Source organism: Crassostrea angulata, chromosome 7 (genome assembly GCF_025612915.1).
Source record: "Crassostrea angulata isolate pt1a10 chromosome 7, ASM2561291v2, whole genome shotgun sequence".
In the NCBI taxonomy this organism is placed as follows: domain Eukaryota; kingdom Metazoa; phylum Mollusca; class Bivalvia; order Ostreida; family Ostreidae; genus Magallana; species Magallana angulata.
In genome coordinates, this window is record NC_069117.1 from 51,103,116 (window position 1) to 51,247,294 (window position 144,179).

Sequence of the window (144,179 nt, forward strand, 5' to 3'; positions counted from 1 at the left end):
ATTAACTTACATGTATCTGGTTTTGCATGAATTTTTAATTTACTCCCCATTATTATTTGTGGATCTGTTGAGAATGAGATTACCAAAGTACATTGAGGGACGGGGGCATTGGATGTCGTCCTAATCTGACAGCTGCAGCTATGGAGACTAGCCGGTCTCTGAGGGACCTGGGATTGTTCTCATTGAACGGTAGTCCTCATCAGTCGATTTCACGGCATTCCAGAACTGTCCACAAGGTTTTGTTTAGATTACAAAGATGGTTTTATGAAAGCTGCACCAGCTATATTAGTGCGCCCGTTTGGATTATGACAATTATGTCATAACAAATGTAGAGGCTGGTCGTATTTAATATGGGAACCTAGCCGTTATACTGATAACACAGATGGATGACATGGTCAATGAAAAGGTAGGAATTGCTCTGTTTTATTGTCTGCGACTAGCGATTTGTTTTAAGATAAAAACTCCTCATCCAAAACTTCTTTTAAGGACAAACATTCCAAATCCAAAATTTATTGGGGGAAAATGCATTTTAACGATGAATTATTTTTGATAAATGAACTTAAGATTCGCAGATTTTAATCAACATAACTTGGATCAAGGACCCAATGTACCATATGCATAGAAGTATCATTTTTATAACTAAGACTTTGTATTTTCATCAATCAAAAATAGTATTACGAATAATTTAGTTATTATTACACTCAGTTATTGAGAGTTCATAAAAAACATGTGCGAATAATATACCAACTGTCTATTGCCTTTATTTAAATTATACTATCTAAAAATTTACTGCATTATTTATAACATTTTAATTGAATCGTGCAAATCAGTATCTCCTCCTTTAATCGGTATAATTCTTTAAATAAACACAAAGAAAAATTGTTGAAATTTTTCATGGTTTTAACGTTTAAAGCTTTGGTGAACCAGGTGCTCAAAACAGTAAGCCATTGTCACAGAAATAACGATATTTATATATAATACATTTACCATGATGAGTGTATAAACTGTTATTGTTTTTCTGAAACATTCAGAATCTAAGGTTTTGCTACAAATTATATTTACATATCAATCCAAGGTTTGTTTATTGATTCTAAATGGTTTTTTTTTTAAGACTTGCTACATTAAATTATGGTCTTTGAATTTCACAAAAAAAAAAAAAAAAAAAAAAAAAACAACAACAAAAAACTTCGAAATTTTAACACGCACACCTATTTGTACAGGTATCAAACTGTTTCAAATATTGAACCTATTTTTAAAAGCGGTTACTTCGGACTAATTAATCATAGTTGAGGAAGAATTTTTTGAAAGGGAAATAAGATATGTTTACTTACTAGTTTCATTTCGTCTATTTCACCTTTAGCCGCTTTTTTCGCCCCTTTTTTAAAAATAAAATCATTGATTTGTTAGCTTTTGTATTTCAAAAAAATATTACAATGCAGTCGATAACAGCTGTTTTATAAATTCGAAATAATACTCAGAACAGCCAAACCAATAGGCATTTACATTATCTTAACCCTGCACACATTTTATTTATTTATTTAGTTAGTTAGTTTTTATTTATTTATTCATTTATTTATTTATTTATTTATTTATTTATTTATTTATTTATTTATTCATTTATTTAATTTTTTGCTTCAGTGAATATTCTGAGTAGTAAACCTTGTGTGACGCGATTTTTGTCCTCAAACCTAGCATGGATTTTTAAACAACATGCAATTAATTTCTCGGTATATTTACATCTTTTTAAAGTCATTTCCATAGAAAACGAAAAGTGTTTCTAAGTAATGAGATTTTGAATAGGTATACAGAGCAACCTTGCATGAACAGTATGAGGGTTTACGGGAAGCCGATCTCCAGTGTAGACTGACGATTCATCGACACCATGCAACGTCAGGTAATCTACGTCATTTAGATCTATTATGAATAAAAAAAAAATAGACGTAAAGAAAGTCTCTCTTTGATAAATATATATTCACAGAACACAAATATGTGATGTAAACGCCTGTATCAATAGTTGGGTACTTTTTTTAAAGAATGAAATCTTGATTATATTTTATTTTGATACTTCATGTTCATATACAAAGTTTAAAGAAAATATCCTTGTCCAAATAAAGACTTTAAAATGTTCCTAAATAAAAATTACATGTGTTTTTCAAAATTAAATACGCATTTTTACTTTGCCGTGCCAATAGAATTGAATGTTTAGTGTAGCAGTTCAGTCGGTAAACCCGATAATCTATTCGAACACACCCCAAAAACAATCAAGCATGAACTATAAAAAAAAAATAGCAATAATAGCAATATCATTTACTCACACTTTCACGTTGATTTTGCAAATAATATATTGTTCATACTATCGCCCGTTAACCCAAATAAATGTCTTGATACAGATGAACAGCATTGCGACTTTGGTGTCTTTTCGTAGATTTGATCTGTCCCCCCGTGTTTGATAATGTCATGTGCTGGAATGTGACCAGGGCTGGAACCAACGCCTCCCAGCCATGCCCAGGCTACATCGACAACTTCCGTATCAACGGTAATTATCACTTTATGAACAATGCCACAAATGTGTATTTGAGTTAGTGAAACTTCTATTGAAAAGCTCAAACACACAGCGTAATTTTGTGAAAATACACAACTGTATCAGTTTGTAAGTCATACCATGAAACGTTTTACCTTGCGGAAAATATTTTGTTAATTCTATAAAACGCACGATTCGATAGGTCTTGACGGCGCACCCGACTGTAATGTAATACAGTATCACTGTGTCATCAATGTATAAAATATCACTGTACAACAATGCATACAGCTACTGTGTTACAAATACGGTGTAATCATTGTAGTTAATATAAAGAATGTGGGCGCTTAAGATGTAGATTCGGCAGGAATCTGGGTGCACAAGGAGAGTGAAAATTTCATCAATTAATTTTGAATATTTTTCGAATTATAACCGTTATTTGGTTTCTGTTGGATGTGGAATGAGTGGAAAAATATTTGAAATGCAAAAGGTTTTATTATAATATGGGTCCAAATATAGCAACACGATGCAATTCATGCAAAATCATACTTATTTACAACTGTTTTTAAATGATTTTGTTGTCTCTGGGTCTTCTCTCCACAAATTTGAAACGTGTAAAGATAACATATTTCAACATTGAAAATGTCGCTTTTTAAAAAAAGATGGAGAGATGACCCAGAGATGACTTATTATGTACTTTTTTAAATTATTTTTTGAAGGATAAAAAACAAAGTCCATTGATATGACAGTGTTGTTTCAAACAGTACTTTATAGAGCATATATTGACAAGTCTCGCATGGCTCAGTGGTTTCGTCCTGGATTTAGTGAATACATACATTCAGTGTTTTGGGTTCAAATCCAACTGGTGGTCTTTTTAAAAAAAAAAAATTAAACTTTTTTGTTTTAAATGTTTGTTATTATAACATGATGTTGATTTATAATATACCGGTATATTTTAATTTGTTGTTATTGATTTCTAGATCTGCTGTATGAACACTATAAAAAAATCTTTTCTTATTACTAGTTTTTTAGGATATACACAATATAACTTCATTAAAACATTTCCAACTAGTTATCGGTTTACCTCTCATTGCCATTTTTTGAAAGCTTTGTGAGTTTTTTAATAACCGGAATAGCCGTGTACTTCGACTCTCAAAAAATATATTTTTGTTAAAACCTGTACATAGCCTTTCGAGGTTATAGACATTTAAATCCCAATTGATTCGTGTCGAGGATTCCTGCAAACTTACAATCTAATGCGCTCGCTTTCTTTGTTATATTCAATATCATATCACCGTTTAATCATTGTACACACTATCGAAGTATATCCAGTAAAACGTTATAACCAATATATATTTTAGGGTTGGCAATACGAAGGTGTATGGAGAACGGAAGTTGGTACGTGAATCCGGAAACCAACAGTTCATGGACAAACTTCACCGACTGTTTTCCGGACCAAAGCAAGCGCAACTCCGTTAATGTAAAAACGATTAGTCTAGATATCAGTAATAAATATCATGCCAGATCACAAATGTGAACGTTAACAAAATAACTCTATCTGTTTTATGTTTCAGAATTCACTAAACATCATACAGACGATACAAGTGACAGGCTACACGATATCAATAGTGTCCCTTGTACTGGCCCTGGTGATCCTACTTCGTTATAGATACAGGTTTTATAAAGTTAACACATTTACTTAAATTATTTGCAAAATGGCTCTAAAGAAACAGTGCTCGAATAAAGAGGTGAACACAGCAGTTCTTTTGTTAAGATAGTGGTAATGTTTTCTAGATCGTTAACAGCCAAGCTAATAATTTATGATACTATTTATTACATAAATAGTGCCTGTTTGGGAGGGAAATAGTTGAAGTTGACACCCGAGACAACCATTGTCAACAGTGTCGGGTTCTAATAAGTTTAAGACATGTCTGGATGTTAGGATGCCGTCGTTTTTTGCACACGCGAAGCGGAGGTTGACAATGGTTTTCGAGGGGTGTCAATTTCAACTGTTACCTTCCCAAACAGGCACTATTTATTTTATTATACTGAATGTCTTAATTTTAAAAGACAACTTTACTGCTACTATATAGGTATGACGTGAATTCTACGGCGAACCGTACGCACATAATTTACGTGCATGTAACAATTCGTTGTGTTACCCCTTGCCAAGTGTGTTGCTAACGCTGAGGGTAATAGAACGGATTGTTATACTTTCATGTTAAATACTGAAATCTGATTGGTTAACACGCAGTTCATAATCCTTTCTATTACCCTCAGCGTTAGCAACGCACTTAGCAACGGGTAACATTAAAAATTGTTACATGCGCGAAAATTATGCGCGTACGGTTCACTGTAGAATTCACGTTATTCCTATATAAAAGAAGTGAAATTTTCATAAAAATTAAGACATTCAGTATAACAAAATATATAGTGCCTGTTTGGGAGGATAACAGTTGAAATTGACACCTCTCGAAAACCATTGTCAACCTCCGCTTCGCGTCGGTTGACAATGGTTTTCTTGGGGTGTCAATTTCAACTGTTACCCTCCCAAACAGGCACTATTTATATATTATAAACTGCGTCTAAACCAATCAAATATCAGTATTTCACATGAAGGTACATGTATGATAAAACGATTTGTCATTGTTTAAATGTTAAAATAGTTAATTTTACAAACCGTTACTTCCGATAACTGCTCTGTGATGTGTAAAAATTGTATTTCCAAAACGACAAACATCGACAACACACAGGAAAACATTCTTCCATTAGATTTATTGGCTTGATATATAGAAGACTATGAATATCGATGATGCAAGGTGAACTATAATGGCTTCCAGCGTAACAAAAAATATATAAATAGATACATGATATATACGTATGTACATTAACAAAATGGAAATTAACATTTCTATTGTCAAATTATATATCATTAAGTATTTTTAACCGATTTTGATTCCTGGGGCATACTAATTATAAAAAATGCTATATTCTTTTTCACAGCCAGAGATCCAGACGAACCTTATCAAAAATCACCATTCTACACATCAACCTGTTTATTGCTTACATCCTTCGAGCTTCTGTATCACTTTTGAGGAACTACATTTTTGGCAGGGCGTTTGTGCTCTCTCTGAACGGTCATCTTAAGACAGAGACAGACTATACGGTCAGTTAATGGGAAACAATGCTCAAACAAAACATTGAAAAATAAAGCCCTCTCTGTTTTCCTGCTTTAATTCACAATGAGTTAATTTTGCGTTTCAGTATGCTACTATGAATTTTGTTCGCAGCGACATCTTTTCGCGATCAAATGAATAGAGTGTTAGCAAAAGCAAAACTGCGACAAATTGTACTTATAATATCACAAATAGAGAAATATTTTTATGTATGTCATTGGAGGAAGACAAAGCTATTCAACAGCTCGTATGTTCATGTTCTTTGTTTACAGCTATATGATTATTGATAATCTCTGTTTACAGCTACATGATTGCTGATAATTGTTGATAATTTCTGTGTCTAGCAATGGGTGTGCAAGCCGATAACCACCTTGTTCGTCTATGCTTTGGTAGCCAGCACTTTTTGGCTCAATGTGGAGGCGTTTGTCCTGACCAAACTTATCGTCGACTGGAAATATCTACAGAAGAGAAACAACGTCTTTGTTCATATTGCCATAGGATGGGGTAGGATCCTTTTACTGTTTACGTATTTGTTCATATTGTTATAGGATGGGATAGGGTCCTTTTACTGTTTACGCCATTGTTCATACTGCCATAGGATGGGGTAGGATCCTTTTACTGTTTACGTCATTGTTCATATTGCCATAGGATGGGGTAGGATCCTTTTACTGTTTACGTCATCGTTCATTTTGCCATAGGATGGAGAAGGAACCATTAACTTACTTCTTATTAAGTAAAGGGTTCTCAGACTCACACTGCATAATTTTGGTCCCAGAATGTACAGGAACTCTAAATACCTCTGCTGTTCTAACTGCCTTCAGGGATGACATGAACCAAACGGTCGTTATATTGAAAATATCCTTTTTACTAGTTACGACAGTAAAACTTTTTGTTTAAGTTTTTTCACTCATACATAAATTTATTGATATAAAAACAAATTAATTCACTAAGGCTGTAACAACATCAGCGTAAAAAACACTTTATCTATTAGTGGGTACGTTTCGATATTCACGAACACAGACAATTTGGCTCCAATAAATCATGGACATATGTGGATAAGATTGGCCTGATTTAGAGGTGAACCCATTATTTTTTTTAACGATATCCGTTCCCTTGCAATGTTCGATAATTCTTGATTAATCTAAAATGATTTATATACACATGTCTGGTAAAAATATTTGAAAATGTGATATCACGTACGATGTTTTATTCTCTGTCTGTACGCTGCATGGTGGCTTTTAAATTTTCATGAAATTCTATAATAGAGTTATTACACATTTTTTTAAATTACGGAGTTAGGTAGATTACTATATGGACAGATATAGCAGTATGCAAATTGTTTTGACCTCTCTTTGACAGGGGGTCCGCTGTTCATTGTCGTGCCGTGGCTAGTTCTCCGGGTTGTAACAGAGGATGATTGGTAAGGTCACGTGATTATTGCATGGTTACGTATGATGCGATCTCAGATACTCGTACACAAGTTACTACATATGCTATGAGCTAAAATTTTAATAAATTTCAATTTACTGATATTTTTTTGAAAAAATTAAAATTCTGTATATATACATTATACATCAAATACTGTACCCGACAGTAATATGTTAGCATCCTTGTTCTATTAAGGTTGTAAACCAATATGAATTATTCACTTAAATAACAGTTTATAAAAAATTCAGACATTAAAATTGTAACATATTACATGCAGTATTTTTTAAAAATCCTTCGCAGTAGTATAATTGATTACATTTAGTGGGGTACTTGTGTTTTAGTTGTAAAAGGAAGTCCGGGATAGCACTGAATTAGCAGTAAAATTCATCATAATTCATACGCTTGATCACTGCATGTAGACAATTACTGGTATTGGATGAAAATTTCACCAACAATATATTATGTGAACGGGAAAAAACGAAAATTTCAGGAGATTACTGGTTTTCATGATACCTCTTCTAAAAAACATATACCTAGAAAATCTATTGTTTTATATTTATCAATGAATGAATAATTTACTTTTGGTATACAAAATGTTCTATTTTTTCTCCCTGATTCACAGGTGCTGGATTTCCTACACCTGTGAGTGGTCGATGTGGGTTTTCGTCAGGGGACCTGTCTTTATCAGTATTTTTGTAAGAGTTTTACTTTTTTATTTTTGATATTTACGTATTTACATTTATAGTATATAGTAGTATCTACAAATGTTTCGAGAACAAAAAGAGAGTGAATGGAAGCAATTTTGTTAAACTCAGACAGGTAACAAGGTCGGGTGAGCGGAGGGGGGGGGGGGGGGGTCGGGGGGGCTGTATTTTTGGTCTATATTTGTCTGCACGCAGCAATATTCACACCATTTAAAACAAAGTAAACACGGATGACAGCTTGGATGTTTAGGACAGAACACTACCAATATATAAAATTTAGAAAATAAGCGCAATCAAGATTACTGGTATAAATGTATTTTTTATCTTTTAAATCTGTAATTTCCGTCCCCTACATCATGGACACGCAAGTGCTACATCCCATTCAAAATTGTTATCAGTCAAATATCAGATGATGTTAAGTAGGCCTAGTTGTGTTTTAAACTAAATACACTGTATCGTTATATAACTTTTAAAACACAACGACTTGGCATCATCTTCACATGATTTAATCATATTTTCACACAAACATATATATACATGTATATACATATATATATATATATATAGAGAGAGAGAGAGAGAGAGAGAGAGAGAGAGAGAGTATGTAACTTTTCAGTATATAACTATCCTATAAATATAGAAAACCCAAACAAAATAACACAAAATAACAATAGTTCCTTTAAAATGGTGTACACGTGTGAAATACTCGAGTATAAACAGAAGTATTTGTTGGTACAAAAATCGAAGACAACTTTCAGATATCTCGGACCCCAGATATCTCGAAGTTTTGTTAAAGACCCTCCTCCGACTTCGAGATACCGATGTTTGACTGTATTTAAGTCACCCCCCCCCCCCCCCCCCAGCTTATCAGTGTGGTGTTTTTGGGATCAATGGTTGTGTTATAGGAAAAGAGATGGTGTTACAAGGGAAATAATGGTTGTTTTCCTGGGAGATGGGTGATGTAACGTTGGAAGGAGTGAAGTTACGAGGCAAAGGGAAAGGGGTTGGTAACTGAAGGGGATGTTTTTACAGTATATTTTACAAGTTGGAACAACTGATATGAAAAATAAGCGTGGCAATTTGTTGAAAAATTTGTTAGAATTTTTTTCTAACATAAATATATATATACATTTTTTTTTATTGTTTTAGATAAACAACATTCTCTTCATAAAAATAGTGAGGTTTTTGTACAAGAGATTAAAAGAGGTCAACAAGAGCTCTCACTTCAACAAAACCATCATCTTGTAAGTATATAATTTTTTGGTAAGAACCGTTTTGCTATTTTGGACTGAGAACTGTTACTGAAAGATGGCTGCTTGATTTGACAGGAAGATGGCTAGAACTGTGTGTATACTCATCCCACTGTTCGGCGTCCCCGATATCATTTTTGTTTTGCTGTCATTTTGGTTTGATGTTGAATACCTGTATGCTGAAATGTTTTTTAATTCACTGCAGGTAAGTCAATATAAGCTCTTTGATTGTACTCAGTATCACTGATGAAAAATTTGGAAAAAACAAAATTGTAAAAAAATGTTTCTTCATGGAGTAAGTATTGAATTCAAAATTCGCTCTGTTTATTCTACAGGGGTGTATGTTATCATCAACATTTTGTTTGACAGAAAAGAAGGTATTTTAGTAAAAATCCATATTTTTTTATAACGTAAGATATAACTTTCTGAAGTCTCGGTGTGCAACAAATTGCATGTACATCGTAATATTTTACACTAAACACAGTTATTTATACCTGTACATAATTATATAAATTCTAATTAAAATTAAAATTACAGGTAGTCCAAGAGTTCTGGAAGTTTATATATCGCTGTAAAAAGACAGAACAAAACAAAACTGGGTGTCGGCGGGCCTCGCAGCCATCTTTGTCAGAGGAGACAACTGTTGCCTGAACAAATTTTCACTGTAATAAACCAGTGTACTTTAACATTGCGTGTTGTTTAATTAGACTACATTGAGTTCATAGATGCTGAGATAAAAAGTAATAAATTTGGGGATTTGCATTATGATTTTATATGTCTCATTTTTAACACAAAAACATACTGCAGTACAGTTGACTTTAAGGCCATGAAAACTCAAGTAGCAGAGAAAATTATAGATTTAACAATTTTAAACAAAGCGTTCAAGATCGTACGATCTGTATGATTTTATCATACCTGTTGTTCCTCAGATAAGCGATGTGGCCCATGGGCCTCTTGTTTTATTCCTAAAAATAAGGCGTCTTTATTGATGTAACAAGCAAATAATTTCTGTTATAAAAATTTACCCTTCAGTGTATATCCTGTATGATATATCAATTCGGACCGACTTGGCATTTTATCATGACACTTGTGTCTGTTATAAAAGTGCGCTCGAACCGCTGCAATATACATTAAATAAACACCAACAGCTAGAGAGTTATGGAAAATGATTTGGAGATTACTTTCATAAATAGATTGCTAAGCAAACAGTACATGATGTATAGATTATTCGTAATTAAATAGAGAGCCGGATTATGCCTCGCTTGATTCTCTTGCATCAAACATTGGGTTATAAGTACATATATTGGTATTTCTGTATTAAAGGTGTCGCATAAAAAGTTTTCAATGAATAAAAGATTGTTATAGATAAATTTAGAATTCTATGATATTGATATTTAACTCTTTATAATGGTATACAGGAAGAAAGTTGTACATGTGCTATAAATGTGTATATCGATATAGATCAACTACCAGCAATGACAAATTCTCAACTACTGTATTTGTAAATTTTGAATTTTACAACAATTTTTTGAAAATTTACAAGACACACAGTAACTTTAGTTTTTTTTTTTAGATTACCTAGTTAATTTAACCCCATTATTTAAACCAGAGATATCCTAAATGTAAGAATGTACTAAAGAAAATAATAAACATCACTTTATACCCAGTTCAAGTCCTATAAAATAAAAGGTATACTTATTGCTAGAAAATGATTATAATATTGACATTTAATACTAATACTATCGAATAAAATGTTTAAAATACATGACTTGGTATAAAAATGAACAGTAAAAATTATATGTAAGTAGCTTTAAAAGTTTCGAATTTACTGGAGGGATGTAAATACAAAATTTACATGACACTACGACATAAAATAACATGTCCCTTTTTTTCTCAAGAAAACTAACAACCAGCATCGGTATCGTAACATATTTCCGAAATGATCAGTTTAACTAAACTTTTTTTTTTTTTGGTAAAAAAAAATTATTGCTATTATTAGGGAGTATAATTGATTTCTTTGTACCCGTGTGCGTTACAAGTGCATTTATATAAGGACTAATGAATCATTCTTTGAGTATTGTAAGGTTTTCATGATGAAATACGGTCGGGGTGATCAAATCCAAGAAAGCCCAAAGATTTTTTGAACACGCCCGGTCGTATTTCATCAACTTATGATATTCAACGAATGATTCCTTATCACTTATATATATATATATATATATATATATATATATATATATATATATATATATATATATATATATATATATATATATATATATATATATATATATATATATATATATATAATTTTCAGCAATTATACAAAAAAATATCTAAATAGTCATTGATGAAATGAATGACTATACATTACAAAACATATTCGTAGTGAGGTAAGAAAATAATGTAAAATGGAACGTTTTGTATAAATAAAATTGACCAAAAATATTTTTTCAGAATAGCTGAATTCTCTCTACAGTCGAATAAGCAAAAACATTACGCTGTTTAGATAAGAACACCTTTCTTAAGTTACGAAGAAATTTTAAATTTCAATTATAAAAGTGTTCAAGGTTTCGGGTTTTTTTTTAAATTACCGGTACACATGCAAAAAAAGATTTAAGATTTGCTAATTATGCAAGATGTTTTGTAGATTATCATAAATTTTTGGAGTGTATGCCATTGTTTAATATTATTAAAAAAAAATAAAAAAAATAATTTAAGAAATGAGGGAACATTTTTTATCAAGTATACATGTGTATTTACCAATGAAGTTTAGGACACTCGTCGATAAAGGAGGACGATATCGGTCAAGCATAAGCATCTCTAAGCATCAACCCCTCTTCAGTGTTTGTTGCCATCTGCTCCTGGTCCATATTCGGAAATATAAACACTTATTTTGTTCCGCATAAGCCATATAGTGGCCAACGTAGAGAATAATGCTCTACAAATTAAACACAAACAGGTTGTGAGAGAAATAAAATTACTGTGATTTTATCACTTATTCTGATGTTAATGGTCGAATAAGGCAATATACTTTTAAGGGGATGTTGATACTCTGGCATTAACTTGCTGCGTCTTTAAGGGAAAAGTTGGCTCTCTAAGTTCGGTAACAAACAAGCAAAAATTCATGGCGCAAACTAAGCTGACAAAAATGGACAATGTGGAGAATATAACATTGAATATCGGAGGATTTCCGTTCAAAATTCCCAAAGATGCTATTTGCAGGTTACCAAATTTTACAGCCGTGTCAAATCAAACGGAATATCCATTTGATCGCCCGAGACAATGCTTTGACGCCATTTACAATTACTGCGTTCTTGGAAAGCTGCACATTCCCCCCACCGTCTGCACGGGCGAGTTCCTCGAGGAACTGGAGTTTTGGGGGGTTAAAGCCGAGAAATTGGAGAAATGCTGTCACCATCGGTACGTTCTGTTCATGCGTGAGCAGGAAAACCTCAGAGGATTCATCAATTGTACAGAGAAAGAGGAGGATCAAAATGATGCTGCGGAGAAGTTCCAAAATAATGGCGCCAAGAGCAGGCTGTGGAATATCCTCGAAAACAGGGATAGCAAACTGGAAACAAAGGTTTGTAGTGGATGATTAGAACAACAATATATACTTGTCTGTTATAAGGGTGATTATGCATTACCTGCATCTTACTTTTTAAAATTTCTTTTTGGGGGAGTTGAGATAATTAATAGAAAAAATATATTTTAAATACTTCATATACAAGTCACATGCACTTTTTTTTTCTAAAAGTAAAAATGCAATGCAGTTTTAACTTCATTAAAAACTTGTAATACATTAACGTTTTAATTAATGTCTTTACTTTTAATATATAAACGTAAAAATAACTGAAGTTTTTTATAAAATGGATCGATAAGGTTTGATTGTGTTACTTTTTACACTACACTTTCAGGCTTACTTCGTTTTGTCTACGACGGTCATTCTACTGGCAATATTCGGGGTGGCGTTTAGTACGGTATCTCTAACATTAGAAACCAATAACTCAGCACTTAATTCTGGCCAGGCATCGACTATCGGAACCACGGAATATACACCGGCAATGCTTTCCACCACCGGGGCTGGATGGATGAACGAATCTGATAAAAATGGTTCAAAGTTTTCCGAAGAAAAAATGTTTTCAAATTCAGCTCGAGAGAAAGTCCTCAGTATGAGGGACGCCGACCCTGATACCCGTTGGTTTCTGTACGTCGAGCATTTCACCAACGCGTTTTTCACGATGGAGTTAATCGCCCGTCTGGTTTGCTGCCCTTCATTAGCTCGTTATTTTCGTGGATATCTGAATTTGGTCGACATCATCGTCCTTGTTGCGAGCTTTGGGCGATACATAGTTCTCTTGGCCGATATGACCGGATCTTCCACAAACGCTGACCCGCTGCTCTATCTCCAAATGTTGCGCGTTCTTCGTCTGCTCCGCATTATTGAGAACGTCCCCGCCTTTAAGATCCTTTGCTATTCTGTTCGACTCGAACGTAAAGATCTGATGACGATGCTCCTGTTTCTGTTTATGGGGATGCTGCTGTTCTCAAATTTCTTGTATTTTGTCGAAGATAATGAGGATTTCCCCAGCATTCCAGATGCATGGTGGTTCAGCATTGTCACCATGACAACGGTGGGATTTGGCGACATGGTCCCTAAGACAGCGGTTGGTCGAATTATTGGAGCCATGTGTGCGCTTTCTGGGGTTCTCTTCATCTCGCTTACAATTCCTATCTTTGTGAACACTTTTCAGTCTTTGTATTTGTACGCCTCCTTCAAAAGCAACCGACTCTAATTGTAGCTTTTGCATTTCAAGAGGTTGCAAAAGGTTAAATATAATTTTTTTTAGATAACATGTACATAGAATACCAGTCTGATTGAAATCAAACCTTTCACTATAGCTCCTTTATTTTGATGGTCGCGTGACCATCAAAATAAAAGAGCTAGTTGAAGATTTGATTTGAATCAGACCGATAGAATACATTCATATTTAAAATGCACATGACGTTCAAACGAATCGTTGAGGGAAATTTCGCAAAGATTCGTAGATCTGATTTATTGTTGTTTTGAGAAGAAAAATTAAAATATTTATCCCGAGGCAAATTATTTCTTTTATATTTCCAATCAATGTCTTGGGCAACAGAAGATCAGTGGAACGGGAAACAAATTGTTACCCGAGATCTTCAGCAACACCTTGTACTCCGATCCAACGAATCACTAAGTCTTGTTTTCCTCAACTCCATTCGCCAACAAAGCTTTAATGATATATGCAAAATCCTTAAGAAAAAACATTACATTTTACAACCACAAGCATAGATAAATAAATATAAATTAATAAATATCTTATAGAACTGTCCTTTGTAATAGCTACAGGATAACAATCAACTTCTCATTTACAAGTAGAGAGAGAGAGAGAGAGAGAGAGAGAGAGAGAGAGAGAGAGAGAGAGAGAGAGAGAGAGAGAGAGAGAGAGAAACCCCAGACAGACAGACAGACAGAGGGGGTGAATTTTCTACATAGGAATATAATCATAGAGTAAAATCTTTTAAAATTTAATTTTGAGATACTAATGTGTCAGAAAATCTGCAACAATTCATAAAGGTAGATAATTGATTTAAAAATCTGTCTGCAACTACTTAAATTGTTTCTTTTTCCTTTCTTGAATATTTGCTTTTTAGGATTTTAACAAAAATATAAGAGAGGAAAAAAGAAAACAAACTAAATTAAGATGACAAAATCTTATGAGACTTGAAACCCAAAGACTTCACCTTCAGATTAAATATAATAACTGAATCTGAATCCAATGTATGTTCACACATTGCTCAAACAATAATTGTACATGTACAAAAAACTAACCCCCTGAAATATTTTCAATATAGTGAGCGACTTTGATTTATGTAGACCCAATAATTGTTTTCTTTTTCTACTACCAGACAGGTGAAATAGATGATATTACTAATATTGATAATTGCTTAACAGTGAATTACATGTTATAGACAAGACACAGATATCTCAATTAATACCGCGACGAGAAGTCGAATTTGGCCAACACAAGGCGTCAGTTTTTAACCTTAAAATATTTTATGAATATATAGATTATTATTAGAAAATGTTAAGTAAAAATTTCTTGAAATAAATTGTATTTTTCAACATTCTGTTAAAATACAGGTTTTAAAGCTGGTAAAATAAGTGAGGGCTCGCAGTACTTTCAGTACTTTGATAGTTTCTTTATCTCACCTCAGCTCAGGTGAACAAATAAATAATTGGCTGAAAAGAGAGTGGCTGAAATTCTTACACAGATAAAAAAAAAAGTTAAAAAATAAAAATGTCTGAAATTTGAAAAATGTTCTTAATTGATTTCATCATAATAGATTGCGCAACCAGTGTTATTCACTGCATGACGCCATAAACGAGCGCGGGTATTGTAGTGCCCCGGATGTTGACAATAAGTGACTCTTGAGAGATAGGCTGTGTCTCCGCGTTACTTGATATTGATTGAAGGTTCTACCTGGGTGTTTATTCGCTGGTAAATTTAGACTCGTTATCGCAATGACGGCTTCTCCAGATAACGTTAATATTGCAATGCAACCGAACATGGCGCAGCAACAAAACCAAATGATGATGCCACAGGGGGTTATGGTTCCACAAGGCCTACCCCCGGGATTAGCTTACCTTGGTGCTTTGGATGAGGTTCGGATCCATCAGCATTTGGATGTACTTGAAGGTAAAACATGAATTGTTTTTAAAAGATGCTCGAAAACTTGGACACCGGCAAATGTAAACAAATTACTTATTAGTGTAAACATCTACTTTTATTAAGGACGCTTGCCCTCACGTACGCGTAGCGGATTCAATATATGTTAACAGTAGGCCTAGTACTTTTGTTAAACTTTTGATACAGAAAAAAATTGTATTGCGAAATACTGATATCTAATACATTTCAGGTAGGTAAATTGGGTGTGGCTCATTTACCAAACAGGTTATCCTATATATACGTGCAATGAACGGGTACCGGGTGGTTTCGTTCCAAATGCATCCTTGATCAATGTTGTTTCACTCCATTGGCCGAAGCAAGCCAGAGTAAATACGTCCCGCACTCAAGCATAAATAAATAATATTGACATAAAGGAATATTAATGAATATTCCTTATGGGTATTTAAAGTTTGTCCCAAGTTATCTTTTCGTCACATTTGGATGATTTACACACACCTATAAAATAATTACATTTCGTCAATGAAATCTATAAAAGTGAAAATATCCAAAATATCTTCATTAACACATTATCATTTAATGCTAAAAAATTCAGAGCAACGAATACAGACTTCTCACAGAGATTAATCATGGGAAATGTTGACATCTTTCCTCCCTTCGGAAGTCACTCGAAATACCTTGCACAATTTTTTTCAACAATGTTTTCATGTCTGTTGCAATGCATAATTCCCATAGACTCCTTTATTTCAGCCATGTATTGAAACCTGATAAGTTAGAGAGAGCAATCTTGGAATTTTTCAGTGAATTGTTGAATAGCAAAAGTATTTATACATGAATGTATGACTACCCAGCAAGTGTGGGAACAATCCAAAAATTCATTATAGTCACATGATAATACATGTAGTAAAGACTTTTTTTTTTTTTACAGTAGACTTGATCGAAGTAAGGATTCCTTTATGAACGAAACAAAAATCTCTCTCTCTCTCTCTCTCTCTCTCTCTCTCTCTCTCTCTCTCTCTCTGTTAAACAAGGTCTCAAGAAAAAAATAATCAAAAACGAAGGATCAAAAGACAAAGAGAGATATCAGTTAAGGATTTAAAAGCATACTAGTCAAATATTGATTTTTCATGGCAGCAAATGTATTGTGTTGTTTATCTTAGCCATAGAATAAAATGGAACTGCTTTGTATTGATAATAAGCAATTAACAGTACAGTACACCTTAAAAGGGGAATATTTAGGTCAGTCTTTTGGCAGTGTTTATGAGGAAACTTGAATATATACTTTCTGTACTATGCATTGCATATATACCCTAAAACTAACTGCTGATATCATAAAATTGCTCCCAAACTTTTGATTTGTTAAATCAATATATTAAAATTCGAGTATAAAGGGTATAAAACAGTAGTAAGTAAGATTTTCCATTAACATGGCACTTGGCAAAAAATGTCAGTTATAGTTAAATCTTCTTGGCCCGAAATGTCAGTTATTGTGACATCAGGCACAAAAGGCCGGTGCTTATTCCCGGTTTCCGTGGTGCTAAGCAGATGAGAGTGATTGACTCGCCCTGGTTGGGACACCAGTCCATCGCGGGTTAACTCCCAGCATTAGCCGGTATAAATTTCAGCTGGGTGGACTAAGACAATGTAGATAAAGTACCATGTCTAAGTGCACAACACACAACATCAAGTGACCACAGCAAGGTTTGAACCAGCAACCTTTTGGTTACTGGCCTAACGACTATGACCACTGAGCCATGTGCTAAAAAATGTCAGTATCGCTAAAGATACAATTTAGCTATAAATGATGTTTATTGCTTAAATAAACTATTGTTAAAGCATTTTTATTTGTGGAGGTCAGAGTTCTTGGAAAGCCAAATTTTTCCTGGTTTCTAGGGATGTTATTTCGTTGGTAGCAAGATTGAAATAGTTTTAACAAATATAAACAAATGCTTGACATATAAACTTTCGTGGGGATGTTTATTCGTGGTCAAAATTTACCCACAAAAGTCACAAGCATTGGTCCCCCATGAACAATGATGATTCCACAGTAAATGACTTATCAAAGATGAAAGCAAAGAAATTGTTAAAATCTTCAGCTTTGTTATTGACAATGATGATATTGGATGATATATGCAATTGCATGATTTTTTTATTAACACAGTGATGGTTGGTTGGGAGAGAAACAACAAATACAGATTATGTAATAACCAGGAACAACAGTTCATGTACGCCAAAGAAGGTAAGCTTTTTCCTACAAGTTTGTACAGATTCGGTATGTGCTTTGAGTGAGGTAATGGGGGATTGTTTATTTCATTGATTTATGTATAACACTGAAAGCCTTCCATGGAGAGAAAAACACCCTCTTATCAGTCGGGATAGCCCGCCACTTCAGGAATGTGTAAGCGTTTGTATGAAAGCTAACAACGAGAGTGAAATTAACTAAAATATTGCTGAATCGGAGTTATTGAAGAAAGTATGATGTCTCAGGGTGAACTCATCCCCATATATTGAAAAGAAACATTATTGAACAAGGACATATCTGTATTCAGTGAAGGATGTGTTAGAAGATCGAGTTACTCGGCCTTAATTATGACATACTTCCTTGTGGTCTGGTCACTCCCCTTGAGCACAGTTACAAAGTACTTACCATTTACCCGTCCTTTATACTAGTTTTCTACTCCTGAATCAATTCATCTCTATACACATCAACTTCCTGATTTTTTACTTTAATAGTGGGTTAAATCATAGACCTCAACTAAATTGAGTTCAACGCCATACAAATACAACTATGTACAAATGAAAAATTTGAATATTAATATATAAACTTATGGTCTGTATCATAGGGAGAAATCCCATTTGTTTGTTTAGAGTGGGCAATAGATCCTATGAGTTTAAAATGCCTTGATTGGCATATGACCTGACAATTTATGATGTTTCCCTACTCAGTGTTCATGAAAGTATAATGATATATATTAGGGATGTCAATTTTACTCAGTTTGCTTAGTCGATTAATCGAAGCTTTAGTCGAGCGATGGTCGAGTACTTGATGATTTCATTGAAACTAGGGGTCCTTTTCAAATCCAATAGCTGCCACATACATCTTATCTTAAACTAAAAAACATTTAAAAACTTATGATAATATATACTAAATGTATTCTACTTTAAATGAATTAAAAAGTATTTTATCTAAATATCCGGTAGAAAATGTTCTGTCTTTTCCTTTTTATCTTGTGTTCTCGTGCCTAATCAACAATCAAAGATTAATGATTATAAAACCAAATCTCTTGAGATAATTATTGATATGATTAAACTTTTGATTATACTTATATCTAATCCAATAAATAACTGATTAGGAGAAACACAAATTCTTCTCAAGTACACATGTCTGCCTAAGTAAATCAAAAGAGATCAGTTATTAGCTGCTTCAAAAATACACCAGGTACACCAATGGAAAATAGAGTATTCTATGTATTAAAATGTCAAGAGAAGAAAACTGTTACTAATATTTACATTCGTAGCCTGAAAATTGCCGTATTAGGAAGAAAAAAATAAATGATATTTTTAAATTCTATTCACTTTATAAGAGTAATTGACCAAGAAAATGTTCGTTGATGACCGGTGTGACCGAGTGATAGTCGAGTACTCAATTGACATCCCTAATATATATATATATATATATATATATATCTAAAGCATGTACCTAGTATAAAGATATTGTAGTGTTATGTACCCACACGTTTCATATCCTATAATTTTGTTGTTTTAAGTTGGTAAATAATTTGACAATATGAAATCAGGGTGATTAATTGTGATAATTGCTGAAACAGATACAGACTGTTGTACGCGACAGTTCTGTGGACCAGCCAGACCCTTCGTCATGGACATCATGGACAACAACATGCAGCCCTTGATCCGCGTCGATCGTCCATTCAGGTGCCAAGCCTCCTTCATGTGGTGCTGCTACTTACAGGAAATGGACATACAGAGCCCCCCAGGCGTTTCCATAGGAACAGTCAAGCAACTGTAAGTCAAGTTTAATCTTTATACAGATTTACAATAGAAGTTGTTTGTAATAGTTTAAATTAAAACAAGGCATGCCTGTATTCTGACACTGGATTAATTATTATGAACAAAATGTGCAAACTTGCAAAATTCCATACAATATCGTAATGAAGAATGGTTGAGTTATTGAAATTAGTTTTGAAAAGCTGAACACTACTCATAAATAGGCACCAGCCTATACATGGGTATTAAACCCATGGAATTCATTACACCTGATTGCACACCAGAAACTCGGCATGTCGTATTCATTTCGTGGTTTGAGATTTTGTGCATTTGTTTACTCTTTTATGTGCATTTTCTGTCTGTAAATTATGTATTGACATGTTTATTTGATGTTAGTGTTCTCCTGGCTTAGAAAAAGCATAAACTTTGTTCATTGTGATAGAGTAATAAGGCTACGCAAGATGTACGTCCACACAGATGAGACCTCCACAGTGAAATACTTTAAACTGTTAAGAGGTCTGTGGCTTATATAGGGGTTGTAAGGATAGCGGCAATGAAAAAGAAATATGGCAGACAATGCCTTTTATGAGTTCTGGACAGTTTTAAGTACAAGAAAGAATGAAACCATTCCAATATGTAAAAAAAATTATTAGCATAATACATGTATTGTATACATGTAGCAATATTCTCAAATCATTTATCTAACAGTAGTTATTAAATCAAGATTTCCCTTCTTCCTCCCACGATTTGCTTCCTTTCATTTTCTTAAAAAAAAATAAGTTTATCACAACTTTATGATTTATTGCAGCTTTGAGTTTTTTAGTTACACAAATTTTTCTTAAGTCATTATCAAGTTATTAAATCAAGATTTCCTTTTTCTTCCTCATATTTGCTGTCTTTCTTTGTTTCCTGTAAAAAAAAAAAGTTTATGACCCTTTTATCTTTGAAATTTTTAGGATAATATTTTTCTGTATTTGTATTTATATCTTTATGAATACCGGTAAACAGTCTTAAGATCTTGAGGTTTTATCTTTATCTTGGTATGGTATGCTGAAGAATGAAATTATCAATGCCATACAAGTTATAAACAAAATAGCTCTATATATCGCTTCTTCCCTGTGTATTCTATTCAAAATCTTCAACTCTAAATTGCAAACATTTACATGTTTAAGTTCAATCAATTAAAGTATCTGCTTGTTTTTAATCAGCTGGACTCCATGGAAACCCCGTTTTGAGGTCCTCGATAGCCAGGGTCAGCAGAACTTTATCATTGAGGGCGAGTGCTGCTTCTGCCTACCTTGCAGGGACATTATCTTCAAGGTAGCCTGATTTATTACTCCACATATAAACTACCTCAAGTCGTTTATTTTATTTGTTCTTAAGTTCAGGTGTTTATTATCTGTGTAAGAAGCTTGCTCAAAGACTATTATCAAAGAACATTCCAATTGTAAAAGCATGTATTGCGATGCTTGGTTTGAAGATGAACATGTATACTAAACTGGAATTTACCAAGATAAAAAGCAGTTAAACTAGTACCTGTACCGGTAAATATACTGAAGATTATGAAATTTGTTATGGCTACAGAAATAAAGTAACAATTGTCAAAAGAAAATCTTTTTTTTGAAAATTTGATATTGCAATTGAAAATGATTACTTATCAGTATTAATGATCTTAGTGAAATTACACGTTGATTGCAGATGTTTTGTTTGTCAAAGTTTGAACTATGTATATCAGACATGGTTCTAAACATCGTAACTGTTAATTTAGGAATATAATCTGTTAATGAAATAAAAACACAACTATAATTCTTCCGACTGCAGGTGACTGATCCAAAGGAACAGGAAATAGGAGAAATCATCAAACACTGGGGAGGGTGCAGGGAAATCCTGGGAGCCGTCAACGACTTCAAAGTCACTTGTAAGTAACGAAAATACACCACAGTCAAAGATCATTAACTAAAAGGAGTAGTTGTTTGTCTATCATGGAGTCAGATATTACATGGACATGTACTTTGTACTATTGTAGACACAATGCTATTTGTTGGCTCGTTCATAGACGTGGTACATGTACAGTGTTATCATCCAACTGTTGATTAAACGAATGTTTTTATAGAAAGTGTCCACCAGATATGTTCATGCTTAATTTATCATGTATTTATAGTTCCTGCTCAACTTGATGTCTTCAAGAAGGCATTGCTTTTAGGAGCTGTGTTTTTAATCGACTTCAACTACTTCGAAAGAAACAGAAACCAGTAAAACACCAAGGATTGCCTAGACAAGGGAAAATGACATGACACATTACAAATGAGGATCCCATCATATATCTATATTGTCTCCAGATGTACTATCCCATCTTTTACTTTTATGGACTCCAAAGAATGACAGTATACAGTGTATATTAATGTAATTTTGACTTGATGCAAAAAAATTTATCCAGTTTACGCATTAGAAATGATATTTTAAGAGAGAAATCTGCATTTTTTAACTTCCGTGATGTTGTGTGTTTTATGATCTATTTGTTTTTAATAGACAAAAGGCCATTTTACCAGTTATACAGTTGATTTTCAGTATTCATTTACAGTGTAGCAACCTGCAGGATAGTTCTTAATATCCTCCAACTGTTTCTTCCAATGCAAGTGGACTGTAATGTACTGGCAAAGTAGCTTTTTTATTAACTCAGTATTTTGTACGTGAACACTGTAGATTCCTTATTTAATGCAAGTACTTAATTCTGCGATTCACCTGTTTGGCATCAAATTGCGTGAATATAAAATCGAAAACGCCAAAACTTTATCTTAGTTTCCTTAAGTTTAAGTTTAGTTATGTCCAAAAAATAAAAGAGAGATTTAAAATCTGCGAGATATTCTTCACCCAGTTTAACGCAGATATAATTCCTTGCATTTAACTAGGAATCTACAGTAATGTATATATATGCTAACTAATTGTGTAAGATAAAAACTCAGTTTAATCTGTTATGTCAATAGAATTTGCCTTGTCGAATTTACATACTAAGTATGAATTACATTTTATTTTCATATTTTAGATTTTGGCATTCATATAGCCTTTTTTAATTCTCTGTAGAAAACTCTATGATTTGTTGATTCTTTTTTCAAGTTCATGTTATGCATGTAGCATATATGCCAACAGTTTTTGTATTCGAGTTTTACAAGTAAAAATGCTAGTTTTAAACTACCGGTATATATATATATATATGTGGAATGCAATTTCTATTTATTCATTTTACTCTAATGGCCATGTACATGTATATACAAGACAATTCTTAAATCAGTACTGACACCATGTGATTGTGTAAGATAGCTTTAGAACACTCATTAACTTACATTTGTCTAATGTGATAAGTTTTGGGGCCATACAGGACACTACAGCACAATCAATAGCCTCCCTGATATCCAGTTTACTCATCGTTTAGTTTTATCCTTTTACCATATCCGTGTTTTATACCTACTGATATAAATCAACATTTTTATCGAGATGTATATGTATTGATTCAATTTAAATTTGTTGTATAATTCTTATTAAATATAGTTTCAGTTATCCTATTTTTATTGTTATTATCTCTGTTGGCCCCATTTCAAGTGTACACACTGATTAGTTACTGGGGTATGTCAAAGTTCAATAGCTGGGATGAAGTAGCAATCGTATCAAGTGCTCACACTCTAATTTTCAAGTCTATTGCATAGATCTTGGTTATCTGAAGCTGTAACAAACTGTCACAAGTTAACGGAGGCAAAAGGTCAAGCTACGTTTTCATTATATATGAGGCAGCGTTTTCTTCTGAAGTATTTCTTTTCAGGGCTAGATTTTTTTTTTTTTTTAAAAACTTCCAAGTATTTACCCCCAGAATTTTTTCTACAAAAATAGATATAGCTTCCAAATTGTCCAATTATTTTTCAGGCACATAATCATGAACTACTTTAGTAGTACATGTACTTGCTGTGGCCAGGCACTGGAAAACATTCCTCCACCTCATTAGGTGAACTTTGTCAAGATAACATTGATTTAAAAATGTAACTGACACTAGTGCATAAACTAGGGCATTGTTTTTATTTAAAAGACTGCAATATCAGTTAGGGTCAATATCTAGCAGACTTCAACATCTGTGGCTGAAGTTTAAACAAACTTTCTGGCCTACTGTGTAAATTACGGTAGTGGGATCCATAGTTGATCTCTTGCACTGGACACTTTGCAGCTCCCAAAGGTCTACAGAATCACTTGGCATTTTTAAAATAACCAAATTGAGAAAGTAAAGTTATTTTAAAGTTGGTTGATCAAGCACTTAATTTATTAAATATCACAGTCAATTATCTGCACAATTATTCCTTGGACTACTCAGGTTTCATCAATTGTTACTCATTTGTGGGTTCATTTTCAAAATCCAATCCACTGTTCCCATCAGCAGTACCATCTCATAGTGCCTATAACAAAAGAGAGCAAACATAATGGTGGTCAGGTAGCTATAAACAGGATATGTCATGTTATCAGGCCGAAACCTTATTTGTTTCTCAGGCACAGCCATATCAGAGGCATGTTCAACAGAGCGAGTGCTTGCCAAAATTCCCTATACCTACAAGACAAATTTTGGTAAGTGCTCGCAAGCGCTCACTCTATTGAACACGCCTCAAATCAAATGCTGTTGCATTGACTGATTTTTATTTTGCTTACTGGAAAGAGGAACAGCTAAATTTTTCTCAATTTTCTTCAATTTTCTTCAATCCTAATGGCTCGTATGAGATATGCTATTCATTAGGATAAATGTGCGTTTCAATTTGCTCCAATTCATTATAACTACCAAAATTACAATTTTACAACAATTGCATTTCACACTGCATAAAACTACCAAATCCATTTTCTCTGGACTACACCAATCATGTAAAGTCCAGATATTGCCTGTCCCGCACAAGCCTACAGATGCTCCTTACCTTGCGATCCCTTTGAATGTCATCAGTGTTTTGTACAGATCAGCAGCGGGCACCGTGTTTGTAAAGTCTCCAGCACATCTACAGTACTTCCTCATGTTGTTCTCCTTAATCTTAGTGAAGGAAGAAACAAAATAGTCCTTATTTGTATTTTCAGTTTTTAGACTACATTACAGGCAGATTTCAAATGTTGAGTCTTTATGAAAAAGGCTCCATGTCAAATCTAAATTTGAATTCAATTACAGTAATGTGATATTTTATAGTAATTAAATAATAATTTCATTATCATGAAATTATTAATAGTTCTATATAATTATAAGTTTACAGTATTTACAATATCAAAGTACCGAAGAACTGACGGGAGTTGATTTTATAGATGTTTATTTGTTTTAAAATCAATGTTAAGTTATTTTGCATGACAAGTACAGGTAGTTTCTAAATCTTTATTTATTATATATAGAATATCACACTTTTGTTTTGATCTCGGCCCTGGTATCAGCCCGAGCGGTTGGTATCGGCCCAAGCCCAAAGGGCGCAGGCCGATACCATCCAAGGGCTGATACCAGGGACGAGATCAAAACAAAAGTGTGATGTTCTTTATATCATATATCTAAAATTCAAATTTAAATTCCAAATAAGGAATAATGTATCATGAAGAAGCTATAGATTTTTTTCGGATTTACAAAACTTGTTCGTTTTTATTTCTTTTTATATGTGTTAAAACTTTAAGAGTTGTCGGACTTTGTTGACAAACCATCGTCTTTGCAAATACAGTAGAAGGGAGTCTGTCGTCTGAAATGAAGCACTATCTTCTAGAATTCAAAATTATCGAGAGAGAAACCTCCCTCCAACGCAGCTTCGTTATGAGTCAAATTCTTTCACTGGGATTTCGTAAGTTTCCCGTCAGATTCCATTCATAAAGATCTACTGTATACTGTTATAGCAACTATAGAAAGTTGTTTGAGAACGTTCATACATGTAAGCGCGTCCATTACTTTAACCTCTTAATTTTTACAGTCTCATCTCTGGTCTTCTAAGATTAAGTCTCGTTCCATCCTTCTCTATATCCTCCATAATTTAAACATTGATTGATATTAAATAAAGCGTGCTATTGTTCTAAATACACAACCGTTGTGTTGGTTACCTCCCCTTACTTGGATACACATCACTCTTTGGCGCTATTTTTCAATTTTCGGTAATAAATAAAAATATTCCGACGTGTAAGGTAATAATTTGTATTATATATTTGTAATTCTATCGTTATTTCACAAACTAGTCTTAATTAAAAGCAGATATATATATGGAAATTATTGATTTCAAATTTGAGGGCAATACACCCCCTTGACGACGGGCTGAGACAGAGAAATATCAGCCCCGAGGGTGATACAGCCCTAGCTTTCGGTTGCTGTCTCACCTAGTCCAAAACACGTGTATCAGGGCTGATACACAACTAGGTATATGATATATGTATATAGATTCCATACCTGATGAATATATAAGGATCATGCAGATGCAGATCAAGGCTTTGATTCACACACAGGTATGCATATATATAAATATCAGATTTGATACTTATTGCCTAAGTTAAGTTTAATATGTTTTATTTATTAAACATTGATAACTATCTAATTTATCAATTTCACAGGATAAATATTATTGAACTCTTTAGATATCAGTTCGCACTGTGATAAGGGGAATAACTCTTGCTTGTAAACTCAAGAAATGGATATTTTGAATCTTATACAATTCATTGATATATTATGTGTGATCTATTTTATTTTTAAGATGAAGTGATATTGATAAATTACTTATTGTGATACATGTATTGTTAAATATTTCAGAGCTTATAATAAAAAGTAATAATCAAGAACCCTATGTTGGAGTTATAGTCTTTATCTACAATAACACCATCACTACAGTAATGCCATAATATTCCTATTATACAGTATTGTTTAGCTATAATCTATTTTCTGCTTTTTTGGCAATCATTTTGTATCCAAAATTGAATGTCTGTTATTTTGTTCATATGTTTTATATTTTCAAGTGCAAAAAATGATGTATGCAAATAAAAACTTAACATTTTCCCCATTTCGTAAAATTTACAATGTGAAGACAAGAGGCCCATGGGCCACATCGCTCACCTGAGGAACAATAGGTATGATAAAGTCAGCTTAATGGAGTCATAATACAAACAATCTGGACAATGTACAATAATACATGTAGATCCTGTATAAATAAAAACCATTTTTCCCCCTTGGAACTCGGATAGCCCTGATTGCTGCCAATATTTACAAGAGCAGACTTTAATCACCACTCCTGCACATATATAGGGACTCAACGTTACGCAGGCAGAGATGACCGCACACCTACGCAACTCAACAAGTACCAACGTTAACGCAAGCAGGGATAACGCAAGCAGGGATGACCGCACACTTGCGCCAACAGCTCAACCTAACGCAAGCAGGGAGTGCCGCACACCTGGACTAGAAAGGCCAGAACACCAGCAGGGATGACCATTCATTATTGCTCCGCCGCAACCACCACAAGCAGGTATGACTGCACACTTGTATTAATGCGATACAAGGCATGAATGACCGCACACTCTGTATCATAGGTTTGAAAACACAAAGATTAGATAGAGCAGGGGTGTCCACACACTCAATCTATCTGTACCTGTTCAAGTTTAACCCCAAACAGTCGCTCATCTTAATGCAATAGACACTGTCCCTATATATGTGCCGGCCTAAAATAATTCATAGTATCTAAAAATTGGAAATCAAAAATAAACAAACTAATCCGGCCTAACCCAAAACTACTTATGCAGAACAACTTGTATACATTGAATATTTATTATTGTATAAAAATAATCATCACAATAATTGGTTAACAGTGGATGCATTAATTAAAATAATCAAGAATCAATAAATCAAAGGCAATAACTCAATACAGTACTGTAATACAAAAAGATTCTAATGAAAAAATAGCTGCCTGCTTCAATTTTATAGTCATATCACATGTTGAGTATTGCAGTTCTCAAAAAGATCCTTTACAATTGTTTATATATGGGATATTTAGCTGAATCAAACTCTGAACCTTCTTGTGAGGCCAAGGAATTGTCCTGGAGCCATAGTCTAAACAATTATAAAGAATCATCTTGCTGATTAGTTTCTGAGAAGAAGATTTTTAAAGATTTACTCTATATATTTCTATGTAAAATTTTAACACCCCCCAATTCAATGTGGCCTCACCCTACCCCCAGGGATCATGATTTTCACAACTTTGAATCTACACTACCTGACGATGCTTCCACACAAGTTTCAGCTTTCCTGGCTGTTTAGTTTCTGAGAAGAAGATTTTTAAATATTTACTCTATATATTCCTATGTAAAAATTTGACCCCCCATTGTGGCCCCACCCTACCCCCAGGGATCATGATTTTCACAACTTTGAATCTACACTACCTGAGGATGCTTCCACACAAGTTTCAGCTTTCCTGGCTGTTTAGTTTCTGAGAAGAAGATTTTTAAAGATTTACTCTATATATTCCTATGTAAAACTTCGACCCCCAATTTTGGCCCCATCCTACCCCCAGGGATCATGATTTTCACAACTTTGAATCTACACTACCTGAGGATGCTTCCACACAAGTTTCAGCTTTCCTGGCTGATTAGTTTCTGAGAAGAAGATTTTTAAAGATTTACTCTATATATTCCTATGTAAAACTTCGACCCCCCATTGTGGCTTCACCCTACCCCCAGGGATCATGATTTTCACAACTTTGAATCTACACTATCTGAGGATGCTTCCACACAAGTTTCAGCTTTCCTGGCTGATTAGTTTCTGAGAAGAAGATTTTTAAATATTTACTCTATATATTCCTATGTTAAACTTCGACCCCCCATTGTGGCTTCACCCTACCCCAAGGGATCATGATTTCACAACTTTGAATCTACACTGCCTGAGGATACTTCCACACAAGTTTCAGCTTTCCTGGCTGTTTAGTTTCGGAGAAGAAAATTTTTAAAGATTTACTCTATATTTTCCTATGTAAAACTTCGACCCCCCATTGTGGCTTCACCCTACCCCCAGGGATCATGATTTTCACAACTTTGAATCTACACTACCTGAAGATGCTTCCACACAAGTTTCAGCTTTCCTGGCTGATTAGTTTTTGAGAAGAAGATTTTTAAAGATTTACTCTATACATTCTTATGTAAAACTTTGACCCCCCCATCGTGGCCCCACCCTACCCCCAGGGATCATGATTTTCACAACTTTGAATCTACACTACCTGAGGATGCTTCCACACAAGTTTCAGCTTTCCTGGCTGTTTAGTTTTTGAGAAGAAGATTTTTAAAGATTTACTCTATACATTCTTATGTAAAACTTCGACCCCCCATTGTGGCCCCACCCTACCCCCGGGGGTCATGAATTTCACAACTTTGAATCTACACTACCTTAGGATGCTTCCACACAAGTTTCAGCTTTCCTGGTTTTCTGGTTCTTGAGAAGAAGATTTTTGAAAATTTCTCGAAATTTTTCATAATTTCTAATTATCTCCTCTTGAAAACGGGTTTGGCCCTTAATTTTCACAACTTTGAATCCCCTTTGCCTAAGGATGATTTGTGCCAAGTTTGGTTGAAATTGGCCTAGTAGTTCTTGAGAAGATGTTGAAAATGTGAAAAGTTTACGGACAGACGGACGACAGACAAAATGTGATCAGAATAGCTCACTTGAGCTTTCAGCTCAGGTGAGCTAAAACCTGGATGTTCAGTATATATACATGTATACATGAAAAGGAATCATTTGCTATTATAGCCAACCTATTCAATTTATGTCTAATGATAAAATATCTTACTCCATTGCATTTAACACATTTAAGGTCTTGTAGTATGAAGGCCATAGACTTCCGGTGAATAGCATCAAGAAGTGTGTCCTCAATCTCGTCCATGTCATAGGGGGCTTTACATTGCACACAGGCCCAGGAGGAGCTGAAATAACAGAGAATACATGTCATATATTGCCCATGAGAAGCTGAAATAACACAGAATATGTCGTACATTGCACACATGGCCATGAGGAGCTGAAATAAAAGAGAATGTGTGTCACATATTGGACAGGAGGAACAAAAATAAAAGGGAATACATATCATAAATTGTCCAAGAGGAGCTGAAATAACAGGGAATACATGTTATACATTGCACACATGCCCATGAGGAGCTGGAATAACAGGGAATATATGGCTCCTGCTCACTACTCACATACTTCCTCAAATTACATGTAGAACAAATTACAGTATCTTCATAGACTAGCTGGATAAAATAAGATATACATTTACTGCAGATACTGTGCAGATACCCACTGCTTTTAAAGTTGATATGCAAGTAACAAATTTAGGCTAAAAAAAGAATAGCTCCTGTGAGTTCACATCAATTTCTACAATTCACACTGCCTTACTTTTTAGTACATATAGATTTGTACAAAAGCATATGTTTACAAGGAAGAATTCATGCTGCACTATTTTTCACTACTTACTCCGACCTCTCCTGGCTAAGGTAAGGGTCACGACACAGGTCAAGGTCACGGATGTGGTTACATGATTTACATATGACCTCTGGTAACACATAGGAGAGACATGGGTCAGAGAAGGCTGCTTCCTCGGCAAACTCTCCGATTCCTATCAGTTTTAGAAGGTCTCGCTTTAACTTTATCACCTGAAGGTTAATATTGCTATCGAGGGAAAGAACCTAAAAAAGGACACAGGAAACATTTTTTGAAACACAACATACCTGTGTACAATAAAACACAGCAGTCTTTGCATCATGATGGGACTTAACATGGAGGAAGAGGCTGAAGAAATTCTGATGACTGGGGGCAAAATAGAACTGATTCTGAGAAAATGTTTCTGGTTTATTTGAGCAGAACAATCTCCTACCTTACAGACACATTTGATGAATTCTAAAGCTGGGTTCTGCATGGATAAGTGTGAGCCTGGTCTGTTTGGAAATTCACCAGACATGTCACTGATGTGACCAAATTTCTTGTGGATTTTCTGAGTGAGTCTGTAAGCATAAAGTACAAGTACATGTATGTAGTGAATTACAATCCATGCAAGTCTATAACTGTATTCGAGAGAATGAAGACATTAGTTAAACATGCTGTAACAAGTCTTTATCTGGACTAAATAAATATGATGTTGTTACTTTGAGATTGTGACTCTCTGAACCAAAGAACTATCTGACTGACTCACAGAAACATTTGTTGAGCGAGATCTCCGGCCACCAGCTCTTGTGCGAAGGTCACAGACTGTGGTGTGGTTGTCGTCTCTACAACTTTCTGTCAAGTAAACAACCAAGATTTAATCTTAGTAACATTATATTGAAAGATAAATATCTTTATTTGGAGGCACATTTCTTTTCAAATAAAAAGGGAACTCTTTACAAGAATGATAAATGTAAAAATCAAAGTTTATGTGTAGTTTTTCACAGACAGGAGCCTCAGGTTCAAATAATATGAAGTTAGAGATGACGTAATCATAAAAGCTGGTGTCTAGAAATTGATTTGACTGAATTATCTGCCGTTACCTGACTCTCGCTGTTGTGCCGCCGCTTGACAGGTGTATTCCCTGGGGTCTGGACTTTCTGCTCCTCCTGAAGCTGATTGTACACAGACAAAATGTATCCAGCCACGATCAGCTGTTAGGAGAAATATCATACAAAATTAGCTTACATACTTACTGTTTGATAATAATGTTACTATCAGAATCAAAAGCCAACTCATCACCTACATTAAAATTTGTCTGGCAAGCACCTGCTTCTGGTAGGAAATGCATTATGTTCCAATTCATTTCAATTTCAGGCTGAAAGAGTAAAAGAACATAAAACTACATGTATCTCAACAATTTTATTCCAAGTCTAGAGAAACTATACAGCATCAATTTGCAAAATTGTGAGCGCTTATGAAATTTCCGTCCTCTAAGTGTATTTCCATTTCCTATTAGTTAAAATACAAGGAAATCATAATAGGCAGCATTAATTTTGACCTTGACCTTTGACTTACAACAGTTCATTGTTTACTGACCTCATCCTCGTCCTCAGACCTGTTGAGGACCTCTCTCTCCTCCCTTTCGGTCTCCTCTCCCTCCTCTTCACTATCTGGACCCCCCTCTTTCTCCGGGTCGGGCTGAGTCTGCTCCAGAGGGGATTCTGAGGGCAGCTTCCCCTTTACTCCCCCATGGTTGGCCTGAAAAGTTCAAAATCATTGACCTTTAACAAATTCAAGAATTCCTACAAAACTTTGATGTAAAGTAACATACAATGATACATATGTTGGATAATCTTCTAATTTGCCTTCCACCACTCTCTTATGACAGTGGAACAATAATATTCAAGGGGACCAATTTTTGAAGTCAATTTCTAGTTATATTTATCCAAGAAAGTTTAAATGAATGAATGAAATATAGTTTTCACAACTATCCAAATTGTTAAATACCTGCTAAAAGATATTTGATATTAGTAACTTAACAGGTCTACTTACAGGGTCCAGCCACATCAAGTATTCCCAGCACTGTTCGTACGACATTTCCACCAGTTTGAACAGATCCCGCGTCTTGATGCTGTTGGTGATGTACTCCACGTAACCCAGGGCATCCACCAGACGCCGCTTCTTAGTGCACAAAATCAGACGGTTGAAGTTCCCGTACACTACATTTGATCCCAGTCGTTTAAACTCCGATATGAGCTGAAAATGCAACACAGAACTATATAACCTGAAAGATACTCTTAAACAATCACCTTCCATGCAGTTGGGCATAACGTCAACAAAACTGACCTGCAGAAAGACTTTTTTCATCATGTTGTGAAGAGTTCTCCGCAGGGCTGGGTCATACAGTAGGGCATTGGAAGAACGCAGCCACCTTTTAATAGAAATGTAAATAATTTACAAGTACATATGAAATTGATATGTAGCAAATTTATTAAATACTACTGTAGATTTCAAAAAACATAAAAACCCTTTTTGTTGTTGAATTCATCCTTTCTAATGACAGGTGTACATGTGCATTTAGTCGAACATAGCTACCGTATCTTGAATTCAACAGACATCCGAGATCAATGGGTAAAAGGTGGTTAAGAATTTCAGCTCACTTCAACATATCCATAATATTTAAGATATCAATGTTCAATCCACACATGTACCAAACTTTGTGAACATTTTTTTTTGCAAATGTTTAATGAAAATCATAAATTTTAATACATGTAAGGGTTACAAGATCAGAAACTTACCTATAGAAGTGAATGATTTGGTTGTCAGCAAATATGTTGTTGTATAGGGTAACATCTCTCACCCAACCATGCACCATTGTTTTTAGAATTCTGTTGATAAATAATGAGATATCATGAATGTTTGTACAGGTTTTACAAAAAACGTTGACACAAAATTTTATATTTATGCTTGTAAGTATTTGGAACATAACAGATACAGTCTAACAAATCAAGAAAGAGTTAACAAAGCTTCTTTGTGGAAAAGCACCAAGTCATGCTAATTCAAGTCGAAAGTTTCAAGTGTATGGTACAAGTCCATGTGTAAACATTAGGGAAATGCTTAAACATTCTGTCCTCGCCTGAAACTTGTTGAGCAGAGAGCAGTTTCATCATAGCTTGCCAGATAGGTGGCAGCACCTTGGCCCTGAACCATTTCCTCCAGCGATGACTGAGGGAGAATGTCAAAACTCACAGCACTGGCCCCTTCTTGGTCATTGACATGGGCTGACTGAAGGCAAATTGAAAAGATTGCAACTTAAATTAATAATTTGTGACAATTTTTAACAGCATGTCAGATGTTTTTAACTTGGTCAAAAATGTTTTCATGAGTTATGCAAGAAGCAGATTCTTGTTATTCAACATATTATCAAAGTCCTTAAAGATAGTTTGTTAAGTTGTTGGTATATGTACCTCTATAATGGTGTTGACGGCCAGACTAGAGATTCCTAGCTCTACACACACCGTGGGGAAGGTCCCAGGGTTGTTGACCTCCACACTTGTACTCTCCTCCAACTCCATACACAACCTTGATAAAATAACCGAAATCTTATTTCATCGATGATGTAAAAATATAAAATCAATAAATAAATCATGCATAAAATTTTCAAAAATGAAATTTACAATCTAATTTGCACGTTATTTCTAATCTTGTTAAGGCAGAACAGATAATATTAGGGACAAAAGGGGAGAAAAACTTTATTCTACTATGATTCTAGGAAAGAAATCTTAGTTTTGGTTAAATGTCCACCTGTTGTCGTCCGCTTCCTTGCCCCCGAGGTCAGGTCGCTCTGTGGGGGAGCACCACAACACGTGGTTGTTCTTCTGGAGGTGGCGGGCAAAGAACAAGTCACAGCCAAACATGGTGATGTCCTTGGGAAGGTTCCCAAGGGGGATGTGTAGGTACCGGCACTGCTCCGTCATGGACTGGACACAGATATACATGTATATAAAGATTAGAAATATATGGGACACAAAGGGACACATAATAGTATAAGAGCCACTTGTAACAGTCACTTTCCAAAATATATGTCACACATCTACTAGTAATATGAACATTTTGATAGAGGCATGAGTAAAAAATAGCATTATGCACTTGTAAGAACAGAAATACATGTAGAAAGCTACAAATAATGACATGATGAGAGTGCTGATATCAGTAAGCATTCTTACCTGGAGGATGATCTTGACGTTCAGGTAATGTTGTATCATACGTCTACATCCCACTCTCTGCCAGTCCAACACGCTGTACAGGCGGTCACTACACCACAAACACAGCATTCATCATCATCATCATCATCATCATCATCATCATCATCATCATCATCATCATCCTTATACACACACACACATGTATGACATGACTTTAACAATTGATTATTATCCTCACTTACCTGTCTGTGATGTGAATAGGCACTAGTGGAAAATCATTCAGTCCTGGCATGGAGGAGGTCAAGTGCTGGAAATCTGGGATAAACCATAGATTCATTATTAAATGTTACGCACATAGTCCAACTGCACATCTATTGGTAATACTTGCATAGGCAATAAGGTGAAAAAACAAATAAAATATTTACTTAAGGTGGCTCTATACACCACTTTTTGATGACGCAGTACGCAAAAAAGTAAATCTGGAAGCATGCAATTCCAGTACTGGCTGATTTAACTGAGGAGAATTGTATGGGGACTGCTCTATTAAAAAATTTGTTAAATGAATAGTCTTAGATTTAATTTGTTAATTGGAAAAAATTATTACTTACAAGTAATGTGACACCTTCACGTTGTGTCGTATTATTTATCGTAAAAAACAATAAAATCAAGTATAATTTTCCGAATAGTTTCTTTCCGATTTTCGATATCTTACAGCGTAGCTCAGTGGGTTAGTGGGTTCACTACAAATCTGTAGGTCAGGAGTTCGAATCCCGTTGAGGACAATAAAATTTTTAACTTTCCAAAATTTTCTAAAACGTATTTTTTGGTTGAATACTGTGAAAGAAAATTCTAAACCGGTGAAAGTATTTTAATTATAATATACTTTAACCCACATTAATATTGACAGATGTTCCTATCCATCATAAGGGGATGGAAGGGTGGCTTTGAATTTCTCTCAGGTTGGGATACATAAATCCTATTAGTTAATTTTCCCCTTTATTTATTTGACTTAATTTTGCATTAAAGTGAATAAATTCACTTATATAGGCCTATAATGAAATATGTATGTATTTATCATTCCATCATGATATTTTTTGAAAATTTTCTTTAACTCAGAAATGAAAAGCCCCCAAGATGTTTGGGCCTTGGGACTTAGAAATGATAACTCTTACCTGAGGAACTTTCATACCAAATAAAATTTAAAATATTTTTTGTGTTTATTTGCAATGATTTTTATTCAAATTTTTTAGTCACAGTTATTAAAATACATTTTCTTATAACATCAAGCAGCTTTTTCAGATGATTTGTCAACAGAGTAAGAAAATATTAACAAGTGAAAAGCTGTCAATGTGACAGCAAACTGGGTTTTTATTAATGTGAACTGTATCCATAATCCATGTCAACCCATATCCAGTGAAATGGAGTACCCTAAATGCAATATTTTGCCAAAAAATGACTAAGTTCAAAAGATGGGTTTTTTTCCCTAAATTATCGGAAATCAAAATCCTAGCAATATGCACACCTCTAATACATATATGTATAAGTACAATTGATTTGCAAAAGAACAACTTCTTATCTTAAAAACTGTAGGAGGAGTTATCCGTACAATGAGGGTACCCTATATGCAATATTTTGCCAAAAAATGACTAAGTTCAAAAGCTGGTATTTATTTTCATAAATTATCAGAAATCAAAATCCTAGCAATATCCACACCTCTGATATATGTACAATTGATTTGCAAAAGAACAACTTCCTATCTTGAGAACTGTAGGAGGAGTTATCCGTACAATGAGGGTACCCTATATGCAATATTTTGCCAAAAAATGACTAAGTTCAAAAGCTGGTATTTTTTTCATAAATTATCGGAAATCAAAATCTTAACAATATCCACACCTCTGATACATGTATATGTACAATTGATCTGCAAAAGAACAACTTCCTATCTTGAAAACTGTAGGAGGAGTTATCCATACAGTGAGGGTACCCTTTTGGCAGCCGCCCGCCCTCCATTTTCACCATTTTAATAACCGGATTTTTCCGTTGGAAAACCCGGTTCAAAATTATGTTTTGGGGAAATACTTAAGCAATAATACAATTTTTGAATGTTAAGAAGTATTATATTTATTTTAAGGTATCCGAAGGAAATATCCATCATATGACAAAAAGATTTCTCTCAATTTCTTTATACAGTAAAACTCGGTTATAGCGAAGTCCCAGGGACCAATGGAATTACTTCGTTATATCCGTAATTCGTTATATCCGTAGAACGAATTCGTTATAATATTTACAGCGAATTCGCTATATACATGTTTTCTTTCAGCAGACTGTATCTTTTGCTAACTGATGCCTAAATTAAAAATACACTACTTTGATACCTTTAATAAACGGATTGAGAATTGAAAAAACATATGAAAATAATTCATTCAAACTATTATGTTAAATGGTAGTGCAAACTTTCTTAAACAGTAAAGAAATTCGTTATAAATTTGTTAAATTTCGTTAGTATTCACCTTAACGGGACTCAAAATCAGTTCGCTATATCCGTAAATTCCTTATATCCGAATTCGTTATAACCATAAAATTTTGCAAAGATTTGTTAAGCATTTTACCAGGGACTCGAAAAAACTTCGCTATATCCGAGAATTCGCTATATCCGTGTTCATACTAAACGAGTTTTGCTGTAGTTCACTTTTTAAAAATTATTTTACAAAAACACAAAAAAACATTTGAAAATTCTTTAAAAATACCTATTGTATCCCTATCATTGTTTTAATATTTAATAAGTATATGTTTTGTGGTCTTTTATTAAAAATTGGAATAAACTGTGGATGTATAGAGCCACCTTAAAATACTGGACCCATGGTCCAGTTATCATTTATTTTACCTTGAGGTGATTGGATGGCTATGTAGGTGGGTCCCCGCTTTTCGTCCTTGTAGGCGGACAGTGACCTTTGGATTGACCTGTACACCTGTCGTACATCCTTCTCCAGTTTGTAATCAAAGGTGTGATTGGCAGGGGGCAGGTCCTCCTCATCCACCTTGGACAGTCTGTGACGTACACAACAAAATATATCATTTTTCAAACATAAAACATGACAAAAATTTTGAGTTTATTTTTTAAAGTTCATAAAATTGGATCAAGAAATAAATCCCTATATAGTTTATCCCTATCAGATATGAGTAATTCTTGTACTTTGAGTTTCTTTCTGCATTGAATAGTGCGGTCAGTGTTGGCATCTGGTCACTTCTGACTGTGTCCACAATATAAACCACAGCTCTCTTCGACATCGGGAAGAAAAGGCCAAACACCATTTTATTTCCACTGAAAAGGAGCAAATAAAATTGATTTATCTCTAAACAACCTCGTAATGCACCTAACTATTTCTCTAACAGATCACTGCAATCAAAATACATACCATATGTGATGATACAGGTAGATGTGTTTTATAGAGCCTGGCTCTAAATAGGAAAACTGAGCAAGAGTCCTGAAATTCAGGTGATCCAGTTCAAAGGTGTCAGTTTCCTGGTAAAATAAAGAGAAAAACGTCACATTATAAAAAAAACATGACATCTTAATCTGAATTGGCTCAACTGTTTTCACGAGTTAAACTTACTCGTCCCTGCATGTACTTGGCAAAGTCCCTGTTGACGGTCGTGATACAGCCGAGTCTGTAGAGAGCTCGGAACAGCAGGGGGACCTGTGTCTCATACACTCCCTCTATGTCTGGGGAGGAAAGGTCCGCACTGATCTCACTGCAGAGACAATCGCAGCATTATAAAAATACTCTTTCACTTTTTATTGGTAAAGCAGGCTAAATATATAATTTGTAAGATGGGCGTTACATGTTATTTGTAAGGCGAGCTTAACAAAAGGTCAGCTTACTTGATGTGCTCCTCATACACATCCTCTGGGACAGAGTATTCATACAGGTACATCACAGGGTGTGAGCGAGGGAGCGTCTTTATCACCTTCTTCCACACTTAAACGTACAACAAATGGCCTAGTAAATGCTTATTCAAAATCATCCATATCAATTATTTTTGTAGAGAATATTACTCTTGAAGCTTACACAGAAAAGCTAGGTTCCATAGATTTTAAAACATGGAAAAGTGTTTGACACAGAACATACATGTACCAGGTTCATCATCTATCCACACAATTTGTTATATCATCTATACAAGTACTTACTGGCTCCCTCTCCTTCCTTGGGAGTTCTCTGGTTGACATAAAAGATTCGGGGGACATTGACCTTCATGGCATGAAGGTCATTCCCAATCAGTGCCCACAGCTTAAACTGTCCTGGGTGTCCCGTCTCCATCAGCTGAACAAAAATTAGTTGTGATATCTGATTATTAAATGACAACATCATCCTGTTAACCGTTTTCTCTTTCATTTTGAAATTCTCCATTTAAGGAAATAGAACATCAATTTTTGGGGATTTCCATACATAATATTCAATTTTATAGATTCTTAAATTATTGGATAATGAACCCAACAATAAAAGTTTCTGAGGATTAACATTAAGAAAATTGAGATTCAAGGATTCTCAACTTCTTTGGCAATGATCCAACCAATATAAGTTTTTGTCACATTTCTTACTTTGATGAAAATTATCTTTCAACTTAATAACATAATCCAAAGAAACTACAATAAATAAATAAACATGTGCCTCCACATTCAATAGAATTTCAAAGAAAGGAGAACAATATTATATAAGATCAATTGTTACCTGCACAATCTGCCAGGGCATGTCCATGATACTGCGAGCAGTCCGCCGCAGGAATCCGCTAAGACCGGACTTGTTTCCGCCCAGGTAGGTTCCGGTCGGGACATCTCCAAATTCCACCCGTCTCCTCTTCCTCTCTGTTCTGTCTTTGGCTTGAAGCTGCCATTTCTTCTTGTGATACTCCAGCCAAACTTTTCTTTCCTCCTGTAATGTTATCAAACACAAGATTTGTTGTATTATTTTGTTTCTTCAAAAGCTAAATGACCAGCTGAAATAACTGTTATTTAGCAAAACGTTAAACACACTCCAGTATTATCCAGACCTTTGTGTTTCCCATTGGCGGGGGTGTTCCCAGGATTTCCCTCCAGGTCTGTGACTCCTGGGAATCCTGACTGGCCTCCGAGTCTCCAATGCTCGACCGGTCTCGCTTCCTCTTGTGACTGAGCACCATGCCGTTTGTGGGCTTTTTGAAGTTCATCATGTCCTCCATATCTGTCACACTTGGAGTCTGTTCATCCTCCTGAGAGAATAGCTCCCTCTCTGAGGAAATCTACAAAGGAGTCATTATTCTGGGTCAAATCCAACAGGTATTGTTTCTTAAATGCAAAAATATTAGGCTGTTGATTCCTCTTATCTGGTAAACAGATAAAGACTTCAGACATTATATCAAGGCATGCATTTATGCTTTGGCAGTTCTCATTTACAAACATTATTTTGAAAAGTTAAGAAAAATATGAAAATATTATTTGACAATGTGAAGTCAGCTTTCTCGCTATATTCTAATATCATTATTTTTCAGTCACTTCCCTAGACACCAAATGCTCCATTTACCTCCTCTGTCTTCTTTCTTTGAGCTGGAGCAAAGATTTCACTGATCTTCTTCTGCTTAAACACATCGTTCCTCTCCATCAGCTTCTTGTGGAGCCAGGGTGGATGAGGCACTCTAGGGACTGGGTTGGCCACCTATCAGGAAGAAAAAAATATCTCATTCTTAGAAAGATACATGTACATGTGTAGAATTTTGTATTCAATACTATAAACCTATAATATTTAGTGCATACAAAATTTAGTGAAAAATGATTTTTGAATATGTCTGTGTGGATTTGATTAAGCGTATTTCTAAATATGCTTTCTATGTTTGACATTCGGCGATATACTTGATTTGGCAGAGTTCACATTCAACCTAAAACGCTAAAAAGAATGCACAGCCAAATGTAATACATTTACAGTACATAAAATCCAGCATAAACCCAATTCCTTTATCTAACCTGTTGTAGAGCAGCTGGAATGGTGATTATCTTCTGAACACAGCCCCCGAGTCTCTCAATGTAGTATTCCCAATCCAAAATCTAACACACAAGCAAACAAGTCAAACGTGTTACTATTCATTCACATACAAGAAAAGTTGGAGATTCATTCTAACCAACCATGACTTACCTCTCTGATCCCAAAGTCTGTGAGGCTGGGGCTCTTGAGCCACTTCCTGAGATAATGCTTGGTCACACTGGGCTCTGCCTGGAAGATGGCCAGGGGGATAGCTCTCTCTGTGACCGGCGCACCCTCAGGCTTCTTGGAGATCACATAGTGACAGTTCAAACCGGCATCCTTTACCATCTGGTCTCCCAAAAACTGCAACAAACCAATGTCATTAAAAATCAAATAATAGGCTAGATACAGATTTACAAGAGAATTGGCTTGATAGAGATTTCTTCATAATAAAGAGCAATTAAAAATCCCCAAGTATATACAATGTACAAGTTTTCTACACATTTTTTGTTTAGTCAAAGCTCAATGTACCGGTATTGTAATCAGAAAATCATACCCCCCTCCCAAAATAAAATTATACTCTGTCCAGAGTTTGTGCTCAAACTACGTTCATCCACTAATATGAAAAATGTCCAGATTATCTGTTTTGAAACGCCCCCTCTACCACTTCCGGTTTCATTATACATCCAAAATAGAAAGTCTAGTGAGATTTTGCATTGCTTCGGCCATTAATAAGCCCGGATGATAACGCTGAAAAATTGCGCAAGGTATCTTGAGTACTTCCGAATGGAAAAAAGATGTAAACATTTCCCATTATAAATCTCCTTAAGAAATTTCTTTTCGTTCCTGTGGACTTTTATGGGTGAAAAATGATAATTGTGCAATGAAGATATCTTGGATATATTCCATTATATCGATTTCAACTGTATTTCTTTCACAGCCATGTGTATTTTTATCAAAAATCAACAAAAAGTGATGGAAGCAATAATTTGGGACAGACTATAACACTCCCTTTTATCTCCCCTCCATACAACATTATCTTCTTATTCATGATAAGGATCTTTGAAATCAATATTTTGTTTAGCTTTTTATTTGCTCATAAATATCATTGTCACTTACCTCTGCCAGACGTTTAGCTGTACTTATAGACGTGGATTTCTGCTCGCCGTAGTCCGCCAGTGTTCTGGACATGTTACGTTTCTCAGCGATCAACTCAAACAGTTCCGAGTCAGGCATGTTAGCTGCCTGTTGGGATCAAAATAACAAAGTAGTATCAATCTCTTCAATAACCTCTGAAGATAAATCAGATTGTTAATTCAGACAAGTACAAACCTTGCTGAAGAGAACATCCAGCCAATAGTCAGCTACTTTAGCCACCGCGGCATAACACTCGTCCAGGGTGGTGCCCTTCAGAAATGCCTCAAACACCGAGGACTGGAAAATCTTGATCAGTTCCAACTCACCTCGTCTCTTCACCTCAAATCCCTAATTACAAAAATACGGGCAGGTATCTTTAGAATCATGGAGAAATTTACATGTAAATAGTGTAAATGTTAAAATTTTTGCACAGATATAATTTTCATTCAATACATTGCATATGAGGGAGAATGTGTTTGCATAATCATAAAATACACCAACCTGTGTATCATTTCTTAAGAAAATATATTTATATTGGGGGTAATAACACTAAAATATATTTATATTGGGGGTAATAACACTATAGACAAACTATTTTAATTACTGCAGGAATTCCCTCCCCAACAATTTGAGTTCAGTCCATTTTACAGCCTTAACTTTCTTTTTCTACCTTTAATTCAGCTAGAGATCCATCAAAGTTAAACACTGCATATCTCTTCTTCAGCTTCTTCCCTTCCTCCTTTGAAGCCGGCAGGATCATGGCAAGATAGGGGCCATCCACCTCAAAGAAGATGGAGTTTTCACTGCGTACCGAGTACTTCAGGGATCTAGCATCCTCCAACTCCTGGTATTGGTCATTGGTGAAAAAGTCCTACAAAAGTAGATACAGAATTTGTTACTTCCCTTTAAAATACAGTTATAGGGTTATATGGTTATAGCGAACTCCCTTACAACGAATTGAATGTAACAGTGAAGTGGTTTTTATTTCTCGTAATTTTATTACTTTGTAAACATTGACAGATATAACAAATTACGCTTATAACAAAGTAAAATTGCCTGTCCCTGGTACTTAGTTATAAGTGTGTTTTACTAAACTATGCTTTGCCAAGGTACAATATGTTAAAATTGGAATTAAGATGTTGATTAAATCAATATTGGCAAGGGGTTTCTGTAACTTTGAAAGAACAATATTTAAACATAGGTAATCACAGATTACAAAGCTCACCAAGACGAGACATCACCCTTATGAGACTTCACCTTTATGAGACCACCTTCATCATATTAAATGAAAATCATACTTTATGATCTTGGATATTCATGGATTTTGTTTTGACACAATATCGTATATCATCTGTTAAAAAATTGTATGATAATCATATGTTCATATGTTAATCAATACAATAATATAAAATTAAATATTGCATCCTATCACATTTACAACATATATCATATAATACAATAAAATACCATAATAAACAATGATGAAGTATGATATTGTAACGTATGATATGACACTGTATTGTGTTATACATTATTGTATTTGATCAAATAATACAATATCATAATATATAAAACAATATAGTATTATATTACAGTATCATATTACATAATACATCATAACATTGAAACATGTGATATTATATTGTATAATATAGTATGATATTGTATGATACTGTATCATTTTTGATACATAATATGATATTGTATCATATGACACAATATTATTTGATACAACATTGAATCATATCAAATGATACAATATTATGTGATAAAGTAAAATATTATATGATACAATATTATATTATACATATTGTATCCTATGATACAATCATATATTTTACAATATCATACAATACAATTCCATGTGATGTGATAATATATCATATTATAAACCAATATCATATTATACAATATTGTATGATACGATATTATATAATATAACAGTATCATATTATACAATTTCATGTGATATAATTTTATATTACAGAAACTAATATCATATTATACAAAATCGTATGATACAATATGATAGAATATACAATATAGTATCATAGGATACAATTTTATATTTTGTAATATCTTATGTAATAGTATCATGTGATTAAATGATAAATTAATAATACAATATAATATTATACAATATTGTATCATAATATACAATACTATACATAACGATATCATGATACAATATCATAACATAAAATATAAAAAAATTGATATAATATGATATTGTATCATATAACTTTTTATAATATTACATATGATATTATATTGTATCATATTAAACAATATTGTTTCATACCATACAATACTATATCATAGGAATCATGTTATATCATTTATCAACAAACACATCTATATATCGAGCAGGTTTGAGTGAGGTAGGAGATTTCTTTAGCATCCTTGATAATGGAAATCAGGCTCTGCATCTGAAGCAACCTCTGCGTTTCATTTATAATATAGTTAAATCAACTATGCAAGCTATCATCTATAAAACATGTGACCTGTTCCAAAAAAACTAAACCTCATCCAGCATCCGAAACCTATGGCTCAGACTCAGCATTCAAGCCTGTCAGGTGCATCAGTATACATAAGACACATCTCCATGCAAGTTAGGTGAAGTTCAGACCAGTAATAACTAAGATATCATCATCAGAGGGCACTAGCAATTCAAACCTAAACCTGCTCCAGCATCCGCAACCTATGGCTCAGATTCAATATCCATGCCTGTCAGGTGCATCTGTATCATAAGACACACCATCCATTAAAGTTTGGTGAAGTTAGGACCTGTAATAACTAAGATTTATTTTTTAGCATCCCTGATAATGGAGATCAAGCACTGCATCTGAAGCTTCCTCTATGATTCATTCATACTACAGTTTAATCAACTATGCAAGTTTAAAAAAGTACTATTATCTATTAAACATGTGACCTGTTCCAAAAAACTTAACCATATCCAGCATCTGAAACCTATGGCTCAGACTCAGCATTCAAACCTGTCAGGTGCATCAGTATCATAAGACACACCATCCACGGAAGTCTGGTGAAGATAGGACAAGTAATAACTAAGATATAATAATCAGAGGGCACCTGTTTCAAAAACTTTAACCAGCTCTAAAAACCTTAACCTCCTTCAGCAACAAAACCTATGGCTCAGATTTAGCATTCAAGCCTGTCTGGTGCATCAGTATCATAAGACGCACCATCCATGCAAGTCTGGTGAAGTTAGGACAAGTAGTAACTAAGATATAATCATCAGAGGGCACCTGCAACAAAACCTTTAACCAGCTCTTAAAACCTTAACCTCCTCCAGCATCCGAAACCTATAGTTCAGATTCAGCAACCAAGCCTGCCTGGTGCATAAGTATCATAAGACACACCATCCATGCAAGTTTGGTGAAGTACGGACCAGCAGTAACTTAGATATTGCTATCAAAGGGCACCTGCAACAAAACCTTTAACCAGCTCCAAAAACTTTAACCTCCTCCAACATCCGAAACCTATAGCTCAGATTCAGCAACCAAGCCTGTCTGGTGCATCAGTATCATAAGACACACCATCTATGCAAGTTTAGTGAAGTACGGACCTGCAGTAACTTAGATATTGCTATCAAAGGGCACCTGCAACAAAACCTTTAACCAGCTCCAAAAACCTTAACCTCCTCCAGCATCCGAAACCTATAGCTCAGATTCAGCACTCAAGCCTGTCTGGTGCATCAGTATCATAAGACACACCATCTATGCAAGTTTAGTGAAGTACGGACCTGCAGTAACTTAGATATTGCTATCAAAGGGCACCGGCAACAAAAACTTTAACCTGGTCCAACAACCTTAACCTCCTCCAGCATCTGAAATTTAGGACTCAAATTCAGCATCCAAGTCTTTCAAGTCCATAAGTAGGTCCAGATGCATCATCCATGCAAGTTTGGTGAAGATAGGACAAGTGATAGCTTAGATACAGGACCTGCAACAAAAACTTTAACCAAGTCCGGACGCCGACATCGACGCCGATGCCGAGGGTATAGCATAAGCTCCCCCTGACTTCGTCTCGGTGAGCTAAAAAGTTTATGATTGGTGAAACTATAATAAACAGAAGAGCACCGCTTTCGAAATTTGATTGATCTTTCCAGCTGAATGAATGTTAAGATAAAGCAAAAGTTAGAAATACATGCCAAGTCCTGAAGTTTACATATCAATACAGCTGACATAAGTCCTCACAAGAATTATATCCAGAATCCTTCATTAACATGCAAATTTCTACATTTTCATGTAATCACCATGACCCCTACCTTGACCATGATATTCAGCATGGCTCCTGGATATGACACGGTTACTTTAGGTTTTTTGGCATTGGTTGTCTTGACTACATAGTTTTCTGGGAATGTAGCAGGCAACACACACCAAATACCATCAGTGTCCAGTTCCAGAGGGCGACTACAATACAGAACCACTATTAAAGATAAAAAAATCTCTTTTTTATGAGCAGGGGCAGAATTCTACTTGAGCACATTCCAAATCAACAAAATAAGAGCATTTAAAGGAGGATATTATATAAACCTTATATGAATAGACGTACATTTACTTGTATTCAACTGACAATATTGTGAGCGAAAACAATCTACTGATCCTACACGTATATCAGTCTACATGTATATATGTGTATAAAGAGCTGAAATGGCTGATTATTTGAGGACATTACCCAATCTGTTCGACTATTTCCCTGGCTTTGGTAATGATGTTGGCCCCTGTGTAACACACCACCCCCGCCATCTCCATGCTATACCATCGGGCTCTGTACAACAGAATATGGAACTATTATTTAATATTCAACACAAAATAAGGCTGTTATTCAATGCACAGAACAAACAAATTCAATATCTGTGATACAAAACTGAAATTTATGCATACACCGTACATCTATGTACATGCATCAGCCAAAAAATATAAGTGGTCTGTCAATCAAGTATTTACATAGTATCTATACACTTAATTCCGGTACATGTACATGTATTTTTACTTAAATACCATACCCTTTTCTCATGACATATCCATAAAATGAGTTGAGGATACACTTGTGAGCCAGCTGAAGAGAATCGTAAAGAACCACCATTCCGTTGGCTTTCTTTATTTCTGCTGCATCCCCAGACTTCTTGGCCTCTGCTAACTTTTTACCCCAGGCTTTGTTTAAGCCCTATATAAATTCAAATGCCTACACTTTATCTTATATCAATGAAATCAGGTCAACTTTTTTCAGGCAACAGAGACTTTCTTGAATATGTCTTTTTACGCAAAATGTTTTTATTATTAAACACAAAGGTGGTTCATTTCTGCTGCAATCAGTTTCCAAAATTAAACAAGAAGAGTTCTACAACCCACTGATGTGTAAACTATGGCCATACCTTAAATTCATATCTGCGATCTCTGAAAGCTCGCACAGTGTCAACATAGAAAGAGTTTTCTCTCTGGCAGATAGTGGCAATTCGCTCTTCTATGCGAGTGGAATGGACTTTTTTGTAAGCTTTCCGGCAGTAATCTAATGAATATGTATCACACTTAAAATGAAGTTGACTGCATTTTTTCACATTAAATTCAATAGAATTGGACTGTATTTTAAGCCTTTTGGTATCTTAGGAGTAGTTATCTTTGATAACTTGCTTTTATATATAATTTACAATGCACTGCATGTCCATTTTCTGTTCTACCAATAGACTTTATTTACAATGTTTTTAACATGTACAAGTAAAAGCCTTCTGAATTTTAATTCTCAACTGATGAGTCAATATTTGCGACATGGCTGTATCTAAACTGCTTGTAACTGGCAGTGACAGGCTGCTCTGTACCTGAGAGTCTTTTCTTCTCAGCAGTGGCCTGTTCCTCCTTGGTCAGCTGGTGGAAGGCTCGCGGGGGGCCACCAGGCTGGTAGGGAGGGAACTTCTCATTCTCCAGCTGCTGCTGAATTCTGTGGAACTCATTCCTGGAGGCAGGCACTAAAATATACAATTCATGTTATCACACTGAGACTCAATTGAAGGAGTAAACATAAACTGAGATTTTTCAACCATAGGACACAAGATTCAATGCTGTCTTACTGTACTCTCCCCTCCACATCCAGGGCAACTTTCTCTGACAGGTGGCCCCTGGTTTATTAAAATCACATGCAGCACAGGTGCTCTCATCAATAATAGCAGGAGGCTGCAACAAATCAATGTATATTTCATAATATGTTTCATCCTCTTACATGTAGCTCAAACCCTTTCTAAAAAGATGCATTGGCAACTTCCTTTAGTTATAAGTAGGTGAATAAAATCAGGAAGAATTTTACAATAACACATGTAATAGTTGTTACCTGTAACCTGTTGGTCAGGATAATATTGGGGTACATGGCACCTACGTCCAGGTGGTATATAATCGGGTTCTCCAGCCTGTTGGGACAGTCCCTCAGCATAGACAGACTCTCAATGATGTCTGCACACACCTCGTCAAAGTTTGTCACCTCCTCCATCGGGATCTTCTCCTCCACCTCTATCGCATGCTTCATCGTCTTGTCCACTTTGTCTATCAGATTCTGGAATGCCTCTGGTACCTACAAGTATGTGTTAATAGACTTACAAACATATTCTCAACATTCTCTATTTCCCATCTTTTTCTCTCTCCTCTCTCTCTCTCTCACTTTCTCTCGATCGATCTTGAACAATTGCCTTTATTCTCCAGAAAACGTTTACTGCTGAATTTTCACTGTTAAAAATCATTTAAAGATTTAACAGAGATTTAGTACTAATACTATTATTATAAAAGTATACCATTCTAAATCTACAAGGTATGTTTGCTCTGAAGACCCCTGACTCCAGGGCTTCTACGTGACCCCCAACATAGGTCTCTGAGTCCAGTACATGTCCGTCGTCCGTCATCTTGTTCCAGATGGCTTCCTGTTTGTTAGGGAACACAATATTTGCGTGATAGGCTTGGACCATAAGTAATGCTTCACATAGAGTCCCAGAGCCTTTTCTCAAAACCTGCAAGACATAAAAGAGGAAGATAGAATCGCACATCAGAATAATTTCTTTACACAACTCTCTTCAGACTACCGGTACAATATGTTAGGAATGAATACCTCATCTGGCTCCATAGGAATGATGGTGCACAAGGCAAATGTAAAGGGATGAACATACTTCATGTACAGATAGTATGTAGCTACTGCATCTGACACAGAGTAGTTCGCCAAGACCTGTCGAAAAAAAGGAACAGCATACTGGTCAAACAAAACCAATATTAAAAGAGGAATAAAAAAACTACAGCTGTTTGTTTATGTACATGTATTTCATGTTTTGTGCAAAATTTCGATCACAGCACTTGGTTGCATTCTCTTTATCTCGTTTACCTGCGGTTCTTCACTGGCCATCCTACACATTTCCTCAGGGTCCAGCTCTACAGGATTGTATCTCAACTTGGCCTGAAATGTGACAATGATATCAAACTCCAGTTTTAAACATTAGGGAATTAATATTAAAGGACATATCGCATGTTTCTAAAGTATACGACATTTTACATTTTTTGGTTTCCTTGTGTATCTAATAATTACTCCTAACAGTTTGTGAACGGTATAAAAGCGGTAATTAGCCATAATATAAATTTAAATTATAGCCCCGATCGTTTAAAAACTCATTAATTAGATAGCGTGTCACGTGGTACAGTGACGTCACATGCGACCTTCTTCGAACAGCTAATTGTAAACAAATTGTAGGATTAGCATTATCTTCACATTAAATTTTGACATTCATTCACCATATAAGTTGTTTTTTTTTTTTACATGCTGACTAAATTAAAAGAATCTTATTATTCAGTCGTACATGTTTGAGCCACTAGTACGGATAAAAAACGATGATATTGCCGAAAAAGCGACGATGAAGTCGGCAGTGACGATCAAATTGATCGACGTGTAAACATTGTAAACAACTTAGAAAGGATTGTAGCTCAAATAAATCTGTTAAAGGCGTTTATTTATTAAAATCTACAACAGTCTTGGTTTTTGGCGTTCCTAACGACTCAGAATGTTCATTATTGTAAAACTGTGGTGCACAAGAAGTTTGTTTCTTCGGCAGTAACTGATCACAACTTTCTAAGGTTGTTTACTCTATATTACACTGGATTATAAAAGCAGGCAAGAACGTTTTCCTTAATTATAATATTGTTTATTTCTGAAAGATCCCATCTCCGTATTTTTTTTATCCATTTACGTATAAATTTATATCAACAAACTTTGTCTATTTCTCGCGTAAACAATCAATATCGACAACTCGATCCATGACTTCTCCCACAAAAAATAAAACTCACAGAAATCTCACCTACCGTACTAAAATTATGATTTCTGCAGAGGTGAGCTACATGTATGAATGAAGAAATCATGTATACAATACCGATGCATACATGAACATATAGTTTAACAATAAGAAAAAGAAAACAGCTAATGAAGCGAGGCGGTATCCAAAATGGCGTCCCCTCTCGATTTCTCCGATGAACTTGCGTTTTGTACACAGGCCCCTGTGCATAAACTTCTATTTTTTTCTTTTCGAGAAATGAATATGATTTATTTATAAAAATTTAATTACAAAAATGTACCATATAATTAATAATATATGAATAGAATGTTTATTCATAAATCCTCTCGTTGACAGATAGACCCCTATTTGTCACATGATTTCCGCATACTTTCGTAAGGGAAACTTAAAAAAACAACAGTCCAAATCCCCATTTTCGGTGGCTAAATCACCCGCAGGAGGCACAGAATACCATCATGTCCCGTTATCGGCAATTTAATAGGTGATAATTAGTTTAATTGTCGTATAAATCTAATCCAATTACAAAGATGGCTAACAGCACCTTCTTGCTCGAGGTCGCATATGACGTCACACATCATGGCGGGTAGATCGAGAGAGAAAATATGCAAATCGCGACATTTGAATTTCATCGCTTTCAAACTCACAAATTAGGCAGAATATTTTATGAAAACGTTAATAAACTTGATTTTTAATGAGTATAGAATGATTTTATTTTAAAAATTCCGAAAATTGAAAAACATGCGATATGTCCTTTAACAAATTGCTTCAACAATCTAAAGTGTATGACCATGTTATAACTTCTTGAAATACATGTAATTAACTAACCTTTGCTACAGCCTTCAGATTCTGACTTCCAACTGGCAAATAGCTGTCTCTCTTTACCCATCTGTACAAAAGTGAAAATATTTTCATCCAAACAGAATAAAACTATTGAAGAGCTACATGTACAAAGGATAATGTTTTCATGAATACATCTAATGTCCTCTATTGAACACTTCACCTGAAGCAATCCATGTGGACAGCAGGCCGGGACTTGTACTCTCCTTGGTTGTCTTTCTGGAAGCCTATCTCTAGGGACATGTCTATGTCGTGTATAGCAGCTCGCGTCTCAACAAATGGCCTACAAATTGTGGTTCTAAATGCTTAAATACGGACTTCACTAATATATCTACATGTAAGAATTAATATCCAATAAAGCATATACCAGTCAAAACTATCTCCATTGTACGTCACAAATATCTGGGGCTTCACTTCCAGAATGTGGTCAAAGAATCGTCTCAGCAAAGCCTCCTACAGGAAACAAACAAATTCACTTTAAACAAGAGGCCCAAGGGCCACACCACTCACCTGAGCAACAATTGCCTAAATTCTGATTAAATTAGCATTACAGTATCAAAATATCTTGACAACTAAGTACAGTAGATCTTGCTAAAAAAAAATTGAAAATCTGCCAATTTTTAACCACCTCTTTTTTGGGGGGTAAATACCAAGCCCCTTTTGTTGTTGTACCTGTAAGAAGATTTTTCTCTATTCCTATTTACCCCCCCCCCCCTTCCATTTCGTGGCCCCACTTTTCTCTAGGGAATCATGGTTTCATCAAACTTAAATCTGCATAACCTGTGCTTTCACATTAAGTACTGAGTTTTGGACCGAAAACTTTCCCAGAATATTTTTAAAGATTTTCTCTATGTATTCCTATGTAAAAATTCAAACCGCCATCACTGCCCAGCCCTATCACTAGGGACTGTGATTTTGCAAACTTGAATTTACACTATCCGAGGATGCCTCTACACAAGTTTAAGCTTTTCTGGCCAAATAGTCCTTAAAAAGAAGATTTTTAAAGATTTTCTCTATATATTCCTATGTAAAAATTCATCCCCCATTGTGGCCTCAGCCACCTCACCATACCCCATGACTATTATTTGAACAAACTTGAATCTATGCGATCTGGGGATGCTTCCACTCAAATTTGGGCTTTCCTGGCCAAATAGTTTTGAGAAGAAGATTTTTAAAGATTTTCTCTCTATATAAAAACTTATCCCCCACTGTGGCCCCGCCCTACCACCAGCGACCATGATTTGAACAAACTTGAATCTACATTATCTGAGGATGGTTACAATTTCAGCTTTCCTGGGCAAAAAGTTTTTAAAAGAAATTTTTTAAAAGATTTTCTCTATATATTCCTGTATAAAAATTTATCCCCTAATTGTGGCCCCACCCTACCCTGGGGACCATGATTTGAACAAACTTGAATCTTCACTATCTGAGGATGCTTCCACTCAAATTTGAGCTTTTCTGGCCTTATAGTTTTAGAGAATAAGATTTTTAAAAAAAATTTCTTTATATTCCTGTGTAAAACATGATCCCCCTATTGTGGCCCCACCCTATCCCCGCGGACCATGATTTGAACAAACTTGAATCTACACTACCTGAAGATGCTTCCATTTTAATTTGAGCTTTTCTGGCCTAAAAGTTTTTTAGAAGAAGATTTTTAAAGATTTTTTCTATTATTCCTATGTAAAACTTGATCCCCTAATTGTGGCCCCACCCTTGCCCCGGAGACTATGATTTGAACATACTTGAATCTACACTACCTGAGGAAGCTTCCATTTTAATTTGAGCTTTTCTGGCCTAATAATTTTTAAGAAGAAGATTTTTAAAGATTTTGACTATATATTCCTATGTAAAAATCCATTCCCCCATTGTGGCCCCACCCTACCCCCGGGGACCATGATTTGAACAAACTTGAATCTACACTACCTGAGGAAGCTTCCATTTTAATTTGAGCTTTTCTGGCCTAATAAATTTTTAGAAGAAGATTTTAAAAAAAAAATTTTATATATTCCTATGTAAAACATGATCCCCCTACTGTGGCCCCACCCCACCCCCGGGGACTATGATTTGTACAAACTTGAATCTACACTATCTGAGGATGCTTCCATTTTAATTTGAGCTTTTCTGGCCTAATAGTTTTTTAGAAGAAGATTTTTAAAGATTTTGTCTATATATTCCTATGTAAAACTTGATCCCCCTCTTGTGGCCCCTCCCTACCCCCGGGGACCATGATTTGAACAAACTTGAATCTACACTACCTGAGGATGCCTCCACACAAGTTTAAGCTTTTCAGGCGGAATAGTTTTTGAGAAGAAGATTTTAGAAAAATATCAACAAATTTTCAATAATTCTCAATTATCTCCCCTTTAAAGAGGGCGTGGCCCTATATTTGAACAACCTTGAATCCCCTTCACCTAGTGGTGCTTTGTGCCAAATTTGGTTGAAATCTGCCCAGTGGTTCTTGAGAAGAAGATGAAAATGTGAAAAGTTTACAACGACGACGCCGACAACGACAACAGACAACGGACAAATTGTGATCAGAAAAGCTCACTTGAGCCTTTGGCTCAGGTGAGCTAAAAATATGTCAACATGTTACACCTCCTGTTAAGATGTAAAAAATTTTCTGGCTGAATTGTCTGACCTCATCTGGCTCGTTGAAGACAGTGAATGGTCCCTCAAACTCGGGGCGTGGGGTGTACTCAAAGTCCTCTACGTCCTGTGACACAATCTCACGGTTACAGATCAAGAAACCCTGAAAAAGCCAGTCATTCATACAGTAAATCTAGTATAATAAGTGATTGGCCTGTTGACAACTGAATAATGGAAATCAATTTTCACAAGTAAGAGTTATAAAGTAGTCACATTATTCATTTAATACAGAAAAGAGACATGCAGTAATTTTTTTTCCGTTTTTAAAAAAGAACCTGCTGATTTGGAATTTGAAAAAAAATCATATTGGTCAAATGGGAATAGCAAGAGTATTACTGCAAATAGATAAACTATACAGTGAATTAATTGATCTTTTTAGAGTAATATACAATCCTCAATTTTTTAGGAGGTGGACTAAAAAAATATTGGGAAAAAGTACATGTTGAAGTGGGAAAAAGTCAGTGAAATTTGGAAGGGTAAATTAAGGGCCGAAATTCAAACCTTAATTGGCTGTAGAAAAATCACTGACCTGGTACACCACAATAAATATTTGCTTGCAGAGGTGAATTTGTTGCATGCATATCATTACTGCTAAGGTTGACTAAGAATCTCAACAAAATTTCTAGCATGCGTAATACTTTATTTACAGTATCTTTTTATCTTCAGGATGTTTCAATGAATCTTCAATATTCTGAAAACACCTCCATTCAAAACAAGTTTTGGTACATCTGAGGGTGAATGAAAATCACACTTTTTGGATCATGGACATGAATTTTGCCCCAAGAGGTGGTTTCGGCTCAGCTTACAGATACTTTGATATCTTACTCATCACAATTAAGTGTTATTTCTGACATGTTATTTTTTAATTTTCAAAGTAACCTAGTAACATGTGGATAAAATTTTCTCAACAAGTAAATTACAATACATGTATATAATCTTACAAACATGTATAGTTTTTTACAGACTTACCTGTATATAATCTCACAAACATGTAGAGTTTTTAACAGACTTACCTGGCCATCAATCATGTATGATATCATTATTATCTGATCAGTTTGAGAATCAGGGAACTTCAGAGGTAATTTTGTTGTTTCTATGTCAAAAGCCAAAACAACAGGATCCTACAACACAAAAATCATATAAATTAAATGGTTAAAATGGTATAAACATGTAAACATCATCACATCACTCTTATGTTTACAGACGAAACAAGAGCTGACCGGCCTGTCGACGAGGTCCTCTCTGTGGCGAATTTCTACAGGAAGTGATCCCCGCCCCCTCACCGTGTACCAGTGACCCACAAAGATCTTCAGGTCAATGGACACTCGCACATGGTACGGAACGTCATACTCTCTGTAATTAATTCACAATATTCAGTTACATGTTCTGATTATTGTGAAGGAAAATCACTAATTTACGAAAAATCAATTATGAAAAAGAATCTGAATTTCATATCATGACCTATGATTACATTTAATGGAGTGGATCAAATATTGCATACTGTGAATATAATCATAATTCACACACATGGATTCTTCAAATCAATAATTATCTATATAAAATACAATGTACCATATTTGTGTATCATTACATGTACCTTATGTCAATTATATTTTCCATTTGATTTGTTGCTTTGTTTTCAGAATTATCCCCATCTGCCCCAAGAAGATGGCTGTAAATAAAGTCAAAATTAAATCATGTTCAGCCATTTTTCATATGCAAGTGCCGCTGTTAAAGAATGTGTGCACCCTTACTTGCTGAGCAACGTTGTGTAAGCTTCACTGGACTGTTCTCGCTCTTTATTTTTGCGGACTGCTGGCTGGATTTCCCGCCTCACTTTTGTAAGGTCCTCCACTGAGAGAAAAGACAGCTTCAAATATTGTCGCTTTAGTCCCACCAAGTGATTTGGCTGAAATAAAAAAAAAATGACAGATGTCATCTCCCACTAAAAAATCTAGATCTTACAGCAGATTAAAATGTATAATTGCAGAAGAAGTTGTCTTCTTACCAAGTCTAAATCCTCTTTAAAAACAGTCTCTACGGTGGCTAATTTCCCTGAGAATTTTTTGGTCAAATATGATGCTACTTCTCTTTCACATCCTTGCTTTGTAGCAACAAAGAAGTATGGCTTGAACGGTAGTGTGGCCTAAATTGTAAATATACATAATATATAGATAGCAATAATATTTAATCAGAATTCAAGATACATAGAATTCATTTAGGTTGATACTGTTGAATACATGTACATGAATATTGAATTCTGTTTCTGATATAAATCATGATAATTGATTCATACATTTTAAATGGTGAGATGAACAATTTAATTAAATATTTCAAATTTTGTTCATTACCTTGAAACGAGACCCATCTTCTTGTAGAAAGTAATAATCCACAGCACTAATCAACTGCTTATTCTCATCTAATATGTCTGCCTATAAAAATTCATAGAAGTAAAATAATGTCAGAATGGTATATGTACTTTTCTTTCCTTCGTCATGTTTCTTTTGATGGGAGCATTTCAAAAAGTATTAAGATTGTTCTGACAGAAACACTTTTCAAAGAAAAGAATTGTTTCAATTCCGTCAAAAAAAAAATCTACACAAGTTTACTTCTGCAGAATAAAAACACAAGGTATCTTAACTCCAAATAATGGAATGAGACTCTCCCCACAAAATGCTGCCATTTCCATTTCATAGAAAAAGAGTTTACTATAATCGTACTGTACAACTTAGTCTTCTATCTGCTTTACATTGTTCAAAACATTTAGAGCATATAAAAATTATGATGCCAAAACTGAAATTTTAAAATAATGTGATTTTCTAGCAATATACAAAGTTACATTTTTGCCATTATAGTACATGTATAGGTTTAGAAATAAAGAACAGTTTACCAAAAAGTTGATTGATGATTTTAAACAATATCTTGTTTAATGTTTTGCACAGTTTTCTAAAGGGCAGTTAGTTTAGAATTAAGTTACTGTGAAGTTAATTGATGATTTTACATTAACCTATATCATTTTTAATGTTGTTGGACCGTCTATTAAGAACAGTTGGTTGAGAAAAATGATCTTTTAAATATTTTTGCATTTTTTTTACGGGCGGTGTAAGCACCCAAATTCCAGTATTTTCAAAGCTCTTGTACCGACAGTATTTTGGAATCATGCGTATAGGTTGTGTATGAGGAATGTTTTCGGTGCTGTTAAATTAGATGAAAAAATAAATTAAGGCAACCATTTATGCTTTTATGGTTATGCATATACAGCAAAACTCGGTTATAACGAAGTCACTGGGACCTATGAAATTACTTCGCTATATCCGTAATTCATTATAACCGTATAAGAAATTCATTAAATTTACATAGCTGGGGATCCCAGATGACTTCGCTATATCCGTAAATTCGCAAAATCTGTGTTCGTACTAAACGAGTTTTACTGTACATCATAAGAGTTAAGGCAAAAAAGCTATGATATTTCTTAAAGGAAAATTGAAGGCAATTATTGAGTTAAAAATATATCCTGGAATTCCAAAGATATCTAATATCTATTTTATTATCAATATATTTGTTTTTTCAATGAACTTACAGGGTGCATATTGATAAGCCATCCAGTTCTATCCTTTGCTTCTTTGTATCTGTCAAACCCAAACTTGCTGTCCACTGCATCACCAGCAAGTGCCCTCTGAAGGCGTCTGTCTGAACCATCTTCTCGTCTGCGCAATTACACAACAAAGATCAATAATTAAATCATCTCTAACAGTTACAGTTTAATGCAGAGACATAAATAACATAATGTTATTTAATTATGTCTCAGGTTTAATGCTAATAAAGGATTTTTTAAGAGTGACTGTTATCAGGTAAGCACATACTGTGACATTTTCTGATTTTCATACACCTGTTTTAAATTGAGACATTATGCAACCTTCTAAAAAGGTCATATATAGAAACTAAGATTTATTTTCCATCTTTTTTCCCCACAAAATCTGATATTGTCCTATGAAATACTGATGCGAAGGATTACACTAGTATGTAGTTTACAATATTAAGCACATTGTTTAATTCAGCTATCGCCATACCCCGTGTTATCAGGATCGTTATCCGCTTTGTACTTCCCACTGTTCTGCAACACCATTTCGTCTTCAACTTCCAAGTAAACAAAATATTGGCGCCAAATTTTCCCAGACAAAATTTGCAAAAACGATAATTATAAAAAATGAATCAAAATTATTTCGACTAGCTTTAACGACTACATGTAATTATTATTAATCAAGAGCATAAAAAAGATAACAAACAGAAATTAATAAAAGCAAAATTCAATATTGTTATCGTTTTCGTAAAAAGAATAAAGCGAGCGAGGATATTTTGATTCCGAAACGCCTCTGTTAACTTTATAAGGAGTCAAGAGTCTGGGAGTTATGGCTTTGTCTTCTTTTAAACAATGCAATAGGTAAAATACAGATTGTAGAGGATAGAACAATTACAATGTATATGGTCTTTAAATCAATTTAAAATGTAAAATGATAAATGTACAAGTGATAAAGGAGGCATTAGGCCTATATTTTCTCGAATTTCTTCAGCAATGTCAACTCTGTAATTTTTCCATGTAAATAGAAAATTTGCCCTTGTATATGGTCTTTATACAAGTTATCAGATTTGGAACACATATCTCAGTTTTACACGACGTAAAGCACTGAAAACGTTGATAATATGTTATTTGGTTACACCAGAGTTATTTATGTCTCTGGTTACACTAGCTTGTACTTGCGCCAGATATCTCAGTGGGTAGAGATTTAGAGGGCCGGGGTTTAAATCCCGGTCTGGTCATTCATTTTTTTCTCCCATTCGGTTACATTTGGTGCCGTGACTAAATTCTTTATCTGACAGGTTAACTCATGCCAGGGGAAGAGCCTGGAATGATCTTCGAAGGCAAAGATCTTTTCTCGGAAAGTGATTATCTACAGACTGGTTTGAAAACAAGCACCAAATAGCTCAGTTGTTTGAGCACCTGACTAGGGATTCAGGGGGCCAGGATTTAAATTTCGGTCTGTTCCGGTCATTATTTCCCTCATCCTGTTACATTTGGTGCTGTGACGTTCCCCTGGAACTGACAGTTTTACTCCTGCCAGGGGAAGAGTCTGCAGTGATCGTAGAGGGGAAAGATCATTTCTCTGAATGTGACAATCAGACCAGTTCAAATACCAGTGCCAGATAGCTCCTTACTATAGATTCAGGGGGCTGAGGTTCAGATAGCTCCTTACTATAGATTCAGGGGGCCGAGGTTCAGATAGCTCCTTACTATAGATTCAGGGGGCCGAGGTTCAGATAGCTCCTTACTATAGATTCAGGGGGCCGAGGTTCAGATAGCTCCTTACTATAGATTCAGGGGGCCGAGGTTCAGATAGCTCCTTACTATAGATTCAGGGGGCCGAGGTTCAGATAGCTCCTTACTATAGACTCAGGGGGCCGAGGTTCAGATAGCTCCTTACTATAGACTCAGGGGGCCGAGGTTCAGATAGCTCCTTACTATAGACTCAGGGGGCCGAGGTTCAGATAGCTCCTTACTATAGATTCAGGGGGCCGAGGTTCAGATAGCTCCTTACTATAGATTCAGGGGGCCGAGGTTCAGATAGCTCCTTACTATAGACTCAGGGGGCCGAGGTTCAGATAGCTCCTTACTATAGACTCAGGGGGCCGAGGTTCAGATAGCTCCTTACTATAGACTCAGGGGGCCGAGGTTCAGATAGCTCCTTACTATAGACTCAGGGGGCCGAGGTTCAGATAGCTCCTTACTATAGACTCAGGGGGCCGAGGTTCAGATAGCTCCTTACTATAGACTCAGGGGGCCGAGGTTCAGATAGCTCCTTACTATAGACTCAGGGGGCCGAGGTTCAGATAGCTCCTTACTATAGACTCAGGGGGCCGAGGTTCAGATAGCTCCTTACTATAGACTCAGGGGGCCGAGGTTCAGATAGCTCCTTACTATAGATTCAGGGGGCCGAGGTTCAGATAGCTCCTTACTATAGATTCAGGGGGCCGAGGTTCAGATAGCTCCTTACTATAGATTCAGGGGGTCGAGGTTCAAGTCCCGATCTGGTCTGTTAGATTTTTCCTATCCCGTTACACATTCATTTAAGTGCATTGCTCATTCCAAAGTTTTGTCATGGTGTAAAACAAATCAATATAAGTTATTCAAGCTACCCTTGGTACGTAAAGGTACCATACCTGATCATACATCTTTTTGCATTTCTCCCGAACAGTAGAGTCTAATATTCTCTGTGCCTCTATAAAATATCGTTGCATTAATGTATATTTATGATTATGAATTCACAACAGTAAATTGAAGTGGAATTTAAATGAAATTATTTTTTTTTTTACAGTTTCAAATTTTACCCCATTTGGTATCGCATGCATTTTTATCTGAACTGGGCTATTATAACCCAAACGGTCTATTGGTACCAATTTTTCAACCTGTCCATAGCAAATCTGTTTCTTTATATGATCAAAGACATCCCTAATTTAATTTACTGTACTATCTCCAAGATAATCTTTACATTTATTCTTTTTTCATTACCAGTTTGATTCTTAATAACAGTTTTTCTATACATGTTAATAGATTATCCATTTTAAAATCAAAGTACTGAAGTACTGAAAGCCGGGCTCTTTTGATGTGTCTTTATGCATATTGTGTAGTAAAGACTGAAAATCTCTCTCTCTCTCTCTCTCTCTCTCTCTCTCTCTCTCTCTCATGCTTTTAATGTCAACAAAGCGTCAGAGAGCAACCAAATCTTGTAAGCGACTATAAACAAAAATATGTCTGTCCAGTAGAAAAAAATTCAACAGTTGCTGCCTTGAATTTTGCAACAAGCTTTATAAATTCAATCCCCATTTCTTCAATGCACAGCAAAGTAGTTCATAGAAATTCATACACATTGCATGTGTCCAAAATGCATACTTTTGTTTTTAAAAATTTGGTATAGCGGAAGCTTTTACTTTGACGCTGTTCGGTTTTTTGTTTACTTTTTAAGTTGTGCTATTTATAGTAACATTAGCGATTTTCCTGCCTACAGCCCGGATTCTGCCTTCGGCAGAGCCCAGATAAAAACTGAAATAGTAAATGCAAATATTTTATATTTCAGAATATTGCAAGCAGGCTCTTTCAATAAATTATTATGTAACAGTTTCCACACTTGTAAGCCACAGTATTTTCATGAATCTGGGACATTGAAGTAAGTATTTGAAAAATATGTCAACCACAGCAAGTTCATAACAAACTTTTTCCAGATATATAAAGTAGTATTTTTTTTTTTACTTAATTCAAAGCATAATAACTCTAATGTACAAAATTAATATACCAGTGTCATTGCAATTTTTGATTTATTATATTTGTGTTTGCGCAATACATTGTATATGCATATATCAGGAATTAAAATCATAAAATTAATTTTCTTATCTGTTGAAAACAGCATAGGTCCTATATGAACTAAATGAATATTTGAATGGAGATATTATCGATAATACGGTACTTACCGGGGTATTAATAAATGATCATATAGAATATTAATTTATCCATTCTAAATTGACAAGTGCCATGCCAATGAAGCGGAAAGTCAAGATAGACCCCAGAATTATATTAGAAAGAGAACAAAAGAAAAAGAAAAAAATTGAAAATGAACTTATGAAGCTTGAAAGATTGGAGAGAACGTTGAAACCTGTAGACGAGTTTGATTCTCAAAGAAGATTGAAACGAGTAGCAAGGTAAAAAAGTTTCTGTGTTGTTAAATTTTGATATGTTAAAGTTAAACATAGTGGCCAGATCAACTAAAATTCATTTTTGCAGAGCAATCATATTTAGATATCAGACTCTGTTTACTTTGGAGTTACTTCTCCTTGTATATAAAAGAAAAACACTTCAATTAAATCCAAACTGAATGTACTGTGATATAAATATTTTTGAATTTACTCTTGTTATTAGGTCACCAATACTCAAAAAGTCTAATGGGATTGCTAAGTGATTTTCCACATTATGCGTTTTCCATACCTTATTTTCTTATTTGGTGTCTCTGTTTTGTTCATTCAGAATAATATCAATATGAACCTCTGTCATGATTGAACGATTTGTAGTATATTGGGTATACTGGTGTCCTATGATATTTTGATAGGGTTTAAAACATTAAATATGACGCTGTTATTGTACCTCGTATACCACTTAATTAATTTACATGATTGATTCTTTTTATTGCAGCGAGAGAACCAGAGAAAATACAGAATTAACTAGGGAGGAAAAGTTAAAAAGATTTCACCTGGAAAAGGAATGGTGTGTTTACTCCTACAAACAATACAAAGCTTTGTGTGTTCAGATCAATCAAGCTACTAAATTTGCAGCCGAGGCGCTAGCTGAGCTCCGTAAGGAGTCGGAGGAACTATATGTACAAGCTATCCAGGTATGTAGCTACGTCTGAAAGGGTTTGTGAAATGTCATGATTGAACTAATTGAGAATATTTTTTCCTCTTCGTGTCTTCATACTCTTTCTCTATGAATTAAAAATTAGCAGTATTTATTTTCATGAAAGTTAGAATTCTGACATTATTTTTTTTTTAAACCTGATAAATTTCACTTTCTTTCAATTATTTAAAAACTATTTTACATATACTGTATATAAAAGAATTGGTCAGTTATTACTGGTAATGAATTCAAAGCAATGCGTCAGGTTTTGTCTTTTTTGTACCCTTAAAATGCACATTTTATGGTGACACATATGATATTGATCCCTTAAGATTACAAAGGAATTTTTTATTTGAACTTTCATCTCACCTAATGAAGATCTTTACTGATTTTAAGTTCAAAGGTCAAGGTCAAAATATTATATATAAATACTATATTCTATAAAATGGTTTATAGATGAAAGCTTTCATTCTCTTTTAGCTTTTGATATGAAAAGCTATATATTGATTCTTTCTCAATAGAACCCAACTGATTCTGTGGGCTAAAGGGTAAAGGTCAAGGTTACATGTACTGGTAATAGATTAGACTTGCAGTGTCAACACAGAGGAGAAATTTCTTAATTTGCTGGTTTATATTTTTCAGATGATATTTAATAAATTATTTTTGGAAACCTTTCAATTAAACCTCGTTAATAAATCTTAAACTATATAATTTGAAGGAAACACCCATTTGACAAAATAGGTCAAGGTTGATATTTCATTTCCATTTTCACATTCTTTCCTCAATCAGCTGAAGCAAATTTCTACAAATGATTGTCAGTGACGGGAACACTGTTAGAATGCTTCAAAATTTCAAACATTATAGTGATAGTGAGTGGTTTAAAAAGTATTTTACAGATTAAAAGTTATCTATTGGCAACCTCACCAAAGATGGTTAAAGTGAATGTTTTTTGTTTGTTCATGAAATTTACATACTGTAGTTCATAAGTCAATATTCATGGGTAAACTTTAGATTTTTACAAAAAATAAATGGTGCTCATGAAGAATTTTATTTAAGAATGGATAAAATTCTTAGATAAATGTTTATGTGCTGTATTTCTAACTTCCTGTTTATGTATTATACAATATTTGCTAAAATATGTTTTTAATGTCTCCTCACTTCTCATGTAGTGGCAAACAACTACCTACATATATAATACCACACAGACAGACACACAAACTCATTTTCAGTTTGGATGAATCAGATTCAAATTGTTAATTATAGTTACGCCTACACTCAGATGGGAAACAAATATATGATAATATGAAATATGAAAACTTCTTGTGTTATTTGTTACAGAATTTGACAATTGACTTTTTGATAAAAATGAATTGTCAAATTTGATACAAGTTGCTCTCTAAACTGATTTGTCATATCATGCAACAGTTTCTTGAATTTCATTATACAACCATGTAGCCATTTTTATAGGCCAGTTTAGTCAATTAAAGTTGCCAAAAACACAGTCAACATTTGTGTAGTAAAGTCTAAAAATCTCTCTCTCTCTCTCTCTCTCTCTCTCTCTCTCTCTCAATGTCGGCAAAGCATCAGAGAGCGACCAAATTTTGTAAGCGGCTATAAACAAAAATATTTCTGTCTTGTAGAAAAAAGTTCAACAGTGCTGCCTTGAATTTTACAACAAGCTTTACATATTCAATCCTCATTTCTTCAATGCGCAGCAAAGTAGTTCATGGACATTCATGCACATTGTATGTGTCCAAATGCATATTCTTGTTTTTAAAACACGTTATTAATAAAAAAAACTAAAAACGATAGACAATTCTCTCAAAATTTGGTATTGCGGAAGCTTTTACTTTGACGCTGTTTGTTTTGTTGTATACTTTTGAAGTTGTGCTTTTTATAGTAACATTGGCAATTTGCCCGCCTAGAGCCAGAACTCTGCTTTCAGCAGAGCCCGGCTAAAAAATCATAATAGTGTTGGAATATATTTTCCTTAATTTTTTAAGCTCAGCATAGCATTAATGCTGAATTTGAGGTTTCGTAGGTTTCGGATGCTAAATGAGATTATGGTTGTTTTGAGTTAAAGTGTTTGTTGCAGATGGCCATAGCTAAGTTTTTAATTTTGATTTCTCACCAAACTTTTGTGGCTGATGCCTCTTATAAAAGTGATGCACCTGACAGGCTTGAATGCTGATTCTGAACCAAAGGTTTCGGATGCTGAATTAGATTAAGGGTTTTGGAGCTGGTTAAAGGTTTAAAGCAAGTGCCCTTTGATGGCTATATCTTACTTACAACGTGCCCTTTGATGGCTATATCTTACTTACAACTGGTTCTAACTTCATAAAACTTGCATGGGTTGTGCATCTAATTACACATTCATGACATATGCACTTGATAGGCTAGAATGCTGAATCTGAGCGATAGGTTTTGGATGCTAGATGAGGTTAATAAGGTTTTTGGTGCAGGTGCCCTTTGTGAGACAATTCTTATTGGTGTAATCTTTACCAAATTTGCATAAACATTGGCTGTACTCTGCAGGCTCCCCAGCCCTGGCTTTGATGCTGAATCTGAGCCATTCTTTGTATCAGATTTTGAGAAATGAAACACAGGTTTGAATATTCCAATGAAATGCTGTCCTTACTCTTTTCTGGATTTGAAACATAAAGCTAGCTTCAGATACGGAGCCTGATCTCCATTATCAGGGATTCTAAGAAAACTTTGTCGTACCTCAACATTTAACTTGCTTGATAGGTGCGATGATGACTAATATTTTATAATATAAAATGATATTGGATAATATGTAACCAACTTGTATGATATTATATGATATTATATCGTATATTATTATACAAATATTTATTTTTTTTTTTTGTACTATAAATGGGCATGGACATGAAAATGTGGAAACCTAAATCTAAACCTAAACACTAGATCTTGAATTTTCTTTACTGTAGCTGAATAAATATAAACAATTGTTTCTTTCTTGTTGGCAGGAAGATCCAAGCATCCTCTCCTATTCTAAATCAGGACCTACTGAGACACCACCAATCAAAAATTATCAATTTCCCGACGGAGAATACAATGAAGTGACGAAGGTTTGGTGAATGGAACAGTTACTTTTCTAAGTAAATTTGTATGACCATGCATTTATGTAAATTTGATATGATTTGTATATTAATTATATCAATAAAAAGATACATGTATTTTGTTTTGTGCTTGAAATGTTGTATCTGAAAGAACAATATAATGAATGGAGGAACCATCATTTTAATGAAGATTTGCTGCACGAGATGCACAAAACAGTTTAGGTATAAGACAGTGCTCTTACAACAGCCTCTAAATTAAATTGACCCTTTTTTGTGGTTTAGATAAATAATTTAATACCAAGATTACATATGATAGAACTTTTAATGTGTGTAAAAATGACAACAACAGAAGTGACATACTAGTATCTAATTTCTAATGAAACTTACAACATTATTTGGGCCTTACCCTTAAAACTTGACTTACAACTTTGTAAAATATATTTGTCTACTTTTCATCAAGCAAGGAGAAACAATTAAATGCATGTATTGTTAACCAACTATTATTCGCATGTGAGAAATAAAGAGGTTTACCACCTTTTCCCATCATTTTGCCCACACATTTTTCTGTGCATATCTTAAGTCAAAACTATGACGTCATTTGAAAATTTCAGTACAGATGACATCACAATATATTGGAATGTCGAAAACGCGGTTTGGAGATAGTTACAAAACACTTGTAATTATTTTTTCCTCTAGTGAAAATGGAAGACTCTTTCATGGTAATTGTGAAATTTGCATTTCTTTGAATGTATATTTTAACTAACTATTGTATAATATTGAAAATGTCTGATGTTTGCAAAAGCGCCATATTTTTAAGAAATTGTATATTAAGTGCACTATTCCTGTTTCCTCTATCAGAAACAAATGGGAGATGATAAATGGCAATTAGATTACAAAATTTAATCAACCTACACATGTTTGGTTTTTTAATTGAATGTATTAGCACAAACAAATGTCAGACAATAAATGGCAAATGATATTCGAAAAAACATGCAATTAAATAAGCCCACTCATTTTGACCCAAAACTTTTTGTGAAAATCTTGAATATTTCAATAAAATTTTTCAAAAAATAAGTACATTTGTATCTGATATTACCCAGAAAGATTTTATGAGTGTACCACTGAGGAGACAATCTGATTAAAATCAGATCCTCGATGCTCCGTTCATATGATATTTCATTGCAACATTTCATATGAACTGAGGATCTGATTTTAATCAGATTGACTGAGGAGAATGTTTTTGATGTTGTTTATTTATTTGTTTTTTATTAAATGTTTTTTACACATTTTATTCACTGGGATACAAAAAACTTGTTTTTTCCAGTTCAATAAAACATACAAAAATAATTAAAGAAGTCTTAAATATTCCTAGCTGTTGGTGGTTAACCAAAAAAAAAAAGTGAAAAAAAACAAGAAATGTTTGCAAAAATACCAGTACATCCTGTTATACAATATTTTTTGCCTCAGTGTACAGATATTTTTATAAATCTGTGGAATAAGCAATCTTGAAAATGTGTCCTTAGGAGCAGAACCTGGGTGCAAAACTTGGGAGAATATATGACTATATATTATATCATTAATGCAAATTAATAATAAATTCACCTCATACAAAGTAATAATCTTCGTCATTTAAAAAAAATCAATTCTCTTAGTGTTATTTAAATTGAAGATAACATTTCAAATATGTCCTCTGGTATATTTAATGCCAAGCAAATAAAAAAATAAAGAATAAATTTATTTACCATTTATTTATCTGCATCTACATGTACATGAATTTATTTATCACAATGTTGATACAGTATATGTTTTCTATGTACATGTATATAAAACTACGTACAGGTACATTGCTGTAACAGTTTCATAGTAAATGTACAGGTCACAAGGTGTACACAAGAAAATTTATAAATCAATGCATCAAAGTTTACAGAATTATAAGCTGTATATCTCTTGTAAATTTTGTATATCAATATTTAATGTCTTATCATAAAATCTATATGAGAAATCTGATTTGCAAGTCTCCCTCTTTCCCAAATTCTAAAAAATTCCCAAGTCTTGTCATTGCACAGTGCCTGGTCATGAAATCTTATCACCGATTTCTGTACCAGTAAACAAACGATGAAAAAATGCCAGGGAAATTAAATCAGGAGTCTGCTTCAGAGTGCTTGTCTTTGTGAGTCACAATGCCCTTCTGTATCAAATCGGGAATTTCCACCGCCAGCCACGGACCAAGCTGAAAAAAAAACAGTGATGATTATCATGTTTGTTACATAGTGTTCTGACAGCAATCAAAAAACAAACAAACTATGAAATACAAACTGTTTAAACTAATGTATTTACCATACATGTATGGATTAAAAAAAAATACTTTCAAATTTGTATTCCCATCTGCAGAAGGAATTAATTTAAACCTTATTTGGTTAGAAAAAGTCAAAGAACACATCCTTTCAAGTACACTCAGAATGTACATTATATAATGTACATGTAATAATATATATGTACACCAACCTACAATACACCCAACACCTCCAGAAAAAATAATAAATAAATAATGGGAAACATTCTTATACATTTCTTGTAACACTGCCTGAGATCTCAGTAGTAATAAAATCCCTATTTTTTCCCATTCATGGACTAGAACTTTGCACAAACTACTAATACATGTACATGTACTACAAATTATGATTGGAAGGAAATTAGAAATATCATATCAAAAGTTAAAACAAATACAAAACCAAAAATAACAAGCAATGACGATTAAGGGGTGGGGGCAGAGGGGGACAATAGATGGAAGTGAAATATGGGACAGTATGAAGAGAATTAATTAAAGATTTTTATGCCTACTGAAGATTGAACTCACCCCTAGTGCCATTGCATGAGCTATTCCAAATTTAGGAACATTTCTTGCCCACAGGGGCTTGAAGTGGTCAGTAAGACAAATTTTTCCTCCTCTGTAATAAAACAATGTTCATGAATTAACTCATTCTCTTAAAGTATCTCTAAAATATAAAAGGATTCATCTCGTCTTTGTGTAAATAAACCTTATTTAACCTTACCTGTACATTTTAGCTGTTTTTCCATCAAGTTCTGGAAGAGCAATTTCAATAGCTGTGGTGGGATAAGTTATAGGAATCTAAAAAAAAAAAAAAAAAATAAATATACAAAAACACACACAAATATAATTATGGTAATATAACTAAAGGTAATATATAACTACCAGTTGTTGAATATCAAATCATACTCTCAATGATTTAATTCAAAACAATCTTGGTCTTTCATTTTTCATGAACATATATCCCAAAACCTCAACAAATTCACATGTGATAATTCATTCAATCTCATTAAAAAACAAAAAATAATTGAAGATTTGCCTTTAACCTTTTTATTTTTGAATTCAAGACTTAGAAAGAGTTCATGAAATAACACAATAAAGAAATGAGATATGCTGTTAGAAGACAAGGCAAACTTTTTGTTGACTTTAACTGTAACTGTTCTTTGTATATTTCGCAATTAAGGTGGCTCTATACACCCACAGTTTATTCCAATTTTCAATAGAAGACCACAAAACATATACTCATCAAATATTAAAATGACGATAGGGATACTATAGGTATTTTTAAAGAATTTTTTAATGTTTTTTCGTGTTTTTGTAAAATATTTTTTAAAAAGACAGCTATCAAGAAATTGAGAGAAATTATCTTGTCATATGATGGATATTTTCTTCGGACACATAAAAAAATATATAACACTTCTTAACATTCAAAAATGTTATTATTGCAATTTTTTTAGCATTTCCCCAAGACATATTTTTTCATATTTTCTTACTCTGTTGACAAATCATCTGAAAGAGTTGCTTGATGTTATAAGAAAATGTATTTTAATAAATGTGAAATAAAAAATTGAATGAAAACAATTGCAAATAAACACAAAAAATATTTTAAATTTTATTTTGTATGAAAGTTCCTCATGTAAGGGTTATCGTTCCTAAGTCCCAAGGCCCAAACACCTTGGGTACTTTTCATTTCTGAGTTGAAGAAAATTTCCTAAATATAATGTTGGAATGATAAATACATGCATATTTCATTATAGACTTTGCCCTGTATAAGTGAACATATTCGCTTTAGTGCAAAACTAAAGTCAACTAAATAAAGGGGAACATTGACTAGGCTAATAGGATTTATGTATCCCAACCTGATAGAAATTCAAAGCAACCCTCTCACCCCCGTTAGGTGTCGATATGAATGTGCATTAAAGTATATAATAATTGAAATATTTTCACCTGTTTAGAATTTTTTTTCACGGTATTCAACCAAAAAATCCGTTTTAGAAATTTTTGGAAAGTTAAAAATTTTATTGTTCTCAACGGGAATCAAACTCATGACCTACTGGTTTGTAGTGAACCCACTAACCCAATGCGCTACGGTGTAACATATCGATGATGCTAAAGAAACTCTTTAAAAATTTATACTTGATTTTATTGTTTATTTCGATAAATAATACCACACACAACATGAAGGTGTCACATACCACATTACTTGTAAGTAATGAATTTTCCAATTATCAAATTAAATCTATCCATTTAACAAATTTTTCAAAATAGCGGTTCCCATACAATTCACCTCAGTTTAAATCAGCCAGTACCGGAAATGCATGTTTCCAGATTTACTTTTTTGCGTACTGCGTCATCAAAAAGTGGTGTATAGAGCCACCTTAAGGTGTTTTATTTTCCTGGACTCTTCTGTCCTACTCTGAACATAGAGATACTAGATGATAACTTTTATGCAAAACATTTTTGTTTTTAACTTTATTTCAAATTACAAAGTTTTTGTGAAACACTGATTATGACATACGTGAACTATATATATCGTATGTAGGACAAAAAAGAGCTTAACATTTATATTATAATCCCTATTATTGCATCTAACCACACAATAGGCTACAAAAAAGACATTCATTTGACATTTAATATAATTTTTAATTATTGAAAGAAAATGGGTTGCAACAAAACAATAAGATAATTAAATTGTTAAAAATGGATGCAAAATATATTTTATTTATGTATTTAACAAATGCTATAGAAAGTAATTTCTTGAAATCCAAACCATCATCAACCAAATAATGACTCAAAATTAGTGCATTACGATAATTTCCCAGAACATTTTGGTCTTTTGAGAGTTATTGCTACAACACACAAATGTACAGAGATACAGTGATACTTACATCAAACTCGACATCAAATTCATATTTGAGAAGCTCGTGGACATACCAGCACTTCCCGAACCAGCGAGTGCCCTCAGTGTTAGATTCTAGGCGAAACCAGTCATTGTCAGATTCTTTATTGTTCTGAACATACTGAAATAAGAAACCAATCAAATCTGAAGAAAAGTTTTGTCACACAGGTTTTTGGCTTTATAGATTAAACATGTGATGATAAACATAGGTAATCGCAGATTACATAGCTCATCGATAATAATTGTATCGTAAAACTGCGTTTGCAGGACATTATTCATTTTTACGATGAAACATATTCTATCTTCACTCTCCTAAGAAATATAATGAGAAATTTTTTTTGCAAGTAATCAAATATTTTTTGTCATCACGAAGACAAAGTAAGTACATGTTCTTAGTTGAAATGTATATTTGTTATTTTATACTTTCTCCCATAAAAAATCATTAATATATAAGAACAGAATATAAAGCAAATTTCCAATGAAAAGGACAAGAGCGTACAAGGCCTGACAAATCCCCTGTACCCAGGATTTTGAAATGGCATATGGACATATAAAAAATCTTTACATTTGAAACTGTGCATCAGTACATGTACATTATATAACTGCATTCTCTGACAAATAAATAATATACAATAATACATGTACTTATCTCCTTTGTTTTATTTAATGCATTCTAAGCATTACAGCATGGTTTCATATCTGTGCTTTCGCTATTTTTATCCGATCTTGTATGTACAGAACATGAACATTACGTAATTGTTGTCATTATATAAATGGTAATAGATATTTTTCTCATCATCAATAAAAAACCAAAACACGTTTTACTTAAAGCAAATGAATTAAAAATAAAACGCCGTCTATACGATTCGAACACCCTCTCCATGGAGAAGGATGGACTACGAGCCTCCGCCTATCACAGTGAGCTACGTTGACATAATAGAGTAAGGTTGAATAAATTTAACTTTTTGATAATTATTCATAAAGTAAAAAGTTTTTGGCGAAAATCACAAATTTGACCCATCATGAGTCTAGACTCCATTTTAATAAATCAGTATTGTATTATCTTTTCTCAGTTTATTAATGCAAATATGAAATTGTGGAACATAAACTAAAGATACCGTTAGCTTGAATGTATTGCGCAAGCGCAAGATTGTAAAATCCGAAAATTCCAGATTATTTCAGGGTTTTTAAAGGAATTTTTGTTAATTATTAATTAGCGAAGCTTAAATGAGAAAAAATAAAAAACAAATTGGTAATCTTCAAGTACCAATGACGTTTAGAATATATAAAACAAGGGACAGTATTCTTCCAATTTATCGGTATTAAGGACCAAAAATTCGAGTCTATTATTTTAATATAGTAGTATAGATTTGACTTGATTTTTTTCAGGATTTCCAGTTCCCTTTACTCAATGTTAAAGGAGTTGAAGGTGAATGTTGCATCAGAATGCCTGCTCTCTGTTATGTTGTTTATTAGAAATATAGAAGAAAATAACGGTAGCACTTAAAATACTTTGTTTCATCTAATGATCAGGTAAATAACAATAGCCCTAATCATAATACATGTACCAGCAATAAATTTAGAAAAAAAAACCCCAAAACTGTGTGAATATTGATGATACTGTTGAAAGAGCAATAAAACAGTTTTTTAAAGGACTATATACGGTATGGGCCTAAAATGGCCCCCTAAAATGAATATCATCATTTTACTGTAATTCTTTGTTTTATTTGTTCAGATATATATGTAATGGTTTTACTTGATGTTCATTTTGATTCAAGTGCCCACAATTTAGAAATATGTCATTGTAAAGACAACCTTTTCCCGCCATTTTTGCTTTTTTAGCATAAAACAGATTGTTTTCAAGCAGTTTTTCTCTTAGAAAACATACATGTAGAGCGCATGCTTGAACAAAATATTTTAATCAGAGATGTATCTATATAGCCAAGGCTAATAAATGACAAAAATGTTTTCCTTGTTCAAGCATGCGCTCTATATTTCCCATTCATAAAAAGATGAGAAAAATGTCAATTTTTGACTGATTTTGATTGAATTATGGAAATAGCGTCACTTCTGACTTCATATACTGTGAGTGCAAATAAATCAAATAAATATGTGAAAAAAATATTTTATATCAACTCTTCTAAAAAATAACATAACATTTTATACCTGTGACTGAAGTGCAATTTAAATCGATGAAAGGGAAAATTCCCAAGATAACTTCATTCACACGTTATCATTTTTCCCTCGTAAAAATTCACAGGAACGAAAACAGATTTCCTACGGAGATTTATAATGGGGAATGTTGACATATCTTTTCTCCATTCGGAAGTACTCAGGACACCTTGCGCAATTTTTCAACGTTATCATCCGGGCGTCTTCATCTCCTTGGCAATGGAAAAACCTCGTAGACTTTTTATTTTTAGCCGTGTACTGATACCCGACAAGCTAGAGGGGGCGTTTCAAAGGGGAAATCTTGGGATTTTTTCATACTATTGAATGAACATTGTCTGAACCAAGAGGTAATTATAAATATTGAATAATTTAAGAAAATATGCGGCAAAAATATCTTGGGACAGACTATAATACTTAACGCTTACTCGCACAACTGGTCGTGAGTTTCCTACATGGATGATTCTGTGGAAATCGTAGCTGTGATCTCAATCCACACTTTACAAATGCTGTGTCTCTTGGCCGTCAAACCCAAAGATTTATCACAGTAGCCTTTGTAGTATAGAAGTTTGTATCTATATTTTGTATCTACGGTATATGTTAGTATCTATATCAGTTGACAACCCGTTTTCGGTAATACTATGTATTTTGATTGCCCCAGAATGACTTTTTTCAATTAAATATATATGATATGTTATAATACAAGTTTACAAAATGGTAATTTCAAACTATATTCAGTTTGAAATATTTAAAAAAAAACGATAAGAAAAAAATAATAAACCTTAAGTTTTGGTGGTATGGAACCCACAACCCAAAAACCCAAGTTCTATAAAGTGTCCTAATGTCAGGTGCTCTAACCACTGAGCCATTTCATTCACAACAAAGTGAGTTGTTTAAATGCTATATGAGAAGTTGAGCACGAATTTACGGACTTTTCTAAAACGTTCAACTGTTGAGCTACAAAATGACATTTTTGAACTGTAGTGGTCATCTCTCCACATTTTTGTTGAGAAAATTCGGTTTAAATTCCATTAAACCACATTTAGACTGTGACAAAAAATATGGAGCTCAGACCCACTCTATGAAAGAAAAGGCATTGAAGTTATAAAAAGTACATTATTTGGAGGTTTTTGACACACGCACGCCAGTTTAAATCAATATATTGCAAGTATTAAAATTTTTTTAAGGTTACAACCCGATGTTACGTTTACGTTAAATATACATTGTTTTTAATTATTTTTAAAAAAAAGTATCAGATTTTATGATATTTTAATTTTGCCGTATCTAATCATTCCTCATATAGGCATTTTACACGCCTTATTCACCCACCTCCTTTGATTGTATTCTTTGCATGTACTAGACAATAGATCTAGGGTTCGCAAATCCCGGCAATATTTTCGGAAAGCTATTATAGTTCTGTAGCTCAGCAGAATTCTACAGTCATCTATGAAGCACATTTTTTTTTGGCCTTCATGATTCATTATTTATTGCAAATATAGCATGGATGTATACGCTACGGCCGATGTAGCATTGCGTTAAGTGATGACACTTTCTAACCGGTGTGTATTTCAATTGCGAGTCGACAACAAACTGGCGCATTATTTGTAAATGCATGTTTATTGACAAAATGCTAACACTTGGAAACAAATGTCGAAGAAAGTTCATAGTAGAGTTGTACTCGCGAGTTAAAAATTATTTGAGAACAAATGGGGCGATGTTTACGTACATATGTAAATAATGTTATCTGTTAGTGAAAAAATGCCCCCAAAACCCTAATACATTTAGCAGGGACGGGCGCATATGAATTAAAGTCACTATTTGTACTTCGCTCATTGAATTGCGTTATTCCAATCATTGTGAAAAAATTCGACAGAAACTGTTTAGTTAACAAAATTATCATATCTTACATTACCGTTCACAATGTACCATAAATGTATATGGAATATCGCATGAGTTGAACCGATTGTTTTTTCTCACAAAAACGCTAGCGTTTGCTGCAAATTAGAGATACGCGAGCTGATCAATGACACGCCGTGACATCCATAAGACGTTTTTACAGCAAATGTCTTTAATCCCTTATTTGCTTACAAAAAACTGAACTGAAAATCTTTGAAACATCGTAATATGTAGTTTATATACATGTAAAATGGCGACTCGATTTGCACGTGCATTTAAAATCCGACGTCGATTAGCGTGTTTGAGAGAAAGTCAGCAGCAAGTAAAGCGTCAACATCAGTAGTAAATATTGTCTGATGAATATTGAAGTGCCTGTAATAAAAATAATGTTTCTACAGACTGAGTGGGGTACAAATAAGGTACATTGTAAATCACAGGGGTCAGTCCAAAATAAACACATTTGTATCGTAAATTTTAAGTTTTTTGTGTGTTTGAAAACATGTGCACACTTGTAGAAGAAAGTGTGCCATTGATCGGTTGAAGTTCAATAAAATGTAATTTATGTAATATTTATGTAATATTCATTGTCAGTATCTGTTATGAATTCTTTGGAATAAGCAACAACAAAATAAATATTCTGCCTCAACTAAAACTAATGCATTGAAAATGACTTAATTTATCGATGAAGCATATTTGCTAAAATATGAAATGGCAAACCAGTTTAAATAGTGTTTCTGACAATTGTTTACATCATTAAAAAAACAAGAAGCAATTATTGTGAGATCTCTTGACAAATTATCGCAGTGATATAGTTTAAATGCAGTTCTGATACAGAGTTAAACGTCACAACTGACAATTGGTGCTTAAATTATTAATACCGCGTAAGCAAACAGGGTAACGGCTCATTTAGAATAAAACACATGTTAATTTCATACATTATATAAATGTATGTACAAAATAATTAGCAGCTATAATGCTTAAAATATCTGATAAGATGAAAATTAATTCTCATACTGAAATCGACACATAGATAAAACATTGCCTGTAACACTGCATACATGTACCTAACAGAGTTATCGTTCCTTATCCGCTAGGGTCCCCATGAGAAATACTCTTCCGGTCAGGACCGTAGCAATAGACCGTGGCTATTTATAGCCACCGTCTAAAAATGGCAAATTATGGGGGCCAAATTTAACTCATATCATATATAGTTCTTTGATGTTCAGTAATTAATTTTGAAATTGGTCATCATGGATCCAGATCGAGGACCCCTTATAATCATAACTTTGAGTCCCAGACCGAAATGAACATGAGTATCAAACGAGACATACTTATTTAAACTCCAATTCTAAATGATCATAATATGAGACGGCTATGTGCCATCACTAGGATCCTTCCTAGTTTATTACTCTGTTTCTTTATCGCCGTATCATTTATTTCATGCTATGGATCAGCATTTCTTTCTGCATGAACCTTTTTGTTGATACTAATTTCAGATTAACTGCCACTTGTCTACTTTTTCATAAACTCTAGTTAATCTATCCTTGTTTGTGAGTACTTTTATCTGTTTTATTCAGTGGAATTGTGATCAACATTAATTTCCCCACCGTAGTGTCATGTATTATTGAATCTTATTGCATGGTAAATTACTAAGTGTTTACCAATGAGATTTTGGCTTTTGAGGTGTGTTTTTTTATTCAGAACATTTCGTGCATCAAGTTAGTTGGTTTAAAAAGGAACAATTGATGTTCTGTAATTTCTTAGTGAGAAAAATGTGTAAAATTTGTGCATATTTTTATTTTTACTCGGGACACTAGTCAAAATGAATCTGATCACTTGATGTTCACAATAAAGACATTTATGGATATAATTAAGCAATATGTGGTGAACAACAAATTTTTGATCAACAGTAAGTGTCATTTCTGTAAATTTTAGTGTCATTTCAGTACACAGAGAGATTCTACATACAAAATAGTCCATACACATACGTGGTCACAATATATATGTAAGCACATAAACTCCCATATGTTAGGTAAAATACGGATATCGTTTGAGCATAACATGGGAGTAAAACCACATAAGGGTAGGCTGTGAACCAATTGTTATTTTATAAGAGTCGTGATTAGCTTCTGGGCTGTAAACATATGGTTGGTTGGTTTACCCACTGACAAATGATAATGATAAATCAAATATACCTTAATTAGACTCTGGTATTCCTCTTTAAGTCTTGTTACCCATAACTCTCCGTCTCTTGGTCCGGCTTTCGTTTTTAACAGCGGAATTTGTGCAAGAGTTCGTTTCGTGGCTTCGTCTACCATGATTACATCTAGGTACAAATATGTAATGACTTCAAAAATGTAAAATGCTACACAAAAAGCGCTTTGGTCATTAAGAATATCTCTGAATAATATCCAAAGAAGTAACGGTTCAGACCCGGATTTAACAACCGATTGACAGTTTAGCTCACCTGTTTAAAATCGCGTGTTTTCTTTTTATTCGTTTGTTTACAAGAATACATGCATAACACGATGGACATATTGATGTGTAATTTGTGAATAACAGATAAATGCAATTAAACAGGAAACACAACTCTATTTTATTATTCTTTACTATCAGAAAATAACCAAAATTATGTTATAAAGTCTCCTTTAACCGGTCATACTAAAACACGCCTGCCGACGCCTGCCGGGGAAAACACGCCTGCCGAGAGAAAACCACACGCCTGCCGTTTATCTGATGGATTATTTTAATATTTTCTTTGATATTTTATTTAACTTAACTAAATTGAGTATCATAATAACTAAAAGTTGACTTTATATTGATTATTTAGCACAAAATTAACAAAAATGTTCAATGTTGGTAAAGATAGATAACTCTTACGTAGAATTCACACGCCTGCCGAGGAAATCTAGACGCCTGCCGTTTATTTGATGGATTATTTTACTTTTTTCTTTGATATTTTATTTCTTGTAACTAAATAGATGATAATAGAAATCAAAAGTTGATTTTATATTAATTAATTAATTAACACAAAATAAGTAAAAATCGGGTAAGCTGATAGCTCTTACGAAGAAATCATACGCCTGCCAAGAAAATATATACGCCTGCCGTTTATTTGATGGATTATTTTAATTATTTCTTTGATATTTTAGTTCACTTAGCCTAATAAACGATAATAGAAATAAAAACTTGACTTTAAATTCGTTAATTAACACAAAATTAGTGAAAATCGGGAAAGTAGATAACTCTTACGCAGAATGCATACGCCTGCCGAGAAGAGTACATGCCTGCCGTTTATCTGATAGATAAATTTTATTCTTGGATATTTTATGTTTCCTAACTAAATACATGATCAAAGAAATAAAAGGTTATTTTGTATTCGCTGTTTAATGAAAAATATTATTAAAAATGTTCACAGTCTGTAAAGAAGACAAAGAGTTCTTACCCTGCTTACGCCTGCCGAGACACTGAGTTGTACGCCTGCTGATTTAATCATTTATCCATGTCTTTTATTTTTATTTCTTGAAAAACTTCAGCTTTTTACATAGTTATTGTTATACTGTATTAGTTTTTTCATACCCTTGTTCTTTTGTTGCAATAATTAAAGATATATTACAAACTCGAATCAGGGACATATGTATTGTTATATACATGTAGATGACTTTTGTATGTCTCTGCTCGAATTTTAAGATTAAAGATGGTCTCTAGTTTTTATAGGAACCCTTAAAACATGCATGTATTTTACGTATAATCAAAATATTTTATGTTTTATATTCATACGATCTAAAAGTGGTGTCTGAAATAAGAAGGAACTTCAAAGTATACTGATGTGAATATATATAATTAATGCACTGTTATACTAAGTTCAGAAATACGTATGAAGTCAAACTGTAAATACTGTGTTGGGTGAACATGTAAATACAAAATTCAAGACATGTAATGGAAATTAATATTTACACAAACTTAATCAATTCAAAAGATGCAATTCGACAATTTCATTTCCTTTATCCGTGTATGAAGGCTATATAATGTATTTCTTAAACAAACAGGCTAGCGTACTTAAATTGTGTAAGCATTCCAGATTTTATAAATATTTATGCTCCTAAATTATTAATTCTAGTAAATGTATATGGGGAAAGGTTAGACTTTTTAAGCAAAGTGCATTTACATTTTCGTATACAATTAGTTCTGTACAATGTAACTGTTTACATCTTGAAAAACTTTTTCATCTCAAGACTTTCACTGCTTAGTTCACCAAACTATATCTAAATCTCTAGATTCTGATTCTGTTTCGCTGCGTTTTTAAAATCAAATATTACACAGGACATTCATAAGCCTGTAGCAAAATTTGAAATTGCATGATATATCAGTGTAGCGGATAATTATTCCATTCAAGGGAAAGAGGATGTGGGGGGGGGGGGGTGTCAGTTTGAATATTAAAAAAAAAGCCCGCTTTTTCCATCTTCGCTAGCCAAGGGTTTTCGGTCCACTCTGCTCCCCATAAACCCATTACGAAAACTCGGTGACAAGCTCCGTTTTATGATTGGCTGCAGCTGCGAGTAGCTGATCCAATCGCAGTGCTTGTAAATATAAACTTTAAAAGAAAACACGTGTGATCTTTGGTAAAACATTCGGTGCTTTTAACAAGTTGAGGCACAAGTTCTCGAGTACAGTGCCTCCCCAACGATGGTCTAACCAGATCACTTTAAAAACCTACGTATTTTACTGGGATTATACATGTCAATGCTCGCGTGATAGCATGGGAAGTAAACATGGCGAATGTAGAAGTTGCCTATCCCGTTAGTATATTCGCTCCTGCTTTTGGTTATTGCTTTTAAAGGTTCAATGAGCTCTGTTTTAGGCCTAATTAATTTCTTTGGTTCGCATTATTCACGACAATGATACCTGGTAGCTTTCATATGAATCGGCGACTTTTTCACTCCCGGTACAGATCCTTACAATTAAAACACTATGAATAAAACATTTCTTGCTTTCCCTAGGTTATAACTTAATTCGTATTTAATAGCATCGTTAATATGTACCGATGTTCGGTAGTCAACATGTTTTCAAATTGTTGTATTAATGCCGTAGTGTATATATAACCCGTTGTTTAATTTGATTAAAATGTAAATATGCAAGGGGCGCAACTCAAGTTGCTCGCTAGATAGCGCCACCACATCACCGAGTTTTCGTAATGAAATCCGCCAAGGGTTTATGGGGAGCAAAGTGGACCGAAAACCCTTGGCTAGCGAAGATGGCTTTTTCTAACAAGAAAATCTAACATAGACTCAATCATACCCCACTATAGACTTTTGAAACCCAATACACGCTTAACCTTCCAGTGATCATGGTGATTACTTATTCTGTTCGTAGAAGAAAAACAGCAGATTTATAGAGCATGCAATTACCAAATCAAAGCAGAAATCTGTAGGTTGATTCAATATTCAACACAATCAATATACCGGTATAATTATTTCAGCTACATGTTCAGTATATGCTTTATTTTGAGGTTATCAGTATTAAGTTCGTTTAATTTTCCCAAGCTGATAAAAATGTGACCGGGTTAAAAATTTTCGATTTATGGGCTCAGTGTTTCATGGAGAAAAAAAAAAGAACCCTTTAACGTTGTAAAGTGATTCAAATCATGTCAATATTCTTGGTTATAAGCCTGGACTGTCTCGTAAAATAATAATAATGAATGGTATTTTCCCCTACAGAATAAGTTTTGTTTTTCTGTATATTTTATAAGCTTCTCCAAGATATATAGTAACACAAATGTTTCAATGTTTACGGTTATGAATGGACTATACACGTGCTATGAAGAGACGTAAGTCTGACCAATTAAAAACTGATGGCTAATTAATCAGAAAAAGTTTTTTTTATTAAGTGCTTGTACATGATATATATACATATAGAAGGATAAAATGGTATTATTCTTCAATTTCATATAGCTACATAAAAAATACAAATATAAGAGTCAGAAACCATGATATGGCGACCTTGCTCTATCAATTGGAATAATTAAAGTGGACTGCAAGGTTTTAATAATACTTTTGGGTTAATAAAATTGGTGTAATTTCAAAGGCTATACATAATATCTTAAGACATACTTAGGTAGATCGACTCGTTCATAACTATTTTTCTCAGTTACCTAAAACACATGAGAGAGAGAGAGAGAGAGAGATAGAGAGAGAGAGAGAGAGAGAGAGAGAGAGAGGGGGGGGGGGCTTGTGTACAAGGTGTGTGCTTCACGGGCGTCTTCCAATATACAGGTAGGTAAGTTCTATTGTTTCTTAAGAGACAAAAAAACCGTTCAATTCACACAGAATACACAAGAAACTAACACGTGTATGTATACACGTGTATCAGTAGAGCAAAAATCACTAGTTATCTTTGGACACGTAGCCCCAACCCCGATTCGCCCAAAATATTATAGCAAAGAACATAACGAGTAAATTATTTTGTTATTAGTACATGATTTGTAATAAAATGAGATAAAAATACATTAATCTGTATGTGCATGTTCAGATTGTGGTCCCGTTTTTTTATTTACAAAACTGTGAGTGTAACCGTTTGAGGGATAGTGAAGTGAATGATATTGTAAGCCGTATGGTATTATTATATACTTTGAAGAATCAATAATTACGAATGCATGCATTATTCTCTTTCTTTTTTTTTATCAAAACCTCTTTGACCTACGATTAATTACAGTCAGTATGGTTGATTAATATAAAAATTGTCGGGAAGATATTTTACGTTCATTAAGTTCAAACACAACCGATCTGCATATAATATTGCGTTCATTTTTGACTCAGAAAATGTTTACTCATGAAATAAATTAAAACCGAAAAGACCACCACGTTCAGATGTCGAACATTTGGAATGTGAATGTCTTACGCTTGTGTTGTGTTGAACATATTTTATTGACTAATGCCAAAAGGATTGGACACAAGTTCCAAAAACTTAGAATGTCCTCTCCTTGTACATAATATATTACAGTGCCATACAATGCCAGTTAACATTGATAACAGTTATAAAACATGTAATGAAATACAAATAAATCATTAGTTTTAAATCTAGAATTAGAATTAGGTTGGATAAGAAAGTTATGCAAATAATTTAAAAACTTAGATAAATCTACCACACTTTTGTATAAATGTATGAACTTCTTTAAATATTTTTATGTTTTCATCATAAGATAAAGTGTTGTCACCCCAAAGTAACAAATGTACATCAATTATATTCAAAAAGTTCAGTGATAAAAGGTTATACATAAATGATTGTCTTAATGATGAATATTTTTTACAAACGAAGAACAAGTGATGTGCATCTTCTAAACTTCCACATGAACACATTGGGTTGGCTATTATGTTACACCGATAAAGATCACAATTGAGAACACAATTATGCCTTAATTTTGTATGAATGATATTCAAGAATCTTTTACCAAAAGAAAAATACTTAGGAGGTTTTGTATAATTGCTCTGTAGTCTTACGCTTACCGACTCGCTACAGTTTTATCCATATTTTTATTGAAAAATACATGCACTAGAACAGTTGAACGCAGGCGCCACTACATTTATTAGTATTTTTTTTTCTCTTGATATTTGAATTGTTTTCGTTAAAGAAGAGAGAAAGAAAGAGAGGGCAGTGGATGGAGAAGACGGAGAGAGGAGAGAGAGAGGAAGTGAAAGGAGAGGAGATAAAGATAGAGGGAGAGAGATAGAGATGCAAGAAAACAGCTTAATTTCTTCCTTTAACACTCTAACAACTACATACATGTATGAACACGCCACGTTTCTAAAGCCCTCTCCTTTCTCATAAGGGTTTCCATATAAAGCAGTGGCGTCGGAAGCAAATTAAAAGTAGGGGGGGGCTAAACTAATCCTCTGAAATCTTGACAAGCTTAAGGAAGAAAATAAAACAAGTGAAAAGCTGTCAATGTGACAGCAAACTGGGTTTTCTTTTATGTGAACTTTATCCATAATCCATGTCAACCCATATCCAGTGAAATGGTGTACCCCTATATGCAATATTTTGCCAAAAAGTGACTAAGTTCAAAGCTGGTATTTTTTTCATAAATTATCAGAAATCAAAATCCTAGCAATATGCACACCTCTGATATACCTTAGGTACAATTGATCTGCAAAACAACAACTTCCTATCTTGAAATCTGTAGGAGGAGTTCTCCGTACAATGAGTGTACCCTTTTGGCAGCCGCCCACCCCCCCGCCCGCCCGCCCGCCATTTTCACCATTTTAATAACCGGATTTTTCCTTCGGAAAACCCGGTTAAAAATCATCCCTAAATCATGAAAATCCTAATCCGTTGGGGGGGGGGGGGGGGCTATAGTTAAAAAAAAAAAAATTCTTACCTACCAAAACTCCCCCCCCCCCCCCACAAATATTAAAATTCCTAATCCGTAAATTTCGCAAACATTATTTTTCTTGCGAGCAAAAGTGCGAAAGGGGGGGGGCTGAACCCTCTATGATGCTTTGTGCCCATTGGTTAGGTCTAACTTTGCAAAAAAAGTGTGTGTGTGTGTGGGGGGGGGGGGCTCAGCCCCCCCGGTTCCGACGCCTATGTATATATGTATAGGAAACCACTGGTATCACGATTTCTGTTGGTTTACATTTTTAAAACACGATTTTTTATCCAGTATTTAGAAAAACATTAAAACAGGATTGGTCTATAGACCAAAAGATCGTGGAACAGTTAAATAGATCGACCCTTGTGATCAGTATGCTGTTGTAGATTAGGATACTTTAATATCAATGTTCTTGCTAACAATAACAATGTTAGTATAACTCATTAATTAACGTCCATCAAATATTTATATCAGTCACCATTCATTAATTTTTTGGGGGTAGATCTAAGAAATTTTCATTGGCTTTGTAAATGATTTTCACTCATTCTTTTCATGAGTTGATCTACACGGAGGGAGGTGGGTAGAGTTACCCCCCCCCCCCCACGGTAAAAACTCAAATTTCGTACGGGAGTGGGGGTGATGGAGTCCCCACCTTCCTTGGAAAATGATCACCAAAAATTTGCTTCGACGCCCCCCCCCCCCCCCGGACAAACCTAAATACTCCCCCCCCCCTGAAAAAAATTTACTGGATGCACACGTTTCGTGTTACGTTTTAATATCATTTAAATCTAATTCTTATGTCTTTATTCGTTTACTTGGTAAAGTTAAATGAAATATGAAATATTGTTTGAAAATACAAGATTATTAATTTTTTGCGTTAGGCGAAAAGTTATGATATTGATTAATAGTATCCCTCTTTACAACACAGAAAGTTTTATCTAATTCTTATTCTGTGATCATGTACACAGTTGACTGAAGAAAAAAATTAATGAAAAAAATCATATCATGCAATAATATAGGTATTCGACAAGCGTAAACGCGTACATATGTATATTTCTCGGGCGTTTCGTATTTATAGACGTGTTGATAAATCTTACCCTGTATTTCTATCATAAAAAGCTTCATTGACAGGCGTAATAATCAAAATATTTATTTCTGATAGAAAACAAAACCATGTTTGTCAAACTTGAAAGGGATGACATACATATTATATCATACTCTTATCACCCGACTTCATATAATATGATGAATCAATAGCAGCAATAAGTAAAGTTCGAACATAATTATAAGGCAAAATGTTAAGTCTATATATAGCAATCTTAAGTAATTCATAAATTAGTTTTTAGAAATAAAATTTACATAAATAAAATGGCAAGCGTGCATATTGAATCGACAGTCGTAAGATTTCTACATAAGAGTTTTCCCTTTATTTTTAATCCCTTCGCAATTTTTTTCCTTTTTATCTATGCCTGCTATTTAGTACAGTAAAATAAAATACAAACGTAAGAAAATTTTTAAATCATCTTCGGGTAAACGACAGTAAATTTTTAATTAATCTGACCATTTATCAAGTTAGAAAACATAAAATATAAATAAAGAAATTAAAATCATCCACCATGCAGGTAAGCGGCAGGCGTGTACTCTTCTCGGCGGGCGTATGCATTCTGCGTAAGAGTTATCTACTTTCCCGATTTTCACTAATTTCGTGTTAATTAACGAATTTAAAGTCAAGTTTTTATTTCTATTATCGTTTATTAAGCTAAGTGAACTAAAATATCAAAGAAATAATTAAAATAATCCATCAAATAAACGGCAAGCGTATATATTTTCTTGGCAGGCGTATGATTTCTTCGTAAGAGCTATCAGCTTACCCGATTTTTACTTATTTTGTGTTAATTAATTAATATAAAATCAACTTTTGATTTCTATTATCATCTATTTAGTTACAAGAAATAAAATATCAAAGAAAAAAGTAAAATAATCCATCAAATAAACGGCAGGCGTCTAGATTTCCTCGGCAGGCGTGTGAATTCTACGTAAGAGTTATCTATCTTTACCAACATTGAACATTTTTGTTAATTTTGTGCTAAATAATCAATATAAAGTCAACTTTTAGTTATTATGATACTCAATTTAGTTAAGTCAAATAAAATATCAAAGAAAATATTAAGATAATCCATCAGGTAAACGGCAGGCGTGTGGTTTTCTCTCGGCAGGCGTGTTTTCCCCGGCAGGCGTCGGCAGGCGTGTTTTAGTATGACCCTCCTTTAACAGGTCTAGGCAACCTCCGTTTTTGGAGGATAGCTCAATTTCAAGATGGCTGCCAATTTTTTCCATATATGGAAAGTTGCTTTGAATTGTGGGTGAAATTATCCTCCATTTTTGGAGGATAGAATGGGTATATTTCATTGGCTTCGTGCATATCTTTAATGGGAAAATGCAAGCACCAGACCACATGGAAATTGAAGTTAAGGTAATTAACTAATGATTGTATGCGGCGATTTGAAATTCTATGTATAGTATTTTCAAAATATGCTTTGAAAGTATGTACTTCCTGTGCTCAGTTTTACAAATGACATAGACTATTTACAACTTTTTCAATTAATAAAAATCACAAAATGGTGATGTTTATTCCTGATTCAAACATAATTGAATTAATTCACGTTTAGAGACACATAATGGATATCTTGATCTACTATATTGTACATGTACACAGTAAATGTTTGCATACCTTAGGAGCTTTGTAACTCTTATTCTTATTAATACACAGGTTATTTAGCATAATGTTAAATTAATCCATTCACACAAAAAGACACTGTCAAATTTTATTAATCAAAATGATACTATTTATAAATATGAATTAAACTGAATTTTTAAAAAAAATGTGAGAGTCTTCACATAAAATATTTTTCTTTAAAATCAGCCCTGCAATTATTCAAACTTTTATATTTATTTAATATATCATTAAATATAATTATTGACAGCTAAATAAGGTGGTTTTTTAATTGTCTACTAATTATAGTTTATGTCCCTTTGTAAAAACAGAGTTAATTGCCCTTCATCTGAAAAGATCCATCAGGGGGCGCAAGCATCTATCCTCCAATTCTGGAGGATAAAACCTATCCTCCAAAAACGGAGGTTGCCTAGATCTGTTTAAAAATTATTGTTACAGAGTAGACATAAAAAATATAGGGGTATAGTTTGGAAGAAATAGAACAATGTTCAGTCAAATATCTGTTATTAATAGTGGCTTCATATCGTATTTTATTCATTAACTGTCTGGATTATTTCAAGTCAGAAACTTGATCTATAGCTCACACATGCAGGCACATGATGTTAAACCAAAATCTTTTTAAGTTGGATATCTACAACATTTAATCAAAGCACTGAAGTACTGAAAGCCGAGCTCTTTTGGCGTGTCTTTAATTATGCATATTGTGTAGCAAAGACTGAAAATCTCTCTCTCTCTCTCTCTCTCTCTCTCTCTCTCTCTCTCTCTCTCTTTGTGTATCTATATGGTATAGCGAAAGCTTTTACTTTGACGCTGTTTGGTTTTTTGTTTACTTTTGAAGTTGTGCTATTTATAGTAACATTGGCGATTTGTCCGCCTATAGCCAGAACTCTGCTTTCAGCAGAACCCGGCTAAAAATTATAATAAGCCTAATATGGTTCAAATTTCTGAATGGGAAAAGAACCGTTTTAACAGGTCTAGGCAACCTCCGTTTTTGGAGGATAGCTCAATTTCAAGATGGCTGCCAATTTTTTCCATATATGGAAAGTTGCTTTGAATTGTGGGTGAAATTATCCTCCATTTTTGGAGGATAGAATGGGTATATTTCATTGGCTTCGTGCATATCTTTAATGGGAAAATGCAAGCACCAGACCACATGGAAATTGAAGTTAAGGTAATTAACTAATGATTGTATGCGGCGATTTGAAATTCTATGTATAGTATTTTCAAAATATGCTTTGAAAGTATGTACTTCCTGTGCTCAGTTTTACAAATGACATAGACTATTTACAACTTTTTCAATTAATAAAAATCACAAAATGGTGATGTTTATTCCTGATTCAAACATAATTGAATTAATTCACGTTTAGAGACACATAATGGATATCTTGATCTACTATATTGTACATGTACACAGTAAATGTTTGCATACCTTAGGAGCTTTGTAACTCTTATTCTTATTAATACACAGGTTATTTAGCATAATGTTAAATTAATCCATTCACACAAAAAGACACTGTCAAATTTTATTAATCAAAATGATACTATTTATAAATATGAATTAAACTGAATTTTTAAAAAAAATGTGAGAGTCTTCACATAAAATATTTTTCTTTAAAATCAGCCCTGCAATTATTCAAACTTTTATATTTATTTAATATATCATTAAATATAATTATTGACAGCTAAATAAGGTGGTTTTTTAATTGTCTACTAATTATAGTTTATGTCCCTTTGTAAAAACAGAGTTAATTGCCCTTCATCTGAAAAGATCCATCAGGGGGCGCAAGCATCTATCCTCCAATTCAGGAGGATAAAATCTATCCTCCAAAAACGGAGGTTGCCTAGACCTGTTTAAAAATTATTGTTACAGAGTAGACATAAAAAATATAGGGGTATAGTTTGGAAGAAATAGAACGATGTTCAGTCAAATATCTGTTATTAATAGTGGCTTCATATCGTATTTTATTCATTAACTGTCTGGATTATTTCAAGTCAGAAACTTGATCTATAGCTCACACATGCAGGCACATGATGTTAAACCAAAATCTTTTTAAGTTGGATATCTACAACATTTAATCAAAGCACTGAAGTACTGAAAGCCGAGCTCTTTTGGCGTGTCTTTAATTATGCATATTGTGTAGCAAAGACTGAAAATATCTCTCTCTCTCTCTCTCTCTCTCTCTCTCTCTCTCTCTCTCTTTGTGTAACTATATGGTATAGCGGAAGCTTTTACTTTGACGCTGTTTGGTTTTTTGTTTACTTTTGAAGTTGTGCTATTTATAGTAACATTGGCGATTTGCCTGCCTATAGCCAGAACTCTGCTTTCAGCAGAACCCGGCTAAAAATTACAATAAGCCTAATATGGTTCAAATTTCTGAATGGGAAAAGAACCGTTTTAACAGGTCTAGGCAACCTCCGTTTTTGGAGGATAGATTTTATCCTCCAGAATTGGAGGATAGATGCTTGCGCCCCCTGATGGATCTTTTCAGATGAAGGGCAATTAACTCTGTTTTTACAAAGGGACATAAACTATAATTAGTAGACAATTAAAAAACCACCTTATTTAGCTGTCAATAATTATATTTAATGATATATTAAATAAATATAAAAGTTTGAATAATTGCAGGGCTGATTTTAAAGAAAAATATTTTATGTGAAGACTCTCACATTTTTTTTAAAAATTCAGTTTAATTCATATTTATAAATGGTATCATTTTGATTAATAAAATTTGACAGTGTCTTTTTGTGTGAATGGATTAATTTAACATTATGCTAAATAACCTGTGTATTAATAAGAATAAGAGTTACAAAGCTCCTAAGGTATGCAAACATTTACTGTGTACATGTACAATATAATAGATCAAGATATCCATTATGTGTCTCTAAACGTGAATTATTTCAATCATGTTTGAATCAGGAATAAACATCACCATTTTGTGATTTTTATTAATTGAAAAAGTTGTAAATAGTCTATGTCATTTGTAAAACTGAGCACAGGAAGTACATACTTTCAAAGCATATTTTGAAAATACTATACATAGAATTTCAAATCGCCGCATACAATCATTAGTTAATTACCTTAACTTCAATTTCCATGTGGTCTGGTGCTTGCATTTTCCCATTAAAGATATGCACGAAGCCAATGAAATATACCCATTCTATCCTCCAAAAATGGAGGATAATTTCACCCACAATTCAAAGCAACTTTCCATATATGGTAAAAATTGGCAGCCATCTTGAAATTGAGCTATCCTCCAAAAACGGAGGTTGCCTAGACCTGTTTAATGTAACATGTGCATGTGAGCTTTGTAGTTACACGGGTATATTGAGACCAGGATTATCATGAACTCCAGACTTCCTTTAAGTTATACGTGCTAACCTAGCTTCCATATAAGGAAAAAATATTGATTGAAATAGTACCAATATCATGACTAAATGGTAAAACAAGTAAGAAATATGTGTTCAGAGATAGGGTTACCAGATATGGTCAATTAGTTAACCCTTTGTCGTGACCTGATGTATATACTTTCCTAACATTTATCATAATAATTGTTAATCTTCATTTTGTACGCTCATGTCAATTTTTTTCTATCCTCTTTTCTCTGCAATTGCTGAGTTGTGTGCATAAACAGATAAATTATATATAATTGTAATCTTTTAGAATTATTTCAGTTCTGAGGAAAAGTACTGGTATGAATGAATGAATTAAACAAAGAAATAGGTTTAGGGATAGTGTAATTTGGCCCCAATTTTGATCAGTAAATTAACATACATATGAGAACTTTGATAAAAGAACAGGGGCGTATAAGGCATTGTAAATACCCAACTCGGACCAATAAAGACGAAAGAATTTCAATTCAAGTTAAAATATTAATTTTTGACATGTATGCATTGTTTTCAATATAAATTTCACGATGGAAGTCAATATTGTGATTTCATTCTATTAACACGACAGGTATATGTTTCAAAATTAAGCTGCACACCGTTTTTTACCTATAAATCTTGGACCATTCACTGTTCTTAATTGCAAAATTAGGTATGAATGGGTCCTGACTCCATCCTAAAAGTACTTTTATTTATAAAGAATAAGTTAATATTGATTTTTATTATTGGTTTATTAAAATGGAGTCTAGTCCCATTATGAGTCAAATTTGTGATTTTCACCGAAAACGTTTTACTTTATTAAATATTTTCACACGGACTACAATGTGTCAACGTAACTAAGTGTGATAAGCGGGGGCTCGTAGTCCAGCCTTCACCATGGATAGGGCGTTCGAATCGTATAGATGGCGATTTATTTTTAATTTATTTGCTTTTAAGTAAAACATGTTTTGCTTTTTTTATTGGATTATTATGAAAAAAATATCTAATACATGTACCATTTAATATATAATGACAACATTTACGTAATGTTCATAATCTGTACACACAATGTCGGATAAAAATACCGATGGCACATATATGCGATCATGCTGTAACGCTTGGAATGCATCTTTATTTTCTGTACACGCAATGTCGGATAAAAATACCGCTAGCAGATATAATTATTACATGTATGATGTAATGTTTAGAAAGTGAACAAATAAAACAGGAGAAAAGTACCAAGTATATGCAATAGTGTATATTATTTATTTGTCAGAAAAAGCAGTTCTGTATTATACATGTACATATACTGATGCACACTTTCATACGTAAAGATTTTTTATATTTCATATGCCATTTAAAAATCCTGGATACGGGGGATTGAAATTGTCAAGCCTTGTACGCTCTTGTCCTTTTGAGAGAGAAATATATTGAAACTAAATAAAAAAAAATTATGTCACATCATCATTTGTTTGTGTTCAACATCATCCATATACATTTTTTGCAGTATTTTTTTAAAATTCAAATGGCTATAAAATTTCTAAGTATTTTAAAAACATTTATACACATATCTTGCTTCATAGAATATATATATAGGCCACATGTGGGGAACAAAAGTGAAATTAGCTGAGTATGTATATGGTATTACCTGGTACATCTAAATATAGCATTGATATAATTATTTTGTTCGAATCAAATGACCCTTGAATTCTAATAAAAAAAATGTGTGTTATCTAGGAACTGATGATTTTGTTCATTTTTGGTTCTTTTGGGAAAATTTTCAAACTTTGCGATGCATTTTCAGGACCATAAATGACCTATGTCCACTTACCGTCTCCATCAATACATTTTATAAAAACAAAACAAAAAATGGCAACATTCGTGAAATCTTTTACTTAAATCAAATTGTGAACAAAATTTCATTAAATATATGCACTTCAGATTCAGATATCACAGAAGATTTTATTAATATTAATTATGACGACACAGTTCACTCTCATTAATCGTTTCCAATAAAAAAAACAGCTGTATAAGAAAAATAATCCTAACACATTTCCACGTCAGAAGAACGCACCAAAATGACTAGAAAGATCCATATACATTGTAAATATTGCATGACCAAAAGATATTTTGGAAGGAAACTTTGTAAGATTTATGCACAACTGATTAATCCATTTTCTGATTCTTCTGATTATTCTCATGACAATTTAAAATATATATGCAAATGCCAATAAAATTGAATACATATTAAAGTTTCTATATCATCTTCACAGATGTTTGTTTGGATGAATATAATTATTTTCCTTCAGTTATTTGAAAGTTTCAATACCTTGCATTTCACCTGCAAGTACATATAGCACTATTGTCTATTATTATACTATCATGTTAAATACTGAAATCTGATTGGTTTAGACGCAGTTGACAATTCGTTCTATTACCCTCAGCGTTAGAAACACACTTAGCAACGGTTAACACAACGAATTGTTACATGCGCGTAAATTATGCGCGTACGGTTCGCCGTGGAATTCACTTCATTTCTATATATTTACATTTTCCAGTGTCTTTGCCTGTGATAACACTACGTATCGCTTTTGAACTATATAACTCATAATACAAAAGACGCCAAACTGAGGTGCCAGAGGGGTTTGCTTATTTATATTTTTTAATATTTAATCGTACGATGGCTTAAAATTATATAAATATAAGTAATAAGGAATCATTCTTTAAATATTATGAGGTGATAATTTCGGTCGTGGCGTGATCAAATCTATCATAAAGCCCTTCGGGCTTTATTGGCTTTGATCACGCCCCGACCAAAACTATCACCTCATAATACTCAAAGAATGATCCCTTATTCCTTATATAAAAGCAGTAAAAAAATCTCTAAAATTAAGCCATTCAGTATAATAAAATAAATAGTGCCTGTTTGGGAGGATAACAGTTGAAATTAACACCCCTCAAAAACCAATGGTTTCCTCGGTGTGTCAATTTCAATTGTTATACTTTCATGTTAAATACTGAAATCTGATTGGTTAAGACGCAGTTCATAATCCGTTCTATTACCCTCAGCGTTAGCAACGCACTTAGCAACGGGTAACATTAAAAAATGTTACATGCGCGAAAATTATGCGCGTACGGTTCGCTGTAGAACTCACTTTATTCCTATATAAAAGCAGCAAAATTTTCTTAAAAAATAAGACATTCAGTATAACAAAATAAATAGTGCCTGTTTGGGAGGATAACAGTTGAAATTGACACCCCTCGAAAAACAATGATTTGATCCCAAACAGGCACTATTTATATAATGTTACACCAGTTAGAATCATGTTCCACAAAACAATTTACCTGTGAATCTTTCTTTTCTTTTCTCCATGGTGTGAATATTTCAATACAATGTATTAAGCACATATATGAGACAACAAAATCCACACCCTTTTTATTCTCTCTCAAAAAACAAATGTAAACTAATAGGATATGCCGCTTTGTAAATAATCATGTGTTCCCATAAATACATGTAATACGGTAGACATGTTATTGATGTTTTAAAAAGTTGTAAACTCACATCAAGTCATTAAAAAAACATGAAAAAGTATAAGCTTTCTATAAACTAAATAATAGAGATAAAAATACACTATCACCTATGTGGTATAATATCTGAGAGCATAAACATTGCTAAGCTGCTGATTATAAAGATGCCTCCTGGAACCGTGCTCAGTGGGCAAGGCTGGATTTCTAATCTTACAAGAAAGAAAAACAGGATATACATTAGCAATACCACAGGCCAACGGCAGGTTTCATTGTTTTCTCCTACCGATTTATTATCATTAGCAGAATTATTGGATAAAACCAACAAGATTAATGTTATATGTAAAAGAATTACTAGTAATGCCGATGAGACATAAAATTTCATCAGAATATATTGTTTGGTCATGTTATTTCCTTGTTAGTCAAATCTAGAAATAATTTTTCCCACGAAGAGGGGTGTGGAATAATTTTGTTTGCAGTGAGAAGGTTTCTGAGACCTATTTTAAGACGGCTGGATGGGCGTTGCCATTTTTAGACAAAATAGATCTCCTAAAGAAGAAGAACTAGGTGGTTAATTTTGTTGACCACCCAGCCCCCTTAAATTTATCATGTGAATTTCGTATAAAGTACCAGTAGGTCCAGATTCCCCTGACCCCCCTCTAGAACAGCACATGCAGTCATGTTTTTGATAAATCCAAAAGCTTAGCATTACAATTACCTTTTACACAAGCACTATACATCATGGAATGATGGGACATCTTACCTACTACATCCTCTGCTGTCTCCCAGTGCATCGATCGCTGAACAGCAAGCTTCCAGCGACTAAACCCTGCGTCTCGTTCTAAAATAAATAAAGCAATCAGCACTGTTGAAAAATTAGGCTCTCTGGTATTCTCTAATACTATAGTGTCTGACAATGTCAAATCACTATTATCCTTGTTCATATTCTCTTTTTAGAAGTGGACAGGCATAGCCTACATCCACTTCTCAAAAGTGGACAGTTACACGTTTTCCAGAATCAAAATGTGAGGGCTTGCGAAGAGAAGTGGATGTAGGCTATGCCTGTCCACTTCTCAATAGAGAATACCTTGTTCATTGTTTGAGAAAAATAGTTGATGCATGGGGTTTTGTTTTATATTTATATATACCAAAAAATTAGAACAACTTGAAGGTATATCTGCAACTTCAAGGTTATGATGTGCATTTTACAAAAGAACAAACAACAAAATGTTTTTGCTTTTATCTGAACACTCAGTAAATAGGTATTTCACTATACCAAAGAAAACTTTGTTTGACACCAAGATTTTTAAAAACAAATTCAAGTTATTGGACTCTGATTTAAACGACACCAGAGGCCTGTTCAACAGAGCGGGTGCTCGCGAGCGCTCGCCAAAATTCCCTATACCCGCAACACAAATTTTGGCGAGCGCTCGCGGGCGCTCTCTCTGCTGAACACGCCTCAGAGCTGTTATAAAGATAACAAGTGAAAAACTGTCAATGTGACAGCAAACCGAGTTTTCTTTTATGTGAACTTATCCATAATCCATGTCAACCTGTATCCAGTGAAATGGAGTACCCTATATGCAATATTTTGCCAAAAAATGACCAAGTTCAAAAGCTGGTATTTTTTCATAAATAATCAGAAATCAAAATCTTAGCAATATGCACACCTTTGATATATGTACAATTAATCTGCAAAAGAACAACTTCCTATCTTGAGAACTGTAGGAGGAGTTATCCGTACAATGAGGGTACCCTATTTGCAATATTTTGCCAAAAAATGATTAAGTTCAAAAGCTGGTATTTTTTTCATAAATTATCAGAAATCAAAATTCTAGCAATATGCACACCTCCGAAATAAGTTCAATTGATCTGCAAAAGATCAACTTCTTATCTTGAGAACTGTAGGAGGAGTTATCAGTACAATGAGGGTACCCTATATGCAAAATTTTGCCAAAATATGACTAAGTGCAAAAGCTGGTATTTTTTTCATAAATTATTGGAAATCAAAATCCTAGCAATATGCACACCTCTGATATATGTACAATTGATCTGTAAAAGAACAACGTCTTATCTTGAAAACTGTAGGAGGAGTTATCCGTACAATGAAGGTACATGTACCCTTTTGGCAGCCGCCCGCCCGCCATTTTCACCATTTTAATAACCGGATTTTTCCGTTGGAAAACCCGTTTAAAACGAGGAAAATTGATGTCAGTGGATAATTAAAACGTCCCTAAGTAGATTCTTTGGCTTACCTTTCTCTCTGATACACGGGTTGAATGTATCTGTGGTGATATTGCTTAGGTCCTTGGAGTCCAGGCTCCACACCTCCACCCCCTCTGCCGCCCCAGCAGCCATGGCCGCCCCCAACGCTGTGGTTTCTGGCATGGACGGTCGAACTATACAATTATAGAATGAGACTAGGCACTATCAATGATGGGTCTTCTTTTAATATATTCAATATCCACATGAGAAATTTTTTTTTGTTTCTTCTTAATTAAGGTATGGACAGGACTTTAATTGATGTACATTGGAATTATCAATCGCACAGACAGACATTGAGACAGGCCAATATGGTAATATATACCAGTATATATATTCAAATACCCCCCCCCCCCCCCTTTAGAAAAAAATTAATTTGCAAGTGTTTAATAATAAATACAAAGATAGTGAAAATATGAAGCCTTATTGTAATAACAAGACCAAAACATTCCAGATCACACCTCCTTACACAGACGTAATATTTTATTATTTTAACGGTGAGATAAAGATGAGATTATCAATACGTTAACATCTCCTCCGCTTCACTCATTTAGGAATGTTTTATTAAAAACCAGTCCTTCATTAGCACCATTTTCGCTGATTTTCATTCATAAAATCAGGTAGACGATACAGGTGTAGATGTTTTTCTTTTCAGTCGGGTTGCAAACCTGGGTTAGGTAGCAAAATACAATTAGTCTTGATCATCAACATCTACTACCGTAGTAAAAGACCTGTCACTAGAGTTTGTTTATCTCATAACTAAAATACCTTTATATCAAAAATAGCTTACTACAACAAGGCCAAACTTCCTGTCTTATAATACTTGCCTACACTGATTCCGAGGAGGTCTGTCTGTAGCTGCATCAACAGCTGATTGGCCGTCATTCCTCCGTCAACCTGCAGAGACTGGAGGGGGTGCCACTGTCCTTACCCATTGCTTCAAGAATCTGTAAATACACAGGATGTTGTTTAATAAAAGCAATTAACATACACCTAATCTGTATACTAGTACACACTCCCGTTTGCTTACCATCAGCTAAGATCCCAAATCCTTAGTAATCCTAGGTGGATGTTTTGTTTTCTACATTCTACAGACTGAGGACATGACACTTTAAACAGGTGAAGGAAGAACTTCTTGCTGACTGTTACCAATACAGACAATTAAATTACAATGTATATTACTACCCCAGCTGCTCTTGGCATTTTTGATTTTTGATGGATGGTATTCATTCATTTGCTGCATGCATGGTCAAATAGTACCGGTACAAAGGCCAAAGGTTATATCAAACTATATGAGTGATACTATGTGTACTAGCTGCCACTGATATTGGCCCACTGCAGACACTGCCTTGTTTCCATATAAACATTTAATTACCGTATAGAGACAGCATTGAACTATTTTCATGACCACAGGAAATAACTACCTGGTATATACAGGGTTAGTTTTGCCCTTCTACCCCTGCAAACAGTTTTGCCCATCTTGAATTTGCCCGAACTCAGTTGGGTTTAAAAGAAAGATAATTTGAGACATTAGAATTCACCCAGTCATGAATTTGCCAGCTGAAAACGAGGGCAAAAGGGGTGGGATAAATGGGGGCAAATATTTCCCAGCATACAGTACTTTCTTCATTTCTAAACGTAGATGTATCAGATATATGACATTCTTAAATATATACCAATAAGTACCCTTAAACACAATTCACGCACCAATTTAGTTCTAATTGAATTTGTGGTTATTTCTAATTTGAAGATACATGTATGTTACACTGTTTAAAAAAAAGAATATCAAACCATACATGTGAGATGTACTGGAGGAAAAAAGATGTACAGTTTTTTCTACCCCATTCTCGGTGTCCCGGTGGGACACCAAAACTCATGGAATATGAAAATTTGTACTGTATTTTAAATTTCTGGCTAAATGCCACAATTTTTCTCTAATTCTTGATCGCAAGACATCTGAGCTATAGGTTTCGGATGCTGGATGATGTTTTGTTTTTTGGAACAGGTCACATGTTTTATAGATAATAGCTTGCATAGTTGATTTAACTATAATATAATGAATAAAGGCAAAGGTAGTTTGTGTAGAACCTGATCTCCATTATCAAGGATGCTAAGAAAATGTCCTACCTCACTCAAACCTGCTTGATAGATGTGTTTGTTGTTAAATGATATAACACGATTCATATTAAACAGTAATGTTTCATATCATACAAAGCTACATCATAGGAATCATGTTATTTCAATTAACAACAAACTCATCCTAAACCTATGGCTCAGATTCAGCATTCAAGCCTGCCTCAAGCATCAGTATCATAAGACGAACCATCCATGCAAGTTTGGTGAAGTTTGGACCAGTAATCTATTTAAAAAGTGACCTGTTCCAAAAATACCTCATCCAGCATCCAAAACCTCTGGCTCAGATTTGGCATTCAAGTCTGTCAGGTGCATCAGTATCATAAGTTTTATGAAGTAAGGACCAGTAATAACTAAGATAAAATCATCAGAAGTCAATATTGTGATTTCATTCTATCAACACGACGGGTATGTGTTTCAAATTAAACTGCACACCGTTTTTTGCCTAAATCTTTGACCATTCTCAATTGCAAAATTAGGTATGAATGGGTCCTGACTCCATCCTAAAGTACTTTTATTTAAAGAATAAGTTTATATTGATTTTTATTATTGGTTGATTAAAATGGAGTCTAGACCCATACTGGGTCAAATTTGTGATTTTCACCGAAAACGTTTTACTTTATTAAATATTTTCAAACAGTTTAATTTATTCAGAAGGACTTTAATGTGTCAGCGTAGCTAAGTGTGATAAGCGGAGGCTCGTAGTCCAGCCTTCACCATGGATAGGGCGTTCGAATCGTATAGACGGCATTTCATTTTTAATCCATTTGCTTTTAAGTAAAACATGTTCTGCTTTTTTATTGGATTAATATATAAAAAAAAATATCTAATACCATTTATATAATGACAACTATTACGTAATGTTCATAATCTGTACACACTATGTCGGATAAAAATAGCGAAAGCACAGATCATGCTGTAATGCATCGAATAAAACAAAGGAGAAACATGTAAGTAGCAAGTGCATATATTATTGTTTATCATGTATTTGTCAGAGAATGCAGTTGTACTGGTGCACAGTTTCAAATATAAAGATTTTTTATATGTTCATTTGCTATTTCAAAATCCTGGGTACGGGGGATTTGTCAGGCCTTGTACGTTTTTTGCCAAAATTTTCGGTCATTCACTGTTCTAAATTGCAAACTTATGTATGCATGGGTCCTATACGAAAGACGAATAAGTCGAAATTACGAGATCCTTTTCTCGTTATTACGGGATCTTTTCTCGTTATTACGAGATCTTATCTTTTAATTACGAGACAATTAACTCGTAATAACGAGATCTTTTCTCGTAGTTAAGAGATAAAAATATTTTTCTAAGTGGCCCTATTCGTCTTTCGTAGTCCTGACTCCATCCTAAAAGTATTTTTATTTAAAGAATAAGTTTTTATTGACTTTCAATATTGAATATTGACCCATAATGGATCAAATTCGTGGTTTTCATCGAAAAAGTTTTATTAATTTTTGTCAAGCAGTTAAATTTATTTACCTTAACTTCACTGTGTCAATGTAGCTCACTACGATAGGCGAAGGCTCGTAGTACTTACTTCTCGATTGAGATGGTGTTCGAATCATATACACTGCATTTCATTTTTTATTGGATTATTATGAGAAAAAAAAATACCAATTTTTATAATGACAACAATTACGTTATGTTTATTTTCTGTACACGCAATGTCGGATAAAAATAGCGCTAGCACAGATATAATTATTACATGTATGATGCAATGTTTAGAAAGTGAATAAATAAAACAAAGTAGATAAGCACCAAGTATATGCATTAGTGTAAATTATTTATTTGTCAGAAAATGCACTTCTGTATTATACATGTACGGATGCACACTTACGTAAAGATTTTTTATATTTCTTATGTCATTTCAAAATCCTGGATACAGGGGATTTGTCAAGCCTTGTACGCTCTTGTCCCTTGAGAGAGAAATAAAAAGCATCCCTTCCATTGAAACTAAATAATTTTTTATGTCACATCATCATTTGTTTGTCTTCAACATCATCCATATACATTTTTTGCAGTATTTTTTTAAAAATTCAAATGGCTATAGAATTGTTACATATTTTAAAAACATATATACACATATTTTGCTTCATAGAATATATATAGGCCACTTGTAGGGAACAAAAATGAAAGTAGAGTATGTACAAGGCATTACCTGCTAATTACATCTAAATATAGCATTGATATGATTATTTTGTACGAATCAAGTGACCCTTGAATTCAAATAAAAGATAAAATCTAGGAAATGATGATTTTGTTCACTTTTTAGAAAATTTTCAAACTTTTTGGTGCATTTTCTTGGCCATAAATGACCTATGTCCACTTACCGTCTCCATCAGTACATTTTTTAAAACAAAACAAAAATGGCAACATTCTTGGAATCTTTTACTTAAATCAAATTGTGAACAAAGTTTCATTAAATACATGCACTTCAGATATCACAGAAGATTTCATTAATATTATGACGACACAGTTCACTCTCATTAATCGTTTATAAAAAAAAACAGCTGTATAAGAAAAATAATTCTAACACATTTCCACGTCAGAAGAACGCACCAAAATGACTAGAAAGATTCATATACATTGTACATATTGCATGACCAAAAGATATTTTGGAAGGAAACTTTGAAAGATTTATGCACAACTGATTAATCCATCTTATGATTCTTCTGACTATTCTCATGACAAATTAAGATTATATGCATATGCCAATAAAATTGAATACATATTAAAGTTTCCATATCATCTTCACAGATGTTTGTTTGGATGAATATAATTATTTTCCTTCAGTTCTTTGAAAGTTTCAATACCTTGCATTTCATCTGCATGTACCTATAGCACCATTGTCTAATGTTACACGAGTTAAAATCATGTTCCACAAAACAATTTACCTGTGAATCTTTCTTTTCTTTTCTCCATGGTGTGAATATTTCAATACAACGTATTAAGCACATATATGAGGCAACAAAATCCACACCCTTTCTATTCTCTCTCAAAAAATAAATGTAAACTAATAAGATATGCAACTTTGTAAATAATCATCAGACTTCCGGTTTACTGTCAGCCGAGAGTGCACGGATAGTTTTCGTGGAGACGATAGTTAGTTGGTTTGTGTACTTATGTAAGTAGTAAAGCTTCTAAAAAGGAGCCAAGTTGAATAACTGTATATATAATATTGTACATAAGTGAATTGTTGAACTGTATTTGCAAGTAGTGTTGACTTTGTGTCAACAAAGGGCAGGATGCCTGCCACGTCGAGTGGCGGCCATGAGGGCGGATCACAAAACAACCCAAACAAGGTAAATAGAAACTACCGCCGTGAAAACACAGTAACTGTTGATGTATTAGATAATGGGCAGATTAAACCTGATAATATCATCAAGTTTGTACATGAAAATTGTGGAGTTGGATCTATGTTCGCGTGTGTCCCAAGATCAGGAAATCTATATGAAATCACCTTAGACGGTAGGGCCCCTCTTCAGTATCTTTTAGAAGGAATAAAAATAGGCGACAAAACATATGAATGTAGAGAAATTGTTCAAAACTCAATAATGGTCAGTTTTCTACATCTCCCAGCATACATTGAAGATCATGAAATTGAAGATACACTTCTGTCAATGAACATTGAAATATTATCTCCAATCAAACGGCGATATTACCCTGGAACAAACATCGCCGATGGAACGAGATACGTACGAGTAAAATTACCACCAAATATGCAGTCATTACCGTACACAATCAAATTCAGAAAAGAATACTACAGGGTTATCCACAATGGGCAAATTAAAGTGTGTTCGTTATGTTATTCGCAAGATCATCTGTTTAGGGCTTGCCCTAAATTCGTCTGCTTTAGATGTAAACAACAAGGACACTACGCTAGAACATGTACGGTGAAAAAGTGTTACGATTGTCTTGAATGGGGAGACGAGTGTTCGTGCGGGTCTAGTGAACACGATTCAGGAGATGACAGCCCTGTTGAAGAGGTGAATAAGGAGAACGGCGCACAGCTTGACGAGGCACAAGAGAGGGAATCAGAACCAGAAATGGAAGTAAACGAAACACCGGAAAATCCAACCGAAGATGATATCGGGAAAACGCACGATGAACAAAAGAAAGTTGAACCCGAAATTGATTCACATGTGAAAGAAAATAGTGGAAAAATCAGTGAACCCGTTGATAGTGCCGATAGCCATAGGGATCAAAATAACGCGGAAGGAAACGAGGTCGTACGAGAACATTCAGAAAGTTCCGAGTCCTCAGACACCCCTGCGAATGTTATTGTCATTTAAATTTTAGACCACGTGGTTTTATTTGACCCTTTTAGTTTCGCAGTAAAAATCGTGCCTCGTGTTTATAGTTCAGTTCATAGAATTTAGGTACTATAGTAGTCAATTATTAAATCTAGAGGTTTATTGATTTTAAACTTTATCTTCATTAATTGGTGGATAAAATGTGTTCTAGAAATAAATGTAAAAATACAAAAATAGCTTTTGTCTGCTGTTGCAACAATTAACATGCTAAGTAAAGATCCCCCCTGAGGATTAGTTTTCGATCCGCGCCTGACCTAGTAATAGCATCAATAGTGAAAAAGACTATACTATTTTCTGCAGAATGTTCCTTGAAAATGACTCGATATACTAAGTTTTTATGCAAAACAGACATCCATTATTTTTTTTTAAACATGGTATTGCACACCACAAGCATCAAACATGGATATCATTTTATTAAGCCACGCAATGTTTATATTTCCAACCACTCAACACGTGGTTGAACACGAACGATAACTCTGTTCTGAATATTATCGTTTAATATAAAAACCGCTAAATGGTGAAATAAGACAAACATATTAAAAGAGTTTCATGTTTTAACAAAACCCAAAGTAGGATACGATATGAAAAACGACCAGTACTTACGTATTTTGAGAATATTATCCGAACACTTATACTTCCGCTCGAAATTCCACAGGAACTGAACAAATTTCGGTGAAGTCTCGTGAACTTTCATTCGAGCACCTCTGGATTTATTACAAACCTAGCAACGATAAAGAAAACATTCCGAACACATTCGCAGGGGTGTCAGAACAGGACGACGAAATCATTATCAAAGGAAAAACAAAGAGAAAGAAGAAAGTGAAGAAAGGAAAGGCCAAAAAGAATAGATAAAATGAATAAAATTATTGTAACTTTATTACTCATATCTGTAATGTTTGTTACTTCATGGAACTGTAATGGGTTATGTAATGTTGACAAAATGAAAATGATATTTAGTTTATTTGTTGAAAAGAAATATGATATAATTGGTTTACAAGAGACACATTGGAAAGATGAATTTATTGATATGTATAAACATTTATGGAATGGTGAAATTATTTACAATAATTATGATAGTTCGGCAAGAGGTGTAGCTTTTTTGATAAGAAATGATTTAAAAGAAAATGTTGAATTTGTCAATGGTTTTGATGGTAGATTTTTACACATAAAATATAAAGATAATGAGGAAACATTTGATATCATAAATGTATATGCACCAAACAAAGTTGCAGATAGATCATCATTTTTTAAGAATATTTCAGAAATAATCCCAATGTCTAACAGTCTTATGATATTAGGAGATTTTAATAACACGCTTAGTGAAATAGATCGTTGTGGAAAAACAGTCCATACGTATGACAAAGGTTATAATGCACTGTTTGAATTTATGAATAAACATAGTGTTGATGATATATGGAGAAATAGAAATAAAAAAGAAAAAGTTTTTTCTAGAAAAATGGTGATTGAAAATAGACTAGTTCAAAGTAGAATAGACTATATTTTGACATCTAAGGATTTGAATAAGTATGTTAGAAATATTTATTATGTAGAAACTACTTTGAGCGACCACTCAATGGTTGTGCTCTATTTCAATAATGATGATGTTGAAAGAGGTCCTGGAATATGGATTCTAAATAATTTACTACTTTATGATGATATATACAAAGGAAAAATTGTAGAACTGATAGAAAGAGAAAAAGCTTGCATATTATACAATACATCACTACTAGTTTGGTGGGATAATTTGAAATACAAAATTAAGAAGTATTCTCAGAGTTATAGTAAAAGAAGGGCGAAAGAACGTAACAAAGAATATTTTACTCTACAAAACAAAATAAAAAGGTTATCTGAGAATATTGCAAATGGAGAAAAAATTGATATTGAAAAATATGAGGCGTTGAAATGTGAACTGTCAGAGTTTGAATTAGAAAAATGTAGAGGTGCAATGTTAAGGTCAAAGGCTCAATGGGCCAATGAGTCAGATAAATGTACCAAATATTTTTTGAATTTGGAAAAAGTTAGACAAAAATCAAATTCAATTAAAGAATTAGTTGATGATGGTGTAATTAAAAATGATACAGAAGCGTTACTAGATATTCAATATAAGTTTTTCTCAAAATTATACTCATCTGTCAGTATTAAAGAAGAAAGTAAGGAGCATTTTTTATCATTTGTTGATAAAAGATTAGATGAGAATGATTTTGAGTTATGTGAAAACTGTATTAACAATGAAGAAATCATAATAGCAGTTAAAGAAATGTCCAATAACAAAAGTCCAGGCTCAGATGGATTAACAGTTGAATTTTACAAAATGTTTTTGCCATATTTAAGTGATATTTTGTTTAAATTGTATAAAGAAATAGAAACAAAAGAATCGTTATCACATAGCATGAAAATGGGTGTTATTACTTTATTGTACAAGAAAAAGGGAGACAAAAGATGTTTGAAAAATTATAGACCTATTAGCTTACTTAATGTTGATTATAAGATCATTGCTAGGGTTATGGCAAATCGATTAAAATTTGTTTTACCAAATATTATATCAGATGCTCAAACATGTTGTATACTAGGAAAAGATATAGCAGATACTATTGTTAGTGTTAGAGACATTATTGATTTAGTAGAAATGGATAATTTGGAGGGCTACATTGTTAAAATAGACCAAGAAAAAGCCTTTGATAGAGTAAGTCATGATTATTTATTTGATGTTTTAGATACATTTGGTTTTGGACCTTATTTTAAAAGGTGGATAAAGATATTTTATCATGACATTTTTAGTAGTGTCAAATGTAATGGTTTTTTAACCAATTATTTTCCAGTTAAAAATTCGGTCAGACAGGGATGTCCAATATCTGCCTTATTATATGTTTTATCAGCAGAACCTTTGTATCATGCAATGAGAAGTAACACAAATATAAAAGGAATACCTATACCAATGTCTGACAAGGTGGCTTTAATGTTTCAACACGCTGATGATACAACTATGACATTATCAGATACAGGTTCTATAACAGAAGTTTTACAAGTTTTTGAGTTATATGGAAACGCATCAGGTGCAAAAATTAATACTCAAAAATCTGAAATTATGTGTATAGGTTCAGGTTGTTTAAAAGATAAAGTTGAAAAAACTTTTGATATTTCTGAAACAAGTATTATGAAAATACTTGGTATATTTTTTGGTAGAAACAAGAAAGAATGTGAAGTTTTAAATTGGAATGACAAAGTGAAAAAAATTAAACAAATACTTAATTTGTGGAGACAAAGAGATTTAACAATTCAAGGAAGGGCAGTTGTTATAAATACTATGTTGATGTCAAAGTTGTGGTATTCGTTATCTGTTTTATCAATGCCTAAATGGGCAAGAGATTCAATACAAAAAGAATGTATTCAATTTTTGTGGAATTATGGTGCACATTTGGTGTCTTACAAAACTATTGTTGGTGATAAACATAATGGAGGTTTAATGTTGAATGATATTTATCTCAAAATGTTATCATTTAGACTTAAATTTCTAGCTAAATATTTTTGTACATCGAAAGATTTTTTGTGGAAACACATTTTAAAATATCACCTGTCAAAGATATGTTCTTTAGGCGCAAATTCAGAAATATTTTTACTGAGATTGTTTAATCAAGACTTACCTACATTACCTCAGTTTTACAAAGAAATGTTTAGCGCATGGTATGCAATAGAAGATTATGTGATATTTAACCAAAAAGAAAGTGACGTGTATAATTTTTGTCTTTTTTGTAATCCAAAAGTAACAAACAAAGGTAAAATGTTAAAGTGGAATGTTTTTATTAAGGCAGGCGTTACACATGTAAAACATATAGCATATGAAGTTATACCGGGTTTTTTACCAAGTTCTTATATTGTTGATATTATTCAAGAGTATGACCCTGATGTAAATGTATTGGCTATCAAGGAAAATTACAGAACTCTTTTAGAAAGCATTCCGAGGGAATGGACAGAATATGTAAAAGAAAAGGAGTTTCACAACATGGCTTTTCTTGCAGACTTTTGTGTAAAATATGAAAATCAATCTATAGTTTTTAGTACATGTACCGTTAAAATATTTTACAAATTACTGCTACACAAATTGTTTCAACATCCTGTATCAAATAGTTTTTGGAAAGAAAAATTTAATATTGATGATTCTGATGTATTTTTCAAAAGATGGGGTACATTATCGGAGTCTTATAAACCACCTGAAATTATTGAATTAGATTTTAAGATGTATCACAATGCAATATTTACATATGAAAAATTATTTAAAATCGGCAAAACAGAATCAAATTGTTGTCCAATTTGCTCATTACAAAATGAAGATATTATTCATTTATTTATTGGCTGTAATGAATTACATGAATTTATAAACAAATTTGTTGTGTATCATTTAGAAACATTATTCAAAGATGTAGATGTAAATATTTTCAATACTTTAAGATTTGATGAGATGTTTTTCTCATCATTGTCAACGGGTATAAAAAATGTAAATACATTTTTTGTTAATTTCTTTTTATCAATATGTAGATTAAGTATATACAAACGACGACAACTGTTTATCAAAAGTCAACAGAAGATGGATGTTACTAAATTTTGTAAATACATGTTAAGACAATTTATTTCATATAATCATTACCAATTGTGTATCAAGGAAAACAGAAGAAATATTTTCTCCAAATTATTTTTGAACAGAAATCCTCTAGTTAAAGAAACGGAGGGTGTGTTGATATTTATTTTTTAATACTTGTCCTTTTGTATAAATTCATTTGTTTATTAGACATTGCTGTTTTTAAGAATTGATATGTACAGTGTGTATTATGTTGAATATCAATAAAAGATATAAAAAAAAAAAAGCGGAGGCTCGTAGTCCAGCCTTCACCATGGATAGGGCGTTCGAATCGTATAGACGGCATTTCATTTTTAATCCATTTGCTTTTAAGTAAAACATGTTCTGCTTTTTTATTGGATTAATATATAAAAAAAAATATCTAATACCATTTATATAATGACAACTATTACGTAATGTTCATAATCTGTACACACTATGTCGGATAAAAATAGCGAAAGCACAGATCATGCTGTAATGCATCGAATAAAACAAAGGAGAAACATGTAAGTAGCAAGTGCATATATTATTGTTTATCATGTATTTGTCAGAGAATGCAGTTGTACTGGTGCACAGTTTCAAATATAAAGATTTTTTATATGTTCATTTGCTATTTCAAAATCCTGGGTACGGGGGATTTGTCAGGCCTTGTACGTTTTTTGCCAAAATCTTCGGTCATTCACTGTTCTAAATTGCAAACTTATGTATGCATGGGTCCTATACGAAAGACGAATAAGTCGAAATTACGAGATCCTTTTCTCGTTATTACGGGATCTTTTCTCGTTATTACGAGATCTTATCTTTTAATTACGAGACAATTAACTCGTAATAACGAGATCTTTTCTCGTAGTTAAGAGATAAAAATATTTTTCTAAGTGGCCCTATTCGTCTTTCGTAGTCCTGACTCCATCCTAAAAGTATTTTTATTTAAAGAATAAGTTTTTATTGACTTTCAATATTGAATATTGACCCATAATGGATCAAATTCGTGGTTTTCACCGAAAAAGTTTTATTAATTTTTGTCAAGCAGTTAAATTTATTTACCTTAACTTCACTGTGTCAATGTAGCTCACTACGATAGGCGAAGGCTCGTAGTACTTACTTCTCGATTGAGATGGTGTTCGAATCATATACACTGCATTTCATTTTTTATTGGATTATTATGAGGAAAAAAAAATACCAATTTTTATAATGACAACAATTACGTTATGTTTATTTTCTGTACACGCAATGTCGGATAAAAATAGCGCTAGCACAGATATAATTATTACATGTATGATGCAATGTTTAGAAAGTGAACAAATAAAACAAAGTAGATAAGCACCAAGTATATGCATTAGTGTAAATTATTTATTTGTCAGAAAATGCACTTCTGTATTATACATGTACGGATGCACACTTACGTAAAGATTTTTTATATTTCTTATGTCATTTCAAAATCCTGGATACAGGGGATTTGTCAAGCCTTGTACGCTCTTGTCCCTTGAGAGAGAAATAAAAAGCATCCCTTCCATTGAAACTAAATAATTTTTTATGTCACATCATCATTTGTTTGTCTTCAACATCATCCATATACATTTTTTGCAGTATATTTTTAAAAATTCAAATGGCTATAGAATTGTTACATATTTTAAAAACATATATACACATATTTTGCTTCATAGAATATATATAGGCCACTTGTAGGGAACAAAAATGAAAGTAGAGTATGTACAAGGCATTACCTGCTAATTACATCTAAATATAGCATTGATATGATTATTTTGTACGAATCAAGTGACCCTTGAATTCAAATAAAAGATAAAATCTAGGAAATGATGATTTTGTTCACTTTTTAGAAAATTTTCAAACTTTTTGGTGCATTTTCTTGGCCATAAATGACCTATGTCCACTTACCGTCTCCATCAGTACATTTTTTAAAACAAAACAAAAATGGCAACATTCTTGGAATCTTTTACTTAAATCAAATTGTGAACAAAGTTTCATTAAATACATGCACTTCAGATATCACAGAAGATTTCATTAATATTATGACAACACAGTTCACTCTCATTAATCGTTTATAAAAAAAAACAGCTGTATAAGAAAAATAATTCTAACACATTTCCACGTCAGAAGAACGCACCAAAATGACTAGAAAGATTCATATACATTGTACATATTGCATGACCAAAAGATATTTTGGAAGGAAACTTTGAAAGATTTATGCACAACTGATTAATCCATCTTATGATTCTTCTGACTATTCTCATGACAAATTAAGATTATATGCATATGCCAATAAAATTGAATACATATTAAAGTTTCCATATCATCTTCACAGATGTTTGTTTGGATGAATATAATTATTTTCCTTCAGTTCTTTGAAAGTTTCAATACCTTGCATTTCATCTGCATGTACCTATAGCACCATTGTCTAATGTTACACGAGTTAAAATCATGTTCCACAAAACAATTTACCTGTGAATCTTTCTTTTCTTTTCTCCATGGTGTGAATATTTCAATACAACGTATTAAGCACATATATGAGGCAACAAAATCCACACCCTTTCTATTCTCTCTCAAAAAATAAATGTAAACTAATAAGATATGCAACTTTGTAAATAATCATGTGTTCCCATAAATACATGTAATAGACATGTGATTGATGTTTTAAAAAGTTGTAAATTCACATCAAGTCATATAAAAAAAACATGAAAAAGTATAAGCTTTCTATAAACTAAATAATAGAGATAAAAATACACTATCACCTATGTGGTATAATTTCTGAGAGCATAAACATTGCTAAGCTGCTGATTATAAAGATGCCTCCTGGAATTGTGCTCAGTGGGCAAGGCTGGATTTCTAATCTTACAAGAAAGAAAAACAGGATATACATTAGCAATACCACAGGCCAACGGCAGGTTTCAATGTTTTGTCCTACCGATTTATTATCATTAGCAGAATTATTGGATAAAACCAACCAGATTATTGTTATATGAAAAAGAATTACTAGTCATGCCGATGAGACATGAAATTTCATCACAAGTGTTTGGTCATGTTATTTCCTTGTTAGGCAAATGTAGAAATAATTTTTCCCACGAAGAGGGGTGTGGAATAATTTTGTTTGCAGTGAGAAGGTTTCTGAGACCTATTTTAAGACGGCTGGATGGGCGTTGCCATTTTTAGAAAAAATAGATCTCCTAAAGAGGAAGAGTTAGGTGGATCTGGTGGTTAATTTTGCTGAACACCCAGCCCCCTTAAATTTACCATTTGAATTTCGTATAAAGTACCAGTAGGTCCAGATTCCCCTGACCCCCCTCTAGAACAGTACATGCAGTCATGTTTTTGATAAATCCTAAAGCTTAGCATTACAATCACTTTTACAGGACCACTGCATGTACATCGTGGAATGATGGGACATCTTACCTACTACATCCTCCGCTGTCTCCCAGTGCATCGATCGCTGAACAGCAAGCTTCCAGCGAATAAACCTTGCATCTCGTTCTACAATAAATAAAGCCTAGCAATCAGCACTGTTGAAAAATTAGGCTCTCCAGTCTGGTATTCTCTAACATTATAGTGTCTTACTATGTCAATTCACTATTATCCTTGTTCATTGTTTGAGAAAAATAGTTGATACATTGGATTTTGTTTTATATTTATATATACCAAAAAATTAGAACAACTTGAAGGCATATCTGCAACTTCAAGGTTATGATGTGCATTTTACAAAAGAACATACAACAAAATGTTTTTGCTTTTATCTGAACACTCAGTAAATAGGTATTTCACTATACCAAAGAAAACTTTGTTTGAAACGAAAGTGGATTTTTAAAAACAAATTCGAGTTATTGGACTCTGATTTAAACGACACCAGAGTTGTTATAAAGTTAAAAACGAGGAAAATTGATGTCAGTGGATAATTAAAATGACTATTCACCATGGGTAGATAGCACGAAAACTATTTGACAGTTAGAGAGAATAGCAACTTTATTTCATGTAATTTTATACATAGAAAATATAAACAGAGGTATCAATAAACTAGTAAATACATCCCTAAGTAGATTCTTTGGTTTACCTTTCTCTCTGATACACGGGTTGAATGTATCTGTGGTGATATTGCTGAGGTCCTTGGAGTCCAGGCTCCACACCCCCACCCCCTCTGCCGCCCCAGCAGCCATGGCCGCCCCCAACGCTGTGGTTTCTGGCATGGACGGTCGAACTATACAATTATAGAATGAGACTATATAGGCTCATATATATTCAATGATGGGTCTTTTTTTTTTATATATTCAATATCCACATGAAAAACTTATTTTGTTTCTTCTTAATAAAGTTATGGACAGGACTTTAATTGATGTGCACTGGAATTATCAATCACACAGACAGACATTGAGACAGCTAGGCCAGTATGGTTATATATATACAGATATAGATAGATAGATAGATAGATAGATAGATAGATAGATAGATATATGTGTGTATATTCAAATCCCCCCCCGTTCAAAAAAAAAATAATTTGCAAGTGTTTAATAATAAATACAAAAATAGTGAAAATATGAAGCTTTATTGTAATAACAAGACCTAAACAGTCCAGATTACCACTCCTTAAACAGACGTAATATTTCTATTATTTGAACGGTGACATAAAGATAAGATTATCAATACATTAACATCTCCGCTTAACTCATTTAGGAATGTTTTATTAATAAACCATTCCTTCATTAGCACCATTTCCTCTCATTTTCATTCATAAAATCATGTAGACGATACAGGTGTAGATGTTTTTCTTTTCAACAATGTGGCAAATCTGGGTAAGGTAGCAAAATACAATTAGTCTCAATTATCAACATCTACTACCGTAGTAAAAGACCTGACACTAGAGTTTGTTTATCTCATTACTAAATGACCTTTACATCAAAAATAGCCTAATACAACAAGGCCAAACTTCCTGTGTTATGATACTTGCCTACACTGATTCCGAGAAGGTCTGTCTGTAGCTGCATTAACAGCTGATTGGCCGTCATCCCTCCATCAACCTGCAGAGACTGGAGGGGGATGCCACTGTCCTTACCCATTGCTTCAAGAATCTGTAAGTACACAGGATGTTATTTAATGAAAGCAATTAACAAACACCTAATCTGTATAGTAGTACACACTCCCGTTTGCTTACTATGAGCTAAGATCCCTAATCCTCAGTAGTCATAGGTGGATGTTTTGTTTTCTACAATTCTACAGACTGAGGACATGACATTATCAACAGCTGATGGAAGAACTTCTTGGTGACTGTTACATGTATCAATACAGACAATTAAATTACAATGTATATTACTACCCCAGCTGCTCTAAGCATTTTTGATGGATTTGCTGCATGCATGGTCAAATAGAACAAAGGCCAAAGGTAATATCACACTATATGAGTGATACCATGTCAACTAGCTGCCACTGATATTGGCCCACTGCAGACACTGCCTTGTTTCCATATAAACATTCAATTACCTTATAGAGACAGCATTGAACTATTTTCATGACCATATGAAATGACTACCAGGTATATACAGGGTTATTTTTGCCCATCTACACTTGAAACAGTTTTGCCATTCTTGAATTTGCCCGAACTCAGCTGGGTTTAAAGAGGTAGTTTGAGACATTAGAATTCACCCAGTCATAAATTTGCCAGCTGAAAACAAGGGCAAAAGGGGTGGAAAAAAATGGGGGCAAATATTTCCCAGTATACAGTACTTTCTTCATTTCTAAAAGTAGATGTATCAGATACATGAAATTCTTAAATGTAGCAATAAGTACTATTATTAAACACAATTCACGCACCAGTTTAGTTCTAATTGAATTTGTGGTTATTTGTAATTTGAAATACATGTATGTTACACTGTTTAAGAAAAAAAGAATATCAAAACATACATGTAATATGTACCGGAGGTAGGAAAAATGAACATTTTTTTTCTACCCCATTCTTGGTTTCCTGGTGGGACACCAAAATTCAAGGAATATGAAAATTAGTACTGTATTTTGAATTTCTTGCTAAATGCCACCATTTTTCTCTATTTCTTGATCATGAGACACTAGAAATCATCACCTGTGTTTGACACATGACCTTCAGATTCTCAGACTAAACCTTAGACCTACAAACTTGGTTCAAGGTCACCCTTACTGATTTAAAGTAGTTTTTGAGTAGTTTAACGCCCCAACTGAAATTATCACCTCATAATAATCAAAGAATGATTCCTTATTACTTATATTTATATAATTTTCAGTCATTGTATGATAAAATATTAAAATATATATATATAAAAGCAAATCCCGCTGGTGCTATAGTTTTACGTCATTTGAATTTATTGGACTGTATAGTACAAAATCGATACATAGTGTTATCACAAGCAAAGACATTGACAAATGTAAAAATTAGTATTTATGAAAATACATCATCTATATGGGAAACATGAACATGCAAAACTTCCCAGCCAATAAACGAAATGCCTTCCTTGATTGGTAATGCATATAAATGAAATAAATTTTCTGAGTATAGTTATCAAGGTTTAGCAATGGAACTGTTCTTGTCATCAATATTTACATGTGTTTCTTTCCTAGTTGTCAGTGGGTATTTTTTATTTTTACCCCAGTAATTAGAAGGTATGTTTTATTCATAAACTAGATAAATCTTAAGTTTTGTTCTACAGGTACTGCTGGGGTGAATGTTCACGTTACTGCAAATGGTTGTACTGTACTCATACAGTGGAATAAAGAAACTCATTCTGAAGTTTACATTGCTATTCGGAATGTAAGGGACAAAGATAATTTAGGCATCGAGACGAGTAGAGGAAGATTTACTTATGCTGATGTACAGCCAGGTCAATCCTACAATATAACTTGGACACCTATAAGAATTATAAATAATACCGGTACAAGAGTACGAGACTGGACTTTAAAGGAAGAGAATTATGTTTTAATTCCTCGAGGTAAGTGTATAACCCACTGGTAGTTATTGTATATATGGAGGTTGTTTGACAGTGTTGTTGTCAGTGCTGCTGTGTGTAACAGATTTCAATTTGTTTAAGACTGCAACATTCAGACATCATCATCTTCAGAGATTTCAACACCTAAAATAGGTATGTTTAAATTATTACTGTTATCTTAAAACAATACACAAAATAACTTTGATGCCAATCAAAACTATACATGAAAACAAAGATGGGTGGAAAAGGCATGTAAAATGCCTATACACAGATGGATAAGATACTGAAAGATTAAAATATCAATTAATCTGGTACTTTTTTAAAAAAATTATCAAAAACAATTTGAATTTACCTTTTCATCGATTTGTAACCCTTGAATGTGTTCAATACTTAGAATGTGTTGACTCAAACAGGTGTAAACATATTAAATCCTCCAAATAGTAACATTTTTTAGAACATACTTCAAGACTATATCTTTTAAAGTGTGTGTCTGTGCTCTATAATTTCCTCATAGTCTGAATAAGGTCTAATGAAAAACAAACCGATTTCAATCAACAAAAAGGTGGAGAGATGACCAACTTTACATTAATAATATCATTTTGTAGCCCAACAATTGAACCTTTTGAAAAAAATAATACAAGTCCGTAAATTTGTGGCCAAAGTAGCACATAGTATTTACAACCTACTTTGTTGTGTCGGAAATCACAAAACAAAAGCTAACCTAATACATGTATACCTAGGCTTTTTATGTTGTGGGTTCGATACCACCAAAATTTAAGACAATATTGTTTTCTCTTAACGCTTGTTAAATATATTAAAAACTGATCATAGTTAGAAAATGTACTTTTGCAAACTTGTATCATAATATATTTGAATAAATTTAATTAAAAAAAATAATTTCTAAATTGTATTTCATGATTAAACCAAATGAACATATGCGCTGTTTTCTCTCTCCCCCCCCCCCCCCCCCCCCCCCCCAATCTTCTTGAAACTAACAGCAAAAGAGATGTATAATTTCAAATAAAATGATTATAACATACTTGTGCATTTGGAGGTTGTTTGTGTGTTGTTGTCATTGATGGTGCTTATACATATAATGCATTTCAATTTTGTTTAGACTGCATCCTTCAATCATCTTCACAGACACCGACACCAAAAACAAGTATCATTATTTTTACTGCTTTTATCTTTATCATTTAGAAACAACACATTAAATAATTTCAATGCCAATGGAAACTTTATTGCAGAAACAAAACTTTTCTAATTTTTTTTTATTCATTTCCCAATTTTAACTTAACTTTTGTGCATATAAGAGGTGATATGTGTGTTATTGACAATGTTGTTCTAATATAAAAGAATTTATTTGCTTAGACAGCATCCTTCAACAATCATCCTCCGAGATTTCACCAACACAAGAAACAGGTATGATACACTTTACCGGTACTTCTTTTACTATTGTTATATTAAAAGCACTACAAAAAATAAATTGTAGACATGATCTATTAACATACATAATGCGTAGGTCTCATTGACTAAACACAGATGCTTTAAGGTACCTCACTACATCAAGACATACCGATACTTCTTTTTTAAACACTACTTCACAAGATGGCAATTTACCAGTAAATGTTTTGCTAAATTGTTTGTAAATATTGAATTTGGTTGAATATCATGAAAGCTCTGCGATTAAAGTATTGGCTTGTGAACTGTAGATCATGAGTTTGAATGCGTCTGGGGCTTTTGTAATCAATATATACTTAAAACTAAATTTTTTGAAATCATATTTTTTATCCAAAATTGCATAGTTTTTTCATCAATTTTATTTATATGCTGGGACTCCCCATGCATCATGCTATCCATCATATTCAGTAATTTTCTGCCGATTTTCGCTCTATTTCAAAATGGAGTGATCGAATCACTTAAAAATGAAATGTTCTCTTATCACAACATGGTTTTGTGTAAATAAGTACAAATTTTGACATTTTTCATATAGTTTTGTTTGATGCTTTTTATGCTCAGTAAACTTTTATTATTTATACACTTATAATATGGCTTTTCTCTCTGATTTTTTTAATACTCAACCCTTAAATAAATTAAAACATTACATCCTACAAAAAGCAAGATTAACTCTGAAATAAGAAAAAGTTGGAAATTATGACCTTCTAGCCACAAGTTCTGTTCAGTGCTTTTTCAATGGATTAGTTTAATCAAATGAATTAGCTACATATCAGGGGGGTACGTATAACTTCAAAATTTATAAATGAGACAATTTTTATAATAAAATTTTGGTAATTTAATTGCCATATTTTTTTTTTAGAAATATTACACAGTGATACATGTACAATTAAACATATCATTTTAAACCCACTCTCTGCACAGATTCCAGTGGATTCTGCGACGTCTATTTCTGGGTGTCAATGTTTGCTTTCCCTGTAGCAATTGGGGCAGTCATTGTTCTCACGTACCTCCACATCATAAGGAAGTTCGAAGGTATAAAGTACACTGCATTAAAAAATGCCTCACTAATGTAAAAACGATTAAGTATTTTCCTTGAACTTTATACCCCTGATAACCAATTACATGTATATATATAGTTTCCTTTTTAGGTACAAAACGCAGCAAGCAGAACGATCCCCAGTCTGCCAGGTATAATATGTATATTTTCCTCATTGCCATCATGCATTTCCTGATTGTCATCACAATTGATTTTATATAAATTTCAAATTGTATATATTGTTTCAAAATAAGGTCAGCTGGAGTCAATGTGAAATCAACATGCTATTCCAACGACACTCCAAACTATTACGATGAAGTTCAATACTCACTAGCACAGGAAATTGAGCGTTAATATTGTTATTGAAATTTAACCTTTTCAATTGAAAGATCATGTATCTCATAATTATTTTCATGTAATAATTACAAGTATACTTGAATTTTATGTTCATGACATTTTTATAATCAGTAGAAGTGTATATATGAGCAATGAGTTTATTATATTCAAGTGTCATAAAATTTGCCAAAAATGGGGTAAATATGTAACCTTTATACTTGCATCGTAATTTTATACAATGATTAAAAATTTTTATCGCAAAATTTTTGCGTATCATTTTTTATGATGTTTGAAAATAATGTCATCACAAAAATAAATTAATTCACTGTAAACTGTCGAGATGCATTGCAAAAACTTGAAGTGGTGATACAGGGCTTTCTTTTGCCAGCCCTGGAACATCAGTTGTCATTTCAATGCATTGGTTACTGACAATGGAAGTTTTAAACACAGCAGCATTTGTACAATTAATGTTAATTTGATTTTTGGTGTCATCTCATATCAAAATCTTTAAAATAAATCATTGTTGACTTTTACAAAAACCCATTTTGTGTCAAGTACTTTTAAAACATTACTTTTAACAAGAGTCCAAATGTCCTTAATGGTCACCTAAACTTGTAAAGGATTTATAGAATGGCATTTTAAGGTTTTGACCCCCCCCCCCCCCCCCCCCCAAAAAAAAAAATATGACAATTACCTTGCAAGTAATTTTAATTCAACTGATCTGAAGGTCTAAAGAAAAGTAATTTCCTAGAAATAGTTTAATACCATACATAAGACAGCAAAAGTGGTATGTAGACAAAAATATTTAATATACTTCTATATACTTGCCAGAATATGCCACTTAAAAACTATATAATTCGAGTTTAACATTTTTATCACTCAATAAATTATATTGAAATTTGTTGTTTTGGAGTTTTTCTCATTCAAATAGCCAATAAATTACATTATTTAAAATGATTTAATACAAGTATCTTACGTGAATAATCAAAGGAGAAAAACTTCCCCTCGAAGTAGATTAAAATATCAACAACAATAAGTTTAAAGGGTTTCTGATAAAAAAAAAAAAGGTGAATGGATGTGTGACTCGGACTTGATCAGTAATATTTCAAGGTACAGCCATACGCCATATACTATACCTTATCAACATTACTGGTCAGTTTATGAAAAAGGAATAAATGAGGGTTGAGGTGTAGGGTAAGGAAGTTAGGCATATATTATCAAATTGACAAGTGGCCCATGGGCCTTATCAGTCACTTCAGTAACTGCAGTATGACTTTTGCAACGTATATATTCATGTACATTATAATAACTGGGCTAATGAGACCATTTTAAATGCTCCAGTATTGTTTAATCCAAAAAACTTTCTAAATTCTAAGCAAGAGGCCAATAGGCATTAACGATCACCTGAGTACCATAGCCCATATACAGACTTGTCGAGGAGTCTCATATATGCATTTACAGTCAAACCTCGTTATCTTGAATTAGATGGGACTAGGTGTCCAAGTAGCATAATGGACAATGAACTTGCTTCTCACCGCTGCGACCCGATTTCGATCCCCGTGATCGACAGTGGTTGTAATAGGGAATGGAGGTCGCCCGCTTGGACACATGGGTTCTCTCCGGGTACTCTGACTTCTTCCCACAACAAAGACCCCTTTGCGCTAACATCCGTGCCACCGAGAGATATTAATATACGTTGTAGAACTTGTTATCAATCGTTGTAAAATGAATAAAGTTCAGTAGATGGGACTGGTTAAAAACTTCAAGATATCCGAGTATTCAAAATATCAGGATAAAATGCTGAAAGTTCAAGTGTTTGGTACTTAAAAATCACTTGGACATATCCATTGTATTCGAGATATCGGTGTTCGAGATACTGAATTTCAACAATAATTTTCATTCTGGAGTAGAGAAATTATAATATTGTAATGACAACCACCGTCCGGCCAGGAATCTTTCAAAAACGACTATGAAACCAAAAGAAAATAATTTTTCCATATTTTTAACTTTCAAGATAGGTTTTATGTGTATATGTTTTCATAGATAAACTAAAATAAGGTAGCTAGTATACATGTTTTATTTAAAACAACAACCCATCCCCCATCCCCAGGGGCAGACAGAAACTCTCCCTTTGGGCATTTCAACAACAACAAAATCTATAAAATGGCTGTTGTTACACACTTCACCTGTTCCAGTTTTAGAATATTCAACTTGCATTAACATTTCATCCCCATCTGGCATTTATACCAAAAATCCCTTTACATGGACTGCATACCAGTGATTTTGGTTTGCCAATTATTACTTTACTTCTAAAAATCATATTTGTTTTTTTAGAAAGTTCAAAAACTTTGATAGATGGCTTTATTTTCTTTCTTTATAGGCAGTCAGTTTTTATTCAGTATCAGCAGAAGTAAAGAAGACGATTTTTTAAAACATTAAATGCATTAATGATTATTTTGGCCCCGCTAGGGTCAAAACCCCTACCTCGGGGACATGAAATTTATAATTTTGATAGAGGACTTTCTGGTCTACAAAATTATGTGTTCAGTTTTCCTTACAAGTGTGTGGTAGTAGAAAAGATTATTTTTACCATTATATGCATTAACACTATACAGCCATTTTGGCTTGCCATAGAGTCAAAGATTTTTGAAAAATTGGCATTTCTCTTACCATAGAGATGCTTTCACACCAAAAATAGCAACAATAGGCCAATGAAAATGTAAAATTGTTAATGCATGATGCACACCACACGGCGCACACCGTACTACGACAGACGAAGACCAATTGCAATAGGTCACCTGAATCACTCAGGTGACCTAAAAACCTGGATGAATGCCAGACTAGATGATCGCTAGAAGACTGTCGAGCATGGCTCAATTCCTAAAAAATGTAAAATTCTCATCCGCAAGAAGACTGTTGCCTTAAAAACGTCTTACCTCTCTTGTTTGGAAACACACAGCCTCCAGGGCAGCCCTTGCAATGTGTTCCTTTGTTGTAAATTGGGTTAGCCCACAAATGATTCTGAAACAATAATAAATAAATCATTTCACAAATTTGGGGAAATATTGTTTTTAGGTTAGTTTCTCTGTTTAATGCCAAAACAGAGAATTGTTTAAAAGAATAATGCAATTAATTAGGAACACGTGATATATGATCAATAAAGCCTTTACCAAAACCTGCCAAAGGGGTTAATTGTTATAACCCTGTCCTACTAGTAGCTTGTCTGCTAAAAAATAAGGTGTAGGTACAATTATTTTAAAGACTGCATCAAGTTTTACCCAAATTCTAAGCCCCCTAGGATGGTGTCATATCCCCCCACCCTCCTACACAATATTTAGCTTAGATAGGCTCGGCAAGTAATTTCCTATCAGAAATTAAAACGGTTGAAAAGTTTAATAGGAAGTGCAATAATTTCAATGTAACCATAAATAAGGATTTAAATATTTATTTCATAATTTTAAAGCAAACTTTAAAAATTTTAAGACAGTACAGTGCACCTTATTAATCAAAGTACTGAAGTACGAGCAAAGTTAAGGTTATTGGCAGGTAGTTCCTCAGCTGTATCTGATTAATATTGTGCACATGTTTTCTAATATGAATTTTTTGGCTTTTCCAAGAACAATTCCGAGCTTCATGTACAGTATGGTAAAACCCCATACATAGTCATGTAATTTGATGCAGAACATAGAAACGTATTATTGATAAAAAAAAATTTCAGGTCAGCTGAAACTTTCAGGTCAATACAAATTTTCAAGTCTTTCATATTTTTGCATAACGGTAAGTAATTAATATGGATGTCATTTCATGATAATATTCTACCACATTTCATATGGAAATATAATACAAATGTAATCACACACACAAAGTCATTTTATTTGATGCAAAACATAAAAGTTTATATCATTTTTAAAAGTTTCAGGTCATTCTGAATCAGGTCTTTAATATTTCACGTCTTTATTATGACCCGGTCCAAACTCTATTTCACTTCCGGTTTACCAGAGGAACTGCATAGGACAGTTGATTAAAATCAACTCCCAAAAACCAACTTGAAATCAAAGGCCTGAAGGGCCATAATGGCTTACGGGTTTGATATGACTATATTTACTTGGATCACGTATGATTCCCTCTATTTCTTACGGAAACCTTAGTTTATTTATAGCTCTATAGAAAGTAACTAGCTACATGTAATTCATAGATCTATAGAAACTAACAGGACCGATATCAACATGCCCCATTTGTTGATTGGTCGAACCTTAGTGACCGAAACAGACAGGATTGAAATCTAGACGCCTCTTTTATCAATTGGTTGAAACCACCATTGCTTTTAGGAAAATCATAGACTGCATAAAATAATAATGATGATGTCAGACTCAAACTCCAATATGAGACAATTTGTTTCTTTCTTTTATCCAACGACTGAAGTACATTAACTGTAAATTCATTCAACTATATAGGACACAAAAACACTTAAAACCAACATGCTCTCAAATATCAGTACACTTTGTATTCCTACGCACTATGAACTTGCGCGATAGTTGGTGCACGGTGCGACGTAACAGCGCCAGAGCCAGCGCGAAATCTATGTGCGTAAAAATAATATAACCAAATGATGAAATGTACTGCATGTTATGTACTATAATTAATGAATTATCATGAAATCTACACCAACAAGTATTATTCCATTTTATTTGTATTTCATAAATGTATATTTATTCATATTTTTCTGGGTTTTTTTCTACTTTTTTAAGAGGCTGACCTTTACAAGCTTTTATAAGAAATGTAGATTCACAAGGCAGTTCTAACACCTTCTGTTTTATTTTTTTCCCTTTGTACAGAGATAAACTCTTTGGAGGGGGAGGGCAAGAAACAGGCAGAACTATGCAATTACAGAAAACTTGTTTTGACACCAAATTTAATTAAAATTAATTACTGCACTATAACTTTGCAGTCAGTCTCTCTTCACATGACATGTATACACAGTCATTTTCAGAGGCATACTATACGATGTCTCTATGTTATAGTAATGTGACATCGCTTCCGTATATGACTTGCAATCAAGCTTAACTGTATATTGTTTTCTTATTTGAGTACATTTGGTCTCAAGTTTCCAATATTTTTACGACAAATAAACAGTTCAATCATAGCACAACCAAGGTAACTCCATTGAGGGAACATTGCGCTATTTTTAGATCTTGGAAAATCCCCAACATTCGATAATGGCGGAGGTGTCGAAGAAGGCACATTATATTAAAACAAGTAGTAATTGCCCCTCTATTTATGCATTTATTACCGATTTTTAATCCCAGTTTCAATATATCTCAATCATAAGTTCAGTTCTTTAACCGTTAAACACTTTCCCCCTGAGATCGATTTCGATCGAAGTTAGCGACGCTCTCTGCGGGTGCAAACGTTTTTATGGAGATTGAACGAAATAACGACAACTTTACATTTACTTATCACTGTTAGGATCTGAAATAATTGGGAAAAGATTTTTTGCTTAGAATACATGGAAGTATGCATAGCGGAAAGCATGGCGGCACTGTGTGATGCATGGCCTATACCTCTATGCAAACAAGGCCTTGGGAAAACACGTCTGCAGTTAATATTCATTCGCGTTAGAATTCGAGTTTATATAAATAAAGTCAATTCATATTGGTTACAATAACATAAGTGATAATAACATATGGAAAATATAATCCTGCTTAAATATATTTATTATGAACAACAAACAGTTAACTTTGCAACATTCGAATAGAACTGTTTTTTGTCGCACATGTTCAGATAACTGAACTCTTTGCCGTAAAGATTATCCGGCAACTAGATGGCCGTAAGCCATAAAAATGATCAGCGTAGTCGAGCAAAGATCTTGTAGTTTTCAGCACATGTCAATTACTGTCAATCAAAATCCACGTGGTACAAATAAACAATATATCAAGATTAATATAGTTTGTATGACCCTGAAGCTTATAATTTCATTAGTTAGGTATGTGAAAGGTATTTTTATGTACTTCAACTGTAACAATCAAAGTTATTTCTTGTTTCCTAACATTACAATGGGTAAAACACGCATGTTTTTTTTTTAAGCTGTACAGTCTCTTTAATGTTAATTTTGGGTAAACACACATGTTTTTTCAGCTGTACAGTCTCTCTAATGTCAATTTTGAGTTCATTAGTCTATCCTAAAAGGACAAAAGTTCAAATACAGAATTATATCACGTAAACAGCACTTGCTTTTAAGTAGAAAATTCCCTGATAATTAACCGCTTTAACGTAACATATTTCTTAAATATTCTCATCCTATAGAGTATGGCCATGATGCAATATGAGACAATATTTAAAAAATTGGCATAAACAGGAAAGCTGACATTTTAAAGATCTGCTGGTTATAATTAACAATGGGATAGAGCTGTTAATAAGTAAGCTAGAACAACACGATCTCCGACATCATACTAAAGTTTCTGCTGAATTTCAAAGTTTTCACTGGCAAATAGATATCCGACTTAAGGAATGCTTTGGTAAAAATAATGATGATAAATATTACATAAAAGTTCAATACCCTCTTGCGTCCATCTGCCAGTATGGACAGAATAGGCCAGAGAAGGCAGGAACAAAATAGCAGCCGTGTGTGCTGTCCACCTTAGCAGCGAGCACCTCTACAAGGAAGAGGAGAAGTAATGTTACAATGTTACAGAATGTTATACTGTAAGAGTTTCAAATAAATGGAATCATCATTGCAGACCAATTAAATATTGAATGATACTGGTAAAGTCTGCTTTATTCAATATAAAACAGTTCAGAACTGTTTGTCTCCCATATCAACTTCTAATTTAGTTATTGGTTTGATCAACATGTAAAATAAAGATACATGTATAAAAAAATTATTAGGATGGCAAATTCCCATCCAAAATACTGGTAAATATATTAAATCTTAAGGTGGAATGCTACACAAACAATTTTATTTCATGGATCATTGAAGTATCATTTCTGAAATATGATTTCTTTGTTCAAAGAAGGAAATTACAAACTTAAAAAAACTGCGCACAAAATACAGGTATGCAATTGCATGCATCATTTGTGTTCCATTATTTCTTTTTTCCAGAAACAATTCTGAAAACTTCTACATCTGAAGGAATCATCCTACATGCAGACAAAATGACTTCCATCTCCTCAACCACTAACATCCCTTCAGCCTTAATAACAAACAGCTTTGAATTCAATGACTATTCAACTTTAACCTGAAATGTGCCTTACCCACTTCCTCAGAGGTTTTGATCACCCCAAGGTTGTCTCTCAGCCAGCGCACACAGGCGCCTGCTATAGCCACGGCTCCCTCTAGGGCGTACACCACCGGCTTATTCTTTCCAAGTTGATACCCCACAGTGGTCAAAAGTCCTTGCTTGGACTCCACAGCCTAGGCAAAAGATCAGCAGGAAAAATATGTTCATCAACTATTGCCAATTTAATTGAGCTGAAAATGAAATTCTAGTTAATAGGATGACCTTTCCACATACCTCTGTTCCTGTATTCATTAATAAGAAACATCCTGTGCCGTATCTATGTAAACAAAGTTCTATAAAGCTTAGCAGTTTGTCATTCTTTCATCTTGTTATAGTGAAGTATACAGGTATATGTGTATTTGTCATAGTTAATATGTAAGTGTTAAAAGATAAATAAACTAGCTGCCAGACTGTTTTGACGGCATTTCAAAAAACATTACATTTTTAAGATTACATCGCATGTATGACTTTCTTGAAATTACACATCACACAAACATTTATAGTAAATACACAACCAATGAATGAATGTAAAGCTATTAGCACATTTACTTTCTTGAAATTACACATCACACAAAAATGATTAATGAACTACACCAAATATAAATTAAATTAATTTTAAGCTATTAGCACATTTAAATCACATGTTCAGCTTTCTTGAAATTACACATCACACAGAGATAAATGACTGTAAAGCACATCCAGTGACTGAATGAAAGCACACTCTCACAACTTAATGAAAATGCCCTTCATTGAATGAATACTAGTACATGTAGTTCATTTGCACCATTTTACTAACGTACTCCATAGAAATAAAAACAAATAAAATTCTGGGCATCCTTACGTATTCTTTGCCTGCCCAGGCTTAAAACACATCTGTCCTACCATTGCTGACTGCTGGTCTCCCAAAATCTAAAATAAAACACAAAAGACATCAGTTTTTAAGCTTGTCTGGACTATATTTTCGTATTTCCGCATAAATAGGGTAGGAGCAAAAACGCTTGGGACATAGTCACTAGGTGTGAACAATAAATAACCCTATAATAACCCCAGATATAGGAACATTTTGTAGAGGTCCCATTTTCATTTGGCCGTAAACTTCTGAGGAGCTCCTGATCTCAGGAAGAACGGACATTGGTATGTCAAAGAAACTGAAAAAAAAATGTCAACAGTTTTTATTCAAACCTATCTATCACATATGTGTTGGGAAAGTAGGCAAAATATTTGGTAATCACTGTAAATAATCAAAGAAAAATTACCCATAAAGCTTTTCGTCCCATCTCAAAGTATGAATATTCATAAGCATCGTGCGGCTTGCATTGGTTACATCTGTGGCATGAACACCCCCACTAACACCTCCTGTCAGGTTCTACACACAATAAAATTCATTCAATGTTTCACATGTTGTCTCCTATTTCAATAAAACACATAAAATCTTTCTAATGCTACAAAACTATAAAGAGTATATAGCTAAATTTGCATTTACCGGTACCATAATTTCAGGAATAAGCCAGGAAAAAACTACCATAAAATCTTGTGAATGATACACACTGATATATAATATCCGCTTGTGTATACATGTAATATGCACCCCAAAAGTTGGCCAAAAAATGACAAAAAGACCGTAGGTCCTGTATATAATATGCACCCAAATTGACAGCTGTTGTTTTCCCCAAAACTATCAATGTTTAATGATAATTTTATAATTCAAGAGCAATTTCTGTAATTTTGTAATCGGAATATAGCTTGAGAGATTACATTGAAGGCCGCTATTTTTCTTAAAATTTGGAACTTAGCCAAAGAAATATTAGTGTCAAAGTCTCATCCCCCAAAAAACACAAACCGTTTTTTTTTATCATAATGAAATCCAGGCGCAATTAATATTTGATGAATGTTATAATTGATGACAAGCGTACCATATGAACATTAAATGGGCAGAGTTAAGAAAAACATATTATTGTTTTTCGTTTTTACAACTTTACATGTAAAGGACAGTATGATTTACATTGGTATCAAATATCATCTGACACTTCAATGATGGGTAAAGAAAAGTTTTTTTTACGACAGCGGAGAAGTTGTATGAAGAGACGAACAGCAACCGAGCTTAGTGCTTTAAAGCGATAACGTTTGCAGATCTAAATCAAACAACATCAAAAGAAACGATTTAATTGATTAATTATAGTCAAACTCTTTGATTCTTGTTCAATAAACATTGTGAAGAAACTTATGTACATCATATATCGTCATTATGAAGTCGTACAAATGATTGATCTATTTTTAACAGTGTATATGTAAAGCAATAACTTATAACTGCAAAACTGGACACCAAATAAACAAGTTAAATGAATCATGATAATTGCCATTCTTCCTGCACTAGAGAACTCCAGTGAAGTCCGACACGAGACTCTAAGACACGAGACTCTCAGACAGGTGACTCTCAGACAGGTGACTCTCAGACAGGTGCATGCTTCTGACAATGGAAATTGTTAAACAAACACTAACCACGTGCCAAGTCAACAAGTGGCTGCTTACATAATGGTGAATACACTGCTGATAACTTGTTTGATGCAAGGAATAGCAGTCAGAGAGGATAAATATTTTAAAACATGGAAATAAAATTAAGAATATGGTATTTCAGACAAAGCAAGTTTAGTTTGCAATCATACAGTTTGTATAATTAAGAAATAAACAACGTTATTTAGTGAACATGGCGTTATGAATAGCAATTGTTCTGTTGGCATATTCCATGATGCACGCTAGCGCATCATGGAAAATATGCCAGCAGATCAATTGCTATTCATAATGCCATGTTCACTAAATGATCGTTGTTTATTACTTATATTTGCATTTTACCACTCGCAAATACCCTGTATTAGCCTAGACCTAGACATTTAGGTATTGCATTCAGACTTTAATGTATCCTTTATGACGCCGTAGTATACAGACAGAGCAATTGCGATTATAGAAAAATAATTGCAGTTCTTCTGTATAGGCTTACAGTGGGAAAGAACAATGGATATGCAAATATCAAGCAATATCTGCAGTCATACTCCCGCGGTATCCAAAATCACAGCCTGAAAAATTGGGTAGAAATTTTGTTCCTATGCATAACACGCAATCCCCACTTTTAATTAAATTTTGGCTGGAAAAAAGTGTGTATTATACACAAGATTTTATGGTATGAAAATAGCAAATTTCTAATTGTACATGTATTGCACACAGACATAAGAAATTACCCATAAGAGCCAGGAATCCACTGTCCCAAACAAGCACCTGTTCTCTTGTATAGCCTTTCTCACAGGCTCTACATTCTCCATCAGCCATCGCAACTTCACTGCGCTGAAATATGTTGTTATGGGAAGCCCGCAGTAAGCCTATTCAGGAAAATAAGCACCTCATTTGTAAATGCAATTCATAGTGCTTTTATTGTGAAATGAACTCATGACACAAATACTATCTTCACTAGCAAAGAGTTTTTGGTCCACTTTGCTAGCAAAGATGCACTAATACAAAAAGCATAAATTTTTAATATCCTAAGTTCCTTTGAGAGTGGGCCATCTTTTCACCAGTTTTGATCATTAGTTCAGCAGATAAAAAACCCATTTATAATTACTTTTGGAATGATTACCCACATCAAATGACTAAACGTTAGACAACAGTACACTAAGCTTCCTGCAGTTTGGAAAAACTAGGAGAATTAGTGACAGAGTTTAAAAATTTGAATTATGTGTTACCCTTAAGTGGTCTTTGTCTTTCTGTGGGGTCTTTGCAATCAGCTTGTCAACGGTTGAAGAAGTTCTTGTATCCAGCCAGACTAAAACAGATAAGTACAAAACACTCATATAATTCTCCTTACATTAACATATAAACATGCATGTTACACTCTAGTTTGTACATCAATCATTTTAAGCATTGAATCACATGTCAAAAAGTTTTAAAACTAATATTTTTTCCTGCATAAAAAGTGTATAAGATAAATGTAAAATTTTTACATTATGAATTTGCCTCTAATCTCACATGCAAAGTTTCAGGTGTATAGAGATACCTATAGCATTGTAGAGTGGCTGTCCAGTCAGCTTGTCCCATACAATAGTGGTTTCTCTTTGATTGGTTATACCAACGCCTAAAATAAAGTCATTGTTTAAACATGTACAATGTACACATACATTGTACATGTAGTTATACCAATCTCAATCATACCTCGGGCACCATCGTTTACACAAAATAAATCTGGTTGACGAATCTCATAGACAGAATGGTGAAGTCTCGCCATCTATGAAATTGATCAATCCAATATGTTTCCATAGTCAGTTAGTAACAAACCTAATAAGTAATAACAGTGGCAATGCAATAAGATATTATGATATGCATATATATGTATCTAAATCATCTCAATTTTTCATTTATACTCATTTCTTTTTAAAATAAGCAATATATCACTAATACATTCTTTTGTTTAATTCTGTAACAGACAAATTAAAAAACAATCTTGTGACAAAGTTCTGGTAATTAAAAATAAACACCATGAAGATCACGTTGATATTTTAATTAAAATGTCTGTTGCAAAACAATATTTTTCTACAAGCTTAAGTGGAAAATTACCGGTATTCCAACACAAAGAGCATGTTCCATGCATGCATTATTTATTAAGTCACATTATATACTCCCATAAGTAAACATATTTCAAGCCTATCATGTTCATTATCATATCCTGATTCGTCATTACATGGTCAACCTACCGGAAGTAAGTGAGCTTTAAAGAAAACATAGGTAATAAAAGATGACAAAGCTCACCAAGATGAAGCATCAACAATAAGAGACCACCTCTATCATAAATGAAAATCTTAGGTTCTGATTTATACCATGATATGTTACATGTATAAGGAAAACAAGATGTTATCTTATTATGACATATTCATTTGACATGATTTTTTTATTCAAATCATGTTTGTCTATTATCATTTAAATCAATTATATATTAAAAGCTGCACCATCAATCCAAGTTTGTTTAAGATACTATATATAGTAAGACCAGAGATGACTTAGACATGGCCATCACAAGGGCACCAGCTCTAAAAACCTTAACCTCTTCTAGCTTCTGAAACCCATGGCTCATTCAGCATTCCAGCTTTACAGGTGCATCAGTATCATAAGAAACACCATCCATGCAAGTTTGGTGAAGTTAGGACCAGTAGTGACTTAGAAATGGCACCTGCACCAAAAACTTCAACCTGCTCCAGAAACCTTAACCTCCTCCAGCATCTGAAATTCATGGCCAAGATTCAGCATCCAACTCTTTTAAATCCATAAGAAGGTCCAGATGCATTCTCCATGCAAGTTTGGTAAAGATAGGACACGTAATAACTTAGATAAGGGACCTGCAACAAAAATTTTAACCAGGTCTGGACGCTGATGCTGGGGCTGTAGCATAAGCTCCCCCCGACTTCCTTTCGGTGAGCTAAAAAATTAGTTAACAGCAAAACTTCTAGTTGCGCTGTGGAAAATTGTTTTAAAAAAGGACTTTTATGCTTTTATTTTTTATTTATTCCATGTCAGATCAAAAAATATCTTACACTTAATGTCAGAGACACTCAGATTCAGTGCCTGCAAATTTTCCACTGCTTTCTCAATGCATACATGGACGGACTGCAAGATTTCCTTGGGATCTTCTTCCACCCATCTACAATTATAAAACAAGACATCAATGAACATTTCTCAGCAGCAACTGAAGAGATGGTTGTCATATCAGGAAATTCTGGGATGGGGGTTTTAAATTCATCCTAGAAGAAACAAATTTTAGGAATACCAATACAAGCAGGAGAAAGTATTAAGACAAACTTGATACATAAACATGTACATGTAATTGCTTTGATGTTAATAAATGTACTGTGTTTAATGTATCATAAAAAATTATATGGCTGTAAAGGGTTATAGAATGAAATTGATATGGGACAAAAACAATGCTTGCTAAATTGCTTGCAGCAATTTGAATTAATATAAAAGCTAAGAAATCTTGCCCTTCTTTTGGAAGAAGTTGCTGAATCTCTGTCTGGTGGTAGGTAATCAACTCCCCCGTCTTACTGCAAAATATCTGAAATTGAAAAAGAACTTTCAAAGAAAAACATATATTAAGGTGGTATTGGACACCTCCATATTATGACATACTTCCTATAAAAATAAACAATAAAATCAAGTACTATTTCATAATATTTTTTCTTTCCCAAAATTGTTATGAACTGCAAGTATCTGCCATAATACAAGCATTATGCAACATATTTCTAATGTTGCAATGAAACTTTTTTAATGTCAAAATTGGAGTTAAATTACCTTAACATATGCATTTTGTATCAACTACAAGTTAATTTTTGTTTACAACCAAGATATTTATGTCAACATACCAGATTATCATGTTGATCAGTATGTGAGTTCTTTATGTCAACATACCAGATTATCATGTTGATCAGTATGTGAGTTCTTTATGTCAACATACCAGATTATCATGTTGATCAGTATGTGAGTTTTTTATGTCAACATCCAGGATTAATCTGTTAAGTGTTATTTATCAATGTCAACATGCAAGATAATTATAACTGTAGACTTAGACTTATCTATTGAATTATCCTGCATGTAAACATAATTTACTAGCATCAAGCCATAAATAAGTCACATATCAACATAATTATCTTGCATGTTGATGTGAATTAGTTGATACATGCCTAAAAATACTGCATGTAGGCATAATGTATATTCTCTCCTCTTTATATCACAGGTTCCATTGTATCGCTGATTCCCTGTATATATAATTATGTCTGCTTAATTATATTGCTTGTTGACATAATTATGCCTCGATCATGTCAACATACAGTAGTTATCTAGTACTGCATCTAAATTGCAGAGAATAGTGGCAGTACATGAAGTTATTATCATTATCAAACTTTAATGATTCTCTTAAAAATTGATTACATGCATGTTTAACTCAATTATCTTGCAAGCATAAACAATTATCAAGCATGTTGGCGAATTACAGTAGACTCGTAACCAAACCGTCTCGTACCTAAACAGACTTGTAATGAAATAGTTTGATTAAAAAATGACTTTAATTATATTATTATGTCTGCTTTATCAATGAAAGAGTGAGAAGAATTTTTAATTTGTCAATATAATCAATCGATCTTTTTTTTAGAAATAAGATTGCATTTTTAAAAACAGAAATTATCTATCAAATGTTGAAATAGTTGAATATAGAAAACTCTTTGGCAAACTTAATGGATATGACATTAAAATATCCAAGATTCTACTTTCAATTATCTCATTAATTTCTAAATTATTTGTAATTATATCAAAAGCTAACCTTAACTTGTTAACAGCTTAATTTTTATATTTACAATCCACTTATCATTGTTCATCACCAGACCAATGGTCTGTGTTGGGTATGAGTTGATCACTTTGAGTACAACTTCACTTGATTCCATGACGGCATACTTTTCTTTGTGCATGTTGACTTAGTTTGATTGGATGGGGGGTGGAGGGTTATGCCACGATTAAAGAGAGATATTTTGAATGTCTAACCATTATCAAAGACAGTTAAAGGAAATCCTATATTTTTGCTTAAAACTTTAAACAAGAAATCTATTGTCAGACATTAAAAATAATACAGTCAAGAAAATATTGTTGGGCCGATTTCATGGGTTAATGTGAACCTGCATTACCCTCTTTGCATGAGACTGTGTTATAATAGATTAACATGCATATCAAATAATGTTATACTCTCAACAGTACAGCATTTAAACTAAAGTCCAAAAACACATTTACCAAAAATCTTGAACTGCTTGTCCCTTGGTCAATGGCCCCTACAAGAGTTTTGGACGCCATAACTGCTCTTGTCGGTTGCTTGCCTATCAGAGTTTACATTGCTTGTATCTAATCTACATAAACTCCTATATATCAATCTTATATCAACTGCACACACTCAAACGAGTCAAAGAGCTGGGTCAACTGCGAAGGAAACCGTGTGGGTTGAAATGCACAGAAGCGGCATCGATCAAACTTAAATTATCCGGAATGTTAGAAAAGCGTCCACCTTTTCCAATACCCCTCTCCCCTTTTTTTTTAATTAAAACTTGTAAAAAATTTATTCATATAGTAAAAATTAATCGAAATCGGCCTCTGACCCCTTCCCCGAGAAATCAAAATTATCACTCGGAGCAAGTTCCCACGGGTGGACTCAGCCTTGGGGAGCCTGACACTGAGAACCTACTGACCTGCAGCTAGTTCCCTGACGAGATAGATGGTATGATATACCTCGTGAAAACCGTATATGCACCAAATGTAACTGTATTGAGATAGGAGATGAATTTCATTATTTATTTCATTGTACAGATATAACAATTAAAGATAAAAGAGTTTTATACATACCTTCATACTTCTACACACAACCAAATGTTTACAAATTTCAACAACTCTTTAATACTAATAATAAAAAAAATGTTGATTAATCTGTGTAAAGTTATAATTGAGATAGTTAGCTCTCCAGGTTAATTTCTAATCATACTTTTTTCCTTTTTTCTTTTTTTTTCACTTTTGTATTGTCACTCAAATGCATGCAATGTATGTATTATTGTTTAATTGATTTTTCTCAACACTGTTATTTATGCAGTTCAGAGAATAGAGAAATTGTCAATTGACGTTTTGAGGACGAATTATGTGTAGATATTTATATATAATTACATTATATATATATATATATATATATATATATATATATATATATATATATATATATATATATATAGTACTAAAATTACTCCTACAGATTATAAGTTTCTTCATTGCCATGAAACATGGGTAGAGCCCCCCCCCCCCCCCCCTTCCACTGTTTCTCGCAGAAAACTTTTTTCTAAAATTTACATATTTTAAAAAAAAACCGTGAATTAATATGGAGTTGACAAAAAGAACGCACGTGACATGTATAAAATATTCAAAGGAAACTAAATTGATATGAAATATCAATTAAAAGAATTTGGATAAGCAGGTTTTTTCTTTGTTGAATTGAGCTATATCTTCAAGAGATGAAAATATTTTCAGTATGGTTAAATCCCTAAATGTTTTAAGAGAAGTTCAATAACTTTTAACGCGCATTAGATATTTAATTGTTGTTAGCGAACAATGACTGAAAGACGCAAGCAAAAATTCAGTTGCGGTGGCGCATCGATTCAGTACTCGGTGATGAGTGCGTCAGTACATGCAAACGATTCCGTCTGGCAGTTGAACAACAGTTTAGGTTTTCCATCCAAACTGAGATAATTATAATACTTAAATGTACACAAAAACTAGGTTTTGGACATTGCAGACAAAAAAAAGAAAGTTTGTTACTATTTTTATTTCACTAATTACATGTATAATAAATTCATATTTTATGAATTACAACTCCCGCTTTATCTTAGTGGAATTAGTTTGTTAAAGAATAAAACTGAAGAAAAAAATAGAAAGATACAGCAGCGTTAAGAGATAAATAATGATATATAGATGTTTATTGATTGTACATCGGATTCTCCTGCTTTGATTTAGTGAAATGCAAAATCTATTTATACAAGTATATATGCCAGTATAGTGAGAAGTTTTTGTATTCATAGTTAAAAACATATTTTGGGGTATTAAGTTCAATATTTAAAAAATAGTCAAGTTGTATTAAGTTCATTATTAGAAAATGGTCAAGTTGGATCCAAAATGAAATCTCTAAAACGCCCAACGCTTTTTGTTACTGTAATGCAGCTTTTTGAATATGCAATGAAAGTAATTTTGCTCTTTACCAAGTTGTATTAATTAGTTATACACAGACGTCGTACGGGGCAGGTTTTCGACAGCATCGCCAGAGCTTCCTAGCAATATATTCATTTTTTACAAAAAAATTGTAATTCACAGTACTGTATAAACCGACAGGTCTGAAATCTACATGATCCAGATCTAACCAGTTTATCGATGGGTTAAAAACCTTCAGAAATCTAAGAAAAATCACGGACTGCAAGAAATAATCATGATGATGTCAGCCTCGTATCCCACGCAAGACGACTTGACTATTTCGTTTATCTAACGTACTGATGCATGTACATTACCAGTTGGTACAATACAAATACCTGACAACGACATCAAAAATAGCAATTAACCTTGATGAGATACAGGGTGTTACTGAATATCTGGTACATTTAAAATTTATATAAATTGAACAATAGTTGGTCATAGCTTGTAAATTGTGGTTCAAATGAAATATATTATAACTGATTTTTTTTCCACAAAAAAAGTTCGGTGAATAAAACTGCTTTTCTTTTTTATCATGATGTCAAACGATATTGCATCATATTTCTTTGGTTGAATTTAATTTTATTCCAGATGAATCGGAAAGAGAAAAGCCACAATCTGTTTAATAACTGTACCATCAAAACACAGAAAGTTTTAGTTGTTTGTTATGAAACTGAACAAAATAATAATCGATACAATCAATATACATGTATGTATTATATATTCAAGGAATGTACATTAACACTGATATTTGCAATGGAAGTCGATAATATCGCCACCAAAAAAGAGAGGGGTGGGGGATGGGGTGTTGAGAGGGGAGTATTGGTGCCGCGAATGTTTTCAAAAATAACAAAATGCATGGTGATTGTTGAGTGAAAATTTACTTCATATACATTTATGAAGGTGTATTACCGGTATTTTGTCAGATAAATTTATTTTAAAAATTCTTCAAAGTAAAAACGGTATCATGAGACACCCTTTAAGGGGCAACATACACATTTATTGTATACATTCTCAATTTAGATAATTAGACAATTCAAGAATTTCATGAGGAAATATTTTATAATTGACTACTATTCACATGCGTCACGATTTCTACACAAACTCATTTAAATATAGAGTTATATGTATAAGCTGTAATTATATTCTTCTTAAATACTACTACGCACAAATCAAGATAATGAATACTGTATTAAATATTAAAGCTGTTAATTGATATCAGTATACTGCGGACAGCCAGTTTTCGCTCAAGCTGTTTTAAGCGCTATAAACTGAGCGAGCGAGTGCACATGGTGACGCAGAAAATGTAGGTTTCTTAGTCCAAACTGTGAGCAACAACTGATAATGAGTAATATAGACTTCAGACATAGGCGTAATTGTCTTCTACCATCTAGACTTTTCAACTTTTAAATTCTAGTTTTATTGACTTTCAGACCATATAAGTTATAAGACGTATATATGCCATCATGACACATGCATGTATACTCGTTGCCCCTTTTTTTGACAGATTGCGTAAGCGATTTTTAGTTGCGCATGTTCTGGAAATCGGTTATGTGGTGGGTGGAAAATGACTCTGAGATTATAGAACCTTTTAGTCACTTTAGCCTACAATGTCACTGTATCAAAGAACAATGTCTAATTGGTTGTAAGTTTTGAAGAAGACGAGAAGTTAAGTTGGGTCAAATAGCGAACGCTATGAAAATGATACGGTGTTTTTTCGAAAGTCATGGGACACCATTTTGTCCAGTGGCCCATCAGAAATCCCCCCCCCTCCTGAAAACAGGATAAACTGTATGCAAGCTTGTTAAAGGCAATGAGTATTTTTTTTCAACATGTGTCCTTATGAACGCTATAATTTTGTTTTAAAAAAAAATCAACGAAATCATCACATTTTGGCAAGTTTTACTCACTGCACTATTCGATAACGATGAAGAAAGCAAACTGCCTCTCTCTCTTTAAATGGAGAACACGAAGAGGAAACTTTTTTTTGGGGGGGGGGGCGGCTTGATTTCTACTATATTTACATTTTCCAGTGTCTTTGTCTGTGATAACACTACAAACTCCATTTCGTAATGTTTAGTCCAATACAATATATCAATGATATTTTTATTATTTAATCGTACAATTGCTGCAAAATTAAAGTAAGTAGGAATCATTATTTGAGTATTATAAGGTGAGCGAATAAGGCCAGTCGTGATAAAATCTAACGTAGAGCCCTCTGGGCTTTATTTGATTTGATCACCCCGACCGTATTTGATCAGCTCATATAACTCAAAGAATGATTCCTTATTGCTTATATCCATGTGCAATGTACATGGTTTTCCAGAGCACCCAGCTAAGTACATGCTTAAGGAGTCTGGCTGGTCAAGAAATTAACCGTCATATCTACCTTTAACTTCTAGATATGAACTGATAAGCTATTAACTATTATTTAGTAAAATAAAAAATCCATAAATGTTAGCTATTAAATTTCATTGTTTTCCCCAATATCTTTATACAGAGCTTTCATTGAGTGGTCTGGTTGCACGAAGGTACCACGGTAGAAATTAAGAGATGAGCCTTAAAGATCATAAAATAAATACAGTAAAAATAAAACTGCTAGATACTGGAGACATTTTTGGGGGACTTTCATGTATATGTCTCCAGAATTAAGCAGTTTTATTTCTATTGAAATCTACGACTATCTTATGATACTGACCATCATCATGAAAATAACGTAAAAATGTTTTTCCATGTAATTGTAAAATTGCTAAATATGATACAATTATATAAGAACTTAGAAATCCATCGTCGGATACCCACGTGATCATCCATACAGTATATGAAATCATTCTTTGAATATTGTGATCCTATCTATCATAAAGCCTCATCGGGGTTTTAATGGATTTGTTCACGCCCCAACCGTAAAATAACGGTAATGATCACATTATATTCACATCTTTCAGTGTCTTTGTCTATGGTGACACAAAGAATCAATTTTGTAACGTGTGGTTCAATACATTTCATACAGACTGCATACGTGATATGTTGTGCATGTACCACATGTATGCCTGAATTGTAGTCAGCGTTTGATATATATGCTGCACGTAATCTATTTTTTTTATCGTACAGCATCTTGTTGATTAAATAAACATTCAAATAAATTGATAAATTTGAAAGAGCAATCGTTTGCTTTTCCATGAGTTTTCTTAAGGAGGCCGACTTTAGTTTTCATTGCGCGTGTTTTTGTGCATTCCAGTATAGTACAATGGATTGATATTCGTATGAAACTTTTTCGATGTCATTTTTAAAATTGAACACAATAAACAAAATACAGATAAAAATATTTAGATTTTTTATGAATTTTTGTTTTGTTTTTAAACGATTTTTCCGTTGTGCGGTAGGGGAGCATTGCCATTGCGCTTTTATGACGTAATGATAAAATGAAGCTTTGTAGTAGCACGTTATAAGAAATAAGATAAAAGAAAAAGTAAAAATTGTACACCGTTGAAATTTTATACACAGATCGAATTATGCTATCCTCGGGGACATTTTTCTTATTTTCTGAATACACCCATTTTACTAATCTTCATTCGTAATGCTCCAAATGTATAGCAAAATGTGGTGCATTTTAATATTCTGAGATGACCCCCACTAAAACAAGATGGTAGAATTTAGTATTTTTTAGATATAAGGTAGGAAATGATATAAGCAATCATATATTACAATTTGAAATAAAAAGCTATTCTAGTATTTTTTTAATCTGCTTCGAAGTGCGGAAAATGACAGTTTCCTATATACATCTATACTTATAAATTAAGGCATTTTGCAAATAAACTACAAAATGCCTGCACCAGAATACTTGCTTACACCTTTGGTATATCAACAGATGTGTTATGATGTCCGTAAGGTACAATTGAATTTTAACTGATAAGTTATTATTGTGAAATTAATCAAAAACCTACTTTCATTTTTGATAAACAAGCCCGAAATAGCAAAAATGAGAGTAAGGTCGTGGACACGCTTTGGCGGATCCAAGTCAGGGATAGTCTCGATCAAAATATAACGTTATACTTGCAATGAAATAATATTAATTGATTACGTAAAGAGTGAATATATTTACTGTGGGCCTATTTAGAGAAAACATAAATGTTAAGATTTGACGAATGTTGAATAAATAAACTAAGTCAATTCGTTTCTTTAGTGGGCGATTTTAGTTTTGATACTCATTCGCTGGCAAAGCACGACCTCTGGTGAGAGAATGGGATAGAACTTTCCAGAACTGGGTAATCAAGAACGCGGATATTGACTAATTAACGAAAAGTGTAGGACGAGTTCATCATGCATCCCGGGCAGATACCTTAGATCGGAATTCGATTAATACAAAAAGTTAATAGATAAATTGGAACAATTAATGCGATTGTAGTATTAATGGAAAGAACCTTCCAGGATGGGGTGCCCAGAAACGGGTTGACTAAATGACATCATGGCGGAAAGTGTAGGGCAAGTTACCATCGGGCAGATACTTTAATTGAATCTGACAACTTTGGTTTAAAATATGCATGCAAATGGATAATAATGCATAACCTAGTGTGTTTTAATTTCATACATTTTATACCTCGACAGATAAGATTGAATGTAAACCTTAGATATAAACCTTAGATAGGCCATGATTAATGAACAGATTATTGGTTTCTACGTCTATATGGATAAATGGTGTATGTATAAAACGGGGAAGTTTATAAGGAATGCCCCCCCCCCCCCCCCCCAATTGTTTTTCAAAACAGTCTTTTATCTGAAATTCTTATTTACGACAGCAATAGAACTTTTATTTAAAATTGACCCAAAGAACCAAATTTAGAGAGAGAGAGAGAGAGAGAAAGAGAGAGAGAGAGAGTAAATACCCATTCACTGGTTTGAAATAAATACAATTAAAAAGTTTATTTTTTTTCAGTCAGCTGCAACAAACAGGATTAATGCCAAGTACATATATATATTATCCATTTCAGCTGAGATTTTTCATCCCTGCCCTCTCCTCTAAATATCCAACAATGCAGTTTGTTTTTTATTTCGATTAAGAATAAGATAAGGAAAATAATCGGTTTATCATCTATAGTGTATTCCTATAGTAAATGTACCTCTATTTTGAGATGGTCCCTAAAAAAGAACCAGACGGTCGATTTTCTTTAAACTGTGCAAAGTAACTAGAATTGGTTTAAATGACATATGGTTAAAAAATGAAGAGATTTGCTATTGTAGTTTTTCCGCAAAAACCCCAAATCGGCCTTCTTAAATTGCTAAAGGTTTTTAACCTTCAAACTTGTTATAACTGGATTAGACAGAAATAGAGGGAAAATACTCGGTAGATGCAAATATATCGATTGACATTTTAAAATCAAATCCGCAACTCTTATTCTACATAACAGGAATAAGGGACAGACTTGCGACAAACCAACTGTTATTAGCGACGACTTTATTTCGCGACTCACTACCAAGAATGAACAAGACAACAGATGTTTGCGACCAAGCCTTATCCAGACTCGCGTTGATATAACAACCATATGACAAAAAATGGTTCGCGACGAGAAGTACTCGCGAAAATTTCTCACACGCGAATAAACGCTGGTTTACAGCATTTCTTGCACGCAAATATTAACGACTTTGAGCGCTGAAACAGAAATTCTTTTAGTGAAACAAAATTAATAAATATCAATCGCAGAAATGTTACTTAAATTAACCAGTGCATAATTAATAATCTTATTGTCATTTATTAATTTTCAATTATAACTCTTTGAACAAAGTTTCAGCTTTTCTGGATAAATCGATCGGTATTGAGGAGTTGTCTTTGTTTATTCTTATGAAAAAGTTTGACCCCCATTATCGCCCCACCTTATCCACAGGGTTTATGATTTGAACAAACTTGAATCTGCATTGAGGATGCTTCCACACTAGTTTCACATTTTCTGGACCATGATTTGAACAAACTTGGATATACCATACCCGGGGTTGCTTTCCAGGTTCAACTTTTTCGGTGAAACTGTTAACACACTTACATTCCCTTCACCTAAAGATGCTTTGTGCCGAGTTTGAATAAGATTGGCCGAGTTGTTCAGGAAAAAAAGGGTGAAATTCTGAAAAGTTTATGACGATGACAACAAAAATACAAAACAACAACAACAACAACGACAGACAATGCAACGGATAAAGATAAGAAAAACCCACTTGAGCGTTTCGGCATATGTAAGCTTATAACTATATATCCATCCCCAACATTTGTTAATGTTAACAAAATCTGAGATAGTATGGAAAGTTTTAAATTCTAAAATGTTTGAAATAGAGTAATCTTTTGAAAATATATTTGTTCACTTTGTATTTTATTTAAAGAAGGGCCAAGACTTCCATGTACACTTGATTGGGGAATTTCAATGCTTTTTATACATATTATGTGTATATGTACATATGTTTATTGTCAACGTTCTATCGTCCATTCAATTAAGTAGACTACTTATTTTTAAGTTTCTTATTCAAAACAGGAAATCTAGACTAACTGATTTACGTTGAATATTTAATAGAACATCAACGGAATATTCTTTCCTCTATTTCTATGGAAACAAACAAGCAATATAATAAATGTATCACATGTAACAAACATGTGACAAAGTCGATTTATGACAATATTGTAAGCAATTGGTCCATATATGAACAAAAGATTACATCATCAAATCAGGCGTGAAGTATTGTTGTTTTTTTTTTTTTTAAGTGGAAGGGCCAGGCTCATCCAAAAAAAATCTTGACAAGCTAAAAAGCTTTAAAGAATAAGAAAGAACAATTCAGAAATTGTCTAAATCCTGTAAATTTAACAAAATTGTATGCTGCAAGAAAAAGTGGGACCCCCCCCCCCCCCTCCCGACACACCGTGATCCTTCGTGCCTAAAAATAAGCCTAATTCGCTGTTACTGATTCAAATTCTTGTACTTGAAATGAATTTATGATGGTGGTTTATTTTTATGAACATGGTTATGTTATATTCAATACATTGTAATGACCTCTGACCCTGGTCTGCCCACTACCATACATAGATCTTAAAATTTTATGATATGGATTGTTAAGCTAAATTAAACTTAAGAAAAGAAGGAATCCATATATTTTACCTTTCAGATTGGGTATTTTCCTATATTTTTATCAGGAGCTTTTCTTTTAAAGGAGACCGATAAAGTCTAAAATGACCACGACCATCGAGCCCTCTTAATCACCTGGAGACCCAGTGTGTCAGGACTTCCCTGTAACCGTTCTCTATTCAAATCTACTTGTCATTGATGTTTCTGAGTACTATGTACCCATATCATGTGTTCCTTGTTATATTGAAGTTAAAGCTTTTTAACAAGCATTTTACTATGAAAAATAGAAATTGAGATAGGAATGGGGCACCTGTCAATATTGATGTGGATAAAGTGCGTTATAATCAGAATACTCTCACTGGTTTAGAATTTTCAAATTTTACAATATTGATTAAAAAATGTTTTAATTTTTTTTTGAAATTCTAAAATTATGAAAGCCTCAGCGGGATTCAAACTCATGACTAACAGATTTGTAACGGACACTCTAACTTACCCTTTGCACGATGCTGTTCTGTTGCACATTCGAAGAAGAAACCATTTCAGTGTAAAATTATACTTGATTTTATTGTTTTTGTGTCACATTATAGAGGTGTCCCATACCACCTTAATTGAAGATTGGTTGTGAATTAAAGGTATACTATCTCGTGAACTCTTTACCGTCAGAGATTGTGCACGAATGTTCTTACTATGGGCTCCAAACTGACATACCATCGGAATAACAACGAGAACCGTTGGCAAGAGCAGAAGCACCTCATATTTAGTTAAAAGTAGCATAGTTTGGCGTGGTTAAGATGATGTAAAACGTAGAGGAAAGTAGTACTCAATGTTCAAATTCCCCACGAAGCGATACTTCACACCGCCACTTTTTCCGTGGCACTAATTTTTGCGTATCACGTGGCGTTTATTCTTCCATTAACCAACAAAGATTAAATACGTCACAAATGTGGTATCAATCCGCAAGACTTTTTTGTTTTTAGAATTTGAAATAGCATTTATGAGATTTATCAATTTTAGACAAATACATTAAGTTTGTACACATGTTCTTTCTTCATTGGTGTTCAGCAACAATCCAATTATTTTTTTGTATGTAATATTGTATTCAAGTATATCTAAAACATGTCTGTGATAAATCATAAACTGTCTTGCAGAAACATGTGTTCATGTATATACTATCAATCTAACAGATATTTGACTATGGGCCTTGGTATGCTTGATGACTGCTCTACAACGTACTCAGTCCTAACAACATCCCCGCCTCCTCACCTGTTTGTACACCTGATGATCATTAGTGGGTGTTTGGGGATAATTATCAAAAAATAACATTATCTGACATCAATGACGTCAAGAAAAAAACACATCCTCTTATTTTAATTGTTTTTATTTGTCTTTCATACAAATATCTACAATATTAATACAATTTTATATACTTGAATAAAAAAGCAACATTTTTAACAATATGATTAAATCAAGTTTGAATTCCATAAATTAAACAATATAACTGTGTAAAGAAGCATATCAACGACTATCTTGTTTAAAAAAATGCAAGTTGTTCTTGCCATCAAGGCACAATATGAAAACAAGATGATCTAATCAAAAATAAAAACGATCAGATGGAAAGCTGTACAGATATCGGGTCTGATCTACAACTAGTCGAAAAGTATGTACAAAAGCATGATGAGGAAACGTAGTCATGCAAACAATACAGAAAACACTTTCTTTCCTCCTTAATCAAAATGTATCTTAAAAACAAACATTACTTTTCAAGTTGATTTCATTTCTGTTTGTCTATTTAATTTCATATAAACTGATGTTTTCTTCCATGAAAAAAAGAAACGACTTAAGGCACTAGCTCAGTATTTCTGATATTATGTCGTCCTAAAAAATTCAATTTTAGATATTTGGAAATCCTAGTTCAAATGATTTCCATTATATATAAAAAAAAAATAAATTAAAAGTGAAAATAAAAATTTGAACACATTAAACATTGATTCTAAAAATAAAATGTTTAAGAGATTGCACTAAAATCAAAACTTCATTTTAAAAATAATTTCAAGCGAATGACAGTTAAGTTGATCGATAAAAAAAAGTATTAAAATGGAGTTGAACACAAATGTCAGTGGTAGATGAATACAACATACCACTTCAATCTCTTATTGTAAAAGAATTTCACATTATAACTGTAAATAATGAAATATTGCCAGTTAAAAATAAACTTTGAACACAACTGGTCTATACAGGCAAAGAAAGCATTGAAAGATGAAATAATTGACTAGGCAAATTCAATACAGAGAAACAGATTATTGAAAATCTTTGAAAAAGTTTAATCTCTCCCTTATAAAAAATGAAAATGATATCCTTCACAGAAAGTAATCAACACATGCTTAGAATGGAAAGTAAGTATGAATAAATGGCTATATTTTGATCTTTTAAAGGCAGTGCAATGATACAAAAGCTAAATGGACATTTCTGTTTTCATTTGATACAATAAAATTGTTCAGATTATGTTATATAAAAGTACACAACAATAATGATGCTAACAACATCAGAATTCTTCCAGCACTATAAGTATAATATTTCAAAATGTAACAGATTTGTGTATGCTTCTATATATACACATAAAATAACAGCGTCACACAGCAACACTGTTTTATCATCAGAAAAAAGCAGTGATCAGCTTGTATTGCTTTGACATGGCATCATTGTAACAGACACATGGACCAACATTTTGATTCTCGGGTTGATTCAGAAAAAAATCTCTTCATTTTTTAGGAAAACCGAATGGTAAAAGAAGTCTTGTGAAAACAGAATTTAAGTGGAATGCATGATTTAGACTCGTGTGCATGTTTTATGCATGACTGAATTAAGTTAACCAGAGTATACTAGCTGCCTATTAAGTTAGTGTCAGTAACCTTCAAAACAGCAAGTACATGTTTGTGCTACCATGGTTTTCCCAGAAAGAGATTTAAATATAACTATGTACATACATAATTTAAGTTGCTGTAGTACATCTGGCCTCTTTAACATCAACAAAAATAGGTAAGGCCTTTCAAAACAAAACATGCCATTTTTTGTTCAAATATTCAGCTTGGAAAAACTGAGATCAATAATAAAAAAACAACATGACAAGAGGCCTCTGCCCCTTATATCTTTCTGTGGCCAATGCATCTCACCTATCATCACAAAACTGCCTCAATTTCAAATCAAGCTACTTCATAACGATCTGAAAAGGCTACCGCTTTTTCAAAACATGCCTTGCTCTACATACCATCATCAGTGTCAATAAGGTTTAGAAAAGGATTTTTGAAACCAGAGGTTAAAAACTGCTTCCAAATGAAGCAAACGAAGTGATTTTGACTCACTTCAAAATTTGCAACCCAAACATTTGAGTGATTTGGACTCTCACTCATCATCTTTGTCAGCTTGAGGTTTGATATCACATGCTTCAAAAAGTTCCTCTGGAGTGTGACCCAGAAGGGTCTGCAAGTCACAAACAAATCTGTAGACGTATCGTTTTCCTGCTGTTTTGTGGATGATATTTTTGTCATAATAATAACGAAGTCCTCTACTTAGTTTCTCATAGTTCATTTTTGGTTTGTTTTTTCTTATTCCCCATCTTCTGGCTACCTCGTCTGGGTCGGAGAGCTTGAACTCCCAGCCGTCGCCTGTCCAGCTGATGAAGTGCTGACAGTTTTTGTCTGTCAGCAGCTCAAGCAGGAACTGCCACAGCTGGATTGGTCCACTTCCTAGCAAACAGAAATGTTCAAACATGATTCATATTTTTCTTTAAACCAAAAAAAAAAAAAACAACCCCAATGCATTTCAAATTCTCAAAGATGCAGTATACAAAAAATATTTTTTGTTTTTTTTTCGATATAACAAAATAATTTCCATTTGTAATACCGGGTACTATTTAATTAACTGTTCACACTTGGATAAACAATGCAATTAAAATAACTCCAATGTCTAGCAAGTTCTTTTTCTATGACTCATGAACATTACTGTTCAAATTAAAATTATTCCACAGTGTGATACACAAAACTTTTCTAGAGTCTTTTTCAAATTAAGTACCTTTGAACAAGACGCATGTATCTCAACATACTGGTACAAAAAATTAGGCTTACATTCCTTTGTCTTATTTAGTTAAAGTCCTACTGGCAAAATCAGAATACTTTCAGCATTTTTGATGAATCAAATAAACATCAGATGGAATCCTTACCAGAATAGCCGACCATGGCTGGAAAGTTGCTTGGTTTGACCTCGGACTGAGGGAAGGAGAGATCGGTGGGTGAGGACTGGAGGCTTCGCGACACGCCCATGTTCAGGCCCCCTCGGTACTCAGATGACCAGCTGTCATTGAGGCTGCTCTCGGAGCAGTCTGACCAAATGTACTCCTGCTTAATGCTTGGGACCATCTGGTTCTGGTATACATGACTGTATTGGTATCGGGCATCCTGCCTCATGTACTGACCTACAATATCATCGACATCCACAATTAAAACTCTACAGAAACTTGACAGTGCTAGTCCAGTTCGGCTTGTATGCTATCATTTCAAATTTCAAAACTTTGTCAAGAATAAGAGAGTACCCAAATAAAGTTGCATTTCATTCTTTTTATAGATTTAAAATACAATCTACAAAAATTTTAAAGACCAATTCTTTTTTTTTTTTTTGAATATCAAGTGTGAGTACTTACCATGGCAGATTTCTGGCAGCACTGGAGGTTGATAT

General features: G+C 33.5%; 10 protein-coding genes and 1 long non-coding RNA gene across 22 annotated transcripts in view; 6 read left to right on the top strand and 5 right to left on the bottom strand.

Moving 5' to 3' along the window:
* The first annotated feature begins 264 nt into the window (after window positions 1-264).
* On the top strand, window positions 265-9,838 carry LOC128157197 (parathyroid hormone 2 receptor-like). The gene is made up of 13 exons (XM_052819635.1): window positions 265-406; window positions 1,801-1,894; window positions 2,426-2,536; window positions 3,880-3,998; window positions 4,093-4,193; window positions 5,522-5,684; window positions 6,039-6,198; window positions 7,054-7,114; window positions 7,745-7,817; window positions 8,976-9,070; window positions 9,155-9,281; window positions 9,412-9,453; window positions 9,614-9,838. The coding sequence occupies exons 1-13, from the start codon at window positions 383-385 to the stop codon at window positions 9,725-9,727; spliced, it is 1,284 nt and encodes a 427-aa protein (XP_052675595.1). The 5' UTR covers window positions 265-382; the 3' UTR covers window positions 9,728-9,838.
* Window positions 9,839-11,758: 1,920 nt separating this feature from the next.
* On the top strand, window positions 11,759-14,398 carry LOC128155487 (potassium voltage-gated channel subfamily C member 3-like). The gene is made up of 2 exons (XM_052817208.1): window positions 11,759-12,662; window positions 12,997-14,398. Exons 1-2 carry the CDS (start codon window positions 12,204-12,206, stop codon window positions 13,873-13,875), a joined length of 1,338 nt encoding a protein of 445 aa, XP_052673168.1. The 5' UTR covers window positions 11,759-12,203; the 3' UTR covers window positions 13,876-14,398.
* A 1,090-nt stretch (window positions 14,399-15,488) lies between these two features.
* LOC128191779 (phospholipid scramblase 2-like) lies at window positions 15,489-23,352 on the top strand. Its single transcript, XM_052864075.1, has 6 exons — window positions 15,489-15,804; window positions 17,954-18,031; window positions 19,620-19,815; window positions 21,006-21,117; window positions 21,619-21,715; window positions 21,959-23,352. The coding sequence occupies exons 1-6, from the start codon at window positions 15,630-15,632 to the stop codon at window positions 22,051-22,053; spliced, it is 753 nt and encodes a 250-aa protein (XP_052720035.1). The 5' UTR covers window positions 15,489-15,629; the 3' UTR covers window positions 22,054-23,352.
* LOC128191778 (DNA polymerase epsilon catalytic subunit A-like) lies at window positions 22,796-57,556 on the bottom strand. The gene is made up of 53 exons (XM_052864074.1): window positions 57,441-57,556; window positions 56,951-57,077; window positions 55,722-55,802; window positions 55,379-55,516; window positions 55,125-55,279; window positions 54,968-55,042; window positions 54,591-54,723; window positions 54,384-54,491; window positions 53,363-53,473; window positions 51,092-51,177; window positions 50,888-51,007; window positions 50,713-50,773; window positions 48,930-49,001; window positions 48,663-48,776; window positions 48,352-48,564; window positions 47,898-48,134; window positions 47,641-47,743; window positions 47,392-47,538; window positions 46,951-47,084; window positions 46,582-46,742; window positions 46,251-46,343; window positions 45,841-45,985; window positions 42,223-42,423; window positions 41,748-41,900; window positions 41,535-41,660; window positions 40,587-40,778; window positions 40,418-40,498; window positions 39,981-40,112; window positions 39,472-39,699; window positions 39,153-39,353; window positions 38,612-38,744; window positions 38,306-38,402; window positions 38,037-38,175; window positions 37,839-37,945; window positions 37,616-37,744; window positions 37,307-37,470; window positions 34,665-34,737; window positions 34,444-34,531; window positions 34,022-34,197; window positions 33,685-33,799; window positions 33,354-33,502; window positions 33,016-33,105; window positions 32,564-32,648; window positions 32,270-32,473; window positions 31,814-31,975; window positions 31,521-31,592; window positions 31,318-31,428; window positions 30,984-31,069; window positions 30,669-30,795; window positions 30,269-30,480; window positions 29,592-29,724; window positions 24,738-24,847; window positions 22,796-24,233 (listed from the first exon to the last, which is right to left on the bottom strand). The coding sequence occupies exons 1-53, from the start codon at window positions 57,494-57,496 to the stop codon at window positions 24,158-24,160; spliced, it is 6,822 nt and encodes a 2,273-aa protein (XP_052720034.1). The 5' UTR covers window positions 57,497-57,556; the 3' UTR covers window positions 22,796-24,157.
* Window positions 57,557-57,700: 144 nt separating this feature from the next.
* Window positions 57,701-65,012, top strand: LOC128155725 (39S ribosomal protein L40, mitochondrial-like). The gene is made up of 5 exons (XM_052817573.1): window positions 57,701-57,811; window positions 60,501-60,590; window positions 60,949-61,119; window positions 61,607-61,805; window positions 64,798-65,012. The coding sequence occupies exons 1-5, from the start codon at window positions 57,780-57,782 to the stop codon at window positions 64,906-64,908; spliced, it is 603 nt and encodes a 200-aa protein (XP_052673533.1). The 5' UTR covers window positions 57,701-57,779; the 3' UTR covers window positions 64,909-65,012.
* A 1,607-nt stretch (window positions 65,013-66,619) lies between these two features.
* Window positions 66,620-76,533, bottom strand: LOC128155726 (ubiquitin-fold modifier-conjugating enzyme 1). The gene is made up of 5 exons (XM_052817574.1): window positions 76,379-76,533; window positions 70,108-70,239; window positions 67,944-68,020; window positions 67,748-67,838; window positions 66,620-67,120 (listed from the first exon to the last, which is right to left on the bottom strand). The coding sequence occupies exons 1-5, from the start codon at window positions 76,499-76,501 to the stop codon at window positions 67,031-67,033; spliced, it is 513 nt and encodes a 170-aa protein (XP_052673534.1). The 5' UTR covers window positions 76,502-76,533; the 3' UTR covers window positions 66,620-67,030.
* Window positions 76,534-90,526: 13,993 nt separating this feature from the next.
* Window positions 90,527-98,158, bottom strand: LOC128156042 (glycerol kinase-like). Of its 3 annotated transcripts, none has more exons than XM_052818002.1 (5): window positions 98,057-98,158; window positions 95,263-95,382; window positions 94,429-94,572; window positions 92,937-93,014; window positions 90,527-92,380 (listed from the first exon to the last, which is right to left on the bottom strand). In XM_052818002.1, exons 2-5 carry the CDS (start codon window positions 95,318-95,320, stop codon window positions 92,283-92,285), a joined length of 378 nt encoding a protein of 125 aa, XP_052673962.1. In that variant the 5' UTR covers window positions 95,321-95,382; window positions 98,057-98,158; the 3' UTR covers window positions 90,527-92,282. The 3 variants fall into 3 exon arrangements, with proteins under 3 accessions (XP_052673962.1, XP_052673963.1, XP_052673961.1); XM_052818003.1 differs by lacking the exon at window positions 98,057-98,158 and adding an exon at window positions 95,466-96,888 and having other exon boundaries at window positions 90,527-92,385; XM_052818001.1 differs by lacking the exon at window positions 98,057-98,158 and adding an exon at window positions 95,466-96,886.
* Window positions 98,159-105,942: 7,784 nt separating this feature from the next.
* LOC128192711 (uncharacterized) lies at window positions 105,943-110,520 on the top strand. The gene is made up of 3 exons (XR_008244560.1): window positions 105,943-106,008; window positions 108,871-109,045; window positions 110,412-110,520. It is a non-coding gene; the product is annotated as an uncharacterized LOC128192711 (long non-coding RNA).
* Window positions 107,440-130,580, bottom strand: LOC128192708 (glycerol kinase-like). Of its 2 annotated transcripts, none has more exons than XM_052865604.1 (17): window positions 130,372-130,580; window positions 128,577-128,650; window positions 128,133-128,239; window positions 126,605-126,682; window positions 126,294-126,373; window positions 125,796-125,933; window positions 123,819-123,928; window positions 123,608-123,710; window positions 123,404-123,471; window positions 122,797-122,839; window positions 122,537-122,696; window positions 121,842-121,938; window positions 118,222-118,306; window positions 110,454-110,574; window positions 109,563-109,706; window positions 108,911-108,988; window positions 107,440-108,346 (listed from the first exon to the last, which is right to left on the bottom strand). In XM_052865604.1, the coding sequence occupies exons 1-17, from the start codon at window positions 130,429-130,431 to the stop codon at window positions 108,249-108,251; spliced, it is 1,644 nt and encodes a 547-aa protein (XP_052721564.1). In that variant the 5' UTR covers window positions 130,432-130,580; the 3' UTR covers window positions 107,440-108,248. The 2 variants fall into 2 exon arrangements, with proteins under 2 accessions (XP_052721564.1, XP_052721565.1); XM_052865605.1 differs by having other exon boundaries at window positions 107,440-108,351.
* On the top strand, window positions 110,591-115,942 carry LOC128192709 (uncharacterized). Of its 6 annotated transcripts, none has more exons than XM_052865606.1 (8): window positions 110,591-112,096; window positions 112,180-112,458; window positions 112,558-112,608; window positions 113,573-113,617; window positions 113,827-113,895; window positions 114,835-114,945; window positions 115,062-115,101; window positions 115,204-115,942. In XM_052865606.1, exons 1-8 carry the CDS (start codon window positions 112,045-112,047, stop codon window positions 115,301-115,303), a joined length of 747 nt encoding a protein of 248 aa, XP_052721566.1. In that variant the 5' UTR covers window positions 110,591-112,044; the 3' UTR covers window positions 115,304-115,942. The 6 variants fall into 6 exon arrangements, with proteins under 6 accessions (XP_052721566.1, XP_052721568.1, XP_052721569.1 ...); XM_052865608.1 differs by having other exon boundaries at window positions 113,827-113,877; XM_052865609.1 differs by lacking the exon at window positions 113,573-113,617.
* Window positions 130,581-140,813: 10,233 nt separating the features above from the next.
* LOC128192765 (protein C-ets-1-like) overlaps window positions 140,814-144,179 on the bottom strand; it is a 29,809-nt gene continuing 26,443 nt past the window's right edge. For all 4 annotated transcript variants that reach the window (XM_052865717.1, XM_052865716.1, XM_052865720.1 and 1 more), the window contains 3 exons: window positions 144,145-144,179; window positions 143,668-143,919; window positions 140,814-143,194 (listed from right to left, as the gene is read on the bottom strand). The exon at window positions 144,145-144,179 is cut by the window's right edge and continues 175 nt beyond it. In XM_052865717.1, coding sequence (XP_052721677.1) covers window positions 142,851-143,194; window positions 143,668-143,919; window positions 144,145-144,179 — 631 coding nt within the window. In that variant the 3' untranslated portion in view covers window positions 140,814-142,850. The remainder of the gene's footprint in view (window positions 143,195-143,667; window positions 143,920-144,144) is intronic.

Coding starts and splice junctions, on each gene's coding strand:
- LOC128155487 (XM_052817208.1), top strand. CDS start 12,204: ATGGCGCAAACTAAGCTGACAAAAATGGACAATGTGGAGAATATAACA. Junction 12,663..12,996: donor ATAGCAAACTGGAAACAAAG/GTTTGTAGTGGA, acceptor CTACACTTTCAG/GCTTACTTCGTTTTGTCTAC.
- LOC128192709 (XM_052865606.1), top strand. CDS start 112,045: ATGGAACTGTTCTTGTCATCAATATTTACATGTGTTTCTTTCCTAGTT. Junction 113,896..114,834: donor AGGTATGATACACTTTACCG/GTACTTCTTTTA, acceptor CTCTCTGCACAG/ATTCCAGTGGATTCTGCGAC. Junction 114,946..115,061: donor CATCATAAGGAAGTTCGAAG/GTATAAAGTACA, acceptor TTTCCTTTTTAG/GTACAAAACGCAGCAAGCAG.
- LOC128155725 (XM_052817573.1), top strand. CDS start 57,780: ATGGCTTTGTCTTCTTTTAAACAATGCAATAG. Junction 60,591..60,948: donor CATGAATCTGGGACATTGAA/GTAAGTATTTGA, acceptor TAAATTGACAAG/TGCCATGCCAATGAAGCGGA. Junction 61,806..64,797: donor TATATGTACAAGCTATCCAG/GTATGTAGCTAC, acceptor TCTTGTTGGCAG/GAAGATCCAAGCATCCTCTC.
- LOC128157197 (XM_052819635.1), top strand. CDS start 383: ATGGATGACATGGTCAATGAAAAG. Junction 4,194..5,521: donor CTACTTCGTTATAGATACAG/GTTTTATAAAGT, acceptor TCTTTTTCACAG/CCAGAGATCCAGACGAACCT. Junction 9,454..9,613: donor TTTGTTTGACAGAAAAGAAG/GTATTTTAGTAA, acceptor TTAAAATTACAG/GTAGTCCAAGAGTTCTGGAA.
- LOC128155726 (XM_052817574.1), bottom strand. CDS start 76,501: ATGGTAGACGAAGCCACGAAACGAACTCTTGCACAAATTCCGCTGTTA. Junction 67,839..67,943: donor AAAACAGCTAAAATGTACAG/GTAAGGTTAAAT, acceptor GTTTTATTACAG/AGGAGGAAAAATTTGTCTTA. Junction 67,121..67,747: donor CTCATGCAATGGCACTAGGG/GTGAGTTCAATC, acceptor TTTTTTTTTCAG/CTTGGTCCGTGGCTGGCGGT.
- LOC128191779 (XM_052864075.1), top strand. CDS start 15,630: ATGACGGCTTCTCCAGATAACGTTAATATTGCAATGCAACCGAACATG. Junction 19,816..21,005: donor ATAGGAACAGTCAAGCAACT/GTAAGTCAAGTT, acceptor GTTTTTAATCAG/CTGGACTCCATGGAAACCCC. Junction 21,118..21,618: donor GCAGGGACATTATCTTCAAG/GTAGCCTGATTT, acceptor TTCCGACTGCAG/GTGACTGATCCAAAGGAACA.
- LOC128191778 (XM_052864074.1), bottom strand. CDS start 57,496: ATGGTGTTGCAGAACAGTGGGAAGTACAAAGCGGATAACGATCCTGAT. Junction 46,344..46,581: donor GGATATGTCATGAGAAAAGG/GTATGGTATTTA, acceptor TCTGTTGTACAG/AGCCCGATGGTATAGCATGG. Junction 41,661..41,747: donor TGGATGTTCTCTTCAGCAAG/GTTTGTACTTGT, acceptor TGATCCCAACAG/GCAGCTAACATGCCTGACTC.
- LOC128192708 (XM_052865604.1), bottom strand. CDS start 130,431: ATGGCGTCCAAAACTCTTGTAGGGGCCATTGACCAAGGGACAAGCAGT. Junction 123,472..123,607: donor AAAATGTTCCTATATCTGGG/GTTATTATAGGG, acceptor GTTTTATTTTAG/ATTTTGGGAGACCAGCAGTC. Junction 122,840..123,403: donor CCTGGGCAGGCAAAGAATAC/GTAAGGATGCCC, acceptor TTGTTTACATAG/ATACGGCACAGGATGTTTCT.
- LOC128156042 (XM_052818002.1), bottom strand. CDS start 95,320: ATGACGGCCAATCAGCTGTTGATGCAGCTACAGACAGACCTCCTCGGA. Junction 94,573..95,262: donor CCTCCTCGGAATCAGTGTAG/GCAAGTATTATA, acceptor ATAATTGTATAG/TTCGACCGTCCATGCCAGAA. Junction 93,015..94,428: donor CCCGTGTATCAGAGAGAAAG/GTAAGCCAAAGA, acceptor TATTTATTTTAG/AACGAGACGCAGGGTTTAGT.